This window comes from Hemiscyllium ocellatum, chromosome 21, assembly GCF_020745735.1.
Source record: "Hemiscyllium ocellatum isolate sHemOce1 chromosome 21, sHemOce1.pat.X.cur, whole genome shotgun sequence".
NCBI lineage: Eukaryota > Metazoa > Chordata > Chondrichthyes > Orectolobiformes > Hemiscylliidae > Hemiscyllium > Hemiscyllium ocellatum.
The window spans coordinates 40,648,331-40,786,328 of NC_083421.1; the positions used below are offsets into that span (position 1 = coordinate 40,648,331).

Here is a 137,998-nt window from a genome sequence, read left to right on the forward strand (position 1 = left end):
TAAAAGATCTTAAAGTAAGGGAACCCTTAGGAAGTAGTGATCATAGTATGGTAGAGTTCAGTCTGGAGTTTGAAAGAGAGAAGGCAAAATCGGATGTAATGGTGTTACAGTTAAATAAAGGTAATTATGAGGGCATGAGAGAGGAACTGACAAAAATAGACTGGAAGCAGAGGTGAGCGGGGAAGACAGTAGAGCAAAAATGGCAGGAGTTTGTGGGTATAACTGAGGACACTGTACAGAGGTTCATCCCCAAGAAAAGAAGGATTATCTGGGGAGGGATTAGACAACCATGGCTGACAAAGGAAGTCAGGAAATGTATTAAAGAAAAACAGAGATCCTATAAAGTGGCCAAGAACAGTGGGAAATCAGAAGATTGGGAAGGCTACAAAAACAAACAGAGGATAACAAAGAGAGTAATAAGAAAGGAGAGGATTAAATATGAAGGAAGGCTAGCCAGTAATATTAGAAATGATAGTAAAGGTTTCTTTCAATACATAAGAAACAAATGACAGGCAAAAGTAGACATTGGGCCACTTCAAACTGATGCAGGAAGCCTAGTGATGGGAGATAAGGAAATAGCAGGAGAACTTAACAAGTACTTTGCATCAGTTTTCACAGTGGAAGACATGAGTAATATCCCAACAATTAAAGGGAGTCACGGGGCTGAGTTGAGTATGGTTGCCATTACAAAAGAGATAGTGCTAGAAAAGTTAAAAAGTCTTAAAATTGATAAATCTCCTGGCCCCGATGGGATACACCCTAGAGTTTTGAGAGAGGTGGCTGAGGAAATAGCGGAGGCATTGGTTGAGATCTTTCAAGAGTCACTGGAGTCAGTGAAGGTCCCGGATGATTGGAAGATCGCTGTTGTAACCCCCTTGTTCAAGAAAGGATCAAGACAAAAGATGGAAAATTATAGGTCAATTAGCCTAACCTCGGTTGTTGGTAAAATTCTAGAATCCATCATTAAGGATGAGGTTTCTAAATTCTTAGAAGAGCAGAGTCTGATTAGAACAAGTCAACATGGATTTAGAAAGGTGAGGTCATGCCTGACAGACCTGTTGGAATTCTTTGAAGAGGTGACAAGTAGGGAAACCCAGTGGATGTGGTCTATCTAGACTTTCAAAAGGCCTTTGATAAGGTGCCACACGGGAGGCTGCTGAGCAAGGTGAGGGCCCATGGTGTTCGAGGTGAGCTACTGGGATGGATTGAGGATTGGCTGTCTGACAGAGTTGGGATAAAAGGTTCTTTTTCGGAATGGCAGCCTATGACGAGCAGTGTCCCGCAAGGTTCAGTGTTGGGGCCGCAGCTGTTCGCATTATATATTAATGATCTGGATGAAGGGACTGGGGGCATTCTAGCGAAGTTTGCAGATGATACGAAGTTAGGTGGACAGGCAGGTAGTACTGGGGAAGTGGGGAGGCTGCAGAAGGATCTAGACAGTTTGGGAGAGTGGTCCAGGAAACAGCTGATGGAATTCAACGTGAGCAAATGCGAGGTCTTGCACTTTGGCAAAAAGAATAAAAGCATAGACTACTTTCTAAACGGTGAGAAAATTCGTAAAGCCAAAGTACAAAGGGATCTGGAAGTGCTAGTCTAGGATTCTCTAAAGGTAAACATGCAGGTTGAATCTGTGATTAAGAAAGCGAATGCAATGTTGTCACTTATCTCAAGAGGGTTGGAATATAAAAGCAGCAATGTGCTACTGAGACTTTATAAAGCTCTGGTTAGGCCCCATTTGGAGTACTGTGTCCAGTTTTGGTCCCCACACCTCAGGAAGGACATACTGGCACTGGAACGTGTCCAGCAGAGATTCACACGGAAGATCCCTGGAATGGGAGGTCTAACATATGAGGAATGGCTGAGGATCCTGGGATTGTATTCATTGGAGTTTAGAAGATTAAGGGGAGACTTAATAGAGACGTACAAGATAATACATGGCTTGGAAAGGGTGGACGCTGGGAAATTGTTTCCATTAGGCGAGGAGACTAGGACCCGTGGACACAGCCTTAGAATTAGAGGGGGTAAATTCAGAACAGAAATGCGGAGACATTTCTTCAGCCAGAGAGTGGTGGGCCTGTGGAATTCATTGCCACAGGATGCAGTGGAGGCCGGGACGCTAAATGTCTTCAAGGCAGAGATTGATAGATTCTTGTTGTCTCGAGGAATTAAGGGCTACGGGGAGAACACTGGTAAGTGGAGTTGAAATGCCCATCAGCCATGATTGAATGGCGGAATGGACTCGATGGGCCGAATGGCCTTACTTCCACTCCTATGTCTTATGGTCTTATGGGTGATGGAGAAGCTGACATTTGTCTCCTGAACCTGTTTGGACAGAAGCCTTGCCTTGTGGGGAGAGGCCTGTGCCCACTCAAAGTTAAAAATCACACAACACCAGGTTAGAGTCCAACAGGTTTATTTGGAAGCACTAGCTTTCAGAGTGCTGTTCCTTCATCAGGTGTCTGCTCAGGTAGTAAAGCCGAGAGCCACACTCCACCATTCCAGCTATTGGTGCTCAGCATCAACAACAAGGTGACAGGGGGCATGAGGGACTAGCCCCACTCTAGACACCACTTCTCTACTTGTATATTGTAGGGATAGATAGATGGATAGACAGATGGATAGACAGATAGATGGATGGATGGACGGACAGAAGGACAGATATAAAACAGTAATCAATATTTTCATTCACTGTGGCATTTTCACTTAAATTAACAATTTTGGTGCTGAGGATGAAAGTGTATTTTCCTGGGCTGGCAAGTTGCGCCACCTATAGGTTTGGAGGTTGAATTCGCCACGGCTCATTGGTTTGTTTGTAAGAGTGGATAGAGTTGTTTCAGGTGAGTCACAAGGTTATCTTTGATATCTGGGGTCGAGATCCTCAGCCTGATACTGTCACTGCCAAAAGATTGTGTGAATTTACCATTGAATATCGATGTGATGATGCAGTGATTCCAGGAGGTACCTGACCAGGAGAGGGATCACATCCTGGCACCTCAGAATTTCCTCACAGGACAACCCACGAGGTGCCCAGGCCTCACCCCCCTTCACTAAGAAATCCTGCCTGCATTTCTTTGACTGCTGTTGCTGTGTTTTAGATGTTGAAGGTGCTGTTTTATCTGAAGTAAGTCCTCACATTCTTACTCAGCACAATCCTGCAGCTCTAACTTATCCCCATCGTCCATCTCATAGCCTCGGTTTGTCCTCCAGTTCTCCAGAGCTAAGGTTCTGAGGATTAAGCTGTATGATGCTGCATCTCCTGCCAAAGATCAATTCTATATCTACCTTTTATGATTTATTTTGTTCCCCAGGAGTTTCTTTCACAGTGTAATTCAAATTGTTCTTTTATCTTGTACCTTAAAAGCAGCAGACAGATGTCTCCTTTCCCTCATTCTCCCCTGTATTTTAAATCCCTCATACAATTAACCATGCCGCTATTCTCTATATTGCCTCTAGTTCTTGAATGCCACCTGTTTTTAAGTGATTGGAACAGGACTAAAAGTGCCATCTCATTAGTTGACTGGGGAGTTTAATCACAACTTTCTACTGATTTGTCTGGGTTGTCACAGGTGAGGTGCCCAAAGACTAGAGGGTACCTAATATGATACCATTATTGAAGAAAGAAGTTAAGAAAAAACCAGGGAATTATAGGTCAGTGAGCCTGATGTCAGTGGTGGGTAAGCAGTTGGAGGGGATTCTGAGAGACAGGAGTTGCATGTATTTGGAAAGGCAAGGATTGATTAGAGATACTCAACATGGCTTTGTGCGTAGGAAATTGTGTTTCACTAATTTGATTGAGTTTTTTGAAGAAATGACAAAGAAGATTGTTGAAGGCATAAGAGTGGATATTGTCTACATGGACTTCAGCAAGGCAGTCAACAAGGCTCTGCACAGTAGACTGGTTGTTCAGGTTAGATTCACATGGAATCCCAGGGGAGCTAGCCATTTGGATACAAAATTGGCTCGGAGGTAGGAGGCAGGGTGGTGGTAGAGGTTGTTTTCGGACTGGAGGCCTGTGACCAGTCCCACAAGGATTGGATTTGGGACCATTGCTTTTTTGTCATTCATATAAATGATTTGGATGTGAATATAGGAGGAATGGTTAGTAAGTTTGTGGATCACGTCAAAATTGGTGGTGTAGCGGACAATGAAGAAGGTTATGACAGAGTACAATGGGATCTTGATTAGAAGGACTGATAGGCCGAGGAGCAGCAGTTAGAGTGTAACTTAGATAAATATGAGGTGCTGCATTTTGGTAAGGCAAACCATGGCAGGACTTCCAATTTAATGGTAAGGGTCGAGAGTATGGTGCTGGAAAAGCACAGTAGATCAGGCAGCATCCAAGGAGCAGGAGAATTGACATTTCGGATATAAGCCCTTCATCAGGAATCCTGGTGAACATTGCTGAACAAAGAGACAATGGAATGCAGGTTCATAGTTCCTTAAAAGTGGAGTCGCAGGTAGCTAGGATGGTGAGGAAGGCATTTGATATACTTGCCTTTATTGATCAATGCATGAGTACAAGAGTAGAAATGTCAAACCAATGTACAGGACATTGGTTAGGCCACTTCTGGAATACTGTGTTCAATTCTGGTCTCACTGCTAGCGGAAAGATGTTGTTAAACTTGAAAGAGTTCAGAAAAGATTGACAAAGATGTTACCAGGGCTGGAGATTTTGAGCTATAGGGAGAGGCTGAATAGTCTGGGACTGTTTTCCCTGGACCATCAGAGGCTGAAGGGGGTTTCTAAAACCTTAGAGAGGTTTATAAACTCATGGATAGGATAAATGGACAAGGTTTTTGCGCAGGCTAGGGGAGTCCAAAACTAGAGGACATAGATTTAAGGTGAGAGGGGAAAAATTTAAAAGGGACCTAAGGGGCAACTTTTTCACACAGAGTGGTGTGTGCATGGAATGAGCTGCCAGAGGAAGTGGTGGAGGCTGGTACAATTACAACACTTAAAAGGCATCCGAATGGGTTTATGCATAGGCAGGGTTTAGAGGGATATGGGCAAAATGCTGACAACTGGGACTAGATTAGGTTAGGTATATGGTTGGCATGGATGAGTTGGACCAAAGGGTTTGTTTCCGTTCTGTATATCTCTATGACTTGGACTCTATGGTTCGACAATTGTCTCTTTTCATGGTTTATTGTTCATTGGCAAAGAACTTAGCCCCTACATGGTTAAATATTTGAAAAGAAATGAAGTCTACCAGTAAGTTAATGACATTTTCAAATTAACAAAGGAATTTGTCACGAATTGTTGTTGACACTACCAAGCAGAATCAACCTGGCTAGTTAGCCACATCTAGTGGCTGAGTCGGGAACTACAGCCCGGGTTCTCCCAGCTGCCAGCATTCGGTTGTCTGGATCCATGCTGTCAAAATCACAGTGAAACTATCAGTGCTAATTGTTGACAAGCAGTAAATCAGGTAGCACCATCTCTGGCAGCTGCACCTGCTCAGATAAATTAGGAAGTTGCTATTTGATTTCTTCTGCTTCTCCGAAGGCTTTGCTATTCCAGTATTGCACAAAAATACTCATCATTGAAACATATAGAACAACATGTAGTGCCCTGACAGAAAGGGATAGTTAGCTTGTCCTCTCTAGTAAGTGAATTTTAATAATGCTGAAAATTAACTTTTACAAGTGTGGAGTTTCATGCCTTCAGATTTGTATTATTTTAAACAACTACTTTTAACTTTAATTCCATTTCCTTTTTCTTTTATTTAATTCCACCTTTCTTGCCTCAAGATTTTATTTCATATCTGTTTTAACACTGAATAAACTATTTTAACTGACACTTAAACTGTAATTGGATGGGAATGGAGGTGGGATGGCAAACAAGATGGTTGCTGAGCAACAAGGCTGGAAATCCCACCTTGTTATTTCCCCAGGGTGGGGAGAAAGTGGGCCTTGGAAGACTTCACTCCTACTATGGGTAACATGCTGGCTCAGTGGTTAGCACTACTGCCTCACAGCATCAGTTCCAGCCTCGGAGAACTATCTGTGTGGAGTTTGCACATTCCCCCAGAGTCTGTGTGGGCTTCTGCTAGGTGCTCTGGTTTCCTCCCGTGGTCCAAAGATGTGCAGGTTAGGTGAATTGGTCATGCTGAATATGGTGGTACAGTGATATGGTGGGGGGACTGGGTCTTGGTGGGATGCTCTTTGGAGAGTCAATACAGACCTGATGGGCTGAATGGTCTATTCATGTACTGTAGGAAGTCTATAGGTACTAGCAAGGCCCTTTCATTCCTTGTAGGCTTATTCAGAGACTGTTCTTTGTTTTCAGTGAGCAGCGAGTGTTCACTAGCTGTTGGGAGTCAGACCAGAGGTCAATAGGACATGGTCAGATAGATGTTTGGGTAAGCAGACACAGTTCAAAGTTGCACAGAAAAGAGTGAGTCTGGCACACGAATCCTTGCAGATTTTAAAACCTTGTCACGAGTTGACTCTGTTCTGGGTTCCGTACCTTCTATCGAGCAATTTGATCTTTATCAATATTTTAAACATTGCCATGAATCCAATGGATCATTCCCTGGCCTAGAAGCACCCCCTTCACCAGTTCAAGGCAGACCCGTATGGGATCATTAAGGCTCCATAGCCTCCAATATTTGTACCTCCTGACAGCATGGAAGCAAAGGTTGGTTCATGGTACAGTTGACCACCCTGTCCCACCACTGAGGGGGGAATCTGGTCCTTAACCTCAGTGTGGCTCAGTAAGGACTCAAACCTGAGTGATAAAGAAATCGACAGGTTTTTACCTTGTTCACCCAGATCACCCATAGTATGATTGAGATCTTCCAAGGCACACTTTCTTCCCACCCTAGGGAAATAACAGAGGTGGGATTTCCAGCCTTGTTGCTCAGCAACCATTTTGTTTGCCATCCCACCTCCATCCCCACCCAAACACAGTTTAAGTGTCAGTTAAAATAGTTTATTCAGTGTTAAAGCAGATATGAACTTGTCAAAGGTTCGACACCAAAACAATTCTCTAAGCGCAGCAAATTCTGGCACAAAAGACCTCATATAAACAAAATCCCTCAGTCAAATGTGAGTACAGTGAATGGTCTGTTTGTTTGCTGCTGATCACAAAACCTGGACCATTAAAATAACACGACGATTATTTTAAGGCATGAGATGATAGAAGTCAAATTTCTTGTGCAGTATTCACACTCTCATAAATTGGTGATCATTTTGGAAGAAGGTAAAGGAGACTTATAATGGTTGAATAAAAGAGCCCTTCACAAACTTGGAGCTTTTTAGGTGGTGGTAGTGAAGTCTCATGTGCTAAATCTGATTTTAGATTAATATAAAAGCACCTTATTTGTGCTAAAGTAGAAATCAATCCATTTCCTATACATATCAATGACAATGATACTGTGAGATGTGTCTAACAAAGAAACATGTCCCACAATATATCACAGAGAGATGGGTGGAACCAAGGTGGAGTTGAAGAGGAGCTCAATGAGTTAAGAGAGGTTTAGTGAGAGAATTCCAGGATGTCAGAAACCAAATACATATCTTCCAATGACAGGACAAAGGGAGCAGTGTATGGAATATTCCTTGCATGTTGAGCACAACAATTCAGAAACACGTATAAAATGTTGATGTATGATTTAGAAATAGCATTTGGATAGAAGATATTTTCTCCTTACCACACAGAGTCTACCTCAAATTATTCTGTGCCTTTCACTCCACATGTTCCAAGTAACCATTATGTTTGGAGCGTTTATTCATCCAAATTAACACTTGGTTCTAAGCTGAGCTGAGGATGATTTTTTTTTAAAAAAACCACTGACAGACCTCAAAGAATGATTTACATTGCAGAATTTCCTGTGATCTGCCTTGACATTTAGCAGACTTGTTTGTCTTGCCTTGTTGGTTTATCTTCTAAATATTGATACGACCAGACACCATGCATAGTTCCCCAATTCAGACCAGTTCCAGACCAGAAACCACAAACCGTTAAACACCCAGGTGAGGAAGAGTGAATTTGTTCCCCCTTGATTATTCACCTCACCCTTCTGTGGGCTGCAAAAAGATTCAGTTTAAATCCTTTTTCGCCCAGACACGAATGAATTTTTTATGTTTTTAAAATTTAACCAGGCTTTACTGAGTTAACAAAAACAGTGAGCTTATCAATGAAGAAATGTAAGAAGAAATAGTAATGCAACATGCATATGACAGATTAGAAATAAGGAGCGAGTCTGAAATACTAAAGGCTTAAAAAATGAATCAGAGAATCAGAGAATTGCTACAGTGCAGAAAGAAGTTAACTGACCCATCATCTCTGTTATTTGTGAATAACAGATGGTTGAACATGGATAATAATTATAGCATTGACGTCGGAACTTGACCAATCAATTTTGAAATTCTTGGCTTTGCAAGTAGATTCAAACTCTTTTCAGCAGTGGCTGATTGGCAGTGCTCAGAGAGAGTCACATTTCTTTACCTGCTGTACAGGGGTGTTGAAATGACCATCCTCCAAGATGTGATACCCCACAGCACATCAATCTAGGAATTCAGACCACTAAAACACATGGACTACTGTCACAGATGATCCTTAAGCTCTTTATTGTATATTCCTGGAAGGTCAAAAATGAACATTGCACAACAGGAGCCTTACAGTTGAGAATGAGAAGATAGCCTACCATCTCATTCGATTCATCCACAACTGAAAGCCTGATCCATACATTTGTTGCCTCTTACTTTTCAAATTGGATAGCCTCCTGGCTACCTTCACACCCTGCATAAACATGAGCTCCTCTGAAACTCTGGTATCCTCATCGTAATAAGCACCACTCTCTGCTTGCTAACTGTCATTAACTCTTCATCTTGAGAGAACCTGATTTTAAAGTTCCCATCTTTGTTATTTCAAATCCCACCTAGGCCATGTCCATCCTACCTCTGAAGTCAACTTCTGCCTCGCAAATCCAATCTTCTGTAATCCCAGCACTTCTCCATTCTGGTCTCTTGCACATCGCCCCTTTGAAATGCTCCTCTAATGTTATGAAGATATGGGTATACTATATCTTTAAGAAAGTTAAAATCTACAGAAGTACCTGACAGAACCAGGTGTTCTAAAAAAACTAAGGTAACATTTGATTGAACAACTCGATTAGCTGGTTGCCTGGAAATGACAAAACAGATTCAATTTAGGCCATTCAGTTTAAATTACACCCTGAAAAGTATCAAACCCCAATCCAGTTTGAATCTAGTATATTGACAATCTTAAAAGCCAATGAGACAATCCAATGCTTTGGGGGTTTAAGACCAGGGAAAACTGAACAGTTGAGAAAATTGCCAAGCTACCAGCATGTAAAGACTGTCTAAAAAATAGTTCTCTCAAAGATACCTTTATCAATCAGTAACCTGTGGATCAGAAATCCCCCAAGAAGAAGGAGAGAACACAGGGTTACAGAGAAAACTGAAAGCTGCCTTGTTTTGAAATAAGAAGTTTTGTTTTGTAAATCTTAATTGGGAGTTTTATCATGCTGGTATTGCAGAAGAGAAGATAAAAGATAGGTTTGAGGATGGAGTTGTAAATAGTTGTTAGTTAATTATTCTCTGTTATACTTTAAGAAATAAAGTTGTAAATTTTTACTTTAAATAGCTCTTGGCCTCTGGAATGTTCACAGATTACTGCTTGAGCTAAATCTTTTCTGTGTTGCAGCTTTAAATTAAGCAGGAGGGTTTATCCCATGTCATAACAGTTTGGGGGTTCGTCAAGGATTTGAACAGGTTTAGACAGATTTGAATAGATTTGTGGTATGAAAAATCCCAGCAGGTTTAAACACTTGCATGTTAGTGTTTGCGATCTTTGAATAAAACATAGATGAGGGAATTTGTTTACGTTCGATGACTTGTGATTGAGTAAATTAAAAGTGAGAAATGGCTCTTAAGCTTGCTAAAGAGGTTCTGGGATTTGAAGATGATTCTCAAATTTACCAAGTGTGTTTAGAAGGAAAGAAAAAAGCCATACTTTCAGAATTAGCAAATAAGTTAGATTTGGTTTTACCAAGTACAAAAATAAAGCTGAAATTTTCAGGGAGTTACTCAAACACTCAGGTGCGTCAGAGAAACCGACAAGTGCAGTAGAGGTAGAAAAAACGTACATTACAATTGAGGAAAATGGGTTTAGAAGATAAAAAAAGGGAGAGGGAGAGACGAAAAAGAAAGAGAGAGAAGGTTCTTTGCTGAGCAAAAAGAGAGAGAGAGAAGAAAGGGAGAGAGAAGAGAGAGAAAAAGATAGAGAGGAAAAAGAAAGAGAGAGAGAGAATTTGAACTTGAGAAGTTGCGACTTAGTCAGCAAAGTCAAGTTAACAGGATGGAAATTAAAAGAGAAGGTAGTGATCCATATAAATATGTCAAAAGTCTGCCACATATTGATGATAAAGATGTTGAAACCTTTTTTTCATTTGGAAAATTGGCTAGGCAGGTAGAGTGATCTGAGGATTTATGGGTAATGCTAGTTCAGACTAAACTGGTAGGCAGACAGTGAGGACTGCAGATGCTGGAGACCAGAGTTGAAAAATGTGGTGCTGGAAAAGCGTAGCAGGCCAGGCAGCATCTGAGGAGCAGGAGATTCGACGCTTCGGGCATAAGCCCTTCTTCAGGAATGAGGCTGGTGTGCCAAGCGGGCTGAGATAAAAGGTAGTTTGGGGGGATGGGGGGTGGGGGAATTTGGGGGAGGGGTGCTGTTAATACAATAGATGGAAGGAGGTGAGGATGAGGGTGATAGGCCGGAGAGGGGGTAAGGGTAGAGAGGTCGGGAAGAAGATTGCAGGTCAAGAGGGTGGTGCTGAATCCAGGGGTTGGGACTGAGATAAGGTGGGGGGAGGGGAAATGAGGAAGCTGGAGAAATCTACAGTCATCCCGTGTGGTTGGAGGGTTCCTAGGCGGAAAATGAGGTGCACTTCCTCCAGGTGTCGTGTGGCCAGGGTCTGGCGATGGAGGAGGCCAAGGATCTGCATGTCCTTGGCGGAGTGGGAGGGGGAGTTAAAGTGTTCAGCCACGGGGTGGTTGGGGTGGTTGGTGCGGATGTCCCAGAGGTGTTTTCTGAAATGTTCCATAAGTAGGCGGCCTGTCTCCCCAATGTAGAGGAGACAATATCGGGTGCAGCGGATGCAGTAAACGATGTGTGTGGAGATGCAGGTGAATTTGTGGCAGATATGGAAGGATCCATTGGGGTGTTGGGGGGAGGTGAGGGGGGAGGTGTGGGCACAAGTTTTGCACTTCTTGCGGTTGCAGGGGAAGATGCCGGGAGTGGAGGTTGGGTTGGTGGGGGGTGTGGATCTGACGAGGGAGTCGCGGAGGGAGTGGTCTTTTCGGAACGCAGATAGGGGAGGGGAGGGAAATATATCCCTGGTGGTGGGGTCTGTTTGGAGGTGACGGAAATGAAGACAGATGATACAATGTATCTGGAGGTTGGTGGGGTGGAAGGTGAGAACCAGTGGGGTTCTGTCCTGGTGGCGATTGGAGGGGCAGGGTTCAAGGGTGGAGGTGCAGAACCCCGCCTAGGAACCCTCCAAACACATGGGATGAATGTAGATTTCTCCAGCTTCCTCATTTCCCCTCCCCCCACCTTATCTCAGTCCCAACCCCCGGATTCAGCACCGCCCTCTTGACCTGCAATCTTCTTCCTAACCTCTCCCCCCCCCACCCCCTCTCCGGCCTATCACCCTCACCCTCACCTCCTTCCACCTATCGTATTTCCAGCACCCCTCCCACAAATTCCTCCCCCCTCCCACCTTTTATCTCAGCCCGTTTGGCACACCAGCCTCATTCCTGAAGAAGGGCTTATGCCCGAAACGTCAATACTCCTGCTCCTCGGATGCTGCCTGGCCTGCTGCGCTTTTCCAGCACCACACTTCTAAACTGGTAGGCAGAGCTAGTGAGGTATTTGTCGCACTGTCAGATGAGGTGTCAAGGGATTATGAAGAGGTCAAACAGACAATTTTAAGTCCTTGTGATTTGGTACCAGAAGCATATAGACAGCGGTTCAGAAACACAAAGAAGGAACTAGGTCAGACTTATGTTGAGTTCAAAAGAATTAAACATAGTCATTTAATTCAATGGTTACATGCTTTGAAAATAGATAAGATCTTTGAGATGCTAGAAGAGATTATTCTGCTGGAGGAGTTTAAAAACTCACTTCCTGAGATGGTAAGAATTCATGTGGAGGAACAGAAAGTTCAGGAAGTGAGAAGGGCAGCAGAATTAGCAGATGAATACATGTTGGTGCATAAGGCAAGCTTCCAGCCAGAATTTCATCCTGCAAGGGATAGAAGTTGGGAGAAGGGGAGATCCTACACTATGAAAGCAAGAGTAGAGAGCACAGGTAAGATTTTACCACAGGATAAAAAAGGAGCCCAAGTGGATGGAAAAGAGGTGAAAGGCCTCAGGCGTTTTCACTGGAGTAAAGTGGGACACGTAAAGTCACAGTGCTGGTCATTTAAGAAAGGCACTGTGGGAAAAGATGTGATAAGAGAAGCTAAGCCAGTGGCATTAGTGACGATAGTAAAGGAGACTTCAAGAAGAACCGAGGAGCTGCAGGAGAGTGCACAGACTAGGCAGTGGCTGGGTATGGAGGTAGTACCTGATCTCTATAAAGAATTCACCTGTGTAAGTAAAGTTTACTCAGAAAGAACAGGGGGAGAAGGACAAGACGCTATAATTTTGAGAGATACAGGATCTAACCAGACCCTGATAGGAAGAGATGAACGAATATGCACTCTTTCTGATCTGTTACCTGAGAGTGTGGGAATTTGTGGGACAAATGGACAGAAATTTAGCATTTTGTCCAATCAACCTGGTAATTATCAAGATGTTTGGCTCCTGCCGAGGAAACTGATACTGTTTCTAAAGTAGTGGGTAAGTAGATGCAGCTGTCATGCAGGCAGCCTTACACCCCAAACTTCTGACCCCATTGGGTTCCCCAGTAAAACCCGGTTAGACACAGTATAAGGACGGGAATGCCAGACCTAGGTAAGGTACAGAAATCAGGGGGGAAGCCCCTGCTGAACAGCACAAATTATGACCTCAAATAGAGTATTCCCTCGATACTTAAACAAGAATATGGGTGACCCCTACTAGATTAGTCTGTGTTTCTTCTTTGCTGCTGCCTATTTTAATTGATTATGTGTATTTTGTATTTACTTGGGCAAGGAGGAAATGGTTTGTACTTTATTACAATGGACACTCCACGGCCTCCACCCTTGGAAGGGGGCAGATGATAAAGATTGAACTTGCCCCGCTGAGTGGACTTGCCATTGCCAGCATTGGTGCACAAGAAGGGACAGTTTCCCTGTGCGATCCTCAGCAACCAGAGACCGTGTACCAACTATGCCAGGAAGGTATCCTTGTGTGCTAAGAGACTGAATGTTACCAAGAATGATTATTGCAGTGGTCAATTGCATCAAAAAGACTGAACAGTTCATTTCCAGAACAAGTCTAAATGGTCTTTACCCTGTAAAGGTGTTATGTGCCAATTTGATTCCACTTGTGCTATGGACAACTCTGGTAAGTCTTGTCCCATCAAATAGGTCATGCCGCAAAAGAGAAGATAGGGAAATGTTATCTTTTGCTAACAACTTGTTCCTTCTAAGTCACAAGAGAATATTTGGCAGGGATAAAGTGGTCTGTTACATCCTGACTTCAGCATTGATATCTTCCCAATTATGGGATAGGTAGAACCATTCTGGGACAATAACCACACCTCTTACCGAAAGACCCACCTCTTTCTATTGAACAGCCTCAAGGAAGTCACAAAGATAGTCCTGCCTCTTATTGGGAAGCTCCCTCCATTATCTACACTAAACCTGGTTTTTTTTTAGTCATACCAAGGCATCTAACTACCTTGTCTTGAATACAGTAAGTACTCCTCGTGCTGTCGCTGTCGGAACAGTCTCCCCTGAGTTTTGCGCAGATTGGAAGAATCCAAAGACTTTACAAATCAGTAAAACCCACTCTTTGGGATAGGAGGATCTTTGGGAGTTATCAGTCATCAAAACCATAATTATATCGTTTGTGGTCTCACCCTTTTGGGTAAGGAGACAACTGCTATCGGAAATTAGGGACATGTTTTCAGAATTGCGTCTATTTACCCAACAAAACTGCTATGCTCACGATTACATACTTGCAAAGGAAGGTGGGGTTCACGCCATAGTAAAAGGTAAATGTATCATGGGGGTCTCAGACCTCATCGAGAATATTACTAGACATATAGATAACATCCATACCTTTGTCATTCAAATTAATGAAAATGCAAAATGGGAGATTGGGGATTTAGCTCATGGTACAACTGGTTAATTAATATGCTGAAAAATGTGTTGGGAAGGTCCTGAAGGCTTATGCCCGAAACGTCGATTCTCTTGCTCCTTGGATGCTGCCTGACCTGCTGCACTTTTCCAGCAACACATTTTTCAGCTCTGATCTCCAACATCTGCAGTCCTCACTTTCTCCTGGTTAATTAATATGGCTATATATGCTGCTATTATTTTAGTTGGTTTTTTTGTTGGTATTGCTATTGTTAAATGTATTATTGCTAAGATATTAGTTTCCATTGACAACACTGATTCCACCCAGAAAATGCTTCTTCTCCACTGTGATGATGATGAGGAAGCACCATGGCCTGCCCCCGTTCCTCTTCAGAGGAAGAGGAAGTATGGCAGTCTTTTGATTTGATCCATGTCTTTGTGGTGTGGTCATAGAATGAACAAAGTGGGGAGATGAGGATCTAAACTTTGAAATTAGGCTGTTGTCAGAAGCAACAAGTATATGTAGATTTTTATTAACCAGAAAATGGCTTTTCAATTTAAAATGACATAACAAAATGGCTTTAGATTTTTCTTTGACACTGTGAACTTGAATTGATGCTTTGCTAAGTTGGTTGTATTTAGAAATAAAACAGTGAAGTTTTCATAATATGAATCATAAGACAGTGATTTGGTATTCAAACTAACCTTGAGCTAGCAAGTATGGGATGATTTTGTACTTAAACAATATGTTCCTCAGGAAATATCATTGGATTAGCCTGCTGTCAATCATGTCACCTTGTTATATGTGATTGGTCTTTTCTTGTTTTTCAGGCTGTGCTGTCTCTTAAAAAACATAGGGGAAGGTGAGAACTGCAGATGCTGGAGATCAGAGCTGAAAATGTGTTGCTGGAAAAGCGCAGCAGGTCAGGCAGCATCCAAGGAGCAGGAGAATCGACATTTCGGACATGAAATATCAATTCTCCTGTTCCTTGGATGCTGCCTGACCTGCTGCGCTTTTTCAGCAACACATTTTCAGCTCTTAAAAAACATAGAAATAATGTGTAATTTTCAAATGTAAATTGCACAATTTCACCATGGAGCACAAAAGCTTTAACTTCTGTATTGCTGGACAAAATTACATCAGGCTGTCCTACTTTATTAAACTAATGACCTTGCTTTGTACAAACCGCACTCTATTGATTATTTGACTGATCATAAACCAAGGGGCCCCTCTGGAGGTGTCTATATCTTCACCCCAATGTAAGATCAGGTTGGAGTGCCAACTCTAGATTGGGGAAGTTACAGTGGGAGTAAGTGACAGAGTGTCGGTTCCAGGAATTCAGTTTGTTCTTGGGAATGTTTTGGCAGGATCCAAGGTGAGAGTGACACCCTTTGTTGTGGAGAAGCCCAAGGAAGACCAAGAAACTGAGGAGTTAAAACCGAAATTTTCCCAGACTGTGTGGTAACCAGCTCTCACTATCATAAGTCATAGCACAAAGTGAAAAGTAAAGAGAAAGACGAAGGAGTTGAGGTTCAGTTAGTGGCTACCCTGTTTGTAAAGGTGCAGGAAAAATCTGAACAGGCAGAGGGTCAGACTGAAGTGTTTACTCCTGAAAGGCAAAGAGATTTGCAACAGCAAGACAATAAAAGAGATATATGTGGATGTGTACTCCAAAAAGGAGGCAGAGAATATTCTGGAAAGTTATTACCTGAAAGATAGGATCCTAAGGCAGAAATGGAGACCACGGCAGGTTATTGCAGAGCAGAAATGGGTCTAAGTGCACCAGATTGTGTTGCCGGTAGCATACAGACAGGAGTTGTCAGGGGTAGCACATGAACTACATGTAGACGTCACCTAGGGTTACGAAAGACTCAGGCTAAGGTACAAAAGCATTTTTATTGGCCTGGAATGCACAAGGATGTGGTTAATTTTTGCCATACGTGTTATACATGCCACCTCTGGGATGCCCGGACCAACCAACCCAACCACCCCGTGGCTCAACACTTTAACTCTCCCTCCCACTCCACCGAGGACATGCAGGTCCTTGGAGTCCTCCACCGGCAGAACATAACAACACGACGGCTGGAGGAGGAGCGCCTCATCTTCCGCCTGGGAACCCTCCAACCACAAGGAATGAACTCAGATTTCTCCAGTTTCCTCATTTCCCCTCCCCCCACCTTGTCTCAGTCGGTTCCCTCAACTCAGCACCGCCCTCCTAACCTGCAATCTTCTTCCTGACCTCTCCGCCCCCACCCCACTCCGGCCTATCACCCTCACCTTGACCTCCTTCCACCTATCACATCTCCATCGCCCCTCCCCCAAGTCCCTCCTCCCTACCTTTTATCTCAGCCTGCTTGGCACACTTTCCTCATTCCTGATGAAGGGCTCTGGCCCGAAACATCGAATTTCCTATTCCTTGGATGCTGCCTAACCTGCTGTGCTTTAACCAGCAACACATTTTCAGTTATGCCACATGGTAGGTAAGCCACAGGCGGTAGTAAAACCAGCACCTTTGTTTCCAATTCCCACATTTGAAGAACCTTTCAAATGGATTATAATCAATTGTGTAGGTCCCCTCCCGAGAACTAAAAGTGGGAACCAGTACTTGTTAACCATAACAATGTGTCACCCAGATTTCCATTATGGAGTATCAAGGCAAAAAATGTGGTCAAGGAGTTAGTAGCTTTCTTCACACAATATGGGCTATTCAGAGAGATCTATTCGGACTTAACGGTCAAATTTTACTGCTAGGCTGTTGAAAGAGGTTATGGACTGCTTAGGTAGACAGCACTTTAAATCCAGTGCATATCACCCTGAATCCCAGAGAGCTTTAGAAAGGTGGCATCAGGCCATGTTGAAAGCATACTGTCAGGATTACCAGAGTATTTGGGATAAAGGTATCCCATTGGTATTGTTTGCCATTAGAGATGTCCCAAATAAATCTATTCAGTTTACTCCCTTTGAGTTAACATTCGGTCATGATGTGAGAGCCCTTCGAAATTAATTATCGAAAAATTGACAAAACCAAAGTCAGAGATCTCACACTTACATTATGTATCAGAGGTGAGGGAGAGACTAAATTGAGTAGGTGAGTTAGTTAAACAGCACCTAAAGAGAGCTTAGTATAGAATGAAGCAGGTGGCAGATAAAAGCTGTATGACTCGGACATTTTCTTGAGGGGATAACATGTTAGTACTGTTACCAGTGATAGGGGATCCCTTCAAAGCCAGGTTTAGTGGTCCCTATAAAATTGAGAAAATGTTGAGTCAGGTGAACTATTTAGTAAAGATGCCAGATAGAAGAAAAAAGTATTGAGTATGTCATGTGAACATGTTAAAACTGTATTATACTAGAGAGAAAGAACTGGAGAAACAGGTGTTTGTTACTGCCCCGCAGAGTGAGGAATCAAATCCAGATGATGTGGATTTTGAGGTGCGTTAAAGTAGATTAAAAAATAAAGAAGACCTTGAGGAATGGGATAGGTTATTAAACTATCTGTCTCAGGAGTATAGAATGCAGTTGAAAGATTTGTTACGGGAGTATAAGGACATATGTGAGAATCAGATGGGGAGGACTAATGCTATTTACATGAAGCATATGTAGGGAATATTGCTCTGATAAAACAACACCCTTATCGGCTTAATCCTTTCAAAGCCAGGCAAGTCCAGATGGAGGTGGAGGCCATGCTCGTTGAGAACATCATCAAACTAAGCCAGGGTGAGTGGAGCTTGCCGATCATCTTAGTTCCCAAACCAAAGAGGACTCAACGATTCTGCATGGATTATCGGAAGGTTAACACCCTTACAAAATCAGAGTCATATCCAATTCCTAGATTGGAGGACTGTATTGAGAAAGTCGGACAAGCCAGTTATATCATCAAGTTGGACTTAATGCATGGTTACTGGCAGGTACCTTTATCAGAGACAGTGAAAGAATTTTCTGTATTTGTAACCTCAAAAGGGCTATGTCAGTTTAAAATGATGCCCTTTGGAATGAAGAACGCACCCGCCACATTCCAAAGACTCATGAACAGAGTTGTGGCTGGGTTAACAAACTTGGCAGTCTATTTGGACGATGGAGTGATCTTCAGTAAGTCCTGGAAAGATCACATGGTTCAGTTGGCAGAGCACATTGAACGACTACGAGAAGCAAAACTGGTGATAAACTTAAATAAAACAGAATTCGCAAAAGCAGAGGTGACGTTCTTAGGATGTAACATCAGTCATGGAAGGTTGACCCCATGGAACACAAAGATGAAGGCCATAGAGGAATTTCCATTAACAACCTCAAGAAAGAGATGCTTCAACTCTTAGGACTCAGCGGATTGTATCAGAAGTTTGATCCAAACTCTAGCAGTGTATGGCACCATTAACCGATGTGCTGAAGAAGATCACTAAGTTCTGGTGGACAGAACAATGCCAGGAGGCATTCGACCATGTAAAAGCCGTATTAACCACCAAACCAATTTTAGCGACACCAAACTTTTCAAATCCTTTTAATGTCGCCATCGATACTAGTGACATTGGAGTTGGATCTGTATTCCTACAGGAAAATGAGGATGGGATTGAACTGTTGGTTACTTTTCAAAGCAGATCAACATCCACCAGAGGAAATACTCCACCATCAAAAAAGAACGATTGAGTTTGATGCTAGCCTTACAACATCTTAATGTGTATGTCATGAACAGTGTGTTAGAAATAGTTGTATACATAGATCACAATCTGTTTACATTCTTAGAATGCTTTAAAGACAAGAATATAAGACCATTTCATTGCAGTCTTATGTTACAGACTTTTAATGTAAAAATCGTACATGTTGCGGGTTGTAAGATGTAATCGCAGATGTGTTATCGTGGATTTAACTGATAAAGTTTAGATCAGATTTGTATTTATTTAATATTTTATATATACAGATACATGGGAAGAAGTTAAGGTGAACTTATATTAAAGTTATCTCTATGTTAGGGCAATGTGATTAAAAATAGAAGAATAAATGAAGCCATCCTTTCATTATGAAGGTTCATTTTTTCTGAAGGGGGAGGTGTTATGAAGAAATGGATGTACTGTACCTTTAAGAGAGTTAAAAGCAACAAAACTACCTGACAGAAACAAGTGTTATGAACAAAAAAGTAACATTTGGTCAAACAACTTGATTAGCTGGTTGCCTGGATATGACAAAACAGATTCAAACTAGTCCAATCAGTTTAAATTATACCCTGAAAAATACCAAACTCCAATCCAGTTTGACTTTAGTATCTTGATAATCTTAAAAGCCAATGATACAATCTGATCCTTTGGGAGGATATAAGATTGGGGAAAATTGAACAGTTGAGAAGAGAACTGCCAAGCTACCAGCATGTAAAGGCTGTCTGAAAAATAGCTCTCTTAAAGGTACCTGTATCGATCAGTAACCTGTGAAGCAGAATCCCCAAAAAGAAGAAAAGAAGACAGGGTTATAGAGAAAACTGAAAGCTGCCTTGTTTTGAGATAAGAAGTTTTGTTTTGTAAATCTTAATTGGGAGTTTTATCAAGCTAGTATTGCAGAAGAGAAGATAAAAGATAGGTTAGAGGACGGAATTGTAAATAGTTGTTAGTTAATTATTCTCTGTTACACTAAGAAATAAATTTGTAATTTTTTACTTTAAATAGTTCTTGGCCTCTTGAATTTTCACAGATTACTGCATGGGATAAATCTTTTCTGTGTTGCAGCTTTAAATTAAGCAGGAGTCTTTACCCCGTGTTGTAACACTATCTGAAACACACTGTCTTTTGCAGCAATGCCCTAAAGTGTGAAATTCTCTCCTGAATCCTTTCTGTATTTCAACTTCTCTTTCCAACTTGAAGGTGCTCATTAGAACCTACCTCTTTGATGGAATATCTTCTAACAGCTCTTTATAGACTCACAGGCATCTCTTCTTACAGCCCCCTCGACCTCGACCTCACCTCCGATCACCAGACCATCCATGACCTCATCACCTCAGGGGATCTCTCATCCACAGCCTCCACCTTCTAGTCCCAGAATCCCTCACCACCTGGTTCAACCTCTTACCCAAAATTCACAGACCTGACTGCCCTGGTTGACCCATCATCTCTGTCTGCTCCTGCCCAACCCGAACCCATCTCCTCATATTTCAACACTGTCCTGTCCCCACATATACTTGGGGCACCGCCCATACCCTCCACCTCCTCCATGACTTTCATTTCCTCAGTTCCCAATGCCTCATCTTCACCTTGGACTTACAGTCCCGGTACACATCAATCCGTCATAGTGAAGGTCTCCAAGCACCCCGTTTCTTCCGCCAACCCAACCAGGAACCTTCCACTGACACATTCGGAACTGGTTCTCACCGTCAACGATTTCAACTTCAAATCCTCCCAACTCCTACAGAGCAAAAGGGTAGTCATGAGCACCTGCGTGTGACCTAGCTATGGCTGCCTCTTTGTAAGATACATGGAGCAGTCCAGATAATCCAGCACCATTCCCCACCTTTTCCTCCGCTACATCGATGACTGTATTGGTGCCACCTTGTGCTCCCACAAGGAGGCTGAACAGTTCATCAACTTAAGTGACACCTTCCACCCTGACCTCAAGTTCACCTGGACCGTCTCAGACACCTCCCTCCCCTTCCTGGACCTCTGCGTCTCCATCTCGGGCGGCATACTCAACATGGACATCTGTTCCAAAACCACTGACTCTCACAGCTACATAGACTATACCTCCTCCCATTCCCCCTCCAACCCCCTATAAAAAATATTATCCCTTACTCCCAATTCCTCCATCTCTGCCGTATCTGCTCCCAGGAGGAGCAATTCCTCTCCAGGACATCCCTTTTGGTCTCCTGTTTCAAGGACTGCAATTTCTCCTCGTACATGGTCGACGATGCCCTCCAGCACAACTCCTCCACTTTCCGCACCTCCACCCTTGAACCCCGCTCCTCCAACCGCAAAAAGGATAGAACCTCCCTGGTCCTCACCTTCCACCCCACTAATCTTTGAACACAGCGCATTATCCTCCGCCATTTCTGTCACCTACAATCAAACCCCACCACCAGAGATACATTTACTTCCCCACTCCTATCTGCATTCCTCACAAATCATTCTCTCCGTGACTGTCTTGTTAGATCCACACCACCCATCAACCCATCCTCCACTCCTGGCACCTTCCCTTGCCACCACAAGAGGTGTAAAACGTGCACCCACACCTCCCCCCCCCTCACCTCCATCCAAGGCCCTAAAAAATCTTTTTACATCAGCAGAGATTTTCCTGCACAACCAAACACTTCACCTACTGCGTTTGTTACTCTCGAGGTGATCTCCTCTACATTGGGGAGACAGGGATGTTTCAGGGAACATCTCTGGGACACATGCAACAAACAACCCCACTGCCCTGTGACCAACCACTTCAACTCCCCCTCCTACTCCCTCAAGGGAATGCAGGTCCTGAGCCTCATCCACCACCAAATCCTAGCCACCCGATGCCTGGAGAAAGAACACCTCATCTTCTGCCTTGAGACCCTCCAAACACCCAGAATCAACATTGACTACACCAGTTTCCAAATCTCCCCTCCCCCCACCTCATCCCAGATCCAACCCTCCAAATCAGCATCACCCTCTTGACTTGACCTATCTGTCCATCTTCCTTCCCCCTATTTGCTCCACCCTCCCCACCAACCAATCACCCCCCACCTGCATCTCCCTATCGCCCTTCCAGCTATCTTCCCCACAGCCCAATCACCACCCTCCTATTTATCTCTAGCATCCTTTGCGCCTCCCCACATTCTGGATGAAGGGCTTGTGCCCGAAACATCAATTCTCCTGCTCTTCGGATGCTGCCTGGCCTGCTGTGCTTTTCCAGTACCACACTTTTCAACTCTGACTCTTCAATATCTGCAGTATTCACTTTCTCCTCCTTAGTGTTAAGTAATGTTCAATAATGTTCCTATTTAGAGATTATTTATATGTTAAGTTGTTATTTGTCAGCTGTTTCAGGGTTGTGGTAGATCCTGATGATATAATGGCGTTGCAGGAAAGATGGGGTTTGGGCACTAACAACACGAGAAGGACAGGACAGTGAGAGTGGGCTGGTGGGAAATGGAGCAGTAGTTCACAAAGACAAATAATTCAAGGGTTAGCTTTTTGAGGAGAGTGATGGTGGTGGTTTTGAATAGAAGGGGACAGGATCTCAGGAGAGAGAAACATTGACAACTCCAGTTCATCAGCATTCATTCTGAAAGGGCTAGAATACATGAGCAGGGATTTACAGCTGAGGCTGTACATGGTTCTAGTCAGACCGCATTTGGAATATTATGGGTCCCATATCTAAGAAAAATATATTGGTCTTGGCGGGTATCCAGAGGAGGATTAAAGGAATAATCCAGGAGATAAAGGGCTGGTCATATGAGGAGTGATTGAGGACTGTACTGTTGAGGTCTGGACTTGATGGAGTTGAGAAGAATGATGGGAGATCTAATTGAAACTAACAGAATACTTAGACGTCTGGAGAGAGTGGACATGGAGAAGATATTGCCATAACTCGTAGGTGAAACTAGGACCTGAGGGCACAGCCTCAGAGTGAAGGGATGACCCTTTAGAACTGAGATGAGAAGGAATTTCTTTAGGGAGAGGGTGGTTAATCTATGTAACTCATTGTCTCAGAAAGCTGGGGAGGTTGACTCATTGAAAGTATTTAAGACAGAAATAGATAGGTTCTTGATCAGTAACGGGATTAAGGGTTATGGGGAGAAGGCAGGAGAATGGGGTTGAGATGTGGATCAGCCATGATCAAATGGCAGTGCAGACTGGATGGGCCAAATGGCCTCATTCTATCCCTTTATCTTATGGTCTTATGGTGCTGGGAAGTGAAGGTTGGATGGTCAGTGGTTTGGTGAGAAGCAGCACAAGAAGCTGAACAATCGCTCTTGATTTTAGTGTAAGAAGTTGGAAAGAGCAGAAAAGAAATAATCAAATGAAATGTTGATTGTGGAGAATAAAAGCCAAGAGTTAGCTTTATTCTTCATGATAATCTTGGGGCAACGGGTTTAAGCAGAAGCACAGTTCTATACAATGTGGTCCAGTCAGCTCTGGAGATAGACAATGAAACTAGTGCGGAAGCTTATATTCAGATCTTTGTCTGTTAGACTTGAAGGAGTGAAGTGGCAGTGAGAGGGGGTGATGTTCCTGGGGTTAAGGGCATTAGAAGAGTACAAGAGGGAATGATTGAGCATGTACATTTCAGAGCAGTAACTGTTATTACATAGCCTGCTGACTCAGAGCTACCAACGGACTCATCTGAGGCTAAACATTGTGCCTGACTGATGCAGATAATAGATAACATTTTGACATAAACAACTAGTATAGATAACAAAGAATGAATGCTTTTGGCTCACATACAGCAGTAACACAGATCACAGTTTGAAATTAATAATGCGTAGTCTGAAAGCTAATTCTCACAGCATTGGAAGTGAGTCATATATTAAAATGACTTGTCTTTCCTTTCTCTATTTAAACTATGATAACAGTTATGACAACTAATTTATGTAACAAAGAACACTACAGCATAGGAACAGGCCCTTCAGCCCTCCAAGCCTGCATCGATCCATATCCTCTATCTAAATCTGTCGCCTATTTTCAAAGGATCTGTATCCCTTTGCTCCCTGCCCATTCATGTATCTGTCCAGATACATCTTAAATAACACTATTGTTCCGGCCCCACCACCTCTTCTGACAACGCCTTCCATGCACCCACTACCCTCCGCATGATGAACTTTCCATGCGTATCTTCCCAGACCTTTCCCCTCTCACTTTGAACTCATAACCCCTCGTAATTGAGTCCTCCACTCTGTGAAAATGTTTCTTGCTATCCACGCTGTCTACACCTCTCATGATTTTGTAGGCCTCAATCAGGTCCCCCCTCAATCTCTGTCTTTCCAATGAAAATAATCCTAATCTGCTCAACATCTCCACATGGATAAACCCTTCCATACCAGGCAACATCCTGGTGAACCTCCTCTGCACCGTCTCCAAAGCATCCACATCGTTTTGGTAATGTGGCGACCAGAACTGTACTCAGTATTCTAAATGCGGCTGAACCAAAGTCTTATACAACTGTGACAGTCCTGCAGCTGATGTTTTCTATAGTTTAATTTCATTTGGATGATCATCACTTTCAAAAATCCAGAAATGAGCATCAGCGGATGGATCAGGTCAGTAATTGAAATGGTTAGTCAGGTTTTAGGAATCTGTATAAGAATACAACAAGGGACACTTGTGGAAAAAGAACCAGAAATAGATTAGATTACTTACAGTGTGGAAACAGGCCCTTCGGCCCAACAAGTACACACCGACCCGCCGAAGCGCAACCCACCCAGACCCATTCCCCTTCACCTAACACTATGGGCAATTTAGCATGGCCAATTCACCTAACCTGCACATTTTTGGATTATGGGAGGAAACCGGAGCAAACCCACGCAGACACAGGAAGAATGTGCAAACTCCACACAGAGAATCGCCGGAGGTGGGAATTAAACCCAGATCTCTAGCACTGTGAGGCAGCAGTGCTAACCACTGTGCCACCGTGCCGCCCACTAATAACAAGCTGACTTTTACTGGCAGGAGTGAGGGAAGGGGAGGGGCTTGGTAAAATGGTACGGTACTGCTCCCTGATGCTCAGCAATTTTACAAGCTGCAGGTCCTGCAACGGATCTGACCAACAGGATTGAGGCTTTTAATTAACCAGGGTTCTGAAATGTTGTGAGTTATAATGACTTTACGAAGGGTGCTAAAGTTTCACATAAGTTCAATTTTCAAAGCAGATGGGATTAGTGCCACAGTTCACTGGTAGAAGCAAGTGGCAGGCATGACTTGCAGCTTTTTGTTGACACAGATAGCTGTGTGGAGAAAGTGAGGACTGCAGATGCTGGAGATCAGAGGCAAAAAGTAAGGCGCTGCAAAAGAACAGTGGGTCAGGCAGTATCTGAGGAGCAGGAGAGTCGATGTTTCAGGCATAAGCCCTTCATCAGGAATGCTGATGTGTCAAATCAGTGTGTGTGAAATACAATATGGCCAGGCTATCACATTGGGTCAGACTTTACTGGATGAGCCTGAGTGTTGAAAGTAGAAAGGTGCTACTCAGAACCACAGCAGCCCCTAAAGGCAGGATAGGCCTCTTTCGAAGCTTAACACAGTGGAGGCTTCAGCTGGCAATGAGGAGCTTTGTTTTAAAGCTAGACTCCTCCAGATAGGAACAGACAGACATAGAGACAGTGATGCAGCTACCTACAACATCAACAGATCAAGAAGGCAGCTCACCACTATCTTCACAAGGTACATAGGGATGGGTAATAAATGCTGACCCAGCCAGCGATGCCCAACTCCCATTAATGTTTTTAAAACCATTGCAGAAGATTGTTAGATTTTGAACTCAAGTTACATCAAGTGTAGACTGGGTTTCCACAGTCTTCAACATGGGGTTAAAAAAGGACAATGTGCTCAGTACTGAGTGCATTCTCCCAACTGGTCAGTCCCCAAGCTGACCCAATGAATAAGATGTGTTTCTGTAAATGTGCTGAATTACAGCCAATTTTCAAATAAACACTAGCGTGAACATCTTAAATATTCTTACATATTTAAAATGTTTAACTTATTAGTAAATCATTGAGTTTATGGGACAAGGATTCTGGGTAATCTAAGATGGAGGACGGGAAAAATTTCTGGTTGTAAGAGCTGCTCCTTATTTTTTAGGTACTTTAGGTGCTGGAGGTGATTTCCTCGAATTCCAGGAGCAGCAATTACTGTTTTCTATGCTGTTGCATTGTTTTGGAACTTTGGGTAAAAAAAGTCAAAACAACAGCAATTTAAAAGGGAGAAGGGCAGACAAAGGAAGCACATGATGAGGACAGTGCAGGAGAGAGAGAGAGAGGGAGGGAGGGAGAGAGAGAGAGACAGAAAAAACGAACGAACGAACGAACGAACGAACCTACCTACCAACCAACCAACCTGCCCAGTTACTGCCTTTACTGTTTGAATTTGTGTATCGCTGGACATCGGAGTGCATCTGGGAATATTAACAAACAGTGAAATTCACAACTAATCTTGGAGGAACTGTTGGGCGAAGTTCACAGCACAGAATCAGATAAGTTAATTGTTGTTTTAAGTCTGTCCAAGAGAAAGGCTGCAGTAGTGAGTACAGTGGATTCTTTCTTGATTATATGTTTTTGGAGATAAGTCTCTTGATTAAACTTAAAATATAAGCCATAGCTATTAATTTAACCTGGGGCAGTGTTTGTAGAGGAATAAGACGGTGTTATTTTCTGGGTCTGTCGATTGTGAAGGAGCAAAAATGGCCTTTGCAGTGATATGTACTTCTTGTCAGATGTGGGAGTTTAAAAAGAGTTGAAGGGCTACTGCGGATTATATCTGCCATAAATGCTGTTGGATGCAAATCTTATCAGATCGAGTGGATCGGTTGAAGAGACAAATAGAAGCGATGAGGAATTTGCAACAGCAACAGATGGCAGTTATAGAAAGGGGGGAAGGTCTCAGATACAATCACAGAGATGGGTTAACTCCAGGAAGGGTAAGAGATGTAGGCAGCTAGAGCAAGAGTCTTTTGTGGATATATCCATTTCAAACAGGTATGCTGTTTTGGAAAATGTAGGGGGTGATGGATTCTCAGGGGAACATAGCACAAACAGCCAAGTTTCTGCTATTGTGACTGGCTCTAATGCAATGAGGGGTATGTTGGCTTCCAAGAGATCAATTGTGTTAGGGGATTCTGTAGTCAGAGGTACAGACAGACGCTTCTGTGGCTAACAGAAAAAAAGCAGAATGATGTGTTGTTTCCCTGGTGCCAGAATCAAGGATGTCTCAGAGAGGGTGCAGAATGTTCTCACAGGGGAGAGGGGCCAGCAGGAGGTCATTGTCCACATTGGAACCAACGACATTGGAAGGGAAAAGGTTGAGACTCTGAAGGGAGATTACAGAGAGTTAGGTAGAATTTTAAAAAGGAGGTCCTCAAGGGTAGTAATACCTGGATTACTCCCAGTGCTACGAGCTAGTGAGGGCAGGAATAGGAGGATAGAGCAGATGAATGCATGGCTGAGGAGCTGGTGTATGGGAGAAGGATTCACATTGTTGGATCGTTGGAATCTCTTTTGCGGTAGAAGCGACCTGAACAAGAAGGACGGATTGCACCTAAATTGGAAGGGGACTAATATACTGGCAGGGAAATTTGCTAGAACTGCTTGGGAGGATTTAAACTAGTAAGGTGGGGGGGGGGGGTGGGACCCAGGGAGATAGTGAGGAAAGAGATTGATCTGAGATGGGTACAGCTGAGAACAGACTTGAGTCAAACAGTCAGGGCAGGCAGGGACAAGGCAGGACAAGGTAGTTAAGAAAGGAATGATCACCTTATTGGGATTGTATTATAGACCCCCCAATAGTCAGAGGGAAATTGAGAAAAAACTTGTAAGGAGATCTCAGCTATCTGTAAGAATAATAGGGTGGTTATAGTAGGAGATTTTAACTTTCCAAACATCGACTGGGACTGTCATAGTGTTAAAGGTTTAGATGGAGAGGAATTTTTTAAGTATGTACAAGACAATTTTCTGATTCAGTATATGGATGTACCTACTAGGGAAGGTGCAAAACTTGACCTACTGTTGGGAAATAAGGCAGGGCAGGTGACTGAGGTATCAGTGGGGGAGCACTTTGGGGCCAGTGACCATAATTCTATTTGTTTTAAAATCGTGATGGAAAAGGATAGACCAGATCTAAAAGAGGAAGTTCTAAATTGGAGAAAGGTCAATTTTGACAGTATTAGGCAAGAACTTTCAAAAGCTGATTGGACGCAGATGTTCGCAGGCAAAGGGACGGATGGAAAATGGGAAGCCTTCAGAAGTGAGATAACAAGAATCCAGAGAAAGTATATTCCTGTCAGGGTGAAAGGGAAAGCTGGTAACTATAGGGAATGCTGGATGACTAAAGAAATTGAAGGTTGGGTTGAGAAAAAGAAGGAAGCATATGTTAGGTACAGACAGGATAGATCGAGTGAATCCTGAAAAGAGTATAAAGAAAGTAGGAGTATACTTAAGAGGGAAATCAGGAGGGCAAAACGGGGACATGGGAAAGCTTTGGCAAATAGAATTAAGGAGAATCCAAAGGGGTTTTACAAATATTTTAAGGACAAAAGGGTAACTAGGGAGAGAATAGTGACCCTCAAAGATGAGCAAGGCGGCCTTTGTGTGGAGCCACAGAAAATGGGGGAGATACTAAATGAATATTTTGCATCAGTATTTACTGTGGAAATGAATATGGAAGATATAGGCTGTAGGGAAATAGATGGTGACATCTTACAAAATGTCCAGATTACAGAGGAGGAAGTGCTGGATGTCTTGAAACGGTTAAAAGTGAATAAATCCCCAGGACCTGATCAGGTGTACCCTAGAATTCTGTGGGAAGCTAGAGAAGTGATTGCTGGGCCTCTTGCTGAGATATTTGTATCATCGATAGTCACAGGTGAGGTGCCGGAAGACTGGAAGTTGGCAAACGTGGTGCCACTGTTTAAGAAGGGTGGTAAGGACAAGCCAGGGAACTATAGACCGGTGAGCCTGATCTCGGTGGTGGGCAAGTTGTTGGAGGGAATCCTGAGGGACAGGATGTACATGTATTTGGAAATGCAAGGACTGATTTGGGATAGTCAACACAGCTTTGTGTGTGAGAAATCATGTCTCACAAACTTGATTGAGTTTTTTGAGGAAGTAACAAAGAAGATTGATGAGGGCAGAGCAGTAGATGTGATCTATGTGGACTTCAGTAAAGTGTTCGACAATGTTCCCCATGGAAGACTGATTAGCAAGGTTAGATCTCATGGAATACAGGGAGAACTAGCCATTTGGATACAGAACTGGCTCAAAGGTAGAAGACAGAGGGTAGTGGTGGAGGGTTGTTTTTCAGACTGGAGGCCTGTGACCAGTGGAGTGCCACAAGGATCGGTGCTGGGCCCTCTACTTTTTATCATTTACATAAATGATTTGGATGCGAGCATAAGACGTACAGTTAGTAAGTTTGCAGATGACACCAAAATTGGAGGTGTAGTAGACAGCGAAGAGGGTTACCTCAGATTGCAACAGGACCTTGACCAGATGGATCAATAGGCTGAGAAGTGGCAGATGGAGTTTAATTCAGATAAATGCGAGGTGCTGCATTTTGGGTAAGCAAATCTTAGCAGGACTTATACAATTAATGGTAAGGTCCGAGGGTGTGTTGCTGAACAAAGAGATCTTGGAGTGCAGGTTCATAGCTCCTTGAAAGTGGAGTCGCAGGTAGATAGGATAGTGAAGAAGGCGTTTGGTATGCTTTCCTTTATTGGTCAGTGTATTGAGTACAGGAGTTGGGAAGTCATGTTGTGGCTGTACAGGACATTGATAAGGCCACTGTTGATCTTGATCAATGGGCTGAGGAATGGCAGAAGGAGTTTAATTTAGATAAATGTGATGATTTCATTTTGTGCAAGCAAATCTTAGCAGGACTTATACACTGAATGGTGAGGTCTTAGGGAGTGTTGCTGAACAAAGAGACCTTGGAGTGCAGGTTCATAGCTCCTTGAAAGTGGAGTCACAGGTAGATAGAATAGTGAAAAAGGCGTTTGGTATGCTTTCCTTTATTGGTTAGAGTATTGAGGTCATGTTGCAGCTGTACAAGACATTGGTTAGGCACTGTTGGAATATTGAGTGCAATTCTGGTCTCCTTCCTATCGGAAAGATGTTGTGAAACTTGAAAGGATTCAGAAAAGATTTTCAAGGATGTTGCCAGGGTTGGAGGATTTGAGCTATAGGGAGGGGCTGAACAGGCTGGGGCTGTTTTCCCTGGAGTGTCGGAGGCTGAGGGGTGACCTTATAGAGGTTTCCAAAATTATGAGTGGCAGGGATAGGATAAATAGGCAAAGTCTTTTCCCTGCAGTCAGGAGTCCAGAACTAGAGGGCATAGGTTTAGGGTGAGAGGGGAAAGATATAAAAGAGATCTAAGGGGCAACATTTTCACGCAGAGGGTGGCACGTGTATGGAATGAGCTCCCAGAGGAAGTGGTGGAGGCTGGTACAATTGCAACATTTAAGAGGCATTTGGATGGGTATATGAATATGAAGGGTTTGAGGGGATATGGGCCGGGTGCTGGCGGGTGGGACTAGATTAGGTTGGGATATCTGGTCGGCATGGACAGGTTGGACCGAAGGGTCTGTTTCCATGCTGTACATCTCTACGATTCTATGACTCTATACCAACAAAACTAGTAAGTGGCTCAATGTAGTTTTTTTTTTAAGCAAAAACAGAAGTTGCTTTAAAAGCTCAATCGGTCTAGCAGCATCTGTGAAGAGAAATCAAAGTTAATGTTTCAGTTTCGATGATTCTTTCTCAGAAATCACCAATCTTTAACTCTGATTTTGCTTCACAGATTCTGCCAGACCTGCTGAGCTTTTCCAGCAACTTCCGCTTTTGCTTCTGACTTTCAGCATCCGCAGTTCTTTCGATTTTTATTTAGTTTTTTTAAACATTATTTTGCATGATGTAAAATCAACTCACTTCGCTGGTTCAGAAAATCTTCTTTATGATTCTTGTCTTTTTGTGATTTGTAAATGCCAGTGTTGGACTAATTAAACCTGTTGGACTATAACCTGGTGTTGTGATTTTTATCTTTTTGTGAGAATCCCATTTCCAGCTCTATTAACCAACAGCTTTAAATGCCTTCTCTTAAATACATTAATTGATATATTTTAACACAAAGAAAAATGTAGAAACATTTATGTTCCTTTATAGTCCCAATTTGTGTTAGCGATTTTAAAATTATTTCAAGGGCAGAAATTTGCACTGTTATCTCTCCAGAAAAGCGCCATTATTTCAGGTCCAATCGTATGTAGTTTCCCAATCATGCCCAAAGTTTTTCAATTTTCTTTTGCATCACATATTGAACATTGGTCTGAGACATGGGCATCATTGTGAGGCTGAGTGTATAAAATTTCTCTCTGCCCAAGTTTCACTTAAAAGGATGCTTTTTCACTCCTTCATTCCTAGGTGTACTTCATGATAGTAAAAGTTTCGTCAAGCATAGGATAGTTCAGCTGAGCTGTTTTAAAATATGTGATGCTGTGAGTTTTGTTGTCATTTCTTGCAGCCTTTTTCTGAGAATTTCATCAGATGACAAGAATACTATAGATAACATGAACATGGTACTGTGCAAATGATGTATCTAAACGCACACTTCCCCTTTACAGTGCTAAGTACAGTAATTTGACAACACCAAATTATTTAGAAATGTTGATTAATTCAAAAAGCCAAGACTTCATAGAATCCCTACAGTGCAGAAAATTATTCACCACATCGAGTCTGCACTGATCCTCCAAACAGCATCCTAAACAACCCCAATCCCTACATTTCCCATGGCTAATCCATTTTAGCTGCACATCTCTGGACACTACAGGGCAATTTAGAATGGCCAATCCACCCAACCTGCACATCTTTGAACTGTGAGTGGAAACCGGAGCACCCAGGGGAAACCCACACAGCCATGGAGAGGACATGCAAACTCTATAGAGGCAGTCGCCCGAGTGTGGATTGGAACCCAGGTCTACTGGTGCTGTGTGGCAGCAGTGCTAATCACCATGTCATCCATCCAGAACGAATGACTCTGTTACATTCTGCATGATTCGGCATTTCAAAGCCTTGAAGCTGTCACAGATCAGAAAATTTTCAATCCATAATGCTTTTGTCTTGAAATGCAGAATTTATTGTATGGAACTATTTTTCACTCAGCGTCACCAACAATTCGTTTGTGAGGGTTGCCCTGCATTTTTGTTGCGTGAAATCTTACAGAGGTCTGTCCAATGTGGGCTATACAAAGTACTGCATTTTGGTAAAACAAACAAGGACAGGACTAATAAAGTTGATGAAGGGCTTTTGCCCGAAATGTCGATTTCGCTGCTCCTTGGATGCTGCCTGAACTGCTGTGCTCTTCCAGCACCACTGATCCATAATAAAGTTAATGGTAGGGACCTGGATAGTGATGTTGAACAGAGACACCTAAGGGATCAGGTACATAGATCCTTGAAAATTGAATCATAGGCAGACAGATGGTTAAGAAGACATTTAGCGTGCTTGCCTTCATTGGTCAGACCATAGGAGTAGGGATGTCATGTTGAGGTTGTATAGGAAGTTGTACATTGAGGCCACTTTTGGAATACTGTGTACAGTTCTGGTTGACCTACCAGGATGTTGCTGGGAATGGAGGTTTGAGGTTTCAGAAGAGGCTGGAAAAAGCTGAGATGTTTTTTCACTGGACTATAGGAAGTTGAGGGGTGACCTCTTAGAAGTTTATCAAATCATTTGGGGTAGAAATTTGGAGAATAGCAAAAGTCTTTTCCCTAGGCTATGGGAGTTCAAAACTAGAAAGCATATTTTTAAGGTGAGAGGAGAAACACTTAAACATTTGAGGGGAAATGTTTTCACACAGAGGGTGGTATGTATATGGATTGAACTGCCAAAAGAAGTGGTAGATGCAGGTACAGTTACAACATTGGGATAGGAAAGGTTTAGATGGAAGTGGGCCAAATACAGGCAGGTGGGACTAGTTTAGTTTGGGAAACTTGGCTGGCATGGACGATTTGGACTGAAGGGTCTGTTTCTGTACTGTATGAATCTATGACTCATTGCCTCTTCTGATGACATTTTTCTCTGAAACTCTTCAGCTTTCCTGTAAGTATATAGGATCTTGCCTTCAATTCCACCTTCAGTCTTTTTTTTGGTCTTAAAAAAACACTTTTTATTTGAAAGTTAACAATGTCCATGGTACATTGAGGTTCTGCCCCATTGTCATGACAACATATTTGGGAAATTTATCTAAGACAGCTTTTATTTAACAAGCAATAAATTTTTTAAAAATTTTACAATTCCATAAAAGATTGTAAAACAATTATGTGATAAGATTACAGGTTTTATGTTGTTCAAAGAGTAAACGAACTAAAAACATTACTAATTAAACATTATTGTCTTGGATTGCATATTCTTCAAAGTACTGAACAAAAATTTTAGCACATTCTAATAAACCCACTGTCAGGAATACATTGCACATTCCTTTAATTGGACATTCAGTTCTCCTAGAATAAATCCAAAATGTTTCTTAGCCACCAAGAATTTACTTCAGATCTTTTCCTTTCTCAGTCTGGAAACTTCTAATTTTATAACTGTCTTTCACTGTGTGAATTTCCCTGGAGACCTCTCCCCTGGACTGTAAGCTAGACAAATTTTCCAGTTCTAATGATAGGTCATTGGTTTGAAATTTTAGCTCTGTTTGTCTGCACAGAAGTTGCCTGCTCCATTGAGGATTTCAGGCAATTTTTGACATTATTTCACTTTTCCAACATTCACAGTATTTTGTATTCATAACATGTATTTGTTTATCTTGTTCTAATATAAATCCTCCTGCCTCCTATACAATTGTTCAGAGCCGTCAAGAGGGAACTGCAAACAGTCACTGTTTAATAGTGGAGACCACTGTTTTTGAAGGTTAATTAATGACATGATGTGACTGACACCTGGGGAAATGAAATGTTTGTGCATCTTTCCTGGAAATTTTAACACACTGATCCCGGGCAATAGGAATTGACAATTTAGCCAAGCTGTATCAATGTGGCAAGAATGCATCCATCTACTCTCCTCTCTTAGGAGACTAATGTATTCATTGTTATCAGTTTTCAGTTCACCATTTAAAATTGTTTTCTTTTAAAATTTCTTAAGCCACATCTGAAGCTGAACTCCAGGACATGACTTTTTTTTTATATTTTATTAAACAAATTACAAAACAGTTTACAATAAACATTTACAACTGTACAAGAGACAGCAATTTTACAAGGGAGAGGAGCAGCAAAGCTAGGCCCCAAACCCTACTGTTCGACCATTTTACAGGGAGATGAGGACAACCCTCAAATCCCAGTTCCACATTTAACAAGACAGTGACAATGACATTTGTACATTAAACAATACGGTTGCATACAGAAGTGCAGACAATACAGACCCAGCAAGCCCCCACCCCTCCCACCTTTCGACCACTCAAAACTTTTAATGTGCAATAGATGGTCAGCACGGTGGCTCAGTAGTTAGCACAGCACCAGGGACCTGGGTTTAATTCCAACCTCAGGTAACTGCCTGTGTACAGTTTGCACATTCTCCCTGCGTCTGCATGGGTTTCTTCTGGGTGCTCCAGTTTCCTGCCACAGTCCAAATTTGAGCAAGTTTGGTGGGTTGATGTAGTGGTAGGTTTAAAGAAATGGTGTCTTCAAACCAGATCATTAAGGGTTAATTGTTGACAGTTAATTGGACATAACAATGAGCAATTGAAATAAAGTGGAAAAGTGCCAGAAGACAGGGACAGTGCAAAAACAGGAGCTTATGCCTGAAATGTCAACTCTCCCGCTCCTTGGATGCTGCCTGACCTGCTGTGCTTTTCTAGCACCTTTTCAACTCTGACTCTCCAGCATCGACCTTCCTCACTTTCTGCAATGCAAAAACAGCCCATTTTGACATGAAAAGTAATCATGTACGAACTTATCAGTGGGAACTGCCTTGAAGAGCTTTTACACAGGGTCACCTTGATATGCTGGTTCAGCACAATAGGATTCTGGGAAAGTACTGAAATTACACGGAATGGTGGTACAGCGTGTAATCTTATATTCAAAGTAGTATTAATATCAAGAACTTTGCCCTATTCAGGGGACTTCACCGTGAACAGGGATTGCAAATAGTGCCAGGAACCCCAGGTTCTCTAGACCAGCCAACGTAAAGCGGGGTCCCCAATGGGCAGGAGGCACTTATTGAACATGTCCAAAATAGTGTCATCACTCATTAGTTTGTTGTCTAATATATCTAAAGTAGATTACTGCTTAATGTATATTTATGCTTATATATACATATTTACTGCTGAATGTACAGATATATATTTACCTCAATATATTAATTTACGAGTTAATATATTCAGCACCAATTAATATATATATTACCAGCAAAAAAATGTGTTAATGAGTATCACTTAACTGGTAGAGTATTTTGTTGCACCCAACTGAACCCACTGTTGCACTATAACAACTGGCCATGCTAAATTGTCCTGTAGTGTCCAAAGATGTGGAGGCTAGGTGGGTAATGGTAAATATGGGGCTACGGGGATAAAGGTAGGGTCTGGCTGGGATGCTGTTTAGAGGGTCAGCGCAGATTCGATAGGCCAAATAGCCTCTTCTGGAACTATAGGGATTCAATGATTCTAACAGATAATGTCAGGTACAGATAGTGCAATATTTATTACAGAACTGCAAAGAAATCTGACTATATCTCTGGAAAAGTCACGGTGTTTAAATCCATTGCTTTGTGTGCAGACGCATACACTTACAAATGCCCTAAAGTTGAACTTGAACTTGACTTTCAGAGACCTGTTCCTGTGGGTGGATTAGTGATAATACTGAAAGCATCATGCCCAACTTAAAGAGTTCACAAACAACCCACGGATGATATTTAATGAACGACTGATATGAGGTACAAGCATAGAGAATGCTGGAGAAACTCAGCAGGTCTGGCAGCATGTTGTGAGAGAGAAACAGAGTTTACGTTTTGAGTGGGAAATTACTCCTCTTCTGCCGTTCTCGAAATTCTGAAGAAGAGTCATACCAAACTCGAAATGTTAACTCTGTTTTTCTCCAGATTCTCTGTGCGTGTTTCAGATTTCCAGCCTCCACTGTGTTTTGCTTTTAACTGATAAGTGTTGCACAAAAACAAAACTGCTTGCGTGCTTCATACTTGCGGCATATCACACAATAATAGTCATTTCTAGACTTAGATCAGAAAAGTTTTCAATTATCTTTCTCTGTTCATTGTTTGGAGATTAATTTAGAGATTTGTAGGGAGCTATTTTGGTGTAAGAGTGAAAACAGGTGGTAAATGGGTGATGTGTAAATAAAACTCATCTGTTTGAAAGGCTGGATTTAGCATGCAGTTTTACACCTAATTGCTGATGAACATAATTTGCTAAAAGAATTGTAACAGAAATCTGAGGGTGCTTATGCTGCAGTGGTAGTGTTTTACCTCTGAGCCAGCAGGCCCAGGTTCAAGTTCCACCCACTCCAGAGCCATATCTGAGCAGGCTTATGAGAAAAATGTCGAAAAGGGAAACCTGTAGGTTTAGTACATGTGCTAACAGCATTGTGGATATAATCACACCACAGGGACTGCAGTAGTTCAAGAAAGCTGCTCATCACCATATTTTCAAGGGCAGCTAGGGGGAGATGCTAGTGTTGTGCTAATGACACTGAACTCGCAACCCAGAGGCCTAGCCTAAGGCTTTGAGAACTTGTGTTCAAATTTCAGCAGGGCAGCTGGTGGAATTTAAATTTAATGACTAAATCTGGATTTTAAGACTAGTCTGTGTAATTTTGTCCCCATCAACTAACATCAAATGTTGCAAGAAAAACCCATCTCATTGATTGATGTCCTTTGGGGAAAGAACCTGCCATCCTTCCCCAGTCTGGTCTCCATGTGACTCCAGACCCACAGCAATGCAGTTGACTCTGGAACCATCAGCAAACCATTTTGTTCAAGGGCACTTAGGGACAGGCAAATAATGCTGGAGTTCACAGTAATACACACATCCCAAGAACAAATCTTTAAAAAGTGCTGATTAGGAGCAATTTTCTTGGTAATGAATAAGTCACTCTGTCTGCCCTCATGTCCTGTTCTCACTTCTTCTCCAGTCTGAGGGAGACTCCAAGTAGGATATTCATGAATCAAACATTCCACTTCTCCTGGTGACTCCCGTAAAATAGAGCAGCACATTTTTCACTAATATAGATAGTGTTAGTGAACTTTTGATAAAGGATCCCAAAAAGCTGTCTCGGAAGTTTCAAATGTTTAAACTCCCAGAAGCAGGTGAATGAGAAATGGTGATAAACCTTTAAGAATTGTTCACAATCCTCAAAAAAGAGAATACCCTTTTCCTGTTCAACTGGTTGCTATTAGGAATATGCATGAAGCCAAAGACTGATCTCAAAATGCTGTGTGGACTCTGAACCTGACAGGACCTCCCCACATTTAACAAGGTGCCAAACAAGAATGGTGAACACAAGTGAGACAAACATTGCCGATCAACACCCAACTCCTGTTCAGAGGTAGGGACACAACCCCTGCACCACAAGAGGGACTTGACTCAGTCTTTTTTTAACCTATTTTTCTGACTAACCTGTTCAGAGATTTTTTACACACCTCTGGTGCAGATGGAACTGAAGCCCAGGTCTCCCCTTGCAGGGGTAGGGTCACTACCACTATGCCACAAGAGGGTCCCAGTCAATTCTTTTGTTTTACTTAACCTATTTTTCTAATCAACCTGTTCAGAGATGGTATTGTACACCTCAACTTAAGTCTTTTTTCTTCCTCAAATCATCATGGTGTTTTTTGTAAGAAAGAAAAATGTAGACACTGTTGCGAATAGACTTTATCCTTTTTTTTCTCTCCATTAGAAAAACACCCATGTTGCCAATTGAATATTTACAAGCAAAGCCTGTTCAGGGCATTGCTAACAATCAACACCCACCTTGACCACTGATACTAATGAGGCTCATTAGCGTCCCTCAACATCGCTACAGCATGGTTCTCCAGGTCAAATATTCTTAATTGCAGCTCAGTTAAAAGCTATTGCCCATCAGAAATTAATTTAATGAAGTACCCAATGCAATCACAGATCGCTTTAAGAATATGCTGAAAATTAAGCAAGCATTGGTCCAAAATGAGATGTCCTCCAAAGATCTGTGATCAACTGTAGCAATGTTGAATGTGTGGTTTGACTGTGGAAGAAAAGTTTGAAATACTTACGAAGTCCAGGCCCTGTCAAGTCAGAAAAAAGTGATCAATGTGTTGGGGGTGCAATCAGATCTAGCTAAGTTTGAAGAATAATAGGTCTAATTTTGGAACAGCAAAAGATTTACATAATTTTGGGCTATGTATTTCAATCCATTGGTGGCTTGCGGTGAGGGTATATTACTTGCCATTAATCCTCCTTTTTAGATATTTTCTAATCATTCTGTTCAGAGATATTATTACACCTCTCTAGAGCAGGTGGATTATTAAACCCAGTCCTTCTGGTCCTGGGGGTAGGAATACTTTGCTAATGCTCAAGCTCTGTCTAATTCTCAGGGTAGAGGATAGACAGTAAATCTAAACAAAATGGTGTGCTTTTCTGACATACACAAGGTAATTGAGTGCATGAAAGCACTAGGCACAAGCTAGGTTGACCAATTAGGAATAATTACTTATGATTATCAGGAAATAATCAAAATCCCATCAGGGTTTTGTGCAAAATTGCCTGATTCTCTACACAAAGTCTGGATGAAATCATCAGATTTGATGGTGCTTCAGTAACTTAAATATTAACATTTTCAAAACCTTATGCCTGGATAACAATTTGCAGGCAAACCAGCATCTCAATCCATACTCACCAAACCCTGCGTTCTTGAATTGCTGCAGACCTTCAGATGAAGGTACACCTGAAGTGCTGTTGGGTACGGAGCTCCAGGATTTTGACTGAGTGACAGTGAAGGAACAGTGACTGAGCTCTAAGTCAAGAATGGGTGTGTTGCTTGGAGGAGAATTTGGCATTCATGGTGTCCCCATGCATTTCCTGCCCTTGTGATTCTAGGTGAGCCTTGTCCAACAATGTGACCTGCCGAGGGGTTTTGTGTTTCCCACAAGGTCATTGGTCAAAATGTGTAACTGGAAGAATGTGTAATGGTGCTGCTCCTCCAATCAGCCAGCTATCTCCCATGTTTGCTGTTAGTAAGCTCAAAAATAAGTAAATGCAGGAGAAAAACCCTGTTGTTCACTGTTCCTCCAAACGATGACACATCAGTGGTTTCACAGCCTCGGGCCTGGAGCCGTGGTGATGTATCTACAGGGTAGGGACTGGAAAGCCTGCAGAAGTCAGTTGTTTGGGGAGGAGGGTAAAGAGAAGCAAAGGGCTGTCGAGAAGGGTTGGGAATGAGAATCGAATGGGCCATTGTGATAGCTGGGGAGGGTGGGGCGAGGTCAGCATCAGAGGGAGGGCCAAGTTTCAGGGTGAATGACTCGGACTAAGCCAGATGGCATAACTGCATTTGCCCACTTCCACCACCTCCCCCTTGCCACAAAAACTTATTCACAAAAAAGACTTGGAGGGGAACCCACTTTTGGCTCACACCTTCAGCTGGTTTCTGCTGAACTCAGCTCACAGCCTACACCACCAAAGGCAAAAAAGGTTAATGTTAATTAAGTTCAACTCCTCATCTCAACCCTGGTCCCTACCCTTTTCAACCAATGTTTCTCTGTCTCTCGATCGGCTTCTTAACCAAAAAGGCACAAAGAAAGTTATTAGTTAGCTCTGCTGCTTGGTATGTTTTAATGGTCAATTTCATTAACTACTTATTTAAATAATAACATTGATGTCATAGCATTCAAGGCTATGGGCTTAGTACAGGTATGGGTAATGGTTTAATATTTGGCAGGACAGAATCGATGACCTGAAGGCCCTCTTCTGTATGGTATAAAAGGAAAACAAAAACTTAAATATTATGAATGTATTGCTTTGAAATTGTTCCTCTTTCTAAAATTTATATTCCCTATTGTGGATATCTTTCTGAACTTTGGCACAATGGCCCCTTTGTCAATTTTTCATAGCCCATCAGTTTTAGACTTTGACGGCCGTGCAGACTGTTGTTTGGAGTAAGCCTCTTGATGAGTAAGTAATAATTGGAATTTAAGTAATGAAGTAAGGTTTATTAATTAATTTATTTTTTAATCCAGCAATCGCTAGTTTTTTTGAGGTGATATGCTTCTTCATGTGAGATGTGGAAAATTGGGGACAGTTTGTACGTACCTGACAACTACATCTGCAGGAAGTATGTCCATCAACAGTTCCTGCCAGACCTCATGGATGGACTGGAGCAGCAGTTGGACCTACTTAGGAGCATCCAGTTAGCACAAAGTATCATTTCAGGATCACGGCTATACCCAAAACTGATTGCCGATAAATGGGTGACTGCCTGGACTCAGTGCAGAGACCACTGCAGCTATCCCACTTTCAAACAAGTTACCGCTTTGAATTCTGTTGGGGTGGGGGGCAATGGTCAATCAGCAGTAGCCAAAATGGTGGCCACACCGCTGGCTCTGTTGTACAGCAGGAAGGGTCAAAGAGCAGATGAACGATGGTGGTTGGCAACTCTATAGTCATGGCTCAGATAAGCATTTCTGTTCCTGCAAGTAAGACTTCAGGATGTTATAGGTAGTAGTTGCTTCCCTACCAGGGTCAAAGATGTATTATGCACTTCGGTAGGAGGAACAGAGGCATAGACTATTTTGGAAATAGGAAAGGTTTTTAGAAGTCTGAAGCACAAAGGGACTTGTGAGTCTGAATTCAGGATTCTTTTAAGGTTAACACGCAGGTTCAGTTGGCAGTTAGGTAGGCAAATGTAATGTTAACATTCATTTCAAGAGGGCTAGAATACAAGAACAGAGAAGTACTGCTGATGCTGTATAAGGCTCTGGTCAGTTGTGGGCCTTCTATCTAAGGAAAGATGCCCTGTCCTTGGAGGGAGTCCAGAGGAGATTTGCAAGAAAGATCCCAGGGATGTCGAGCATATCAAAAGTGGTTGATAGGGCTGTACTGGATGGAGTTTAGAAGGATGAGAGGGAATGTGATTGAAATGTACAGAATACTAAGAGGTCTGGGTAGAGTGGACATGGAGAAGACATTAGGAGAGATCAGGATCCAAGAGTACAGACACCAAGTGAAGGGTCAAACTTTTAGACCTCAGATGAGGAAGAATTTCTTCAGTCAGAGGGTGGTGCATCAGTGGATCTCACTGCTGCAATAGGTTGTGGAAGCCAAGTCCTTGAGTGTTTTTAAGACAGAGATAATTAAGTTCTTCATTGGGGAGGGGATGAAGGGTTATGGGGAGAAGGCAGGAGAATGGGATTAAGAAAAATATCAGCCATGTGTGTGAGGCAGAGCAGACCCGATGGACTAAATGGCCTCAATCTGCTCCTATATCTTATGGTCTCAGAGTAGGCGTAGGACATTCTGATAGGGGAGAGTGAACAACTCTCTGAACACAGAGTGTTTTAGAACTAACAACAGAGCCATGAAAGGTGATGAGGTCCTACCCAAGGAATTTAGGGAGTTAGGCACAAAGTTATAATGTAAGACCTCAAGGATTGTAATCTCGGGAGAACTCCCCATGCCAGTGAGGCCAGAAATAGGAAGATAGTCCAATTGAATAATGGTGGCTAAAAAGCTACTATATGAGGGAGAGATTCAAATATCTGGATCATTGGGATCTTTTCCAGGGTAGATGGGACCTGTACAAAAGGATGGCACAGTGGCTAAGTGGTTAACACTGCTGCCTCACAGCGCCAGGGGCCCAGGTTCGATTCCAGCCTTCGGCAACGGTCTGTGTGGAGTTTGCACACTCTCCCCGTGTCGGTGTAGGTTTCCTCCAGGTGCTCCGGTTTCCTCCCACAGTCCAAAGATGTTCAGGTTAGGTGAATTGGCCATGCTAAAATTGCCCATAGTGTTCAGGGATGTGTAGGTTAGGTGCATTAGTCAGGATAAATATAGGATAATAGGGTAGGGAAATGGGTCTGGATGGGTTACTCTTCGGAAGGTTGATGTTGACTTGTTGAGCCGAAGGGCCTGTTTCCATCTTGTAGGGATTCTATGAAAAAGCATGGGTTGTACCTAAACTGGAGGGACATTAATATCCTCGAAAGGATGTTTGCTAGTTCCACTCAGAAGGATTTAAACTACTATGACAGGGGAGGGCAGGAAGCGGAGCAGCATGTGAGGAGAAGGTAGAGGTCAATAAGATGAACAAACCAAGCTTGTTCAATGCACAAGGCAGGACAATAAAAAGTGTGTTGAGTAAGCCAGGAGGGAGAACTAATAGAAAGATGCTGAAGGACAAGATAAAGCCAAAATTTGAGTTCTTTATCCAAATGCAAGGAGTGTAAGGAGAAAATCAAATGAGCTTCAGGCACAGATTCAAATTGGAAGCTGTGATAGAGTAGCTGTGATGGAGACATGGCTACAGATAGTCAGGACTGGGAACTAAACATACCAGATTATAAGATTTATAGGCGTGATAGAGAAAATGACAGAGGGGTGGAGTAGCATTATTAATTGGAAACAGAATCACTTCTCGCTTGTGAGGGAGGGTGTAATGAGGGGAAAGCACCCAGTAAAGACCTTATGGGTGAAACTGAGGAAATGTAACTGAGGAAAACCACAACATATCTCAAATAGACGACCCAGAAGCAGCTCAGAAGTGCTAGACTGAAATTAGGCAACTACGTAGCAAAGAAAGAGTAATATGAATATAATTGGGAAGGACAGACAAGCACTTGTTAGAAACGTATCTGTGACGATTTCGTATAGCCACATGTCTTGGACACAATGAGGAGACAAACAAAATTGAGTCGCATAATGAGTAATAGGCCTGATTTAATTAGTGACCTAGCTGCACATGAGCATTTGTCAAATAGTGATCATAACATGATCGTGTTTCGTGTCATGTTTGGAAGCGATAAGCAAATATCGGATATTAGAATTTCAGATTTAATTAAAGCAAATTTTAGTCGGATGAGGCAGGGACTGATCAGAGTTAACAGGGAAGCTCTGCTGATACGTAAATCAGAGTCAAGAAGTGTGCCATTAGGAAAGCACAGCTGGTCAAGCAGCATCCGAGGGGCAGAAGAGTCGACGTTTCGGGCATAAGCTCTTCGTCAGCTTATGTTCGAAACATTGACTCTCCTGTTCCTATGCAGGGTTACGGGGATAGGGTAAATGGGTCAGTCTGGATGGGATATTCTTCAGAGCATCGGAATAATTTGATGGGCAGAATGGCCTGCTTTCACACTGTACGGATTCTATTATTCTATGAGCTGAGGGAAAATTGCTGACATGGATAGGAAATTAGTTGATTGGCAAGAAACAGAGAGTTGGAAAAATGGATGAGTACTCAAATTGGCAGGACGTGACCTGTGGTATCTCCCAGGGATCTGTGTTGGATCCGCAAATATTCACAACATTCATTAACAACTTGAATAGTGGCAAAAAAAGACAAACGTCCAAATTTGCTGATGGCACAAAATTGGGCAATAATATAGAAAACAGCATAAAATCACAACAGGATATTGATAGATTAGTAAACGGGCAAAGCTATGGTAGATGGATTCTAATGTAATCAAACATGGGGTTATCCATTTCAGACCAAGAAAGGACAGATCAGTGTAATTTTAATTTTAAGACACCCTGAACACAATGGATGCCCAACGAGATTTGGCGGTTCAGGCGCTTAACTCTTAAATGCAACAAAATAGTCCAATTATGAGGGACATGGATAGGATAAATATGCAAAGTCTTTTCCCTGGGGTCGGGGAATCCAGAGCGAGAGAGAATAGGTTTAGGGTGAGAGAGGAAAGATATAAAAGGGACCTAAGGGGCAACTTTTCACACAGAGGGTGGTACGCGTATGGAATGAGCTGCCATTGTAATGCAAATGCAGAAAATAGTCAAAAAGGCGAATGGAATGCTGACCCTCATATCTTAAAGGGCTGGAGTATAGTGATGCAGTTATAGAAAATCCTAGTTAAACCCCTCTACTGTAAGTAGATCCTTAGGAAGGATGTTTCAGCCCTGGAGAGATTTCATAGCACGTTTACATAGATAGTAGCTGGACTTCAGCGGTTAATTATAAGGGGAGATTAGACAAAGCAGGCCTTTATTGTCTAGAATTTAGAAGGTTAAGGGGTGATCTAATTGAGGTCTTCAGGATATTTACAGTAAAAGACAGCATACCGTTTCCACTTTGTAGATTCTTGAACTAGGGAGCATAATCTATGAATTAGGGCTCGACTATTCAGGAGAGATGTCAGAAAACACTTCCACACACAAAGAATAGTGAAGGTTTGGAACTCTCTTCTTCAAGTGACAATTGATGCTAATTCAATTGTTAAATTTAAATCTGAGATAGACAAATTTATATTAAGCAAGAGTATCAAGGGATATGGTTCCAGGACATGCAAATGGAGTTAGGTCACAGATCAGCCATGATCTTATTGAATGGAAGAGCAGGCTCAAGGGGCTGAATGGCCTACTCCAATTCCTATGATTTGAGAGAAGAATTGAAATGTGGCAAGCCTGTCCTAGGGTGGGACAAATTATTGGTCTGAAAGATGCAGTCAAAAATTGCTGCAGTCCATCTGTTTATGGTACACACTGGTGCCACTATGCATCAGTGATGGAGGGAAGGGTTATACTCATAGAGTCATAGAGATGTACAGCATGGAAATAGACCCTTCGGTCCAACTCGTCCATGCTGACCAGATATCTCAACCCAATCTAGTTCTACCTGCCAGCACACAGACCATATCCCTCCAAACCCTTCCTATTCATATACCCATCTAAATGCCTCTTAACTGTTGCAATTGTTCCAGCCTCCACCACTTACTCTGGCAGCTCATTCCATACACGTACCACCCTCTGTGTGAAAAGTTGCCCCTTAGGTCCCTTTTATATCGTTCCCCTCTCACCCTAAACCTATGCCCTCTAGTTCTGGACTCCCTGACCGCAGGGAAAAGACTTTGCCTATTTATCCTATCCATGCCCCTCATAATTTTGTAAACCTCTATAAGGTCACCCCTCAGCCTCCGACGCTCCAGAGAAAACAGCCCTCGCCTGTTCAGCCTCTCCCTGTAGCTCAAATCCTCCAACCTTGGCATCATCCTTGAAAATCTTTTCTGAATCCTTTCAAGTTTCACAACATCTTTCCGATAGGAAGGAGACCAGAATTGCACTCAATATTCCAACAGTGGCCTAACCAATGTCCTGTACAGCCGCAACATGACCTCCCAACCCCTGTACTCCATACTCTGACCAATAAAGGAAAGCATACCAAATGCCTTTTTTCACTATCCAGTCGACCTGCGACTCCACTTTCAAGGAGCTATGAACCTGCACTCCAAGGTCTTTTTGTTCAGCAACATTCCCTAGGACCTTACCATTAAGTGTATAAGTCCTGCTAAGATTTGCTCTCCCAAAATGCAGCACCTCGCATTTATCTGAATTAAACTCCATCTGCCACTTCTCAACCCATTGGCCCATCTGGTCAAGATCCCGTTGTAATCTTCGCTGTCCACTACACATCCAATTTTGGTGTCATCTGCAAACTTACTAACTGTACCTCATGCTCACATCCAAATCATTTATGTAAATAACAAAAAGTAGAGGATCCAGCACCGATCCTTGGGGCACTCCACTGGTCACAGGCCTCCAGTCTGAAAAACAACCCTTCACCACCACCCTCTACCTTTGAGCCAGTTCTGTACCCAAATGGCTAGTTCTCCCTGAATTCCATGAAATCTAACCTTGCTAATCAGCCTCCCATGGGGAACCTTGTCAAATGCTTTACTAAAGTCCATATAGATCACATCTACTGCTCTGCCCTCATCAATCCTCTTTATTACTTCTTCAAAAAACTCAAGCAAGTTTGCGAAACATGATTTCCCACGCACAAAGCCATGTTGACTATCCCTAATCATTCCTTTCCTTTCCAAACACATGCACATCCTGTTCCTCAGGATTCCCTCCAACAACTTGCCTACCACCGACGTCCAGTTCACTGGTTTATAGTTCCCTGGCTTGTCCTTACCACCCTTCTTAAACAGTGGCACCACTTTAGCCAACCTCCAATCTTCCGGCACCTCACCTGTGACTATCAATGATACAAATATCTCAGCAAGAGGCCCAGCAATAACTTCTCTAGCTTCCCACACATTTCTAGGGTACACCTGATCAGGTCCTGGGGATTTATCCACCTTTACCCGTTTCAAGATATCCAGCCGTTCCTCCTCTGTAAAATGGACATTTTGCAAGATGTCACCATCTATTTCCCTCCAGTCTATTTCTTCCATATCCTTTTCCACAGTAAATACTGATGCAAAATATTCAGTTATTTTCTCCCCCATTTTCTGCGGCTCCGTACAGGCAGACCTGAAACAAAAACAGAGATTGCTGCAGAAACACAGCAGGTCCAGCAGCATTACTGCATCTGCTCTGATGAAGAGTCATTGGACTCGAAACGTTAATTCTGCTTTCCTCTCACAGACACTGCCAGACCTGATGAGTTTCACCAGTAATTTCTGATTTTGTTTTGGTACAACTCCTTTATTGGGCTACAAACCAACTTCAGCGTGCAGCAATGATACACTCCTAAAAGAGGTCACCTTGCTTCAATGTCATAATAAAGCGTATGGCTGCAATACAATGTTGAACCTGGTTTAGCAAGTAATTAGTGGTCTTTATGGATCTTCTGGTCACTCATGAAATTAAAGTAAAACAGATTTAAATGTGAATTTTCACTCACACACACAAATTTTAAATATTCCATCTTGAAACTGAGATCTGGAACTGGCTCGAAGGTAGAAGACAGAGGGTAGTGATGGAGGGTTGCTTTTCAGACTGGTGGTCTGTGACCGGTGGTGTGCCACGAGGATTGGTGCTGAGTCCGCTGCTTTTTGTCATTTATATAAATAATTTGGATGTGAATATAGGAGGTATACTTAGTCAGTTTGCAGATGACATTAAAATTACAGGTGTAATGGACAGCGAAGAAGGTTACCTCAGAGTACTGCAGGGTCTTGATCAATGGGCTGAGGAATGGCAGAAGGAGTTTAATGTGATGATTTCATTTTGGGCAAGCAAATCTTAGCAGGACTTGTGCACTGAATGGTGAGGTCTTCGGGAGTGTTGCTGAACAAAGAGACCTTGGAGTACATGTTCATAGTTCCTTGAAAGTGGAGTCACAGGTAGATAGGAAAGAGAAGAAGGCATTTCCATTATCGGTCAGAGCATTGAGTATAGGAGTTGGGAGGTCAGGTTGTGGCTGTACAGACATTGGTTAGGCCACTTTTGGAATACCGTATTCCATTATAGAGTCATAGAGATGTCCAGCATGGAAACAGACCCTCAGGATTTTAAAAAACTTAAAAGTGTTCAGAAAAGATTTACAAGAATGTTGCAAGGGTTGGGGTTGTGTGAGCTATTGGGGGAGGCTGAATAGGCAGGGGCTCTTTTCCCTGGAACGTCAGAGGCTGAGGGGTGACCTCATAGAGGTTGACAAAAACATGAGGGGGATAGTTAGGGTAAACAGACAAGGTCTTTTCCCTGGGATGCGGGTGTCCAGAACTAAAAGGCATAAATTTAAGGTGAGTGGGGCAAGTTTAAGGTGAGAGGGGGTTGTGGGTAAGCTGCTTTGTCCTGGCTGGTATCAAGTTTCTTAAGTGTTGTTAGAGCTGCACCCATCAAGGCAAGTGAAGTGTATTCTATCAGACTCAGGACTTGTGCCTTGTAGATGGTGAACAAGTAATGGGGAGGTGAACAAGCCGGAAGATGAATCAATAATCACAGAATTCCTAGCATCTGATCTGCTCTTGAAGCCACAGAACTTATATGTGCAATCCAGATTAGTACTTGGTCAATGATGCCACCACCACCCCCCAACCCCCACCACTCCCACCCCCAATCAACCACCCCATCTCCCTCTTGCCCCCACCCTCAGGATGGTTCTAGGACTAGGCCATTCAAGAATGCATAGGAATTAATCAAGTCTAGAGATAACAAAGTCATGAATCAGGATTTGGCAGACGATGAGATTGAATAAGCAAGAGTCAAGTGATATCTGTGGAAATAATGAGTTAGGGTGATAGCACAATGTGAGGTCAGAAATTCTCTTTGAAGTCACATTTGAAACTAACTGTCTATGTCTATCTTGGTCAGTTATTGTTGAGAGGGATGAAATCAGTGAATGGGGAATTAACCTGGCACCAAGACTGGAAATAATGGCTTCTGTCTTTGCATCATTATTGGAGGATATTATTTGTTACACATTCGTTGACCTCCTAGGGAGAACAGCAACTCTTGGCATTAATAATAGAGGTCCTGTCTCCCTGAGCGAGTAACATTCTTGAAGAGCAGATTACGTTAGTGGGTGATGGCAGTTCAGTTAATGTTGTAGTATTTTGTTTCCAGAAAGCCTTCAATAAAGGGCTGCAAGGAAGATTATTTAGATAAGAATTCATTGTGTGGTGTCAATAGTGAAAGGTTCTGTTCAATATTAGATTGTGGGAAGGAGATGGCAGTGACAATGAAATTATTTACAAATTTGGGTGCAAAGGAGGTAGGAAAGCAAATCCAATAGTAACGTACACGTCAACGTAGTTATGTTTAGAAAATGGAGAGGGATAAAGGTCTCAATATGGATAAATGCAGTGCGATGCATCTGAGGCTTGCTAATTCTAAGCATGTGTTTAGTATGCAAGAATAATAGGTGAAAGAGGTAGGGTTCACAAGATATTCCATTGAAGATCGACAAGCACTGTGAGCTAGGAAGGTAGGTTCAATTATTATGGCAGTGAAATTTAAAACAAAGAACTCTGGTTGAGATTTTAACTCAAACTGATCTACTCACAAGAATTAAAATTGGATGCACTATGTTTCGGTTATACCAGACCATGCTACAGCTGCACATAGAATATTGCAGTCTGAATTCCATAAATGACAGTTCCCTGAAGAGCGCCCAATCTGATCCCAAATCTTAGGGATCTTCAACTTCAGGATGGGAGATGGATTTGAGAAACTAAATGTTTTTCATAAAAGAACATGGAGTGGAGGAAGTGAGATTTCAAAAGGAAAAATACATTGCACTAATTAGACAGTAGAAAGTTAGAAGGTGGTTAAGACTGGAGAATGGCAGGGTGTGAACACAATGAACCTTTGAGCATCTAACTTTAATTCTGTGATTACAATCAGCAAAGCACTGAATCTCAATTTGTTTTTCCATTGCTTCTCTCATGAGGTTGTGAGGCTAGAGAACATGTCACACAGAGTTGCATTGTGTCTGGATTGGGCAGGCTGGTTGGACCAGATGATGTTTACCCATCCTCCTTGGCCATGTGCTTGTAGGTGATTAGGCAAGTCCCAACCTGGCCTTGTTCATGGAGATCTGGAGATAAATATTTTATAACCGTAGAGATGTTTATTCCATGTGGCCAATTAGGTGAGTGCAACTGATTTTACCAAGGGTCAAATTCCATTTTTAACAAGTTGTATTCAGAGATTTTAACTAATACTTTGAATATTGAATTCAATGACTGAAAATATCAGAAATCGGTAATCTTCTTGTCTAATTTTCCAAATTAGTTAGATTTTCAACAACACAATTCTAATTCTTCTGCATTTGCAATGGAAGTCTGATTTTTGTAGCCTCCACAATTATCTTTCGGCAAAATTAGAAATAATGCTTTAATGAAGAAATTGTCCGTGACCAACTTAAAATAACTCTTCAGCTTGAGATCTGTGATGTGTGCATTTGCAATATTAGTCCATTCTGTCATTTCTTTGTTTTTTCTCGATTCTTATGGAATTACATATGAAAGGAATCATTTACTTGTGGAGCTTATCCAGAAGATACACACAGTCCAGAGCACTCCCATAATTGACCAACCTTTCATTCCCAATTACGATAAATGCCCAATGGTACTGGTGGTATTGCATTGCCCAGAGAACAAGAATTCTCGTTACTGTAAATTTTCTCAGTGATTTGTAAGCTCTCCTTTATGTGAATCTTGCCTTAAAAGGTGAAAGAGTAAGTGAACTGTCACAAGCCATATGATTTCATTTATAAACTTAAATCGGTTTATTAAAAGAAAGTCAGCACTAGCAGGAAGTCAATGCAGCAGATTTTGCTTGATTAAACAATTAAATTACATCTCTTAAGCTACAATGGTAATTAATAATGCCACAGTTTATTATTTTATGGAATCATAAAATCCCTACAGTGTGGAAACCGGCCATTAGGCCCAACAAGTCCATACCGACTCTCTAAGCAGTAACCCACTCACAGCCATCCCCTTACCCTATAATTTTACATTTACCCCTGACTAATGCACCTAATCTACACATCCCTGATCACAATGGGCAATTTAGCATGGCCAATTCAACTAACCTGCACAACTTTGGATTGTGGGAGGAAACCGGAGCACCCAGAGGAAACCCACACAGACACCGGGAGAATATGGAAGCTCCACATGGACAGTTGCCTGAGGCAGGAATCAAACTCGGGTCCCTGGCACTGTGAGGCAGCAGTGCTAACCACTGAGCCAATGTGCCACCCTAAAGAGCAGAGGATGATCTGCAAAATAATTTCAGCATGAAATTCTCCCTGCAGTATGGGAGCAAGCTATTTGGCTAGTTGGGTCCATACCAATTTTCTGAAGAGCATCCCACCCAGACCCATCCCCTTTTCCCTGTAATCCTGCATTTCCTGTAGCTAATCCACCTGACCTGCACACCTTTGGACTGTGGCAGGAAATCAGAGCCCCCAGAGGAACTGCACGCAGACACAAGGAGAATGTGCAAACTCCACATAGACAGTTACCCAGGGCTGGAATCGAATTACCTAGGGCTTCCTGGTGTTGCCATGCCATGTCGTTCCTATGTTTCCACCTATGGGCTTCACAGATGTTGATAGCTAACACTGTATCTGATTAGAGTGACAAATATATCAATTTCCCAAGTGTCAAAGCCCTCTAAGGTTGCTGGAGCTTGTGGATAACGTGGTGCTGGCTTCTTCCTACATGAATAGGAAGGGTTTAAAGGGATATGGGCCAAATGCTGGCAAGTGGGATGAGATTAGTTTAGGAAATGTGGTTGGCAAGGATGAGTTGGACCGAAGGGTCTGTTTCCGTGATCTACATCTCTCACTCGAGTAGAGCAGCGGCCAGAGGTATATCCTACAAAGCAGCTCAGGATGCATCTGCTGCACTGAAGATCCAAGTCACTGACACAGACCATCCAGTGGAGGGGTTGCCACCACTACAGTGATACCTTGACTGCTGTCGCCACAGTATATTTTAAAATATTTACAAATTTTTACAGAATGCCTGCACTTTGACTTGTCTTTGTAATCCCTCCCTCTTACAGTGACTACGTCCAAGTCTCCTGCTGGGGCTCAGTACCTTGGCTGTTTCCATAAGGCCCAAATTTAAAGGCCTCAATTGTTTAATAGTGCTCCCATGGCCAGCCTGATAATGAGCCACCACTTTGCAAATCTTCTTCGGAGTCCCACTGTTGGCACAACCATGTTCCTGCTCTGGAATTTAGGCTGGTGTTGGGATTGGCAACTGGAAATGATATTTTAACCAGCTTTCCAGATCAATAGCTTTTTATTGGAGCTGCAAGCAAATTAAGTCTTCATGAAGGACCATTGACTTGAAACATTCACCTTGTTTTCCTCTCTGCAGATGCTACCAGACTTTGTTAAGTAGTTCCAACAGTTCCTGTTTTCATTTCATAATTCCAGCATCCGTAGAATTTTGCTTTTGCATTAGTGCTTGTTTGAAAGACTGGGTTTTCTGATCCAACTTTGGCCCTAATTACTGATTACCATCATTGGAGTACTCCAGCAGAAATCTGTAGGTTCGATATTTGAGTGCTGGTGAAAACCAATTTCTGTGGAGTGGTAGATGTGGATTTCGCACATCCAGTTCCACAAAGGGTGTGAACATGCTTTGGCTATAACAGGCTCAGGACTGAGGGAAAGAGTGTCCAGTACAGGGTCACAAACACTGCGTAGCAGACCCTGCTGGAGGAGCTCCAGACAAAGACAGATCTCATGTAGATAAGAGGCAGAAAAATCACAGCTTTGATGTCCCATCACTCCCTCCTGCCATAGCTGGTGCTGTTCTCCCAATCCTCATGCAAGTCCTGGGGGACCCCTGGGAAGATACCCTGGAATCTCTGAGAAAGTGGAGTAACACGGCACTTTATCAGGTGAAACAGAAATCGCTGGGAAAACCCAGCAAGTCTGGCAGAGTCCATGTAGAGAAAACATTTCAAGTCCAGAGACCCTTCTTCATTCTTCAGCAGTTAACTCTGCTTTCTCTCCATAGACACTGCCAGACCTACTGGGTTATTTCAGCAGTTTCTGTTTTAGTTTCTGATTTCCAGCATCCCCAGCTCTTTGGTTTCTTTTACCTGCATCAGGTGAAACTCTTTGAGAATGTCACAATAAATGCCAATAGAATGGCTCTTGTGAGGTTTTGGAGGGACTCTTTTTTTTTGTGGATGATTACACTGAAGAAGGTTACTTCAGAGTTAAACAGGATCTTGATCAGATGGGCTAATGAAATGTCAGGTGCTGCATTTTGGAAAAGCAAATCAGCACAGGACTTAGACACTTAGTGGTAAGGTCCCAGAGAGTGTTGCTGAACAAAGAGACCTTGGCGTGCAGGTTCATATTCCTGGAAAGTAGAATCGCAGGTAGATAGGATAATGAAGAAGGTGTTTGGTACGCTTTCCTTTATTGGTCAGAGTATTGAGTACAGGAGTTGGGAGGTCATGTTGTGGCTGTACAGGACATTGATTAGGCCACTTTTGGAATATTGTGTGCAATTCTGGTCTCCTCCTATTGGAAGGATGTTGTGAAACTTGAAAGGGTTCAGAAAAGATTTACAACGATGTTGCCAGGATTGGAGGATTTGAGCTACAGGGAGAGGCTGATTAGGCTGGAGCTGATTTCCCTAGAGCGTCGAAAGTTGAGGGGTGACTTAATAGTTTATAAAATTATGAGGGGCATGGGTATGGTAACTGACAAAGTCTTTTCCCTGGGGTGGTGGAGTCAAGAATAGAGAGCATGGGTTTAGGGTGAGAGCGGAAAGATATAAAAGCAATCTAAATGGGCAACTTTTTCACACAGAGGGTGGTGTATGTACGGAATGAGCTGCCAGTGGAAGTGGTGGAGGCTGGTACAATTACAGCATTTAAACAGCATTTGAATGGTATATGAATAGGAAGGGTTTGGAGGGATATGGGCCAAATGCTGGCAAATGAGTCTAGATTAGTTGAGGATATCTGGTCAGCATGGATGAGTTGGATCGAAGGATCTGTTTCCATGCTGTACATCTCTATGATTCTGACAGATTGGTGAAAACTGGTGAAAGAAAGCTAATGCTCCATCTTAATTGCCTGAATATTTCTGTTGGAATAACAAATTAATTGGTGATGTTTTTAATCTTGAGCCATTTGTTTCTTGGTGAGTTATTTTAATGCTCCAAGCTACTCAGGTTACCCCTGTTCTGGGGGTTTAATTTTGCATTGACTTTGGAGGGACTCGTGGGGTTTATTTTTGTGGAAGAGTCCACTTACTGCACAGTCTTTGTTCATATTCTAACCACCAGCTAATTGTTTATTGGGGAGGCAGTTCCTTTTTTTGTGTCATCATATAGCTGCCTTACTTGTTTGTTCACGATTTTTGCCTCAGTACAAGTTCTTCATCTGAATGACGACACGGTGATAGTGATGTGCCAATAGTCAGATCATGCTGAAAACAGTTGGTGCTTTCCAACAACGACTCTTTACTACTTTTTAAAAAATAGTAAATTCATAAGCACATTTCTGGAAACACCAGTGAGCCTCGTTGTCAAACTACTGAAGGCTGTGGGCCTGTGATTCCAAAGATGATATCACATGTCAGATGACTTTCTCTTTGATCGGTTTTCCACGAAGGATTTTGACAGTAGGAAGTATAGAATAGGATTCAGGCAGCTGCTCAATGAAACAAGCCATAGTGTTATCAGTTTCACATGATGCGTCCCCAGGAGGTGCTCGCAACTGCTGTTCTTCAATCTCTGCAGCCCAGTGACAATCTGATAAACGTGATAAGGTAAATGGCAGACAATGAATCCAGTCATTGCAGCGATGATGATCATCTGTGCTCGTACATGGATCACTCGATTGTGTTGACTTATGCTTTTTCTCCTCACCATGCACAGGTGCAGTGCTATTGATGCATAAGAAAATGCAAACATGGCTAAAATAATCAAAAAAATTACAGCGACAGCAACAAACGCATTGGCAGATACTCTTTTGCCATATTGCAACTGGATGTTATAACACACGGAATCCTGATCATTGGTAAAGTCTAATTCCTTGATGAAATAGTTTATATTCAGTGAAAGAATGGGGATTGTTGCCAATATCCAGGTGATGGTACAGGCATTCCGTGCAAAACTTGTACCATAGAATTTATTCAGCTGCATGTTGTTGGGCTTTACAATCATGGCATATCTGCTGATGCTGATAAATGCAAGGAAAATTGTGCTGCAGCTCACAGTATAGTAGAAACTGAAGTTAATGATAATCATTACAATGGTGCACGTAGGTGAATTCTCCTTCCAGGTGTCTCCCATGAAAAGCAATGTGGCTCTGAAGGGAAGTGTTAAGCAACTGATCAGATCAGCCATGGCAAGGTTCATCAGGTAAATGAGGATGCCGTGTTTCCTGTTGTGTTGCAAAAGCATCCATAAGGCAATGAAGTTGGCAGGCAGCCCAACACAAATAATGACGGAGTACAAGATTGGAAGAGTCACCTTTTCCAACCGGTTGGCTGTAAGGATGCAGTCGGAAGCGTTGTTTGTTACATTCATCATCATGATCGTGAGGGTGTTGGTTTCCATTGTCATTCAGCTGGAAGAAAATGAATAGCGTTATCCATCTGAGTATGTGATATTTCAAGCATTTTCTTTTCACTGCTATATTTACAGAGGAACATTGATTATCTGAACGACACGGCAGGGGATTATTTTGTTTGAATAATTGAATGCCAGATAACACAATTTAGCCAAGCATCGGGACCTTGCGATCTTGTTTGGATAATCTGAAATTCAGATAATCGAATGCTGGATAATCGAGGTTCCTCTGTATAACGTATGGTTATAGTCTAACAGGTTTAATTGAAATCATAGGCTTTCAGAGCATATCCCCTTTGTCAGGTGAAAGGGTTACACTCCGAAAGCCTGTGATTTTTAAATAAACCGGTTGGAGTATAACCTAGTGTGGTGTGACGTCTGACGAGAAAATTGCAAGAGCATGAGCATGAAGCATGAAGAATTGAGCAGAGGATCTACTTTTATGTAGATCATTGCTCCATCCATCTCCAAATTTAATTCATTTTAAGTACAGAAGTGAACACTACTATAAAAGGTGATTGGCTAAACAATCCTTTGGATGATTTGTATAAGATACAATCAGGAGGAATTTACAAAGTGAAAATGCTGTAGCATTGAAAGACCACCTGCTGTTAAATCTGATAAAATCTATTGTTTCTTTTTCATGAAAAATCAGAGCATGGTCATTCAGGACTTACTAACTAAATTACATTCTCTGAAATTTTATGTTTCAAAATTCCACATCCCACAATTTTCTTTACAGATCGTTTGTTTGTTACAGAAAATCATGGACATTCTCCCATTTTGCAGTAAATGGTTTGCTTTTGAACCTCATCCAATTGGTGATAGAAATGACATGGGTGTGCAATAAATAATATTTTTAGTTTGTTTTAGGTGCTGGCTATCACCAAGCAAGACACAAATTTCATAGATTAAATCAATGAAATGTTGCCATGTCTGATTAAAAAACATGATGAAACAGCGACACAAATCCTACATAAAACCACCTTTTTGCACAACTTGCTTTCCTCATTCTGGATGTAATCACTGGTTTGCAGATTGAGGGAAAAGAGCAAGTGTGAAACAAATCATTGATCAGGAAACTAGGCAAGTCATACCACCATCTTTACAAGGATAGGAAAAGTTGTAAGGAGCTCAGTCTTATCAGGTGCTGTATACGGTAATGGTTCTGAAAGGGTTAATGTTTCAACCTGATGATGTCAGACAGTCTTGGATTGACAAATCAACTGTTCAGTTCTGGATCTGGAGGGGCAGATCTGTCATTTGTGTCTCCTGATTGTCTGAGAAACTATATTTAACCTGCTAATGTTACCTAACTGTTTTCCTGTAATAAAATGCATCTTGTTGAGTCAAGAGCTTCTTGTGAAGAGTCACTGGGTCCCACTGTAAATCAAATAGGCCCTGAGAGTCAACCTGGGAAAGAGGAGTGGTGGCTGTATTCTATTAACAAATATGCCGGGCATGTCACTGAAGGAAGGCAAGAGATCACGATCTTTCGTCATTGTCTCAGGCTTAACGTGATATAACAAGAGTACATTATGTTGCAACAGTCTTGCTGTCATGTCTCTGGGTGGATTTTTTTTCAAAGCAGTCTAAGTGTTGAAATTTTTGCTGGCCAGAAAAAGCTAGCTGGACATGGGTCAGAGGAACCAGGTGTTTGTTGGTGGCTTTAGTGTAGTGCAAGAATAACTTCTGGTCTTCAAGACACATAAAGTACCTTGAGGCGCAGTGTTTTAATGAAAAGGAGTCTGGAGTCACATTCCTCATAAGATCCTCCGAGCTTTCTAAATCCACTAAGAGGTGTTGTAATTCTGTTATTCAGTCGAGTAAGTTGCCACTTGCTGGCTGACATCCAGCAACCAGTTCTATCCAGTATGACAGGAAGATCAACATCACTGCTGGCTAGCAAGAGTAGGAAGAAATACTTGATTTCTCCCCTCAGATGATATTGCAGCAAGCTGGAAGACTCCGACACATGTGATTTTAAAGATTTAATTGATAAAGTGGAAATGTTCTGAATACTCAACTGCCCAGTTGCCATATTATATAAAAAAAGGATATTGAAACATTAAGGAAGGTTGTAAAATGATTTGCAAGGGTTATACCAGAAATAAAGAATTATGAAATTAAACCCAATAAGAATAGATGATTGGAAAGGTATCTCTTAACAAATTACAGATCTTTGAAAATTATGAGTTTTGACAGAGTAAACTCAAAGGGAGTGCAGAGAAGATATGAAAACTAGGGACCACCTATATGAAAGCGTAACCAAATTCAATCCATCAATGATTGGAATATGATCTACACACCTGACATTGTATCAATGCTGAAGTTCATACCTGATGTTGCTTAAGTCTCTGATGGGCAGAATGTCCTTTTGAACAGGTGGCAATATCCTATTAGCAGAAAATACCACTTGTTTCGCTACTTCATAGTGGCAGTATGCAATGGTTTTCTTAATCTGTTTCCTTTGACTTTTACATGATAAATTGAGGTAAATCAGGTCCCAAAGTAACAGCCTTTGATATGTTGATAAGTTAGTGCGATAAACAATGATCTGATCGGAATAGCCACAGAATCATAGTATCTGTATCCAGCTTGCAACATTAACAAGTATCTAGAGCCATACTTGGGAGATTGCTGGTTAGGCCAATCTTATAATGCATAGAGCTACACAGATCTTAACACATATACTGACTGCTGAAAGTAGGCTTGTGGTAGATAATGGTGGAGGAGCCATTTGGATATTTGTGGACTACTATGTCAAGGAGAGAGTGTACTAAACTGTTCCATCTCAAAAATGAATTTGAACACAGAGTTTATTAAGATGTGTAAGGAAATAATCACTTCTGGCGGGAATTCAAAGATCAGAAATGTGCAGAAATAGGAGATTGGAGATCATTCCATCAAAATATGAGTTTCTTGTGGACACCGATGAAAATATTAGCAAGCACCAGATACAGAGGAGATCTGATGGCTGCACCATCTATTGTGACACAGGGTATTATTAAAACAGAAATTGATGGCATGAGTTGCTAAGTTCATAACTTAAATTAGTACAGAATCAGAAAATGAAACCGTGATGATATTGCTGGGATATTGAGTTGTGGCACAAATTTCTATGGCTTCCTTCAATGGCATATTCATAACACCACTCACAATGCCAAGCATTGCTATCCATATGTTGGTCATGTATAAATCTCTCCATGGTGAATGTATTAATTCCTGAGTAACAAGGGATCCATCCCTTTGGTTGGGTGCAACAAGGTTAATTTAAAAATGAATATCTTCTCTTATGGTTCCCTTTCTCACAGATCCAGATGAACAATGTTTTAATAGAAGACAATTTAATCAGGCTTTCTTGAGTTAACAAAGAGTGAGCTTATCCATTACTAAATGCAAGAAGAGTTAGTAGCATCACAAACATACAAACAGATTGGAAGTATGGTGATTCCAAAAAGATAAAAGTTTTTAAAAATGCGAAGAGATGTGCAGATCAGTCTCTGAATTGTTTGCAAAGTATTGATAGTTGAACATTTTTGGCTGTTATAGTGGAGATTACGAGCAGTATTGATGTTGGTAATCGAACAATCAGTTTACCAATTCCTTAGTTTTGCAGATTAGCTGTGATTCTGCAGTTCTATTACGTTTTGATCATTATTGATTTCGTGTGAGAGAGAGTCCTTTTGTTGTGGCAGTGAGCAAGATGACCTCAAACAATCAGAGTGAGAGATATTTAGTTACCTGCAATACAGGGGTAATTATGCGATAGTGCTCCAACTGTGTCACAGGTTGTTACATAGAAAAGTGTTCAGTCCCACTAACACACTCCAGTAAAGTTTAAAATGACTTTTTAACTGCTGCCCTTATTGATTCTTCAAAGAGAAAAATACAATATATGTCTGCTGTTTGGGACATAATTCTTAGAGGTTGTGGCTATCCCTCGAGGTTGAGGATGATGATTTTTGTTTCTTTGATCTATTTATGGGCTCTCAAGTGGCTTATGAGTCCAAACTTGGCCTTGAAAGTTCTTCCGCATTCATGACATACACTTCCACCTAACAGATTAGGCTTTGCTTGTTGCTGCCTCATTTTCCATTTCCTTCTCTTTTCTTTTAATTCTGCACATCTTCAATGCACCGGGGTAGTTTGCTGTTAAGCAGCCATTCATTATGTTTGTCATCACAAGAGATCCCAATACAGTCTGTTTTGACTCCCCTCTTTTCCCAATGTGAAGGGCTGCTGTTTGAAGTTCCCTTCATATCCATTGGTAGGTCCCTCTCTCCAACCAGCCACTTTGGCCAAATCAACCCTCCTTGGAATTGAAGTTGCATTTGAAAATCAGACAAGTCATGAGGTATTTCACAATATGTATGCACTAGACCTACTGGAAGTGCTTTCAAAGACTCAGTATTTTTCTAGGACATTGACTGGTGGCAGTAGACTCAAGAATAACTGAGTTTAAATCAGTAAATATGTCTTCCCATTGGATGTGTTATGTAGGATGACCAAAGTTGGAGTGTTACGCTGGGAGTAAATGCCTTGCTATTGAATAATACACAATTGAACAAACTTATTACATGTTTGGTGTCGTTTTTTTTCTTTGTATTTTATATTTTTGTTTTAATCTTTCACTTTTTTCCACCCAGAAGTGTTATCACGCACAACTGAGTGACTTTGTGGTGGTTTTAATCGAACTGTCAAAACATTTCAGTTGTTTACAATATGGGGATGCTTCATGCAGGCTTTGATTTCAATGTAGTTATCTATTGAAGCAGAATAGCAGCACAAACAGGTCAACTTAAAAGGCTAAAGATATTGTGTATCCCAGACCAAGTGACATGTAGGGCACAATGTAGACTAGTTATCTTTCAACTATCACGCAGTCTCATCATTGCTCTGTTCTGGGACTATATCTCACCTCCGTACAATCAACCTGCTTGGAAATAAACTTTTAATACGCTATCTTGATTACTTGTAATCAACCAGGCAGATTGATTATTAACTTGCAAGATCCAGAATAAAATTCTGTTTTAACCTGTTTGATTTTGGAGTTTGGCAGCACTTGCTGAACAGTCCTGAGCTACGTGATCTACCAACTTAAGATGACTAGATGAGCTTCTGATGTGACTGTTCTATGATTTCTAGAAGAGTCATACAGTCACACATTTACAAAATACTAGGAATATGCTTAAGCCTTGAAAGTTTTTGAAATTGCCAGGAACTTGGGGAACTTATAGTTCCATGTTGCTTTTTCCATGACAATACCTTGGCTAACCAGAGTTGACTTGCCAACAAATGAGTGCGCTTTCCCCCCATTGTATACGTCGTTGTGGGTAATGAAATTTCGCATTCTTGTATTTGTCTGGCTGAATGCAAGACAAAAAGCTTGGTAAACAGGTCACTTCCTTCAGCAATATTCAAGAGAGAAGGCATTGGAAATACAGAGCCTTTACATAATTAGGATAGAACCATGGAATGGTTACAGTATCGAATGAGATCATTAAGACTGTGAAACACATGCTGGTTCTCTACAAGATTGATGTAGCTAGTTCACTGCCACATCCTTTCACCATTGCTTGGAAAATATTTTTCTTTCAGGTACAATTCCCTTTCAAATGCCTTCAGCAACCAACAGCTATGGAATGCACCAGCTGCTGAATAGTGTAGGAATGTTTGAATATATATGTATATTTTGTGCAATAATTTTGTTTAAAACATTAACCTGTTTTTCTACCACTGATTTTAAAAGAGCTGTTCTTACAATCCCTCTGTACCGAATGATTCAGATGTTTGAGTTCATCAAGGCAACAAAAATATTCCGTCTGATTAATATTTTCACAAACACTGTGGTTTGCAGTGGAAACTTTTATAAACACAATAGAATCTCCCTCACCATCCACTTGTTTGGTTTGCATTTCCCACTGCAGTTTTAAAAGCTGTGCGATATTCTCGAATAAAAGTTCTAAACACCGATTTAAAGGCAAGCAATTTGCATTCTTACTCTGAATTCCTAGTGAAGAACTTTGATTTACTAACATGTGCAATGCTGCACGGTTTTAAATGCTGAAAATAATTCAATGAGCCTGGAGAATATTCCACTGTCTATACGCAGGTCATTTTTTGTTAAAATTACCAAATATTGGATGTTACAATGCTGAATTTCAACACAATTTCTGTTTGTTCAAAGAGGAACAAACATATTATGCCAAACTGATAGGATTTCAACGTCAATCGCAGAGTACTGTAAACAGGAAACCATTTCTGAGAACCACAATGAATAATCTTGAGCAGAACTTTGGTTATGGTTTTCGCGACAATTTTCTGCAATACTGCTAAACGTACATGTTTTGGAAAAGAAGCCATGCAAATATGTAAAAGGACTTCAAACAAGGTTTGACTTATCATTGCAAAATAACACAAGTGCAAGGCTTAGCATGGCAGTCTTGTATGATTGCCTTGACTATTTTTGATTTTTTTCAGAAACTGGATTTTACTGAGGAGCTACTTGTGATTATTGAGGCTATTAGTTGAAAGACTTTCTAACGCACTTCTTTTTAGGCAGGATTGAAGATGGGTTTTCTTCCACTTCAGTGTGATGGGTTCTGAGATAACTGATAAGTGCAATCTGCAGTCTGTAGATATTTGGACCATGTGGATATCTGATTTATTTAGGGGTTAATATGTTCACCCCAACACCTCAGCATTGCCTCTACAAAGTCTTGATGGGTTCAATGCCTTCCTGGGTGAACCTTGTCTATTTTGATTAGTGACAAACCATGAACTGTCATGAGTTGGCAGGGATGTTTGAGGACAACCCCTAGTACTTCTACTGTCCGCCTAGAAGCCTCCTATTTTGACTGCATTCCTAGTAAAATGGTTGTCTTAGGAGTCTGATTTTGGATATACAAACAGATATGCAAGCAATATATACAAATCAAAGATTTGGATAGTGAAGAATTAGTAAAATTTGTTCAAGAAAATTTTCTTTATCAATACATAATTCTTTCTACTAGACAAGGAGCAAACCTTGACCTTCTCCTGAGTAAAAAGACAGGGAAACTGGCTGATAGAATAATTTCTAATAACTTGCCTACCTCCAGTGTCAGACTCACAAGTCTATAGTTCTCAGGCTTCTCCAGAGAAGGTAACACTTTGGGTCTAGTGAGCATATTTCTATTTATTTTAAAATAATTATGGAAAAAGATAAGACTTCCATAAAAGAATATTAATGTCTTCAATTGGAGGAGGGCAAATTTTAATGGTATGAGACAAGAACTTTCAAAAATTGAGTGAAGTAGACTATTCGCAGGTAAAGGGACATCAGATAGGTGAGAGGCTTTTAAAAGTGTGATAACGAGAGTTCATTATGTTCCTGTCAGAGTGAAAGGTTAGCCTGATCGGATGAGAGAACAATAAAGATATTGAGGTTCTAGTTAAGGATAAAAAAGAATCATATATTAGATATAGACAATTAGGCTCAACTGAGTCTCTTGAACATTATAAAGAGTGTAGGGGTAGATCAGGAAGGTAAAGAGAAGGGATGAAATAGCCTTGGCAAATAAGTTAAGGATAACTAAAGAGTATCTAAAGAGACAGTAGAGCATCATAAAGATAAAAGATCATATCTTTGCATTGAACCTCAGGAGATGGAAAACATACTAAATGAATGTTTTGCATCAGTTTTTATTGTGGAGAATGAAATGGAGGCTTGAGAACTTGGGGAAAAATATTGATGTTTTGAAAACTGTTCACTTTACAGAAGAGTAAGTGCAGGAGATCTTTGAAAGTATAGAAGCGGATAAATCTCTGACCTAGCATATCCTAGGACTTTGGAGGAAGTTAGGGCCCCTTGCAGAAATGTTGGTATCATCTATAACCACGAGTGAGGTGCAGGATGACTGGAGAGTGGCTAATGTTGTGTCTTTATTTAAGAAAGGATGGAAGGAGAAGCCTGAGAACTATAGACTTGAGTCTGACATTGGAGGTGGGCAAGTTGTTTGAATTGATTCTGAAAGATAGGATTTATATGCATTTGGAGAGGCAAGGAATGATGAGGAACAGTCACCATGATTTTGTGAAAGGGAAATTGTGTCTCACATACTTGATTGAGTTTTTTGAAGAAGTAACCAAGAAGATTGTTGAGGACAGAATGGTAGATATTATTTACTTAGACTTGAACATGGTATTATTATTATTAAAGTTAGGTCACATTGGGATTCAGGGTGAGGTTGCCAATTGGATACAAAATTGGCTTTATGGTAGGAGACAGAGAGTGATGGTGGAGGATTATTTTTCAGGCTGGGAGGCATGTGACCAGGGGTGTTCTCCAGGGATCGGTGCTGGGCCTACTTTTGTTTGTCATTTATATAAATGATTTAGATGAAAATACAGGAGCCATGGTTAGTAAGTTCATGGAGGACACCAAGATTGGTGGTACAGGTGGGCAGTGAAAAATGCTATTTAAAATGACAAAGATCTTAATCAATTGGGCCAATTGGCTGAAGAGTGGCAGATGGAGTTTAACTTGGATAAATGTGAGGTATTGCATTTTGGCAAAACAAAGGCAGGACATATACAAACAAAAGGAGACCCCAGGGTAGTGTCGAAGAACAGACAGATCTATGGGTTCAGATACTTAGTTCTTTTAAATTGGTGTTACAGGTTGACAAGGTCAATGAGAAGGTGTTTAGTACGCTTGTCTTCATTGCTGAAATTTTTGAATATTGGAGTTGGACATTATGTTGAGGCTGTATAGAATGTTGGTGGGGCCTCTTCTGAAGAATTGTGTGAAGGTCTGGTTGCCCAGTTACAGGAAGAATGTTATTAAGCTGGAGAGGGCTCAGAAGAGATTTGTGAGGATGTTACCAGGAACGAAAGGCTTGAGTTATGGGAAAAGGCTGGGATTTTTTGCACTGGAGTTTAGAAGGTTGAGGGGTGACCTTATAGAGGTTTATAAAATCATGAGAAGGATGGATAAGGTGAATGGCAGGTGTCTTTTCCCTAGTGTGAGGAATTTCAAGACTAAGAAGCATATTTATAAAGTGAGAAGAGAAAGATTATTAAAAAAGATAGGTGGAGTAATTTGTTTTCAGAGAGTGGTTCATGTGTGAAATGAACTTCCAGAGGAAGTGGTGGATGTGGGTATAGTTATAACGTTTAAATAAGTACATTGCCCTTGGAGGGAAGTGGACCAAGCACAGCAGGTGAGACTAGTTTAGTTTGGGATTATGGTTAATGTGGACTGGTTGCACCAAAAGATCTGTTTCCATGCTATATGCCTCTATGATTCAATGATTCTATGTCCAGTTCTGTGAATCTTATATAATATTACAGATTGGCAGTAACTCCCTCAGCCTAAATCTTGCTTACATGTGGAATTGAGCTCCTTCACTTTGGTCCTGACAAATAACCTCAACTCCCATCTTGTGAATGATAGTATTTTCATTCTTCCACAGCACTCATCATGTGACTGAATGAGGTGACCAATTTAGCACAGTCATCTTCATGCACAGTAAGCTGGGATGCTTCAAGTTACTTTAAAGATCTGGTGAGGCTGGAAAACCTCCATCCCAACCATTCAAGGCGATCTTAGATGTGAAAGTATAGTTCCAACCCTGTGCCCTTTTCAGAAATCACTAATATGTAATTGACCTCTGATAAATTCTGTACACTTCTGTTCAGAAGAAAATTATAGCAAAAATACTGAATTTTTAAAAAATCCTTGTTTTTCACATTGCTGCTCCTTTAAAGCTAAGGTTTACTTTTGATCTTCCCAGGTATATCAAAGATTCAAACGAAAAGATGTGCCATCAGCTGTATGTATAAATTCATCTTTCAGTTCCTGTTGCTCAGCCTTTTGGGTGGTCATTGAGTCAATCAATAATAATTTATCCCTATTTTCACAAGTCAGACTACTAAAAAGGTATCTGTCAAAGAGTGTGGTGCTCTCCAGTGGGACCCGAAGGTGTTAGAATGACCCAAGCTTGTTAATGAGGTATGAAGGAGGACAGAATAGGGACAGAGAGCTGGGTAATAGATTCCTTCATGGCACAATTACAGGCCAGGAAAAGATGAAGGTGAAGTCTCACTTAGCTGAAGGGTCCCACTGGAGTATAATAGAATCTCAATATCTAGCTGATGAAGTTGTGTTCCAGGGAAAGTGGAACAAGATCGGGGAAAAGGTCAAAGGAACATATCCCATGTGGCATATATCACTGGCGGAGGCCACCAATGAGTCAAACACAGAGGGCAGTTCTTCGGCAAAGTGCAAGTTGCTTTGAGTTTGTCGACTGCATTGATTTTTACCATGAGGTTGACTATGTTTCCTCACCCTATCTTCCCAAGCTCACTTCATTAACTGGTATTTCAGCCCTTACAGCAACGATCTTGTCCAATTCGCACTCCTGGAACAACTCGCCCCTCGCTGGATATCCCGGAATTGACTAACTTTTTTGGTACCGGACATGGCAGTACAAGGCAGGGATGCTGGGAGCAGCGGGTCAGCTCAGAGTGAATGAGTGAGTGCTATGAGAAAAAAGTGAAGTGCCCAGGGATGCAGCCTGGTGTAGTCCCTGAGCGGGGTGTGTATCCCTGAGTGCACAGTATCCTTCCTGCAGCATTACAATGATGGACCAAGGCACAACACTGAAGCACAGAAATTTCCTGTAAATGGAGGTTCACAGATACTGGCACAAGGCTGATACCAATGTGTGTGTGACTGATGCCCATAGAGCTGAACCAAACTGTTGGTGCTCTGTGTCTAACATAGAGGTTGTTTGGTGCAAGAGGTGAGTTGAATCCATCAAAACCCTCTCTGGTTGAAATATTGGGGTTTCCTGACAGCTCAAGTGTATGGTGAGCCTGGTATGATCACAAGCCCAGGTGAGTGGTGCTGTTAACAAGACATTTAATAAGCAACAATGACTATCCTTGGAACTCACTGCTGCCTGAGAAGATTCTTGCCGTGTTGCTTGCAAATAGTGAGTGGGATACAGTGAAATGAGAGCAATATTGAGATGAAGCTCCCTGACATCTTGTTCAATTCTACCACTCATCATGAACCTGGTAAGATTTCACCCAGAGTTACCCACTGAGAGATCAAAGGAACAAAGCCAAGTTTCAAACTTCGATTAAAAACCAAAAGAACTGCCGTTGGCTGTGAATCAAAAACACAAACAGAAGTTGCTGGAAGAGCTTAGTAGGTTTGGCATCCCCTCCCCCACTCACTTTATTGTACTCTATGCTACATTCTCCCCACCCCCACCTTCCTCTCACTTATAAAAAAGATCCACAAGCCTGACCACCCTGGCCGACCCATTGTCACAGCATGCTCCTGCCCCACTGAACTCATTTCTACCTACCTCAACACTGTCCTATTCCCCCATAGTCCAGGAACTCCCCACATACGCTCGAGACACCACCCATACCCTTCCCCTCCTCCAAGACTTCCGTTTCCCCGGTCCCCAACGCCTCATCTTCACCATGGACATACAATCCCTCTACACCTCCATCCACCATGACCAGTGCCTCCAAGCCCTCCATTTCTTCCTCTCCCGACGTCCCCAACAGTACCCTTCCACTGATACTCTCATTTGTCTGGCCGAACTGGTCCTCACCCTTAACAATTTCTCCTTCGAATCCTCCCATTTCCTCCAGACCAAAGGGGTAGCCATGGGCACCCATATGGGCCCCAGCTATGCCTGCCTCTTTGTTGGCTACGTAGAACAGTCCATCTTCCATAATTACACTGGCACCACTCCCCACCACTTCCTCCGCTACATTGATGGCTGCATTGGCGCTACCTCGTGCTCCCGCGAGGAGGTTGAGCAATTCTTCAACTTCACCAATACATTCCACCCTGACCTTAAATTTACCTGGACCATCTCTGACACCTCCCTCCCCTTCCTGGACCTCTCCATCTCCATTAATGACGACCGAATTGACACCGACATTTTTTACAAACCCATCGACTCCCACAGCTACCTGGATTACACCTCTTCCCATCCTACCTCCTGCAAAAATGCCATCCTGTATTCTCAATTCCTCCGCCTCCACCGTATCTGCTCCCAGGAGGACCAGTTCCACCACAGAACACACCAGATGGCCTCATTCTTTAGAGACCGCAATTTCCCTTCCCATGTGGTTAAAGATGCCCTCCAACGCCATTTGTCCATATCCTGCACCTCCGCCCTCAGGACCCACCCCTCCAACCGTAACAAGGATAGAACGCCCCTGGTGCTTACCTTCCACCCTACCAACCTTCACATAAACCAAATCATCTGCTGACATTTCTGCCGCCTCCAAATGGACCCCACCACCAGGGATATATTTCCCTTCACACCCAGACCGTTCCCTCCATGACTACCTGGTTAGGTTCACGACCCCCTACAACCCACCCTCTCATCCTGGCACCTTCCCCTGCCACTGCAGGAATTGCAAAACCTGCGCCCACACTCCCTCCCTCACCTCCATCCAAGGCCTTAAAGTAGCTTTCCGCATCCATCAAAGTTTTACCTGCAAATCCACCAGTATCATTTATTGTATCCGTTGCTCCCGATGAGGTCTCCTCTACATTGGGGAGACTGGACGTCTCCTGGCAGAGCTCTTTAGGGAACATCTCTGGGACACCCGCATCAGTCAACCACACCGCCCTGTGGCCCAACATTTCAACTCCCCATCCCACTCTGCCGAGGACATGGAGGTCCTGGGCCTCCTTCACCGCCGCTCCCTCACCACCAGATGCCTGGAGGAAGAATGCCTCATCTTCCGCCTCGAACACTTCAACCCCAGGGCATCAATGTGGACTTCAATAGTTTCCTCATTTCCCCTTCCCCCACCTCACCCCAGTTCCAAACTTCCAGCTCAGCACTGTCCCCATGATTTGCCCTACCTGCCTATCTTCTTTTCCACCTATCCACTCAACCCTTCCCCCAACCTATCACCTTCATCCCCTCCCCCACTCACCTTTTATACTCTATGTGACTTTCTCCCCACCCCCACCCTCCTCTCACTTATCTCTCCACCCTTCTGGCTGTCTGCCTGTATTCCTGAAGGGCTTTTGCCCGAAACGTCAATTTTACTGCTCCTCGGATGCTGCCTGAACTACTGTGCTTTTCCAGCACCACTTTAATCTAGGTCTGGCAGCATCTGTGAAGAGAAATCAGAGTTAATGTTTTGGGTCCCCAGTTCTGAGGAAGGGTCACTGGACCTGAAACGTTAACTCTGATTTCTCTCCACAGATGCTGCCAGACCTGCTGAGCTTTTCCAACAACTTCTGTTTTTGTTTGAGTTTCCAACCTTAACCAGCTCAGACTGGTTGATCTAAGGTTGAATGAGACTGAGGCACAGGATTCAAATCCAGGAACGCTATGGGAAACAAATCTCTGACCCTCAGAAATCAAGGGCTGGATTTTCTAAGGGTTGGCTCCGTCCCTTCTTTTTTATGCTCTGCATTTCTGACAGGATATTGAGATAAGGGCTCCTTCAGAGCCACACTTCCATCTTAACAGTTCTTTAATAGCCCAGAACTGTCAGGGCTGGAGGGGCCTAACCCTCTCTTCTCAGCAATCAGCTGCCATCTTCTAAAATGTGACGGTCCTGAGTCACAGACAGCAACTTCAACAACTCCTGACAAATGGTAAATACATAAGGTAAGTGTGAGCGTAGGGCATCGCTGGGTAGGAAGGTATTGTGCCAAGTAGATCGGGTGAGTATGGTGTTAGGTAAGGTGAGTGCCAGCCAAGTATTCGTTCTGGGGAAGTAGGGTGCTGGGTATGTAGGGCGCAGGATGAAGTAGTGTGGCAAGTCAGGTCAGTGCCAGCTAAGCAGGGTATCAGGCTGCCAGGTAGGTAGGGGTTTCAGCTGGTAGGGTTCCAGCTAGGTCAGGATTCAGGTACCATGGGATAGGATGCTAGGAGGGTACTGTGCCAGTGTGCAAAGGCCAGGTAAGTGATGCTGTGTTTAGGAAGGTCAATGTGGGTGGGAGAATTCAAGTCCAATGGGGATAAGTGATGGTGAGTACTGAGTGGGCAAGGGTGTTAGTGTCTGGTGGCTGTAGGAGGTGGGGGGGGGGGCATTTGCACATCAGATCTGGAGTGAGGGTACAGGCAGCGGAAGGACAGGTTGTCTAGGGCAGTGAAGTGGGGACAACAGAATGGGGGTAACAGTTCCAAACCAGGTGAGGGGAAAGCGGGAGCAGTTCCTGAGGAGGTGGTGGGGGGGAGATTGTGAGCAGAAAGGGAGAACAGATCCTTAGGGGGTGTAGAGGGTGAGCAGAAAGGGGGAGCAGTTCCCGAGGGGGTGGGGGTGGTGTGAGCAGAAAAGGGGAGCTGTTCCTGAGGGGATGTGGGAGGGGAGGATGTGAGCATAAAATGGGAGCATTTCCTGAGGGGGTTGGGGAGGCTGGTGTTAGCAGAAAGGGGCAGCAGTTTCTGAGGGGGTGGGCAGAAATGGGGGCAGTTCCTGAGGGGGTGGGGGGTGAGTAGAAAGGAGGAGCAGTTCCTGAGGGGATGTGGGAGGGGGGGATGTGAGCAAAAAATGGGAGCATTTCCTGAGGGGGTTGGGGAGGCTGGTGTGAACAGAAAGGGGGAGCAGTTCCTGAGGGGGTGGGCAGAAAGGGGGAGCAGTTCCTGAGGGGGTGGGGGAGGATGTGTGAGCAGAAAGGGGGGCAGTTCCTGAGGGGGTGGGCAGAAAGGGGGAGCAGTTCCTGAGGGGGTGGGCAGAAAGGGGGAACAGTTCCTGAGGGGATGGGGGAGGATGTGTGAGCAGAAAGGGGGGCAGTTCCTGAGGGGGTTGGGGGTAGAGGGTAGAGGCACAAGCAGAAAGCGAGGGGTGTAAGCAGTAAGGGGGAGCAGTTCCTGAGGGGGTGGGGCGTGGAGGTGGTGCAGAAAGGGGGTTCAATTCCAGAGCTGCTGCTGGGAAATCAGCTCCTGGGACATAAAGGAGGAAGTCTGTCCAGGGTGAGGGAAGGAGTTATTTGTAAAGAGATCTTGTCATTGGTTCCATCATCTTCACTAGTATTGCATTTTAATTGAAGTGTTAAAGCTGTGTGTTCACAGGAAATCAAACATTTGTTGTGGCGAACTAATGGGGTTTAGAGAGGAGAGCTGATGAACGTTCCGCAGCTAATTGTGACAACCACAATAAAACAAGATTCTGCAGTCTTCCTGGATTCTATTTCCAATGTGTTTTACCTCCAATATACCCTCTTTGGCTCCAGTGATGATGTTCATTCTCATAATACTGAATAGATGCTCTTGCTCCTCGCTCATCCATGCTCAGCAAACTTTCTCATCATCATTTTGAGCACATAATTAAAATAATAGGAATTTTATGGAGAAAGAAATGCAACTGAAGAGGAAGATGGCACTGGGCAGGGTGACTCTCGGCACACGGATACACAAAATGGCTGCTGAGCCATCAGTTGGCCAATTTGACACATAAGATGGCCACTGGGTCACAATATGGAGAGAAACAGCAGAGCAGATACAGCACTGCCTGGGGCCACCAGAATGCCAGCATAATGCACTCACAACCCAGTTGATTAGTTTAAGGCAGGTGGGGGAGAGAATACACATGAGTAGCGAGTGTCTGGGTCCAGCCAACACCTCTTATAGAAATGCTAACAGCTTGATACAGACTCAATAAGAAATGCTAATAGCCAGGGCTGCAGTAACTGTCCTTCTCAGGAAGAACAATTAGCGCCCGTTACTACAGCAATGGATTTCCATGCAGACATTGAAACTGACCATGTCTACACTGAAACTGGCAATACCCATGTGGAAATGAACAAAGACTGTGCTGGAACTGACAAAGACTTGATCGAAACTATCAACGATTCTGCAATCATTGCCAGAAACAAACCATGTTACAAAGACAATAATCTCATCACTGATCTATTGTATCACAAGAGGTTTCTTGACATGTGCTCCGGGTCGAGAGAAGACTCGCAGCTGACCACTATGCTGTTGGTGTCTTTCTCTCCCCGGAGCTCCGGTATTTCCTTGTGCAATAAACTCTTGTCATTGAACCCCGATTCTGACTCTGAGGCTGGTGATTTTCCCCACAACAATTGGCGTTGTTACTGGTGTTCTGATCAAAGACCATGATTGGGGGCCAGAGTAAGAACCAATTTGTCCCTGCAAAAGGGAAGAGTCAGACCAGGTAAAGACACAGTTTAAAAGATATACTGATTGTAATGTCTGATTTGCTACAGTACTGAGTTAAATTTTTTTAAGTGTATGTCTGTGGAGAATAAGTGTTTAACTGTATCAACTGTTGTAAGAACCTGCTGCTTGTGCTGAAACAGCCAGAGGACAAGGTTGTGCCTGTCTCAAAAGCCCTGCCCTAAACCGGTTGTTAAGAGGGGTAGCCTCCCCACATGTAACAGGTAACATTGGACTCTGTCGGGGCGAACAACGCAGAGTCCAGTTAGAGTTTCAGTTAAAAGTTGGGTGCTGTTTGTACTTGTAATTTCCAATGTGGTAAGGAAGAGAAGCTGATCACTCTGACCAAGAGCCAAACCTCAGTGGAGCACACATTACCGAGATGGGGGGAGCATGGACACTGTGAGTAATCGTGATACCCTGTCAGTCCTGAGTAGAATGACAGAGCTTGAATCATGGCAATGGCTGAGAGGGTATGGAGTCCCACCAGTAGAGAGCACACCGGGTTAGAGGTAGGTTTCTAATCCTATTAGGAGGCGTTGGGTCAGTAGAGGTAGCCGGGAAGGTAAACTGTCCCACCGGTAGAGAGCACACCCTATTGAAATAGCATTCCCAGCCACATGGTAGGTACCGACTAGTGGTGTGGCCAGGAGGGTAGAGAAGTCCCACCAGTAGAGAGCACACCTTGCTAGAAGTCTGCTATGGCCATACAGACAGTGCTGGGACAGTATTATTGGTCAGGGGGTAGAGAAGTCCTCACTGGATTAGGAACACTTTACTGTTGCTAGTATCTGGGGAAACACAATCTGCTAAGTGGCAGATCAAAGTTCTGAGGGGGATACTGCAGATTGCCTTATTGAGAAGTGCAAGCAGAGAGACAAGGGCTGACAGAGTAAATGAAGAAGAGTGGTTGGGACTCATCCCAGACATTAGTATAACAGAGAGAGTGGATAGATAAGCAGAAACGGAATAAAACTAAAAAGATAAGGGTAATGTTAGAAAGGACCAGGAGCAAGGTAGAGAACTGGAGGGCAGAATAAAAAATTTAGAATTCACCTTAGAAAAAATGCAAGAGGAGAGCGAAATTGACTGTCTCCCTCCTACAAAACTGCCCAGCAGGAGCCAACTGCTCTCTCTGTTGGACAAACCACGCAGGAGTATAACTTAGTGCCTATTACCAGAGGAGGCACGGAGTTACAACCTAAAGTGAATTATAAACCCTTCACCCAGGGGAGGGGCAGCAGATTATGGCCTCCCTGGGCAAATTACAGCCTCGGAACGCAAACACCAGGTTCTGGGAAGTGCTGGGTAGTGTATGGGTAGGGCACCAACAACACCTAAGAGACATACACCAGCTGGTCCGGGCAGCTTGCCCAGTGGACAAGTGGAGGCAGGTAATTGGTGGACCCAATGCCACAGCAGCCCGAGACTTTAGGGCAGGATGGTAGATATGTGCCGACGCTCTCACAGCAGAGATAGATGTCCAATAGGCCCCCTTCACCGACTTTAAAGAGGAAATCCAGAGGGTGCTAGGAAATGCTCCCACGAGCTGGAGCAGGATCGTGAACACTAAGCAACTTAAAGGGGAAGGAGCCTCTGAATATGGTGAATGATTATTTAGGATCTATCAAGAATGCTCAGGGCAAGCAAACCCAGATTGGGGGGACCGGGTTCATCCAAGCTTTTCAAGATGGGCTCCCTAGCGCCCACCAAGCCATCTTGAAAATGGGAGGAATAATGTCCCAGGATTATGATGACCTAATCGAGTGGGATAGCGAGGTGCAGGATGCAGAAGCTCCCGCAATAACGGCAAGACCTGACAAAGCAGCCGACTGGAATGGAGGCGAGATTAGGATAAAACCATCCTGCCACAACTGTGGCTGACAAGGACACTTTGCTGGAGTGTGTAGGCTCCCACAAGCAGGGAATGGACATGGGAACAATGTAAGATACTGCAGCCACTGCAAAAGAACAGGACACACAGAAGCAGTGTCCTGGGAAAAGCATGGGGCACCCCTAAACACCACTCAGAACACCACAGTACCACAGGAGTCCCAAGGTCAGCAGAGCTGACAACCATCAGCCCCCATTCGTGAGGGTAAGGGAGAGGGGAGAATTTACGTACCCGCTGTGATAGGAGGGAGGAAATGTGAGATGCTAGGGAACACAGGAGCCGCTGTATCCATCACAAACCCACCCTTGCCCCACGCAAACAAAATGATTCATTTAACTGGGGGAGGAGGGGATAAAACACCAGCTTACTGAAGCAAAACTATCTTTGTAGAAATAAATAACATATGTATCCCCATGAGATTCTATGTATGCCAAAATAATGAGGGCACCAATAATAGGCAGTGATCTCATGAAAGAATATAATGTTCTAATCAATTGTGCAAAAGGGAAATTGATTTGGCCCAGACAGGACGGTCGGACGACTGAGATTAGGAAACTTGCAAATCACCTTGAAACTATTAAAGTGGCTACCATCACCAGCAGGGACTGGAACCTCAGAAAGGAGGGGGGGGGGTGTGATTCGGAGCCATTGGCACCTCCATCCCCGGACCTGGGCAGAAACAAAGTTAAATGCAGATCTAGTTAACATAGACCCGATAAGGGTTCCCAGACCAGAGCATAAGCCCCACTGGCAATACCCAATAAAACCCGAAGCAGAACAAGCAGTTGCGGAGATAGTGCAAGGACTAGTGAAACAGGGAATCTTGAAAGAAACCGCAAGTACACATAATTCCCCAATGTGGCCAGTAATAAAACCTGACGGGATATACAGGACTAAATAAGGTCACCCCCAAATTACACCCCATTGTAGCAGACCCCTCCACTATTTTAAACGGCTTGGCTCCCAAGCACAAGGTGTTTACTGTTTTAGACATAGCTTCTGGTCTATTCCATTACACCCTGGGTCCCAGAACAAATTTGCTTTACAGTAAGGGGCAGACAGTACACGTGGACCTGCCTGCCATAAAGACAGTAGAGACACCAGAGGGTAGCACTGCCCTCCAATATATAGATGATATCCTAATTGCCTCAGAGTCTAGGTCAGGGCTAGTATTTAAGGAATTGGCAACTGCAGGGTTAAAGGTCAGCCCCACAAAGGCACAGATTGGCAAAACACAAGTCTTATACCTGGGACACCTTATATCCCAGGGACTCAAAGAAATGCCCAACGACTGTAAGAAGGCAATCCAACAGATGCCACGACCTGTCACTGTCTGGGGAGTCAGAAAGGTCATGGGGTTATTCAACTACAGTCGGAGCTTTATACCTGAATTCGCAAAATTGGCTGTACCGATCCAGAGACTAATTAAAGGAGGCAAGCTCGCCTTGGAAGCTGTAACCTGGGGGCCAGAACAGGAGGAGGCATACAGTCCGCTTAAAACTCGACTCATATCGGCTCCCCCGCCTCGGGCTGCCAGAACCCAGCAAAGGATTTCACATCCACTGTAATAATGAGGGAGGACTTTACTCTGCAGTGGTCACCCAGGACCACGGTAGCAGGAGAAAGCCCAGAGAGTACTACTTAACTACAGAAGGGCCAGTAGTCACTGAGTTGCCCAGGGGCATAGCAGCTTTAGCCTGTGATGCTTGAGCTGTTCGGGTTAGTGAGCCCAATGTCATCCTCCACACTAAACACACCCTAGTAGAAATGCTAAACACAGGAAAACTGAGGGCTGTTTCCAATATGAAAAAGGCAAAGTGGGAGGCAGTTCTTTTACCCCCATGTCAATCTGTGGTAATAGTCAGGGATACGGGAGAAAACCCAGCTGAGGGAATTCTAGACACAGGAGTGGCGATAAGGATAGGGGGTAAGTAAAAGATACCCCCCTAGACACAGCCGAGGAGACCCTGTTCATGGACGGGTCATGAAAATATGTAGAAGGGTCGCCCCGAACAGGATGGGCTGTGGTAAATGATAAGTTAGAAACAGTTATGTCTGGGGGATTGATGGAAGTCAGTCAGTACAGGGAGCAGAACAGATAGCACTCACCAAAGCACTGGAACTAGCAACAGGAAAAACCATGAATATGCCTTCAGTGTAGTCCATGACTACATGGTGGCATGGGATAAGAATTCAGGCACTATTGCATGCCAGTGAACAGCCATAAGAGGCTGCAGTGATAAAAATAACGGCCCATCAAAAAGAGCCAGTGAAAGAGAGCCCAAATTTGCTAGAATTCAAAGGAAAGCAAGTAGCAGACCAAGCAGCTCAGAAAGCCCTAGAGCAAGAAGCCATTAACAAGACTGTAATAGCCACTACTGAATTAACGAAAGACGCTATCCAAATTCAGCACCTACAGGAGGACACCCTGCAGGAAGAGAAAGAACAATGCAAACTGCAGTGGAGCATTCAAGAGGGAGACGAGCAGACAAGGTGGTAGCATCAGCATGTATACAGAAGACATTGCTTGAACTACACGATGGGCTCTCCCACACAGATAGTGAGGTACGATAGCAAGCCTAGGGAGGGAGTGGTGGTGGGAGGGAATGAGAAGAGACGTGGCCAAGTACTGCCACAGATGCATGGTTTGTGCACAATGTAACCCATAAAAATTAGGATGGGACATCAGCCCAAACCTAGGGAACCCTGGGAACATCTTCAGGTGGATTTTACAGGGCCACCTCCACCCTCCCATGGGAAAACGTACTGCCTGGTCATCATAGACCGATTCACCCGGTGGGTAGAAGCATCCCCAACCAAACACTGCACTGCAACCACTGTGGCCAGAATATTAGCAGAGGAGGTAATCCCGAAGTTGGGGAGGGGGGGGCCTCCAGATCCACTCTGACCAATGGTCACATTTTACAGGAAAATAATTGCTTGGCATTAGACAAAAATTCCACATCCCCTATCATCCCCAGCGCTCAGGGATGGTAGAGAGAATGAAAAATGCTTTACCTAAGGTTATGCAGGCCTCAGGCAGATCATGGGCTAAAGTGCTGTCAGCCATACTAATGAGATTAAGAGCCACCACAAATCAGTAAACTTGGCTAACACCATATGAATTAATGAAGACCTCCTCATGGGTCTGCTCCTGGGCTTGGACAAACTGGCCATAAACAGGTCCAGGCAACGGGCCGTGGAGGGGGTCATGAGGGCCGACTGCCTGCCCCTCTTCCGCGGTTACGTTAGGGCCCGGGTGTCCTTGGAGAAGGAGCACGTGGTGTCCACCAACACCCTGGAGTTGTTCAGGAAGAGGTGGGCGCCGCAGGGAGTGGAGTGCATCATTTCCCCCTCTGACTCTATTTTGATTTAGTCCCTGCCCTCCCCTTCACTGTTTGATCACACAGCACTGCCCTTTGATGTGAAGGGCACTGCTTGTCACTGGCCACCCGGGTGTTTTCCTATCTTCCTGGTGGTGGAAATTGAATAAAGATTCGTGCACTTTGTGTCTCTCACTGTGTCTCACACCTGCACACACACACCATGGGTGCTGGGGAAAAAATAAGCACTACCGCAGTTAGGCGGTAGTGTGGGGGTTAATTTAAAAAAACAGAAGATTTCAGCATTGCCCTTTGATGTGAAGGGCACTGCTTGTCACTGGACAAAAAAAAGAAAAAAAGAAAAAAAAATTAACAGGAGATTCCCTCCCCTTCACGGTTTGATCATGCAGCATTGCCCTTTGATGTGAAGGGCACTGCTTGTCACTGGACCACTTGGGTGTTTTCCTGTCTTGAGCGTTGTATCAGTGTGAGTGTGAGCACGTGTGCAAGGACTAAAAAAAAGAATTAATGATCAGGCGAGCAATGCAATTGCCAGAGACAATAATCACAGGTGGTACCAATGTGGGTCCACTAAAAGACAAAATTCAGTAATATGTCATAGAATTAAGTGCCCAATTGATGGGGATGTGGAAATCTGTAATTGACAACCAGGACAAAAAGGACAATCTTCCCTGAGGCCCCAGCAGCAGGAAGCCACGTCCTGGTGCAAGCACTGCCCGACAAACCAGGCTTTGTCCGAAATGGAATGGGTCATACGATGTGATAATAAGCAGGGACAACTGTGTCTGCCTGGACTTTAAAGGAAAAGGCACATGGAAGCACTGGAACCAGCTAAAACCATTTAGACTCCTGTGACCAAATTAATGTCATTGACCATTCCCCATGTGCAGGCAGCAAAGGCGGACAAGACAGTCATCCAGGAGAGAGTACTGAAAACACAACAGAACAAGGCACGACTGCACCTCCTAATGGGAACAAAGACTTTAACTGTTAACTCTATTTTAACTGCAGCATGTATATACCTATCTGTATTTCATTGTATTTAAGTGTCACAGCTGTTGGGAACATGCCAGGTTTTGAGAATAACCTCTTCTATGAAACCCATCGAAGCTTGCATGGGAACTGAACTCTCTGCTACCCACTACTTGTGGCTACCTCAGTGTGGACCCCTCATGACCTATATACAGTGGACACCTCAGGAGTGCTGTGTAAAGGGCAGGGACTCCAGGGTAAATGTGTGCAGCTGGACATGACCACTGGCCCTTGGGTCAAGTCCCCCAGCCTAGGGAGGGGAAGACCCATTTAAAACCCTATAATTACTCACCCTGTTTCACAGGGCAGCGGTGGAGATGTGGTTATGCCCTGGTTCCCAAAAACGGCTCATGCACTTCTCAGCACTGTACAGTCACCAGGAGACAGTTCACCTGCACCTGCAGCGAGCAGGCATGCTTGAATGTGACTGCAGGCAGACAGTCCATATGTGGTCAGTGCAATGGCACCCATGTCAGCTCTGCCACATGGACATACCCGTTCAATACTTACCAGCAGGGGGTTCAGGGACGACATGGGTGGACAGACAAACAGAAGGACAGGACAGTGTCTGTTACCAAGTGACGACAGGATTTATTTTCCTACTTAAGGGGACTTACACGGCAGATACCCCAGACCTCTCAAACCTATTCACAGTAGGGACAATTGCACCCCTTACTGAATCATGCCCCAGCGGGGCTCATATTCGGAGAAGGTAGTGACCCGCTCCATCTGTCAGGAGGTCTGTGCTGACTGGCAGGCCCCCACCACTTTGGGGTCATCACTGAAATTATCTTGTATGTGGCCTGACTATCCTAGGCAACAGTACCTCGAAAGCTCTGGAAGCAGTTAAGCGGGGCCGGCTCAACTCAGACTCTACACACATGTGGATATGTTACATGGTGGATTGTCAGTTAGCACAGCAAGGGGGCAGTTTGTACAATTATTGGTGACAAGTGTATTATCCATGTTATTGATGCCTCATAACATTAGAAAAGCCATCAAGAATATCTGAGACCAGCTAGACAGTATTTGACAGGGAGCCACAATTACAGACAGCTGGCCGAATTGGTTGCTAGGTAAATCCTGTGGAACCGTATTTGGCACATGAGATAGTTTTCCTCATTGCACTCATGCTGGTATTCTGTGTGAGGCTTGGGTGTTTAAAGCTCTGCTGTATGGCGCTATTAGCAAGAACTGTACCAGCAGCGAGTGTCACCGCGGAAGAGCCCCCAATGAAATTGGCACTCCATGATACCCCTCGGGAGGGGGAGTTCCTGGAGAAGACATACCTCTACATTTAAATTGGGTGGTCTGTCGGAGATCTCCAAAGTTGACTCCTTGACCACAAAGGGGGAGTGAAGAGGGACATGGAAAGGGGCAGGGTGACACTCGGCAAACAGACACACAAGATGGCCGCTGAGCCATCTGTTTGCCAACTTGACACATAAGATGGCTACGAGATCACAATATGGAGAGAAACAGCACAGCAGATACAGACACTGCCCGGGGCCACCAGAATGCCTGCACAATGCACTCACAACCCAGTGTGGGAGAGAATACACAAGTAACGAACACTGCCCATCGAAGTGTTCTGGGTCCAGCCAACACCTCTTATAGAAATGCTAACAGCTTGATACAGACTCAGTATGCTAATAGCCAGGGCTGCAGCAATCGTCCTTCTCAAGAAGAGCAATTACTACATTGCCACATCAATAGATTTCCATACAGACATTGAAAATGACAATGTCTACACTGAAACTGACAATAATCAACGCAGAAATCAACAAAGGCTGTGCTGCAACTGAAGAAGGGCTTATGCCCGAAACGTCGATTCTCCTGCTCCTCGGATGCTGCCTGGTCTGCTGTGTTTTCCCAGCACCATATTTTTCAACTCTGGAACTGACAAAGATTGTATCAAAATTATCAATGATTCTGCAATGATTGCTCTCAGCAAACCATGTTACAAAGACAATAATCTCATCACTGACCTATTATATCACAAGAGGTATAAAAGTTCTTGACATGTGCTCCGGATCGAGAGAAGACTCGCAACTGACCACTATGCTGTCGATGTCTTTCTCTCTCTGAAGCTCCGGTATTTCCTTGTGCAATAAATTCTGTCATTGAACCCCGATTCTGACTCCAAGACTGGTGTTTTCCCCAAAGGGAACAGTATAAATGGATGAATTCATAACTCAGTTTAACATGTTAACAAAATTCTAGAGTCAATTTGTATCTTACTAACTTGTGTTCTTTCATTCAAGCTACACTGTAAATGTGTTTCCTGTATGAGAATGTATGAACCGCAGAACCACAGGTAGCTTTGGCAGTCTACTATCTCTGCAAATTTGATCACTTTGCAAAGTTCAATAATCCAATTTCAGGAAATTTATAGCCTCTCATTATGTGGAAAATATTGAAATTTGGACAACCTAAATGACGCTGGAACACTCACGATCGATAAAATGGGCTTTTAGCTAGAAAATACCAAAAGTAAAAATGAATGTATTTCACAACAGGATTTATCACCATCTAAGATTACAAAGGGATCTTGATCACTTGTGTGAATGGGATGAGTAGTGACAGATGGAGTTTAATTTAAATAAATACAAGGTATTGTATTTTGGTAAAACAAATAAGGACAAGATTTACGCAATTAATGGTAGAGGCCAGGATTGTGTTGTAAAACAAAGACACCTATGGATTCAGGTACATAGTTCTTTTAAATTTGTGTCACAGGTACACAGGATGGTTAAGAAGGTATTTAGCATACTTTCCTTCATTGCTCAGACCTTTGAGTACCGGAGTTGGACATTATATCAAGATTGTCCAGGATGTTGGTGGGGCCTCTTCTGAAGTATGTACAGTTCTGGTTGCCCGGTTACAGGAAGGATGTTATTAAACTGGAGAGGACTTAGAAGAGATTTGCTGGGATGTTACCACTGATGGGTGCTTTAATTTAGAAAAGTTGGCTGCGACTGTTTCACTGGAGCATAAGAGGCTGAGGGGTGTCCTTATAGAGATTTATAAAATCAAGATGGGCATAAATAGTAGGGGTCTTTTCCCTAGGGTGGGGGAGAGTTCAAGTCTAGGGGCATATTTTTAACGTGAGGACAAAATGCTTTTACATAGAGATTGGAATGAACTGCTAGAGGAAGTGGTGGTTGCAGGTACAGTTACAACATTTAAAATACATTTGAATAAGTTCATGAATAGGAACAGTTTAGATTGATATGGACCAAACACATGCAAATTGATCTAGTTTATTTTGGGCTTGGACAAGAAGTGTTTCTGTTTTGCAAGACTCTGACTCCATGTACTAAAATTCTTCAAAAGATATCGATTTTAAATTTGAACAATTTAACATCAACAATTTAGGTCGGGATTATTAAGTACACCTATAAAGCATATTTTATGTTTAAATGTTCTAATAACTGTCTAATTACTAATTTAAGTTTGTTTTTTTTGAAAAAAGACTTTACTAGATGGAAGTTACATTATAATTCTGCAAACTACAGATGGTAACAAGGAAATGAACCATTGGAGCTTCATCAGATTGTGTTCCCATTTGCCTCAGCATGAGGAAATGCAGAGAAAAAAGCTACAAAAGAAAGATCATATGACTTTGAGGAGCAAGGACTTGATAATTTAAGGTTTGAATCTTTTAAATGTAGGAGGAGTTCAATAGTTACATCAAAAGACTATTAAAACTTATGGGAAAAATTGCTGGAAAGAATAATTAGTAAAATATTGTGCCGTGTATGGGGCCTTGTTGATTATCAAAAGTCTCTAAACAATGTAAAATGAGAAGCTAAGAGTCTAAGTCCAAACTAAAGGGAAAAGGGAGGTGTGGGTTCAGCACTGCTGCCTGCCCTGAATTGGTGCAAGGAGCTGGGGAGGAACACAAGAGGAAGCAGCTGAGGTAGAACAGGGGTTTGCTTCTGATTCACATGAAATAACAGGATGACCGTCTGTGCTCGTGTTGATGTTGATATTACTCTGCAAGGAAACTTGATGGCATCAGCAACACATGTGCAGAGGCTTCCTACAACCTGAAAGTCAAACCGGAGTCGAGACATTAACTCAGTTTCTCTCTCCTCAGTTGCTGCCAGACTGGCAGATCATTCTCTATGTTTGTTCCTGAAACCAGTCACATTATTAGTTCTATCTACACATGACAGGGAGCAGTAGCATTTGAAGTAATTACTCTGATTCTTTGAAAGTTTTTGTAAACTATTTTGTCAACATTTACAAAAATACTGATTACATTATCCCAAAACAATTAAAAAACTGCATGTATTATTTGAAAGTTATTTTTTGATCATTTAAACTTAGGCTACTAGTGGATGGCACAGTAATCAAAAATACCTTTATTGTCACAGACCCACTTTTCTTTAGCTGAATTAATCAAACTTGACTTGGAGACCCCTTTTAAACATAGGAAATAGTTTTTTTAAAAGTAGAATCATCATTAAAAACAAGCAGAAGAATTAAACTGTCTGACAGATTGTTGTTTACAAGTAGGTTTAAATGTGAAGATGCACAAAGGAATTTAAATGGAAACCCTGGGGAGAAGACATTTCTCTAAATAGTCACAGTCTTACGTACAATTTGTGACACAATCAGCTTTATCGACAGAACATTTTTCTTGAATTTCTAACAGTTTTTACCTAATTGTTTCTTAGGATTGTTCAAAATGCTATGATGGGACAAATTATAGATTTTTTAAGCAGATGAAGCTTTTTCTGTTTAACGAGTAACTGGATAGATTCTGTGTTTCAGCTGAAAACAATAATACTGCAGTAACTGCATACCAATTGCATCTACCTTACCTGTACTCCAGAATGATAATGTGCATGTTGAAAGAGTGAGGGTGAAGGTAGCTTGGAGCAGGATCATGCAAAAGTGCAATTGTGAATTGCAAGCCATTGCTTTCAAAGAGGGATTGTCAAGTTGGTAAAGGCATTCTACAAAACTACATTGAGTTTGTGCCTTTAGGCTCTACCACAGGCCAAGATTAGGTTACTTACAGTGTGGAAACAGGCCCTTCGGCCCAACAAGTCCACACTGACCCTCCGAAGAGCAACCCACCCAGACTCATTCCCCTACACCTAACACTATGGGCAATTTAGCATGGCCAATTCACCATATTTGGACTGTAGGAGGAAACCGGAGCACCAGAGGAAACTCATGCAGACACGGGGAGAATGTGCAAACTCCACACAGACAGTTGTCTGAGGCGGGAATTGAACCCGGGTCTCTGGCGCTGTGAGGCAGCAGTGCTAACCACTGTGCCACCGTGCCACCCAAGAAGATATTCTTGATTAATAAAAAACAAAGTGAGGTTTTTTTGAGCTACGAAAAGCAATGTTATGAGTAGATAAGAAAAATGGTGAACATTTCAGGGGAGAAATTCCTTTACATAGCATTGGTTGGCTGCTGTACAGATTTACTGTCCAGGGCAGACAGCCAGTATGGTTGGTGTGGATATCATTACAAAATTCCAAGTCGTGAAGGTTGTGTCCATAGCGCTGACTGCCTTAAGAATTGGTGCAAATCTATATAAGCAGAAAGGTTCCTCTCTATCCATGCAATTCAAAAGACTATTTAAATAAAATGTTTAAGAAAATTGATTTACCAAATGTGGGACTCAATGACAAATGATCCTTGGATTAAAAATCCCATTAATTACCCAATGAATTAACCATGCAATGTAAAGACTTCTTGCACAGAGCCTGAACACAATGGGTCTAGTGCAGTGACTCTCAAACCTTTTCATACTGTGATCCCATTTCCAAACATTGAAATTGTCATGGCCTTCTGCTCAGGATCCACTGAGCATCCACTTCAGGCTATCATTGATCTTGAAGTGTTTGATACTGACATACGATACTAAAACTTGAAGAAGGATGCCATTTCATGGGTATTCCTTACCTTGCTGAGTACCTAGTTTCAATCGAATGTTATAATTAATGTTTACACGTTGGGCTGAATCTTCTGCCAATTTTAGCAAAGTCTGAGTTGTGCCAATATTTTTGAAGGATTGGTCACCACGAGGCCTAACAGTTTCGCTTGTCATGTCTAACCAAATTCCCCACATTAGTTACATTCCAGGCCCCAATGGCTTCTCTCATGTCAGATTTCTGCTCCACCTTACCATGTACTTTTCCCAAAACAACTCGCCACTCAACAGATATTTCAGGATTCATCAGAAATTTTTCTATGTGCGCCATCTTTAAAATCCACTTGTGCTTCTGGGTAATCATTGTCAGTCTGGAACTGTCTTGGGCCGTTTCTGAAATTTACCCCTGACATGGCAGACAGGGTAAATTGCTGTCCCACTTTGTCAGCAGGCTCTAGGAAGTACTGCTGTATGGTGTGGTGTATAGGCAAGACTTTCTCTATCCCCAGGAGAGGCCACAACACCAGACAGTACCTGGGTTCAAACAGTCTCAGCTGTCTGGAGCAATGTCCAAAGCTGAAGGCCAGCGACCTTCTTCACTCCACCAGCATCAACGCTGCCATTTTCTCTCCGATACCTCACCCTCACTCCACTTCTGCTACTACACCCACCTCCCAATAAGGCTCATGCTCTACTTCTCTCACTACTGCCTGCAACGTGTTCCACACTTGATCTCACCCACCCCAACTCCCGACATCACTGACCTTACACGCCCTCTACTCACTTGATCAGATCACCTCCTCACCTGCACCGAGAGTAATAGCAATAGTAATAGTAGTCCCCACTTCTAATGTCCTTAATACCCACCTCTCTCCATTTATAAGGAAAACAGTGGGACAGAGAGAGTCTTGAACAGTGCTGTGCTGCCCATCATTCTGCTTCTCACCTTTAATGAGTAGATACGAACTCTGACAACCCTGAGCAGGACCTGGCCTAGCATTAGAAGATGTGCTGGGATCCTCAACTGTCTCTCTTGACTTGACTGAGGCCTGCTGACAACTGTGACAAACGTGTTGGCTTTGGGTTTTCACTGAACAGATTGGCAAGATAGTAGTAATCTGAGCCTAAAATCTCTGGCTGAGGAGGTAAAGTGCAAAAAGACATGGCAGGGCAAAGCAGGATGCTGTGAGCATCCAGGGATGCTCAGAGTGAGTGACTATGATAGTGAGGAAACAGCCTAGAGGTGGAGCCTGATCCACTCCATGAGCTGGGTGTGTGTCCCTGAGCTTACAATCCCCTTATTGCAACATTACAATGAGAGTGGCTGGTGCTGCATTGAGGTCCAGAAGCACCCAGTAAGTGGATTGGAGAAATGCCATGCTAAGAGGCTAGCATATGTTGAATACCAATGTCCATGCATGTAGAGTATATGTTTATGTACCCAGCACCCATGGAGTGTACCCTGTGATGTTTGGACTCAGTTTCCAACATGGAGAATGTTTGGAGCAAACAGCGAGCTGAACCTGCCAGGGTCTCATCCTGCCCTTGGCCGTGTTTACCCAATGTCTCGCTGCCTTAGTAAATTTGGTAAGCTAGGACTCTGAGTATTAGAGAAGTGAGTTATAGCATTATTGAGGCATTGAACAAACATAAATCTCTCTCTGTCTGTAACTCACTGCTGTTGAGCAAGAATCTTGCTATACCATTTGTGAAAAGCAGAAAATGTGGAGCTGGATAATCTTATATCAAGATAGACCTTGCTGCACTTATCACCTGATTCTGCCACGAGTCTCACCATTGCTCATGACTCTCAGAAACCTATGATATTCAAACCTGTAACTGAAATCATTTGCATTGGACCATGACTAAAATCTGACGAACAGTATAGTGGAAAGTTTAATTCTGTTGATGGTTCCTTGGAAAGAGATGGTCCTACCGATGGATGTTTCTAATTGAAGTTTCATATGCTTAATTAAACTTGTGTTTCTATGACTGAAAACTAACCTCTCACCCTATCAGATTTCAGGTTAGATTATGACGATTCCCTTGACAATCACAACTAAATACTGGCCTCTGTTCTAAAAGCATTCTAAAATTTTCAACATTGGACTACGCAAATTAACCCATTCAAATTGTAAGGAGCAGGTGATAATAATGCCACAATTAATCTTATCATAGAACCTGACCTGTTTTACGCTCCAACAGAGACAGTTGATTTTCTAGTCAATATTAATTGATCAAAAGTGTTAAATGTTCAAATCATGACTTACTAAAGGTTTCTACAAAAACTCAAATGCAATATTCTGTTGAATTGGTCCCTTGCAATGACATTTTGAATAAACATAATTTTATCTGCTATGTAACTGGTTGCCATTAATTCTGTAACGTGGTACAATAAACTATTATTCTGGTCCAGTTTTACCTCCATTTCTAAACAGTGCAGGGAATGTTGTGGCCCAAAAGTTTAAATGTGCTTTTTCCATATTTTCGTATCAAAATGTGAATATTACAGGCGTATCTGTTCACTGGATATAGTCTCGTCCCATAATTCCAGTTTCCTGGCTTGTACATTTGACAACTCCAGTCATAACACAGTATTTTGAAGATTATTGGAAATTCAGCAATTTTGTTGCTGTTACTTCTATACCGTTTTGCAAACATTTGTTTCTGCCTTCCACTGCAGCTTGAGAACGCTATTAATTGGAGTCAGTTCATGTCTGTGGCGTTGCTTATCTACATGAAATCAAAGTGGTAATGAGTAATGTCTGTCTTAGGAGACAGACGAGGCCACAAAATCAGAGAAAAAAATCTAAACGTCCCTGCATCAGCAACACTGTGTCTTATCAATAGATACAAAAGAAAGCATTTTTGATGGTGATTTGATTAATGAGCGTTTGAGGTGTGAAAAGGAAATTGGGGGATTTGAACTTTTCACACTTTTGTTACAAGTGTAGGTTTGAGACCAGGCAAACTCCGTGCTGAAACTCACTCACAATGCTAATTCAAACTCTCTCTCTCACTCTTTCAAATAAGACCAAAATGTCATAAGATATAAGATTTTGGCGCTTGACACTGCTCTGCCTTAAATAAAATATAGTTGAGCTAACTGTGGCCTTAATTTCACTTTCCTTCCACACTCTATAACTCTTGACACCTTACTGATTGAAAATTTGGATGTATTCAATGATGAGGCATTCATAGCTCTTTGGGGAAGACAACTGCAAAACTTAACAACATTCAGACAGTAAAATTCCTCCTCATTTATATCTTAAGTGGAAGACCCATATTTTTAACCTGCACTCCCTAATTTTAGATTCCCACTAAATGAGACATAACATTCACTCTGTCAAATCCCATCTGTTTCAGTAAAATCACCTGTCATTCTTCTAAACACTGATGAGTATAGTCCTAACCTGCTCAACCTTTCCTCACAAGACAAAGGATCAGTTGGGAGCATCTCTTCAAATTGCTTCCAATGCAGTTATGACCCTGCTTATATAAGGAGACCAGCATTCACACCATGCTTAAGGTGCAGTCTCAAGGTGCTGTACAGCTGCAGCAGGTCTTCTTTTATACCCCATTAGTCATGCAATCACTGCCAACATTCCGTTACCTTCCTAATTACTTGCTGTACCTCCATACTAACCTTTTGTGGTTCATGTAGCAGACGTCTAGATCTCTCTGTACACATTATTCAGCATTCTCCCTCTCTATTTAGACATTATTCTGTTTGATATTTTGCCAGCCAAAGTGGACAATGTCACATTTTCTTATTTCACCTATCTTCCAATTTTTTTGTCCACCCACTTAATTTATCCATATCACTTTGCCAACCTTGTGTGTTCTTCTTGCAAATTGTCACCCAAACTAATTTTGTGTCATTCCCCCAGTATATTTAGCAAGCATACACTTAGCCCCTTCATATAAGCCGATCCCTCTGGGACTCTTCTCATTATAGTTTGCTGATCTGAGAAAGAAAAATTTGTCCCTACTCACTACTTCCTGGTAGTTAACCAATCCTCTATTCATTCGAATATGTTACCCAAAACTCCATGAAGTCTCATCTTGTGCTCAATGTTTTGTGTAGCATTTTATCAAATACCTTTTAGAAATCCAAATGCTACCACATCTACAATTTCCCCATTATTCATTGTGGTTGGTGCACTCTTAATAAGAAATTCTAATAAGTTAGTGAAAAACATTTCGCGTTCACAAGAAAAAATATCTGCTCACTGATACTCAGATTAGATTCTGCTGGTGTCCCTCAGCTCCCAACACCAGCACATCCTTTGTTTAAAAAGAGCTAAATTCCAGAGGGAGGTGAGAGTGACTGTCCTTGACATCAGGGCAGCATTTGACCAAATGGTATTTAAGGAGCCCTGAAAAGTAACTGAACTTCATGGGAATCATGTGAGAAGCTCCCTAGTGTTTGGAGTCATCCCTAGCAAAAGATAGTTGGTTGTAACTGTTGAAGGTCAACCATTTAAGTCCTGGGCTATCACTGCTGGTTAGCTCCAGTCCCAACCATTTTCAGCTATTTCATTAAGAATTGTGAGGTCATGATTAAGAATCTTCATTGTGCATCATCAATATTCAGCACCATTCATGTTTCCTCAGATACTGAAGCAATCTGTGTGTAAATACAGCAAGACCTGAATTTAGATCTTCGTATTTAGATCTTAGCCTGGCATTAATAAAGACATCTATCAATTTAGCAAGTCAAGTGAAGCATATCAATTCCATCAATATGTCCTTCAACATGAGATTCCTTCTGAGGTGTGGTGCAAGATCACCACTTAAGTTGCCCAAGGACAATTCTGGTGACTGGCCATTCCACCAATTTCCCTTTAGTGAGACCAGAATACTACTACAGCGTAAAACGTTATTGACACATAGACCACATATTTAGCATCTAGATTAGAATGCGCTGGAAAAGCACGGCAGGTCAGGCAGCATCCAAGGAACAGGAAAATCAATGTTTTGGGCAAAAGCCCAAATGATGAAGGGCTTTTGCCCAAAGCATCGATTTTCCTGTTCCTTGGATGCTGCCTGACCTGCCACGCTTTTCCAGCACCACTCTAATCTAGACTCTGATCTCCACCATCTGCAGTCCTCACTTTTGCCACATATTCAGCATGTTCACTGTATCTCAACAAGTTGTATTCTACAATGCTGTAAAGTAATCTAGTGCACTTTTCTCCACACTTGCATAAGAAACTGAGTGGTTAACATTTTATCTCCTCTTTTCACTACCCTCAGTTGGACCATCTCATAGAATGCACCATTTGTAACATGAAATCTGTGACTGTGAAGCAACTTGCCAAGATTCTCTGCATCTCAGCGCTACTAAACAAGGTAATGGTTTACCTCCTCTGACACCTCTTATGCTTCGGAGACACATTCTCACCATCCAATCATATATGCATGATGTATTATTTGAAAGAAGGAGTAAATGGAGCAGGACCATGATCAACAAACAAGCAGACAGCCACACTAACTTGAAACAAGATAGATCATGAGAGTTTGTGATTTTTAAATGAACACCTGAGTTCATACAAAGATACTATATCATTATGTCTGGACTTATGACATTAGAATAACCAATAGTCATGTCTTGCAAAGGAACTGATGACACATCTAAACTGTATATCATCAGCCAAACTGGAAGATGACTCAGATACTGAAGTTATTGGACCAGACAACAACCATATATTTCAATGACTCATGCATATGACAAACAGAATACTGCAGACAGAAGCTACATCCCAAACTCAAAGTAACTGTATAAGGACTAGATCTGGTCATGTCATACAATCACCAAGGTGTTAGCTGAATATATGGAGTCAGTGCACCATGTACATCCTTGTACATATTCTTGAGAAAAGATTCCATTCCTCAAAATGAAAAGAGGAATAATGCATTATGCCACCGATTCCAGACTAGACGAGACTGTGTTCTTACATAACATTACAATGTGTGATAGTCAGGTATGAAGATACCCAACTCATCTTTAGACAGTCCTCTGTGTAATTAAGTCAGTATAGTAAGTCAGTTAGATGTGTGTATTGCACAGTAACATCAGTAAGCAAGAATTTAGGTTGTGTGTGTAAGTCTGTGATCACCCACCCTTTTCAAAACACTAAGATACAGAACATGAAGTCCTGGGGATTGCTCAGCCTTTAGTTTAATTAATTTAACCATTATGTTTTCTGTAATTATAGTGACAGTTTTAAGTTCCTCCCTCCCTCTTCCCTCTTGATTCTCAACAGATTTTGGGATGCTTCTTGTGTCTTCTACAGTGAAGAATGATGCCAAATATCAATTCAAGGTTTCCACCATTTCCTTGTTTCCAATCATTAGCTCCCAGTTTCACCCAATGAGGTTCCAACATTCTCCTAGCTACTCTTTTCCTTTTGATACGCTTAAACAAATGATATCCTTTTATTTCTACCTAGCTTTCTTTCATTCTCTAATTTCTCCTTTCATTTCTTTAGTATTCATTTTCTAGTTTCTAAAATTTGACTAATCTTCTCACTGACGCCTAATCTTCAAAGTATTGGATGCAATTACTTTTGGTTTAATACTATCCTTAGTCAGCCACAGATGGGGAAACTTTCTTACAGAGTATTTCTTTCTGAATGAAATATATCCTTGTTGAAAATTATGAGATACCTCCGTAAATGTCTGTTGCTGCTTCCTTTCTGTCCAAGTTTTGAGTTATTTTCGAGTCCACTTTGGCTGACTCTGTTTCTTGTCTAATTGTAATATCAGTAATAAGCTAATGAGGTGATTAACAACTCTCACATCAATAAACTGCAGCTTGTACCAAATAAATACATCACAAATCATGAGGAGTGGTAATTACAGTTTGCTGGTGACCTTCCACTAGGCGGCAATTTATTTCAGTGCAATCATTTGAAATTAATAAACCCATTTTGAAAGATTGACTCATTTTAAGTGCAAACTACACGCAGTGCAATTGCTGTGAGCTTTTGCACCAGTTTAAACAACACCACATTAGAAGATAACTCAGTCCACAAAAAGGGCCACATTCCCAGATCAAATTAACCACTGTGGGGAGAAATCAGTTTACATTTTACGTCCAGTGACCTTTCCTCGGAACCGTTCTGAGGAAGCGTCACTGAAACTGAAATGTTAATTCTGATTTCTCTCCACAGATGGTGCCAGACCTGCTCAGCTTTTCCAGCCATTTCTGTGTGTGTTTTTGAATTCCAGCATTCGCAGTTACTAGTATTCAAAGTAACCACTATTGTGTGGTTCTGCTAATTTTACTGTGAAAGGAGATATAAAAGTTAAACGTTTTTGAGCTCAAGGTGATTAACGGGTGTGCTTTAAAAGCTTTTTAATTTACTAAGAAACTGATACTGAACACAAATGTATTTAATATATGTTTCCATGCAAATCTTAAAAGTATTTTTCAGTTATTTAAAATTGAGTTACGCATGGGTGATTAGCTGACACACTAATTAAAAATGTTTACTTTGTAATAAATTCATTTTTGACTAGTAATAAGCTGCACCAGTTTATTAATGTTTAAATAAATCAAGGAATATTTGAATGCAATTTTTTTTATTACAGTTTAAAATACTGCTGATTATGCTGGCTCATGGAAGATATTTGGCAATGTACAAATAAATTTGAATGGATGCCTGAACAAAAGGAAGCACTTTAAACTAATGCAATTTTGAATTGCCAATTTACACCCAGATACCTGATTGCACTCAACCTGGAATCTCTTGGCCAAGATATTGTTTAAGGATCCTGAAGGAACTCAGTATGAAGTAATGGAGTGGTTACTTCAACCCCATTCTCCCACTTTTTTTAGATTACTTACAGTGTGGAAACAGGCCCTTCGGCCCAACAAGTCCACACCGACCCGCTGAAGCGCAACCCACCCATACCCCTACATTTACCCCTTACCTAACACTACGGGCAATTTAGCATGGCCAATTCACCTGAACCGCACATCTTTGGACTGTGGGAGGAAACCGGAGCACCCGGAGGAAACCCACGCAGACACGGGGAGAACGTGCAAACTCCACACAGTTTGTCGCCTGAGTCGGGAATTGAACCCGGGTCTCAGGTGCTGTGAGGCAGCAGTGCTAACCACTGTGCCACCGTGCCGCCCCATAACTTTCTCCCCATAACCCTTGATCCCCTTGATACTCAAGAATCTATCTATCTCAGTCTTAAATATACTCAATGATCTGGCCTCCACAGCATTCTGTGACAATTAATTCCATAGATTCACTACTCTCCTGCTGAAGAGGTTTCTCCTTATCTCTGTTCTAAAATATCTTCTCTTTACTCTTAGACTATGCCCTCAGGTCTTAGTCTCCCCTACTAATAGAAACACCTTATCAACATCTACTCTTCCAGGCCATTCAGTATTCTGTATGTTTCAATAAGGTCCCCCCTCATCCTTCTAAACTCCATCAAGTATAGACCCAGAATTCTCAAATGTTCCTCATATGTTAAGCTTTACATTCATGGGACCATTGTCATGAACCTCCTCTGAACATGCTCCAGGGCCAGTACATTCTTCCAGAGATATGGGGCCCAAAACTGCACACAATATTCCAAATCTGGTCTGACCAGATCATTATAGAGCCTCAGAAGTACATCCTTGCATTTATTCAAGTCCTCTCAAAATAAATGCCATCATTCCATTTGCCTTCCTAACTACTGATTCAACTTGCAAGTTTACCTGGAAAGAATCCTGGATTAGAACTCCCAAGTCTCTTTGCACTTCAAACTTCTGAACTTTCTCTCCATTTAGACAATAATCCATGCCTCTGCTCTTCCTACCAAGGTGCATGACCTCACTCTATCTGCCACTTCTTTGCCCACTCCCCTAACCTGTCCACATTCTTCCACATCCTCCCCAACTCCTCAATGTTATCTGTCCCTCCACCTAGCTTTGTATCGTCTGCAAAGTTAGCCAGAATCTGTATTAGTTTCAGAATATTAAAGAACAATTTCAAATATTTTGATATTTTAAAAATATGTAAGTTGAGGAAAAGGGCATATGAATTATTCAGCTCATCTAATTTAGGAACATCAGTTGATGCTAATACAATAATAAAATAAAACCAAGTGGACCTATTCACTTAACCTCCATTACAAGTAAAATATCTCGTCTTCTCCAAAGCCACTGACAACTTTATGAGATTTTGTCCTTTTAACATGACCTATATTACATAGAGAAGTCCACAACGCTGAGTTGTTAATTAGAATATCATTGAATGACACAGCAGTTTTAATATTCAACTAATTCATGGACCTAAATAGTAAGGACATGATGTGGTGGAAACATGTCAGCAACTGAGTATCTTGTCAAAAATATGGTGATCTATGGTAGCAATGTCTGGTGTTTGAGAGTACTTTAATATTTACATATAGAAAGAACTCTTTCTTACTAAACTATGTTTTTCATATTAGTGCCCAAAGATGGAATTTAAAAAGGGGGAAATGAGCCACTAAAACTGAACATTTGAGGAAGAACACTAGCTGGGGTATTTTTCTTCAGCATGTGCTCACATTCATGCCCATGCTCCTTCACCTTCCTTCGTCTGGAGTTTACATTGTTATTTGTTTGTTTCTTTGTTATTTGTATTGACATTGTAAAATCCCGTGCAAAGAACACATTATGATTAAATACAAATATCAACCAGAGGAGGTCTTCCTCCCCATCTGTGTAGAATTTATTCTCAAACCCACAAGTTTTTAAACCGACAAGGTTTTACTTCAAATTTCCTGTCTTTCCCGTAACGGTCGATTCAGTGAGACCACCATCAAGTCCAGAGTGAGGTAAAAAAAAAACAACTGAAGTTTTTGGGGACTTTTCTTCATTAGCATTTGCTTTCAGAAGAATATTTCCGGACACAAACGAACAGACATTTTCCACGTGGGCAAATACACTGAAACACATTGATTTCCTTTTGAAAGTAAATATTGCAATGTCTATAAAAATTTCATTGTTGTTACCCTGTAACTTCTATTTACATTCTGAAAATTGAACTGTTCAAACATGTTTTCAAAAACATATAGCTGTTTGGATATGAGCTTGAAGGTAAGAAAAAATATTGTACTCACCACCCTATGTAATTTCTGACACAAAAATATTCAGAAGTTCGGTAAATTCTGATCAACCTTCTACATTAAAGTGCCAGAGATCTAAGATTGTCTTCCAATGGTTTGCATGACTGAACATGAAGAAACCTCAGATGCTTACATTCAGATAAATAACTAATCAAATGGGGAAGCCAGGCTCACTTTGAGGTGGGTAAGTTGAGCAACAGGTTTCAGTACATCAAATGTGAAACAGGCAGAGTGTGCCAGTGACAATGAAGCAATGCTAACACAGAAAGCCCACTTCTTGCATAAAAGTAGATTTTACCACAAGTTACAATCCAAAACAAAATCTTCATTCCTACAAACACATGTAATGTGCCTAGCTTTCTTATTGTAAAAAGCGTTTAAATAAGACTTTAATATTCAGAATAGAAGTTAAAAAAACTATAGTTTTACATTTATTGATCTCAAAGTTTGAACACAACTTCAAAATTATTAGGCAGGGAATGTATTTTTAAGAAATGAAGAATATTTCACTCACCGTGCTCTGTACTCAGAAGTCCAACAAGGATATGTCACCTAACTCATGCTGCTACAGCAGAAGTTCTGAAATCCCCAATAAGTATTTTTCTTTGCTACTAGCTTTCAACAGCTTCCTGTTGCAGCAGCTTCTCCAATGTATGAAATAATCCGTTCCCCTTGCTGTTTTTAATCAAGATTTGTACTGCACACTTCCATGCTGTTAATTTTAAGGACTCTCACTTCCCCACCTCCCCCCCCCAAAAAGTTGGCTTGTGGTGCTTCAGGTGATGATGGTGTCAGCATTGGACACTGAACATTTTCTCCTACTATTGCAAAGATATTTGCAAGATATTCACTTGTGGGTGAAGTTTAATATTGACCAGATGAAGGTCGAAGATAGTATCTAATCATGAGATGTGAAATTTGTAAGATATTTCATTACATTCTTCTGTGTCACATGGAAATCCAGGGCACCTCATGTTTCAGATGCAATGTATATCGAGATATTTGAAATTGAGCTTGTTGTTCCTCACCTTGAGGAGAGCTGGAGTCACAGCAAAGCATAAGGGAGAATTTAAGTGAGAATGAGTTCCAGCAGCTGATCATACCATAGCTATTTATAGGTTCTGTGTGTCCAATGGACAGTGTCAGAGTGCTCTCAGAGTATGGCATTGCCCAAAACTTATTATCATTAAAGGTGATGCAATCATGGGGAATGCAATCTTCCACCCATTCATGATACTGTGGAACAAATAATTGCACTGAGGGAACAGCCTAGTATAGAATTTGCATAGTTAAGTGGCTTCAATAGGCAGGGATATGGGCACGCATTTCTGCAACTACCAATGCAAGTCCTGCAAGGTGTATTGTCTTCCTAGTGCTACTATATATATTCTTTGAAATGGAAATCATGTTTAACTGATCTATTGGAGTTCTTTGAAGAAGTAAAATGTGCTGTAGATAAAGGGGAACTGGTGGATCTACAGCACATAGATTTCCAAGAGACAGTTGATAAGTTTCTGCAATGAAAGTTACTGCGGAAATAACAGTTTGAGGTGCCGTGGGGGTACCATCTTGGCATAGATAGAAGATTAACTGGCTGACAGGAAATAGAGGATAGGAATAAATAGGTCATATTCTGACTGGCAAGATAAAACAGTAAGTGTACCAAGGGACCAGTACTTGGGCCCGAACATTTTCACATTTGTGTAAATGACTTTGATGATGGGATGGAACATAAGGTTACTATGTTTGCCGATGATACAAACATGGGCAGGAATATAAGTTGTGAAGACGATATAAGAAGGCTACAAAAGGACAGAGTAAGTGAATGGCCGAAGATATGCCGAAAGGAGCATAATGTGGGAAATGTGAAATTGTCCATTTTGGCAGAAAGAATAAAAAAGAAATATGTTATCAAATTGGTGAGAAATTTAAAATGAAGAGGGAGCAGGGTATCCTCATGAATGAATCACAGAATGTTAGTATGCCAGTGCAGCAAGTAATTAGAAAACTACCAAGATGACATTGTTTATTGAAAGGGAATTCGGATACCAAGTAAGAAATTATGCCTCAGCTACAGGGGGTTGGTGAGATCCATCTGAGATGGTGTGCATAGTACCAGTCTCTTTACTTAAGGAAAACTGGAAATGCTTTGGAAGCACTTCACAGAAGGTTTATTAGATTGATCCCTGGGCAAGTTTTCTTATGAGTAAAGAATGGCAGAGTATACTTATGCTCACTGCATTTTAGAAAAGTAGGAGGTGACTTGCTTGAAATGATAAGATTCTGAGGAACCTCGATAATGTGTGGGGTGGGGTGTTTCCTCTTGTGGGATTACCTGCCCCAGGATAAAGTGACTCTTGTGACTTCATTTCTAGGGTCCTTAAATGGTCTGCTATAATGAATCGTGAGACTGAGTCTCGGTTATGTTGAAGAAAGAAAGGTCATCTATGTAAGAATGAATAACGAGCCCCTAGCTGAGGTTCCAGAAATTCACTAAGCTGTTGAAACAACTGAGTTCAAGGAAAAATATTGCTTGATCAATATCTGTGTCCCTGACCTCTTATGTTCACTTCACAATGGTTATTTAAACAATTTTAAGATTTCAATTATGTTTAGTTTCTGATATTTATGCTTTAATGGTCTGAATTACATGTTTCTATGTCACATGGGAGATCCAGGGCACCTCGTGTTTCAGATGCAATGTGTATCGAGATACTTGAAATTGAACTTGTTGTTTCTTACCTTGAGAAGAGTTGGGGGCCACAGCAAAACAGAAGGGAGAATTTATGTGAGATCGAGTCCAGCAACTGATCATATCATAGCTATTTATAGTAACTGTGTATCCAAAGTGCAATGTCAGAGTACTCTCAGAGTATGGCATTGCTCAAAACTGACTACCAGTACTTGATTGACACTTTCATTAGTTTGAAGTAAAGTAAGTTTTACTTTAATAATGTAAAAAAAATGAAGAAACAGGTATTTCTAAAAATGCTTTCTTCAAATATCTTATTGTCACTATAGGGTTCATGACTTCTCTACAATGAATAGCAGATTACCATAAATTGTCACCGAGGTATGAAGGGCCATGAGGATGGATAGAGCTGGCATGGGGGACATGAAAGGGTATGACATGGGTGGAAACCTGGCAAGGGGGGGGGGGGGGGGTGTCATGAGGAAGACCTTTGACCTTACATTTGAAAATATCCCATCACACAGAATTATAGTTCCCACAACATTTCTAAGATGATGTGAAATACAAGACATTTAAAAGCTGACTCATCTCCATAATGATCGCAGAGGACTGGGATGTAATGGAGCCACCCAGGTGGGGAGTGCAGAGAGCAGGATCACCATTTAAAAAACTGACACCCCTAAAAGGCCATCCTGGAAACTGAAAACCCTGGAAAGACAGTTGGGAATCTTGAGATTAATGGGCTGAATCTCGTGTCTTTTTTGGTTAAGTCTAAGTTGCATCGAGTTGTTTTGTTTTCTTTCCTCATCTTAACAAGCCACCCATTGTACTTAACACCTGTAGTGACTCTCACATTCAATTTCTGTCCCATTCTAAAAAAGACCATTCCTGGGACAATTCCCCAGTCATGGATATCTGCCAAAACACCAGCAGCGTAGCCCTAGTACCATCTTTAAAAGCTGGTTGGAAACCTGTCCAAGCTGTATCATTCTGCAGCTGCTCTGTACAGTGCTCGAGTCTTGTCCCAGACAAGACAGTAAGGGGCTTTTGGGGGGTGCCCTACTTACAGGCAGGGTGCAAGAGGTCCTGTTAGATGGGCAGTGCTAATACGGAACGTCCTCTTCCCCCTGGCCCAGCAGCAGTCTGAGTTTGCCACTCAGGTTAGAGCAGTCTCAGCCAACTCTAGGAATGCCCCAGCAATGCTGAAGAAGGTCAGCGACCTTCAGCACTCCACTGCCATAAGTGCTATTAACTTCACTCTGATACCCCATACTCATTCTACCTCTGCTATGGCACCCATCTCCCACTGAGGCTCTAATACCTGCAACATCTTCCCCACTGACTACCACTCACTCCAACACCCATCTAGCCCTGCATGCCCTCTGCACTACCTACCCACTGCTTGAGACACTGCCTCACCTACACCAACAGAAATTGCTATCTTACCCAATACAGCTCCTGAAATACCTGCCTGTTTCTCATTCCAGTAGAAAAACAGTCTACAGGCAGCAGAAAGAGTCAAACAGTTGAGGGCTGACAGTCATTCGGCTTTTCACTCTTTATAAGGAGAGCATCCTGACTTTGACCACCCTGATCAGACCCAGCACTGGTATCGGAGGCTGCCCTTGGCTTAGTGTGCTGGGAACCCATAAGTGAAGGCTATCCCTCTTGATTGGGGCCAGCTAACAAGTTTCCTGGCTTTCTATCTATGCCAATCAGCATGATGATACAGCAATAATATGAGCCTGCTATCTCTGGTAAAAACACAAGGCAATGCAAGGCAAGGATACAAAGAGCAGCCCCAGGTCAGCTCAGAGAGAGCGAGTGCTACAGCAGTAAGTGAAGAGCCCTCAGGTACAACCTGGTCCAGTTAATGAACGGGGTTTGTGTCCCTGAGCTCATAATGTCTTTGATGTGGCAGTTGCTGGTACAGACTGAGGTACATTGAAGTACACTGAGGCATCATCTAGTCAAATAGCACAGAAACAGACCCTTCGGTTCATTCCAACCATAATCCCAAACTGAACTAGTCCGACCTGCCTGCAGTTGGTCCATACCCCTTTAAAACACATCTTAATCATGTGATTATCTAAATGTCTTTTAAACATTGTAACTGTACCCACATCCACCACTTCCTCGGAAGTTCATTCCGTATATACACCACCCTCTGTGTAAAACAGTTGCCCCTCAGGTCCCTTGTAAATCCTTCTCCTCTCACATTAAAAATATCCCCCGGTTTTGAACTTACCCAGCTAAGGGAAAAGACCTTTGATATTTATATCATCTATGCCTCTCATGATTTTATAAACCGCAAGAAGGTCATCCCTCAACCTCCAGCACTCCAGTGAAAAAGAGTTCCTGCCTATTCAGCCTCTCCTTCTAACTCAAACCCTCCAGCTCCAGCAACATTATGGCAAAACATTTCTGAACCTCTCCAATTTAATAATATCCTTCCTATAACAGGGCAACCAGAACTGTACATAGTACTCTTCTACAACCTCAACGTACTATCCCAATACCTCTACTCAATGGTCTGAGCAATGACGGCAAGCACGCTAAACACCTTCTTAACCACCCTGTCTATCTGCGATGCAACTTTCAAAGAACGTGTACTTGAATCTCAAAGTTTCTCTGTTTTACAACACTATCCAAAGTTTTTAATTGCATCTGTCCTGCTCTTCCTGATGAGGGGATTATGCCTGAAACATCACTTCTCCTGCTCCTCAGATGCTGGATAACCTGCTGTGCTATTCCAGCGCCACACTTTCGACTCTGATCTCCAGTATCTGCAGTCCTCACTTTCTCCTTGTTTTTTTGACAAAAATGCATTACCTCACATTTATCCAAATTAAACTCCATTTGCCACTCCTTAGCCCATTGAATCAATTGATCAAGGTCCCTTTGTTCTTGGAAAATTTTCTTCACTGGTGACGGTACCACCAATTTTGGTATCATCCACAAAACCTGTTCACCAAGCTTGCTAAATTCTCATCCACATCATTTACATAAATGACAAATAAAAGTGTACCCAGCACTGATCCCTGTGGAGCGCCGCTGGTCATAGCCTTTAGTCTGAAAAACAACCAGGAGAAGGTGAGGACTGCAGATGTGGGAGATCAGAGCTGAAAAATGTGTTGCTGAAAAAGCGCAGCAGGTCAGGCAGCATCCAAGGAGCAGGAGAATCGACGTTTCGGGCATAAGCCCTTCTTCAGGAATGAGGAGAGTGTGCCAAGCAGGCTAAGATAAAAGGTAGGGAGGAGGGACTTGGGGGAGGGGCATTGGGAATGCGATTGGTGGAAGGAGGTTAAGGTGAGGGTGATTGGCCGGAGAGGGAGTGGGGGCTGAGAGGTCGGGAAGAAGATTGCAGGTCAGGAAGGCAGTGTTGAGTCCGAGAATTGGGGCTGAGATAAGGCGGTGGGAGGGGAAATGAGGAAGCTGGAGAAATCTGCATTCATCTCTTGTGGTTGGAGGGTTCCTAGGCGGAAGATAAGGCGCTCTTCCTCCAGGCGTCGTGTTGCCATGGTCTGGCGAAGGAGGAGGCCAAGGACCTGCCTGTCTTTGGCAGAGTGGGAGGGGGAGTTAAAGTGTTCGGCCACAGGGCGGTTGGGTTAGTTGGTGCGGATGTCCCAGAGGTGTTCTGTGAAACATTCCGCAAGTAGGCGTCCTGTTTCCCCAATGTACAGAAGGCCACATCAGATGCAGCGGATGCAGTAAATGATGTGTGTGGAGGTGCAGGTGAATTTGTGGCGGATATGGAAGGATCCCTTGGGGCCTTGGAGGGAAGTGAGGGTGGAGGTGTGGGCGCAAGTTTTGCATTTCTTGCGGTTGTTGGGGAAGGTGCCAGGAGTGGAGGTTGGGTTGGTGGGGGTTGTGGACCTGACGAGGGAATCGCGAAGGGAGTGGTCTTTCCGGAATGCTGATAGTGGATAGGGAGGGAAATATATCCTTGGTGGTGGGGTCTGTTTGGAGGTGGCAGAAATGATGAAGGATGTTACGATGTAGTTGGAGGTTGGTGAGGTGCTAGGTGAGGACCAGTAGGGTTCTGTCCTGGTGGCAATTGGAGGGGCAAGGTTCAAGGGCAGAGACTCCTCTGCTGAGGATTGGGACTGAGATAAGGTGGAGGGAGGGGAAATGAGGAAGCTGGAGAAATCTGCATTCATTCCTCGTGGTTGGAGGGTTTCTAGGCGGAAGATGAGGCGCTCTTCACAGAGGCGATTGGAGGGGCGGGGTTCAAGGGCAAGGGCTCCTCTGCCCTTGAACCCCGCCCCTCCAATCGCCACCAGGACAGAACCCCACTGGTCCTCATCTTCCACCCCACCAACCTCCAGATACATCGTATCATCCTTCGTCATTTCTGCTACCTCCAAACAGACCCCACCACCAGGGATATATTTCCCTCCCCTCCCCTATCAGCGCCCCAGAAAGACCACTCCCTCCGCGACTCCCTCGTCAGGTCCACCCCCCCCCCCACCAACCCAACCTCCACTCTCGGCATCTTCCCCTGCAACCGCAAGAAATGCAAAACTTGTGCTCACACCTCCACCCTCACTTCCCTCCAAGGCCCCAAGGGATCCTTCCATATCCATCACAAATTCACCTGCACCTCCACATACATCAGTTACTGCATCCACTGCACCTGATGTGGCCTCCTCTTCATTGGGGAGACAGGTCGCCCACTTGCGGAATGTTTCAGAGAACATCTCTGGGACACCCCACCAACCAACCCAACTGCCCCGTGGCCGAACACTTTAACTCGCCCTCCCACTCCACCAAGGACATGCAGGTCCTTGGCCTCCTCCATCGCCAGACCATGGCAATACGACGGCTGGAGGAAGAGTGCCTCATCTTCCGCCTAGAAACTCTCCAACCACGAGGGATGAATGCAGATTTCTCCAGCTTCCTCATTTCCCCTCCCCCCACCTTATCTCAGTCCCAACCCTCGGACTCAGCACCGCCTTCTTCATCTGCAATCTTCTTCCCGACCTCTCCGCCCCCACCCCCTCGCCAGCCTATCACCCTCACCTTAACCTCCTTCCACCTATCGCATTCCCAACGCCCCTCCCCCAAGTCCTTCCTCCCTACTTTTTATCTTAGCCTGTTTGGCACACCTTCCTCATTCCTGAAGGGCTTATGCCCAAAACGTCGATTCTCCTGCTCATTGGATGCTGCCTGACCTGCTGCGCTTTTCCAACAGCACATTTTTCAGCTCTGAAAAACAACCCTCCACCATCACCCTCTCTCACCTACCATCAAGACAATTTGACATCCTGTAAGTGTATTAACAATGTGGCATGCACTTTCATAAAGTCTCTCTCATGTCAAATACTGCCAGCCTTGGTTGTGGTGGACATATGGCCCATGCCCATGGAGTATGCCCTGAGACATTGGTGCCCTGTGTCTAACATGGAGGTCATTGAGAACAAGCAGTGAGCTGAATCTGCCAGGTGCTGTCTCTGGTTTCCTTGTCAGGTTTTCATGACTCTCATGTGCTTGGTGAATTTGGTCACATGGGGCACTACATATTAATGAGGTGAGTGATGTCATTCGCAAGGCATTTTAATTTGTGTCATCCTCGTCAGCTGGCACCTCGTCGCTGTCCATTGAGAATCTCACCATAGCATGTGAAAAGCTTAAACGATGGAACAGGATGATCTCAATGTCAAGACTGGTGTCACTGCACATATTGCCCAATTCTGCCACACATCTCACCATAGCCCGTATTGCATAGACCTCTGTAAGGTTTCGCCCAACAAAAATGCAGGACAGCCCTCACAAACAAATTATTGGTTACGCTGAGTTAAGAACAGTCCCACACAATAATTCTGCATTCCAAAATTAAAAGCATTGTGGGCTGATCATTTTCAGTTGGGCAGCATGGTGGTTAGCACCACTGCCACAGCACCAGGAACCCAGGTTCAATTACATATTTGGGCGACTGTTTGTGTGGAGTTTGCGTATTCTCCCCGCATCTGCGTGGGTTTCCTCCGGGTGCTCTGGTTCCTTCCCACAATCCAAAGTTGTGCAGGTTAGGTGGATTGGCCTTGGGAAATACCAGGATAGGGAGCTGGGTAGGATGCTTTTCGGATATTCAGTGCAGACTTGATGTGGTGAATGGCTTCTTTCCGCACTGTGGGGATTCTATGAAGTCTTGGCTTTTCAAATTAATCAACATTTCTAAAGCATTCGGTATTGCCAAATTACTGTACTTGGCACTTTAAAGGGGAAGTATGCATTTACATACATAATTCGCACAATACCGTGTTCCTGTTCTCCACAGCATTCTAGTTATCTGATGCAATTCTCAGAGAAAGACTGTAAGAAATGAAACCTAAACATATTTTAAAACAGCTCAGCTGAAATATCCTATCTTTGACAAAACGCTTAGCATCGTGAATTACACATGAGGATGAAGGAGTGAAACAGTGTCCCTTTAAGTGAAACTTAAAAAGAAAGAAATTTTATGCAGTTAGCCTCACACTGACGCACACAGCTAACACTGATGCTTAATGAGTGATGCAAAAAAAATGAAGGAGATTGGGAAAGTAGGCACAAATTGCACCTGAAATTTTTTTTTTGGATAGGTTACAGTGTAAATTTCTGCTCTTCAAATAATTTTAAAAATGGCTGAGACAAAAAAATGAAGCTGTGCAAACAGCATTACAACGTAACATAACTATTTACATTTTTCTTTGCATTAAAATATATCAATTGAAGTATTTAAGAGAAGACATTTGGTGTTGTTAGCTAATCGAGTTGGAAATGAAATGCGTACAAAAAGATAAGAACAGTAAAAAAAATTTTCTGAACCATCAGCTAAGTAGGTCAATTTTGCATCATGGAAAATAACTTTTTAAAAAACTTACATTGAACCACTCACTAGTTTTGTTGGTAAAAACTCAGTAATTTACAAGTTAAACATTTTAAATATATAAGAATATTCAAGACGTGTATGCTAGTGTTGATTTGGAAATTGGTCTTAATTCAGCACATTTACAGAAACACATCTTATTCATTGGGTCAGCTTGGGGACTGACCAGTTGGGAGAATGCACTCGGTACTGAGCACATTATCCTTTTTTAACCCCATGTTGAAGACTGTGGAAACCCAGTCTACACTTGATGTAACTTGAGTTCAAAATCTAACAATCTTCTGCAATGGTTTTAAAAACATTAATGGGAGTTGGGCATCGCTGGCTGGGTCAGCATTTATTACCCATCCCTATGTACCTTGTGAAGATAGTGGTGAGCTGCCTTCTTGATCTGTTGATGTTGTAGGTAGCTGCATCACTGTATGTCTGTCTGCTCCTATCTGGAGGAGTCTAGCTTTAAAACAAAGCTCCTCATCGCCAGGTGAAGCCTCCACTGTGTTAAGCTTCGAAAGAGGCCTATCCTGCCTTTAGGGGCTGCTGTGGTTCTCAGTAGCACCTTTCTACTTTCAACACTCAGGCCCATCCAGTACAGTTTGACCCAATGTGATAGCCTGGCCATATTGTATTTCACACACACTGATTTGACACATTAGCATTCCTGATGAAGGGCTTATGCTCGAAACGCGACTCCCCTGCTCCTCAGATGCTGCCTGACCCACTGTTCTTTTCCAGTGCCTTACTTTTTGACTCTGATCTCCAGCATCTACAGTCCTCACTTTCTTCACACAGCTACTGTATCAACAGGAAGATGCAAATCATGCCTGCCACTTGCTTCCACCAGTGAACTGTGGCATTAATTCCATCTGCTTTGAAAATAAAGGTCACTGAACTTATGAGAAACTTTAGCACCCTTTGCAAAGTCATTAAAACTCACAACATTTCAGAACCCTGGTTAATTAAAAGCCTCAATCCTGTTGGTCACTGATCTGTTAGACCTGTTGCAGGACCTGCAGCTTGTAAAATTGCTGAGCATCAGAGAGCAGTACCATACCATTTTACCAAGCCCCCTCCCCGTCCACTCCTGCCAGTAAAATTCAGCTCATTATTTTTGGGTTTTTTTTCCACAAGTGTCCCTTGCTGTATTCTTTTACAGATTCCTAAAACCTGGCTGACCGTTTCAGTTACTGACCTGATCCCTCTGCTGATGCTCACTTCTAGATTTTTGAAAGTGATGATCATCCAGTAGATATTAAACCATAGAAAACATCAGCTCTCGGGCTTCAGAGATGTCACATGTGTTAGTTGTCATCACTGTTATCACACTTTGAATAGAGAAAGGAAAGACAAGTCATTTTAGTAAATGACTCACTTCCAATGCTGTGAGAATTAGCTTTCAGACTACGCATTATTAATTTCAAAATGTGATCTGTGTTACTGCTGTATGTAAGCCAAAGGCATACTTTCTTTGTTATCTATACCAGTTGTTTATGTCAAAATGTTATCTATTATCTGCATCAGTCAAGCACAATGTTTAGCTTCAGGTGGGTCTGTCGGTAGCTCTGAGTCAGCAGGCTATGTAATAACAGTTACTGCTCTGAAATGTACATGCTCAATCATTCCCTCTCGTACTTTTCTAATGCCCTTAACCCCAGGAACATCACCCCCTCTCACCCCCACTTCACTCCTTCAAGTCTAACAGACAAAGATCTGAATATAAGCTTCTGCACTAGTTTCATTGTCTATCTCCAGAGCTGACCAGACCACATTGTATAGAACTGTGCTTCTGCCTAAACCCGTTGCTCCAAGATTATCATGAAGAATAAAGCTAACTCTTGGCTTTTATTCTCCACAATCAACACTTCATTTGATTATTTCTTTTCTGCTCTTTCCAACTTCCTACACTAAAATCAAGAGCTTCTTGTGCTGCTTCTCACCAAACCACCGACCACCAAACCTTCACTTCCCAGCACCATAAGACCATAAGGCCATAAGACAAAGGGATAGAATGAGGCCATTTGGCCCAACCAGTCTGCTCTGCCATTTGATCATGGCTGATCCACATCTCAACCCCATTCTCCTGCCTTCTCAGTAACCTTTAATCCCGTTACTGATCAAGAACCTATCTATCTCTGTCTTAAATACTCTCAATGAGTCAACCTCCCCACCTTTCTGAGACAATGAGTTACACAAATTTACCTCCCTCTCCCTAAATAAATTCCTCCTCATCTCAGTTCTAAAGGGTCATCTCTTCACTCTGAGGCTGTGCCCTCAGGTCCTAACTTCATCTACGAGTTATGGAAATATCTTCTCCATGTCCACTCTATCCAGACGTCTAAGTATTCTGTTAGTTTCAATTAGATCTCCCATCATTCTTCTCATCTCCATCAAGTCCAGACCTCAACAGTACAGTCCTCAATCACTCCTCGTATGACCAGCACTTTATCTTCTGGATTATTCCTTTAGTCCTTCTCTGGATACCCTCCAGAGCCAATACATCTTCCTTAGAAACAGGGCTAAAATTGCTCATAATACTCCAAATGCGGTCTGACCAGAGCCATATACAGCTTCAGCAGTATATCTCTGCCCTTGTATTCTAGCCCTTTCAAACTAATGCTAATGAACTGGAGTCGTCAATGTTTCTCTGACCTGAGATCCTGTCTCCTTCTTTTCAAAACCACCATTATCACTCTCCTCAAAAAGTCAACCCGACTGTTGAATTATTTGTCATTGTTAACTACTGCTCCATTTCCCACCAACCCACTTTCACAGTCCATGTCTTTAAAAGTATTGTTAGCACCCGAACCCCGTCTTTCCTGCAACAGCGTTAATTCATTAGGGTCTACCATAGCCCTGAAACAGCCGACAAATAACAACAACCTGTCTGCCTTCACCTCTTCACTTGTCAGTGAAGACTGGGGACAATATTTCATCCTAACACTCAACACTGGAGCCCCCGAGGGGTGCGTACTGTACTCACTGTATACCCATGACTGCGTCGCCAAATACCAGACTAATGCCATTTACACGTTCACTGACGACACCACCATAGTCATTCGAATCTCAGATGGCGATGAGACAAACTACAAATGGGAGGTGGAAGACCTGGAAAAATGGTGTACTGAGAACAACCCAGCTCTCAATGCCAGCAAAACCAAGGAAATCATTAATGACTTTTGGCTGGATGTTACTCATGCCCCCCTATACATTAAGAGCGCAGAGGTGGAACGAGTAGAGAGTGGCAGTGGCCATTCACAACAAGCTTTCTTGGTTCTTCATGTGGATGCACTGGTTACAAAGGCCCCACAACATCTCTTCTTCCTCAGGTAGCTGAGGAAATTTGGCATGATGGCGAATACCCTTGCCAACATTTTATAGAGGCACCATCGAGAGTATTCTGTCTGGATGTATCAGTACCTGTTATGACAACTGTACCATTCAAGATCGGAGACGGTTACAGGGAGTGGTGAACTTGACCCAGACATTCACAAAGGCCAACCCCCCCATCTATAGAATCCATCTACCAACCCCACTGTCAAGGAAAGACCACCAGCATTCTTAAAGATCCATACCACCCTGGCAATGTTTTTCTACAACTTCTACCATCGGGGAGAAGGTACAGAAGCCTGAACACATGCACCAGCCGGTTTCACAACAGTTTCTACCATACTGTTGTTAGAACACTGAATAGACTCACAAACTCTTAACATTCGCCTGTACCTGTGTTTTGCTTTTGCCACTGTTTACCTATTATTTCCTATGGTACTTAACTATGTGATCTGCTTGTATTGCTCGCAAGTCAATTCAATTCAATAATGTTTTAATATCTAAATCATCTCTGTGCCTAACAGGGACATTTTTTAAACAATATTTAACACTGAGACACATAAGGAGGTGTTAAAAGGAATTACCAAAACATCTATCAAAGAGATAGGTTCTAAGGAGCATCCTCAAGTTGGAAAGAGAAGTTGAAATGTAGAAAGGATTAAGGAGGGAATTTCACAGTTTAGGGAATTAGTACTGAAAGACATGTCGAGCGATAGAGGAGCATTTAAAAGGGGTGATGCGCTTGAGACCAGAATGGACAAGTGCAGGGATTATAGAAAGGATTTGCAAGGATGGAGGCGACTTCGGGGATAGGACAGGCATGGCAAGAAGAGTATCAGAGTTTCTGATGAGCTCACGTTTATGCAGGGTGTGAGGCTGGCCAGGAGAGCATTGAAATCAGAAACTGAATGGCAACAAATGCATGGATCAGGCTTTCAGATGTGGGTGAATCAAACTAGGATGGTCCGGCAATGTTACAGAGGCCTTAGAACCATATATGTGATGAGAAACTCACCTTGTCATTAAATAACATACTCAGGTTGAGAACTGTCTTGGTTCACCAAGTAGTTTGGGAAAGTGAAATAGTCAAAGACTCAGTGATGGAATTTGTTGCAGGTACCAAAGGTCATGCCTTTGCTCTTCCCAATGTTTCATTTGAGAAATTTGTGCTCATTGCTGTTTAGCCGTGTGACAAATCTGAAGTTGAAAAGATCCGAGAGGCAGAGGAGTAGATGGTGCTGAGTTAGCCAAACATGTGATCCTCATACTGTATTGTTGGATGATGTTGTAAAGTGCAACAGTGAAGATGGGGAATAGGAAGGGAAATCAAGGATAAGTTCTTGGGCGTGTCCTGAGGTAACAATGTCAGATTGAGAAGCAGACCCATTGCAGACAATTCTCTGGCTATGATTGGACAGAGGACAGGACAGACATTAGTGTGGCCAGGCCAGTGAAAGCTGCAGACAGGTTGAGGAGGATGTGAGAAATTAGTTTACCACAGGCAGCAGATTCATACAATAATTGGAGGAATTCAAACTGGGAGTTCCAGGAAGATGGATCTAGAAGACTACAACACATTCAAAGTTGAAAAGGAAAGAGAAGTTAGAGAATCCTGAATCAAAGGTCTCTGCATCATAAAGACCACTTCCATCAAATTCTGTAACATGAGGATGAATGTTTTCATATACCAGGAAATCCCATCACTGAGACAGAAAGCAGACAGTGCAGTTTGATGGGCAGCATATTGCAAGCTGTGGCCAATTTAGAGGCTACCGTCAAGGGGGCCACCCAATTAAGAGCAGAATCTGCCCCAAGATCTGTCGGCCCAATGAGGGGCTGTCAGCAGAACTCCACTAACTGGTCATTACTGAAGCTGCAGCTCCAGACAGAGGGCACCAAAGAGGGTTCTACCAAAGGGAGAGAGCTATGATTGGAGAAGATGAATTCAGACTGGTCGGCCATGGCATTTGGGGAATGGGTTGGTGGGTGGAAAAAAAGGAGTGCCGTTGCCATCAAGGGTCCCTCTATGAGCCTTGGAGGGCCCATAAAAAGGGCTTCTCCTCTTCCTTTAGTGGGAAGCCTTTGAGGTTTACCTGGGGTCTCCCTGTGTGGCGGTGGACCCTTCCATCACAGAGCAAGAAGCGATCCTTTTTTGAACACTGAAGTAGCACATTTGTCGTCTCACAACCTTGCCAGGGTTGGGAAAATTGAGTTCAGTGTCTCATTTGCTGTTGAATTTCTCATCCATGTAGTTTTACACTTGCAGGTAGAACCATTTCTGTTCTTGCGAAGCTCTGTTAGACATCAGCTCATCCAAACCCCAGGTGCCTACATTCTACATCTTATCAGGTCCTTTTCACTGTTCAGTCCTGCTCTCAGTCGTCTGTATTGGTTTCTGAATACCTTCTGTTTCAAATTTTCAATCTGGTCTTTAAGTCCTTCAAGGCCTCACTTTTCTCCATCTATTTAAACAAGAGACTTCACTTCCAAATGATTAAGGGCATGCACAATAAGATTTCAAGTTTTAAGCCTTTTCAATGTGACAAAAATCAAACTTAACTACACGGTCAGCAACAAATCAGTTTGGTCACCTTGTCTGATAATTTTTCTTCGGCTCAGATCCGCAATACTGCAATAGGATTATTCCTAAATGGGAGACTGGAGCAAGCTTTCTCACAGCTTTCAACTTAATTGCTATTTCCTCACAAGATATCACATAACCTTATATATGGTGTGAACTTAGTGCCTGGAATGTCCCTCATGTGTAGATCTTGGTTACAAGCGGATCATTCCATCACTACTGCATGTTAGGAGCTGGCTTCACTAGGATATAGTCTAATATCAAACAAGGGCTCTTGAGGTGTAATGATAGTGTCCCACTTCTGACAGGGAGGGCCGGGTTCAAGTTTCACATGTTCCAAAATTATGCAATAACATCTCCGAAACGGTTGAATAGGAAGTATCAGGCAATAAAGTATCTCCATGCAAAAGTATCTCAGATGACTTCTATATGCCAACATAAGTAATGTTTATGATGTAACTTGCAGTCCGTTTGAGTTATTATCTGGAACTGTAATCAGTAACACCCAAAGACCATATGTAAAAATCCAGAGTACAGTCGGAAATGACAGTATTTCAGTTGAATAAAGGGAACAATGGAGTTATGAGGGAGGAGCTGGCCAAAGTTCAATGGTGCAATACCTTAGCAGGAATGACAGTGGAGGAACAATGGCAGATGTTTCTGGGTATAATGCAAGAGATGTAGGATCAGTTCATTCCAAAAAGGGAGAAAGATCCTATGAGGAGGCAGGGGTGGCCGTGGCTGACAAGGGATGTTAAGAAACATATAAAATCAAAGGTGAAAAAGAATAACATAGCAAAGATGAGTGGGAAAACGGAGGACTGGGAAGCTTTTAAAGAACAACAGAGGATTACTAAGAAGGAAATACGCAGAGAAAAAAATGAGGTATGAAGGTTAACAGGCCAAAAATATAAAGGAGGATAGTAAAAGCTTTTTTAGGTATGTGAAAGGGAAAAAAATGGTTAAGACTAAAATTGGGCCCTTGAAGACAGAAACAGGGGAATATATTACGGGGAACAAAGAAATGGCAGTAGAGTTGAATTAGTACTTCAGATCTGTGTTCACTGGGGAAGACACAAACAATCTCCCAGAGGTAACAGTGGCTGAAGGACCTGAACTGAAGGGAATTTATATTTGCCAGGAATTGGTGTTGGAGAGACTGTTAGGTCTGAAGGCTGATAAGTCCCCGAGGCCTGATGGTCTACATCCCAGGGTACTGAAGGAGGTGGCTCTAGAAATCGTGGATGATCATTTTCCAGAGTTCGATAGATTCAGGATCAGTTCCTGTGGATTGGAGGGTGGCTAATGTTGTACCACTTATTAAGAAAGGAGCGAGAGAGAAAGCAGGAAATTATAGACCAGTTAGTCTGATCTCAGTGGTGGGAAAGATGCTGGAGTCAATTATAAAGGATGGAATTACGACACATCTGGATAGCTGTAACAGGATAAGTCAGGGTCAGCATGGATTTATGAAGGGGAAATCATGCTTGACTAATCTTCCGAAATTTTTTGAGGATGTAACTCTGAAGATGGACAAGGGAGATCCAGTGGATGTAGTGTACCTGGACTTTCAGAAAGTCTTTGTTAGGAGGTTAGTGAGCAAAATTAGGGCGCATGGAATTGGGGGCAAAGTACTGACTTGGATTGAAAATTGGTTGGCTGACAGGAAACAAAGAGTTGTGATAAACGGCTCCCTTTCGGAATGGCAGGCGGTGACCAGTGGAGTACCGCAGGGATCAGTGCTGGGACCGCAGCTTTTTACAATATATATTAATGATAAAGAAGATGGTATTAATAGTAACATTAGCAAATTTGTTGATGATACAAAGCTGGGTGGCAGGGTGAAATGTGAGGAGGATGTTAGGAGATTACATGGTGACCTGGACAGGTTAGGTGAGTGGGCAGATGCATGGCAGATGTAGTTTAATGTGGATAAATGTATGGTTATCCACTTTGGTGGCAAGAACAAGAAGGCAGATTACTACCTAAATGGAGTCAAGTTAGGTAAAGGGACAGTACAAACAGATCTGGGTGCTCTTGTACACCAGTCAATGAAGGCAAGCATGCAGGTACAGGAGGTAGTGAAGAAAGGTAATAGCATGCTGGCCTTCATAACAAGAGGCATTGAGTATAGAAGCAAAGAGGTTATTCTGCAGCTGTACAGGGCTCTGGTGAGACCGCACCTGAAATATTGTGTGCAGTTCTGATCTCCAAATTTGAGGAAAGACATTCTGGCTATTGAGGGAGTGCAGCGTAGGTTCACGAGGTCAATTCCTGGAATGGCGGGACTATCTTATGTTGAAAGATTGGAGCGACTGGGCTTGTATATCCTTGAGTTTAGAAGACTGAGAGGGGATCTGATTGAGACGTATAAGATTATTAAAGGATTGTACACTTTGGAGGCAGGCAACATGTTTCCGCTGATGGTTGAGTCCTGAACCAGAGGACACAGCCTAAAAATAAGGGGTAGGCCATTTAGGACAGAGATGAGGAGAAACTTCTTCACCCAAAGAGTAGTGGGTGTGTAGAATGCTCTGCCCCAGAGGACAGTGGAGGCCCAGTCTCTGGATTTGTTTCAGAAAGAGTTGGATAGAGTTCTCAATGATAGTGGAGTCAAGGGTTATGGATATAAGGCAGGAACAGGATACTGATTGAGGATGATCAGCCATGATCATAATGAATGGTGGTAGAGGCTCGAAGGACAGAATGGCCTACTCTTGCACCTATTGTCTACAACTTGCATAATTGTGAAACAAAACCACAATACAGAAAAATGCTTGAAGTCTGGAGCAAAAAAATAGTCATGTAGAAATGAGCAGGTCGCGCAACATTTGTGGAAGGGGAAAACTATATTAATGTTTCAGATTGGCTGCCTTTGTTAGAACTGGAAGAGGTTCTTAGTTATTCACTTCAAATCATACTAGTCTGCTGACCCTAAGTCAAGTAAGGCCTTTTCAGGACCCTACAGATTGGAAAGAGGCCATTCAGCCCATTGTGTCTGCACCCATCCTCCAAAGAGCATCCCACCCAGATCTAGTTCCCCTCATCCTATCACTGTAACCCCACATTTCCCGTAGCTAACCCGCCTAACCTGCACACGTTTGGACTGTAGGTGGCAACTGCAGCAGCTGGAGGAAACCCACACAGACACAGAAAGAACGTGCAAACATCACACAGTTACCCAAGGCTGGAATTGAACCCACATCCCTGACACTTTGCCTCCCCTTAAGTGCTCATTAATTGACTGCTTAAGTGTCTTAATTAGGGTATAGCAGTCTTGGGTCTTTCTGCTCAGAACCGAATTCCTGTGATTGTGGGAAGGCAGCAGAGTCCTCGCTAATGTCAACCAGTCTGATTAATGTCCCTTTCTATCCCCTTCTCTGCCACTTTTCAGGAGGGGATAATTCTGCCCGAGGAATAAGTAATAGTTTCATTTGCTTTTCATGTTTTTCTATCAGTCCCTTCTTTACAGAACTCCCCCTCCTCCCACAGAAGAAATAGGGAAGTGTTTAGGATATTTCTGATTCACAGTAGAGTGGAGTTGCTTAGTCAGTTAATGAAATCTGATTCATAAAGACCACTTTCCCCTATTTTAATAGCATTTAGTTTCATTGTTTGCTTGTGTGAATTAATTTGCTGACCACGATCGAAAAATTAGAATGAAGAAGAAAGAACAGCACAGCCCAGGAGCAGGTGCTTGGCTCACCAATCCTGCACCAACACACGATGCCTTTCTAAACTGAAAATGTTTTGCCTCTATGTTGTACATAGCCTCAATTCCCCGGCTATTCATATATTTCTTAAGATGTGTTTTAAATGTTGCTACTGTACAGGCCTCCAATACCTCCTCTGGTAGGGCATAGTAGGCACTTACCACCCTTTGTGTAACAAACTTGCCTCTGACATTTCTTTTAAACTTACACCCTCTTGCATTAAACCTATGCCCCCTGAGTGGCACAGTGGCGCAGTGGTTAGCACTACTGCCTCGCAGCATCAGAGACCCGGGTTCAATTCCTGCCTTGGGCAACTGTCTGTGTGGAGTTTGCACAGAGGTTTCCTTCGGGTGCTCTGGTTTCCTCCCACAATCCAAAGATGTGCAAGTCATGCTAAATTGCCCATAGTGTTAGGTACGTTAGTCAGAGGGGGATGTAGGGTAGGGGAATGGATCTGGGTGGGTTACTCTTCAGAGGGTCAGTGCGGACTTGTTTGGCCAAAGGGCCTGTTTCCATGCTGCAGGGAATCTAATCCTGGGAAAAAGACTCTGACTAACCATTCTCTCCATGTCTCTTATAATTTTATAAACTTCTATTAGGCTGCCCATCATTCTTGATATTCAAGAGTAAACAAACCAAGTTTGTCCAATCTCTCCTTGTGGCTAATATCCTCCAAACCACGCAGCATCCTGGTGAATTGTTTTTGTATCCTCTCCAAAACCTCCATATCCTTCTTGTAGTATGGCGACCAGAACTGTACGCAATATTTCAAATGTGGCTTACTGAATTTCTCTACAGCTGTAACATGACTTGCCAATCTTTATACCCTATAGCCCAGATGATGAAAGCATGCCATATGCCTTCCTTACCACTTTGTCCATTTGTGTTTTCAGGGGACTATGGACCTGTACCCCTCCAGTCCTCTGTATGTTGATGCTATTAAGAGTTCGAACATTTACTGTATATTTCCCTCCTGCATTAGATCTCCAAAATGCATCACTTTGTATTTGTCTGGATTAAACTCCATCTATCATTTCTCCCTCCAAGATTCTAGCCTATCTATATCTGTTGTAATCACTGGCAATCCTCCTCCAATCTTAACTAAGCAACCTCCATTCTCCTCCAAATCATTTCTATATATATTCCAAACAATAGGGGTCCCAGCAGTGATGCTTGCAGAACACTGCTGGTCACAGACCTCCAGTCAGAAAAAAACCCTTCCACCACTATTCTGTGTCTTCAATGACCAAGCCAGTTCTGTATCAATCTTAACACTGACGTGTTAATGGATCCCATGTGCTTTCATCTTTTGTATTAGCCTGCTATGAGGGACCTTGTTAGAGGCCTTTGCTAATGTTCATATAGACAATACCTACCACCCTGCCCTCAATGATCATATTTGTCACTTCCTCAAAAAACTCAATCAAGCAGGAATTTAAAAAGGAGGTCCTCAGGAATATCTGGATTACTCCTGGTGTCACGAGCTAGTGAGGGTAGGAATAGAAGGATAGAGCAGATGGATGCATGGCTGAGGAGCTGATGCAGGGGAGAAGGAGTCATGTTTTTGGATCATTGGAGTCTTTTCTGAGGTAGAAGTGACCTGTATGAGAAGGAAGGATTGCACCTGAATTGAGAGGGAACTAATAAACTGCAGGGAAATTTGCTAGAGCTGCTCGGGAGGATTTAAACAAGTAATTTGGGGAGACCCAGGGAGATAGTCAGAAAAGAGATCAATGTGAGACTGGTACAGTCAGGAAAGGAGCAAGTCAAAGAGTCAGGGCAGGCAGGAACAAAGCAAAGAAAGAGGTAGGATTGATAAATTAAACTGTAATTGTTTCAACGCAAGTGGCCGAACAAGGAAGGCAGATGAATTCAGGGCATGGTTAGGAACATGGGACTGGGATATCACAGCAATTACAGAAATGTGGCTCAGGGATGGACAGGACTAGCAGCTTAACTGTTCCAGGATGCAAATGCTGAAAGAAGGATAGAAAGGAGGGCAAGAGAGGAGCGGGAATGGTGCTTTTGATAAGGATTAACATTGCGGCTGTACTTAGGGAGAATGTTTCTGGGACTATTACCAGGGAAGTTATTTGGGTGGAACTCAGAAATAAGAAAGGGATGATCACCTTATTGGGATTGTACTATATTCCCCCCCAATAGTCAGCAGGAAATTAAAAACAAATTTGTAAGGAGATCCTAGTTATCTATAAGAATAATGGGCTATTAATGGTAGGGGATTTTAACTTTCCAAATATAGATTTAGGACTGCCATCGTGTTAAGGATTCAGATAGAGAGGAATTTATTATGTGTGTACAAGACAATTTTCTGATTCAGTTTGTGGCTGTAACTACTAGAGAAGATGCAAAACTTGACCTACTCTTGTGAAATAAGGCAGGGCAGGTGACTGAGGTGTCAGTGGGGGAGCACATTGGGGCCAATGACCATATTTCTATTTGTTTTAAAATAGTGATGGAAAAGAATATACAGGATCTAGAAGTTGAAGTTCTAAATTGGAGGAAGCCAATTTTGACAGTATTAGTCAATAACTTTCAAAAGTTCATTGGGGGCAGGTGTTTGCAGGTAAAGGGACAGGTGGAAGTTAGGAAGCCTTCAAAAATGAGATAACAAGAGTCCAGAGACAGTTTGTTCCTGTTAGGGCGAAAGGCAGGGCTGGTAGGTGTAGGGAATGCTGGATGATGAGAGAAATTTAGGGTTTGATTAAGGAAAAGATGGAAGCATATGCCAGGTTGTTGAAGGGAATCCTGAGGGACAGGATGTACAAATATTTGGAAGGGCAAGGACTGATTAGGGATAGTCAACATGGCTTTGTGCGTGGGAAATCATGTCTCACAAACTTGATTGAGTTTTTTGAAGAAGTAATGAAGAGGATTGACGAGGGCAGAGCAGTGGACATGATCTACATGGACTTCACTAAGGCGTTTGACAAGGTTCCTCTTGGCAGACTGGTTAGCAAGGTTTGATCACGTGAATACAGGGAGAACTAGCCATTTGGATACAGACTGGCTCAAAAGTAGAAAATATAGGGTGATGGTGGAGGATTCCTTTTAGACTGGAGACCTGTGACCAGTGGTGTACCACAAGGATTGGTACTGGATCCACTGCTTTTTTGTCATTTATATCAATGATTTGAATGTGAATATAGGAGGTATAGTTAGTAAGTTTGCAAATGACACCAAAATTGGAGGTGTAGTGGACAACGAAGAAGGTTACCTCAGAGCACAATGGGATCTTGATCGGATGGGCCAATGGGCTGAGGAGTAGCAGATGCACTTTAATTTAGATAATTATGAGATATTGCTTTTGGAAAGGTAAGTCACGGCAGGGCTTATACACTTAATGGTAAGGTTCTGGGGAATATTGCTGAACAAACAGGCCTTGGAGTGCAGGTTCATAGTTCCTTGAAAGTGGAGTTACAGGTAGATAGGATAGTGAAGAAGACAATTGGTATGCTTTCCTTTACTGGTCAGAGCATTGAGTATAGGAGTTGGGCGGGGTGGGGGTGGGTGGGTGTCATGTTGTGGCTGTAAAGAACATTGGTTAGGTCACTGCTGGAATATTGCATGCAATTCTGGTCTCTCGCCTGTAGGAAGAATGTTGCAAAACTTGAAAGGGTTCAGAAAAGATTTACAAGGATGTTGCCAGAGTTGGAATGTTTGAGTTATAGGGCGAGGCTGAATAGGCTGGGCTGTTTTCCCTGGAACATCAGAGGCTGAGGGGTGACTTTCTAGAAGTTTAGATAATCACGAGGGATATGGAAAGGGTAAATAAGCAAATTCTTTTCCCTGGAGTAGGGAGTACAGAATTAGAGGGCATGGGTCTAAGTTGAGAGGGGAAAGATTTAAAAGGAACCTAAGGGGCAACGTTTTCATGCAAAGGATGCTGCATGTGCGGAATGAGCTGCCAGAGGAAGTGGCGGAGGCTGGTACAATTACAGCATTTAAAATGCATCTGGATGGATAATATGAATAGGCAGGGTTTAGAGGGATATGAGCCAAGTGCTGGCAAATGTGATTAGATTAATTTAGGATATCTGGTCGGCATGAACAAGTTGAACCAATGGGTCTGTTTCCGTGCTGTACATCTCCATCAGTCCACGTCTCTAAGTTTGTTTGACATGACCTTCCCCACGCAAAGTCATGCTGCCTATCGCTAATGAGTCCATATTTTTTCCAAATGTGTGTAAATCCTGTCCCTAAGAGTCTTCTTTCATAATTTCCCTGCCATGACATAAGGCTCCTCAGCCTATAATTTCCCAGACTATCCTTGTTGCCCTTCTTAAACAAAGGAACAATGTTGCTTATTCTCTCGTCCTTTGGGACCATTCCTGTGATTAAAGAAGATACAAAGATTTCACACAAAAGTCCAGCATTTTCTCCCCTCCCTCAGCATTCTGGGATAGATCCCATCAGGTGCTGGGGATCTGTCTACCTTAACGCTTTTCAAAACATCCAATGTTTCCTCCTTTTATACCTTGGCATGCCTTACAATATCAATATACCCCTCCCTTGACACATCATCCACCATGAACTTCTCTGTTGTGAATACCAAGGCAAAGTGTCTGTTAAGGACCTCACTCATTTCCTCCAGCTCCACATATAAATTTCTTCCTTTGTCCTTGAGTGGGCCTACCCTTTTTCTCGCTACCCTTTTGCTCCTTATATATGTATAAAACTTCTTGAGATCATCCTTAATCCTGTTTGCTACACATTTCATGGCCCCATTTTTAGCTGTCCTATTTCCTTGTCTGAGTTCTTACCCATCTTTGTATTGTTCGAGTGCTCTGTCTGTCTTCAGTTTTCGAAATCATACATAAGCCTCATTTTTCTTTTTGATTAAGCTTTCAATTATTTTGCAATATCTTTGCAATTAAACAATGGAAAATTGAAATCTGGTTGTACATGTTGAAAGGGAAAGTGGATGCTAGAGATCAGAGTTGAAAAGTGTGGTGCTGGAAAAGCACAGCAGGTCGGCCAACATCCGAGGAGCAGGAGGATTGACGTTTTAGGAATAAGCCCTTCATCATGTTGAAAGGACAGCAGTGCTATAAGTGAAACCCAGCTTGGGTTTTCACTCCAGTCTGTTTAGCTCATGACACTTTGATTTGCTTGAGTTCATGAAGATGATGTCAAGTTGTTTTTCCTAAGGAGACTGAATTGATCAAACATGGTTCCGAAATGGCTTAATGCAAATTTATTTCAATTTTCAGCAAGGGTCTGAGTCCTATTTTAACAATGCATTTGCATCACCTGTAATACTATAACTTGCAGCTAAACAAAGCGTTTCAGTGGGTGATATAGCGGGCAAGAACACTATTCAATCAGCTCTGAAACCAAATTTTCATGCAGTGCAAATTGACAGTCTGGAAGGCCCCATTCCCTGCTTCCACACAGAACCTTATAGTTCAAATGAATATCTGTCCACCTATGGATCTACAGCATAAAAATGCCACGACGCCAATGAGCCAACAAACATTGCAGTCGTTTGAAACAGAAAAATTGCAGTGCAGCAATGATTGTTTTCTCTGAGGTTTGGACTCAGGCACATTTGTGGGCAAAGAAGAGGAAGCATTACTTTACATCTGACTGGAACAATGCCGGATTTCAAAATCTCTGAAAAATGACTGCTGAAGGTACAATATCTATTTTCAAGAGGGGTGGGGGGATTTGGTTGGAAATATAGTTGATGTTTCAAATTTGAATTTGCAGCACAGTGCCAGCAATTTGGAATCGTCATACTCTATGGTGCATATACTATTTGAAAACGTTGGGAGAGCCACACAGGAGAGGTTTCTCGATTCCCATTTTCAGCCAGACCACAAGAGGCCTGATGAGGCCACCCAGGAGATTACAGCCAATGCCCATTCACCCCAGAGTGTTTGCAGACAGCCACCACAGTACAACAGCTATAACATGCTACCTGAAACGTGTGCTAAAAGACAACACTGGGAGCAAGCAACCAAGTGTCACTGAGGAATCAGAAACAATGAAGAGAGGACACAGTCAATGGTCTTACTCCATGTCTGTAACAGGAAGTAACTCCATCAGTAGAGATGTTGCCCAGCTTGTAATGCTGGGCCTCTGTATGTCATAAGAGAGGCCATTTCAGCACAGTCTGCTGGACCAGCAGAAAACTCCCAGCAGCACAACGAAGAGTCAAGTATAAACCACAAGTTGAATTTACAGGAGACCAAATTGTGTTGTTCTTGGGAGAAATTATACACCTTCAAAGGTAGTATGCTAGATCTACAGACACCCTTTAAGGAAAGAGTACATGGGAATGAAGATATCCCTGATGTTAATGAATTGGTTCAGGAGGAGGTCCAGCAGCTCAAAGTTCTCATTGAAGACCGTGTTGATGAAGAGGTGCATTTCTTTCATAACTTCACAAAAGACAGCAATCCCATTCACTGGCAACAACAATCCGACACAAGAATCCTTTACCCAAAGAAGCACAAAAACTCAAACTACTTCCCATTGCCATGATGTTTGTTACACCGTCCATTTCTGTTTTCAGCAACGGGAGGGGTGGGAGCTTGGGCTGGGGGCCTGCTGGGAAAGGTGAGTCACTAATTAAAGTCTTTACGTCTGACATTGGCGAGCAGAGGTTTCCGGGAAAGGAGGGACTCTTTTTTTTTCCTCAGCTATATAACTGAGTGTTTTCTAAACCTGAGGCCCTATCCTTGTAGGGACTCTCAGCCATCCACCTTTTCTAACCTTAAACACCAAGGACACATCAGGTAAGCTTCTCTTCTTATTTACTGTCTGATGAAGGCACTAGCAGGGGTGGCAGTGCAGGGAGAGGAATGTTCCTCCTACATGATGTTTGAGGTGAGGGACACCATTAGTGTCCCATTCAAGTAATTTTGCAGTAAGTGCACCCAACTCTCTCTCCTCCAAGACAGCATTAGGGAAGTGGAGCGGGAGCTGGAAGAACTTCGGATCACTTGGGAGGCAGAGTCTGTGCTAGATAAAAGTTATAGGGAAGCAATTACTCCTAGGCATGAAGAAAGCTGGGCAACTGTTTGAAGGGGAAAGAAACAGTCAGTGTAGGGAATCTTCTATAATCGTTCCCCTGAAAAACAAGCATACTGTTTTGGATACTAAAGGGGGGGCGGTGACTTACTAGGGGGCTTACAGTGGAGTGCAGGTCTCTGGCACAGAGTCTGTCCTGTTGCACAGAAGGGAAGGGGAGAAAGGAGGAGAGTGTTAGCCGTCGGGGACTTGGTTGTTAAAGGGTCAGATAGAAGGTTTGTTGGAATGAAAACGACTTACGGTTGGTGCATTGCCTCCCAGGTGCCAGGGTCCATGATGTCTCAGATCGTGTCTTTGAGATCCTGAAGGGAGAGGGTGATCAATCCCAAGTTGTGGTTCACATAGGTACCAATGACATAGGTCGAAAGAGAGATCGGGATGTCAGGCAGGATTTCAGGGTGCTAGGGTAGAAGCTGAGAGCTGGAACAACAGAGTTGTTATCTCTGGTTTGTTACTCATGCCACGTGATAGCAAGGCGAAGAACAGGGAGGGATATCAGCTAAACATGTGACTGCAGGAATGGTGCAGGAGGGAGGGTTTCAGGTATATGGATAATTGGGGCTAATTCTAGGGAAGGTGGGACCTCTACAAACAGAATGGTCTTCACTTGAACCAGAGGGGTACTAATATCCTGGGTGGGAAATTTGTTAGTGCTATTCAGGTAGGTTTAAACTAACTCAGCAGGGGGATGGGAACCTATGGTGCAGTTCCAGTGCACAGGAAGATGAGAGTAGGACGATAGGGACAGGATTTCACAGTCACAGGAGTGTGCTGGCAGACAACAAGCTGGTTTGAAGTGTGTCTACTTTAACGCCAGGAGTATCTGGAATAAGATAGGTGAGCTTGCAGCATGGACAGGTACTTGGGACTTCGATGTTGTGGCCATTTCGGAGACACGGATAGAGCAGGGTCAGGAATGGATGTTGTAGGTTTCAGGGTTTAGATCTTTCATTAAGATCAGGGAAGGTGGTAAAAGAGGGGGAGGTAGAGCTTTGTTCGTCAAGGACAATATAATGGTGGCTAAAAGAACTTTTGAAGAGGACTTGTCTACGGAGATGGTATGGGCTGAGGTTAAAACAGGAGGGGAGAGGTCACACTGCTGGGAGTTTTTTTTATAGGCCTTTGCAAAGTTCCAGGGATGTGGAGAGAGGACTGGCAGAACAATTCTGGGTAGGACTGAAAGGAACAGGGTAGTCATTATGGGGGACTTTAACTTCCCCAACATTGACTGGAAATGTTGTAACTCTAGTACATCCGATGGATCAGTTTTTGTCCAATGTGTGCAGGAGGTTTTCCTGATACAGTATGTTGAAGGGCCGACAAGAGGGGAGGCCACACTGTATTCGGTAATGAACCAGGCCAGGTGTTTGATTTAGTAGTAGATGAGCACTTTGGAGAGACTTAGGTCTGGTTTAGCAATGGAAAGGGATAGGTACATGTCACAAGGCAAGAGTTATAGATAGGGGAAGGGCAATTATAATGCAATTAGGCAAGACTTAGGAGATATAAAATGGGATAGCAAAATGCAGGGGATGGGGACAATCAAAATGTGGAGCTGGTTTAAGGAAAAGATATTGCATGTCCTTGATAGGTATCTCCCTGTCAGTCAGGGAGGAAGTGATAAGGTAAGGGAACCGTGGTTTACCAAAGAAATTGTATCTCTTGTAAAGCGGAAGAGGGAGGCTTAAGTGATGTTGAGATGAGATGGTTCAGATGAGGCGATGGAAAGTTATAGATTAGCTAGGAAGGATTTAAAGAGAGAGTTAAGAAGAGCGGGGGTGGGGGGAGGGGGTATTTGAGCAGTCTTTAGAAGGTAGAATAAAGGAGAACCCTATAGCTTTCTATAGGTATGTGAGGAATAAAAAGATGTCTCGGGAAGGAAAAGGGACAGAAGTAGGAAGTTGTGTGTGGACCCTGTGGAAAGGTGCAAAACAAATATTTCTCATCTGTTTTCGCTCAGGAAAAGGAGAATATTGTAGTGGAGAAGAATGAGATACAGGCTATGAGACTAGAAAGGATTGAGATTAGTAAAGAGGAGGTCATATCAATTGTAGAAGGTAATAAAGTAGATAAGTCCCCTGGACCTCATGGGATTTATCCAAGGATTTTCTGGGAAGCTAGGGAGGAGATAGCAGAGCCTTTGGCCTTGACCTTTGAGTCGTCATTGTCTACAGGTTTAGTACCAGAGGACTGGAGGATTGCAAATGTTGTGCTTTTGTTCAAGAAGAGCAGTAGAGATGCCCCAGGTAAGTATAGACCAGTGAGCCTTACGTTTGTTGTAGGAAACGATTTGGAATAGGATTTATAATCATCTAGCAAGCAACAATTTGTTCGGAGATAGTCAGCATGGTTTCGTCAAGGGCAGGTCGTGTCTCACAAAGCTCATTAGGTTTTTGAGAAGGTGACCAAGCATGTGGATGAGGTTTAGGGCAGTTGACGTGGTGTACGTGGACTTCTAAAGCCTTTGATAAGGTTCCACGTGGTAGGCTTTTGGAGAAAATGCAGAGGCATGGGATCGAGGGTGATTTATCAGTTTGGTTTAGAAACTAGCTTTCTGTAAGAAGGCAGTGGGTGGTGGTTGATGGAAAATATTCAGTCTGGAGTCCGGTTACTCATGGCATGCCACAAGGATCTGTTTTGGAACCACTGCTGTTTGTCATTTTTATAAATGACTTAGACACAGGCATAGGCAGATGGGTTAGTAAGTTTACAAATGACACTAAGGTCGGTGGAGTAGTGGACAGTGTGAAGAATGTTGCAGGTTGCAGGGGAGGTTGGATAAACCACGGAATTGAGCTGCAAGGTGGCAAATGGAGTTCAATGCAGATAAATGTGAGGTGATTCACGTTGGGAAGAATAACAGGAAGGCAGAATACTGGGTCAATGGAAAGATTTTTGGTAGTATGGATATGCAGAAGGATCTTGGTCTCCATGTACATAGATCCCTGAAAGTTGCTACCCCAGGTTGATAGTGCTATTAAGAAGGTATATGGTGTGTTCGGTTTTATTGGTAGATGGATAAAGTTCCGGGGCTGTGATGTCATGCTGCAACTAAACAAAGTGCTAGTGCAGCCTCACTTGGAATATTGTGTACATTCAGGTCAACTCATTACAGGAAGGATGTGGAAGCACTGGAAAAGGTACAGAGGAGATTTACCAGGATATTTCCTGGAGGGAAGGTCTTATGAGGAAAGGCTGAAGCACTTGGGCCTGTTCTCATTGGAGAGAAGAAGGCTAAGAGAGGATTTAGTAGAAAAATACAAGATGACCAGAGGATTAGATAGGGTGGTCAGTGACAGTCTTTTTCTGAGGATCAGCTTATATGAGGGGGCATAGCTACAAATTGAGGGGTGATAGATTTAAGACAGATGTCAGAGGCAGGTTCTTTACTCAGAGAGTTGTAGGGGCATGCCCTGCCCATCAATGTAGTTGACTCAGCCACATTGTGGGCATTTAAACTGTCCTTGGATAAGCATATGGATGATGATGGGATAGTTTACGGGGATGGGCTTAGATTAGTTCACAGGTCGGCGCAATATCGAGAACCGAAGGGCATGTTTTGCACCGTATTATTCTATGTTCTATGTTATGGAAATAAAAGGATTTTAAAATCAAAGAATGAGGAACTCTAGTTTGAGCAAATGGCATTTCTAAACAGAAGACAGGGTTTTTTGAGTGCATATAGCAAGAAGCCGCTAAGACTGAGAAACAACAGTTTCTTGTGGAAATCATACACTTGCACCAGCTATTTGATAAGATATGAAAGAAAGATTTTGTACTATAAAGTGAGTAACTGCAAGAAGTTCAGTTAAACAGTAAAGAAACAACATGTGAACATGCAGTACTGCTTCAAGGACATAAAAAATAAATGTAGAAACATACAACTGAGAAAAAAAACAAAAAATTTCCACAAGCCCCAAACAAGAAAGTTATTGCTTTTGAGAAATTGAAAGGAGATAAAGATGCTCAGGTGGTTAAATAAGACACCCTTTTGCTGAGATATTCAGAGCTAAAAGATGACTGTAAGGAAGTTGTTTCACTACAATCAACAAATGATGGTCTTAGGTCTATAAAACAAACTCCTGAGAATGAGAAGAAAGATCTGAAGAAAGGTCACTGCACTCCCAAAATTTAAACTCTCATTTCTCTCCACAGATGCTGCCAGACCTGCTGAGATTTTCCAGAAATTTCTGTTTTTTTATTAATCTAGGCTTCAGGATCAAAAGTGCTTTAAACACAGTTTTAATACATTCTATTAATATACTTATTACTTACCTTCTGTGTAATGACCTATTCCCCACACTGCCCATTACCTGTGCATTTTATTTCTCTGCACAATTTGTCGTTATGAAGTACTTTGGGACATACTGTAGGATTTAAAATAACTGTATTAAACATATACTCCTTCTAACATTTTATCTTTATCTGTTACTAAGTTTTCTCTTTCTAATAGTACGAAACTATTTTTTTTCTGATCTATATAATCACTGTCAATATTACTTCCATTTCTGAATTTTGTTATGGCAACTCCCTTGAGATTATCACTTGCTCAGTATCCACTGATATTCAGGTCATCATCTTTACTCTCTCTCTTTAGGAATTTTGTTCCTTTCCCAAATTATCAGGACTAACATTTCTTTGAAGTAATCCCTGTTCCAGACCCTACTTGACTCTTTCTCCGATATATCACTGATGTCATCGGTGCTCCTGTCTAGAATTAGAAAAATTCATTATTTTTGCTTCCAAATTCTATTTCCACTGACCTCTAACTGATCCATCGCTTTCTCTTCCTTTCCCTTCCTCAACTTCACTGTTTCTGTTTCTAGGATATGGGTTTTCTACCAATATCATCTACAAATCTGCTGACTCCCACAAGTTACCTCTTCTACATTTTCTCACATCCTATTTCCTTCAAGGACCTCATTCCATTATCCCAGTTTCTCCAAATCTGTGGCATCTGTTCTGACATTCCACAGGAAAGCCTCTAACTTGTTTTCCTTTTTCCACAACTGAGGAATCCCTCATGCCCCCATATTCTTCCAAATCATTATGGTTGACAGAGCCCATATCTGTGTCCAACACACTTCCAGCGCATCTGGCTTTGCACCTTCTCCTCCCTGAGGACAGCAACAATAGTGTTCCCTATGTCCTCACTTTCTATCCCACTAGTCTCTGCATTCAAAGTATATCCCATTCTATTTCTGCTCCCTCCAGTCGGATGTTACCACCAAACTCAGCTTTCCATCCAATCCTCTGTTCACATTCCATACAGGATGTTCACTCCGCAGCACTCCAGTTCATTCCTCAATCATTCCCAGCACTTCATTACCCCTTCGTTGCATCTTCCAGTGAAATTACAAAAAATTCTCACCTCCTCCTTTCTCATTGTCCAAGGCCCAAACACATCTTCCAGGTGAAGTAGTGGCTAACTTGTACTTTTACCTTCTTTCAATCTAGTCTATTGTTGTCATTGCTCACAATGCAGTTTTCTTTACATTGCTGAAGAAAAGTCATTATGGACATAACACTAACCCTGTTCCTTGTCCACAGATGCTGCCAGATCTGCTGATTGTCTCCAGTACTTTCATTTCTTGAGGCAAAATGTGAATGTTTCAACTGTTATGTCCATGTCTCTTCAAGATGAAGCCTTTACAGCAAACAGCTGCTCAGTGTTTTATCCCACATGCTCCTTGTACCATATTCAACTCCAGCTCATGGTCTATTGCTGCCTTTTCATCACCTTGTTTTGCTGGCACTCCACATTCTACATAACCACCATCAGCCAAGGACATTTGAGCCATCTGTGGCAAATTCCAACACAACTGCAGTTTTCGATTACTTGGGGCAAAATAGGCTTATAAAATTTGATATCCTCTTCCATTCATTTTGTTTCCATCATGTCTTTCATCAATTCCAGCCTCCTGTCACTTATGAATTCATTATTTCAGACACAAGAACAATTTTCTGACTTGGACTCTGGAATCTGAGAGCTTTGCCTCCCAGAAGTTTTAACGAGACATTCAACCGTGTTGTTTCTGGATTTAAAGTTTCTACACTATCACAAGTTTTGTAATTCAAAAATAGTTGAGTGACGATGAAGTGGTTTGGAGTTATAAAAGGTGCTATGCAAGTTTTTAAAAATTGTTTGTCTCATTTCATGTGGATAGTTTGAAGATGATTTGTAGCACAGCTCAAAGTTTCAATTTGCAAGCAAGAGTTTCATTTCAGGAGCAGAACGAGAGGAGCACATCCACATATTCAGACCAAAACATAATAAGAGAAATGTGACCACATATCTCTCCCCCTTGACATGCCTGATGTTAAATGAAATCTCAAAATGTAAAATTGCTCTACATCCCAATATTGCCATTTCTCACCTTCACCCGCAGAAAAACAATATCAGGAAATAAATAGAATTGAATCCATGTGGGAAATAACCTGTTCCAAGGCACAATATTTAACATGCTCTGACCCTTTTTTTCACCACACCATGAAATAGACAACATTAAATAGAGGTACATTGACCAGCAGAGGCACTTTTAAGCTTTCATGTATGCAACTTACCTTCAATATATCTAAGGGGTTAGACATCCATAGCCCACAGAAATAAGACAACACATTCAAGTGTTAACTTAACATCATGTTTAGGATTTATATCTGGTACGTAAAGAACACATAATTTGTCCTTTGTTCATCTGCCCATCTCACTGTGAGTTTCAAGCACCGCACTCTCGTCTCTGAACTCCAGCATCTGCAGTCCTCACTTTCTCCTATCATTCCAATCAGTTCCAATTCTGCTGTTAACCTCCTTGAACGTGTATTCACTTGAAATGTTACAGTTTAAGTGCAGTGGGTGAAGTAAAATGTGGGCACTGACTGCTGTTGCATTATATGTCACACAAGCCAGTATGGAAGCAGAAATGGCTCTTTATGAATAAGATAGCACAAAATGTTTGATTTCAGCATGTATTGTAAAGATAAATTGAGACGCAATGTTGAAGTGCTGGCTGGTGACTTGAAAAACACACGTGAAGCTCTTAGCTTTGTCTGTTACGCCAGTTTCTGCAGCAGAAACCCCATGAATACAAATACATATGTGGCTGTGAGGTAGAATTCAAGGTACAGTGCTGAAACGGATTCAAAATTGGACTTTAAATGTTGTTAACTGTGAGAGTGAAATACCATGAACCAGTAAAACCCCAGGTGTGAAAGCTGGAGTGTTCTTTTGTGTTTGAACCACTAACTTTACATATTGCATTGCATTTGAGTAAAACGTGTGACTCCATCTTTTCAAATTTACCTCACACCTATTTTGTGTTTTACACTTACTATGGTTTAAATGCAACTAGTGGAAAGAAACGGTTCAACAGTCACAGGCAGCACAAAAATAACTTCTCATTTTTTTTTCATTTGTAAACAGGATGTGGAGTTTACTGGCTAGACCAGCATTTATTGCCCATCCCTAATTTCACTGGAATAGGTGGCAGTTGTGTAGTGATTGTAATGAGGTCAGCCAAGTGGATCTCACAGAATATGAGTTCCCTGATTGAGGTTGTTAACTGGATCCAATCAGGGAGGCCCTGGCTGACAGAGCCTTGGTTGATAGAACAAAAGTGTCAGATATCCTCTTCACTCTGACAGCTAGCTCTAAGGGTGTTCGATCAGTATCAAGGACTTTGCAGGTGTAAATAAATGGTGACTTGATGATAGGATCCTAGCCTCTGTGGAGTTATTTCAGGTTCGCTGTCTTCTTGAACCACTGCAGTCCTGTCAGGGATGGGGTTTGAATATTTTGACGGAGCAACGATAAAGAAACAGCGATACAGTTCCAAGTCAGGATAGTGAGTGGCTTGGAGAGGAACTTGAAGATGGTGGGGTTCCCATGAATCCGATATCCCTTGGCCCTCTGGTGGGGGAGAGATTGCAGGATTGGAAGGTGCTGCCAAAGGAGCCTTGATGAATTGCCAAAGCCCATTTTCTAACTGTTATACACTGCTTCGCTGCACATTGACAGTGAGAGAGTGAACATTGAAAGTGGGAGATGGGTTACCAATCAAGCAGGTGGCTTGATTTATTGGTTGGATGTTGAAGGTGGTTGATGGGTTTGTCAATTAAACGGTGGCTTTGTCCTGGATCGTGTCAAGCTTTTTGAATGTTGTGGAGCTGCATGCATCTGAGAAAATGGAGGGTGTCCTGACCTGTGCCTTGTAGATGGTGGTTGGGCATTGTGAAAAAAAGAGTTGACTATATAAATACTGGAGCAGAACTAGGTCATTTGGCCCATCGAGTCTGCTCTGCAATTCAACCATGGCAGATATGTTTCTCAACCCCATTCTCTTGCTTTCTCCCCATAACCCTTGATCCCTTTACTAATCAAGAACCTATTTATCTCTGTCTTAAATGCACTCAATGATTTTGCCTCCCCAGCCTTCGAAAGCAGTATGTTTCACATATTCACCGCCCATTGGCTAAAGAAATTCTGCCACATCTCAGTTCTAAAGGGTCGTCCCTTCACTTTGATTTTGTGCCCTTGGGTCCTAGTCTGTCCACCTAGTGGAAACACCTTCTCCACGTCCATTCTATCCAGACCTCTCAGTATTCTGTAAGTTTCAATCAGATTTCCTCTCATCCTTCTAAACTCCACTGAGTACAGACCTGGAGTCCTCAACTGCTCTTCATATGACAAGCCCTTCATCCCATGGATTATTCTTGTCAACCTCCTTTGAACCCCCTCCACATCCAGCACATACTTCCTTAGATACAGAGCCCAAAACTACTTACTATATTTCAAATGTGGTCTGACCAGAGTCTTATACAGCCTCAGCAGTATACCCTGCTCTTGTGTTCTAGCCCTCTTCATATTCCAGCAGAACCTGTATGTTTACGTAAGAGAATCCCGAACTAACACTCCTAATTTCCTTTGTGCTTCAGATTTCCCTTTCCCTATTTAGTAAATAGTCTATGTATCTATACTTCCCAGATTGTATTCCATCTTGTCAATTGTTTGCCTGTCCAAATCCTTCTACAGCCTCCTGCTTCCTAGACACTACCTGTTCATCTAACGTTGCCAAATTTGGGGGTCTAGATAAACTCCCACTAGTGTTTTCTGCCCCATGGTGCTTCTAAGTTTTATTTATACAGGTTCCATTTCACTGTAGCAAATATCATTCCACCTTGTTGCATTATTATTCTCTTTAACCAGCAATGCTATCACATGCCCTTTTTCTCTTCATCTGTCCTTCCTAATAACTGAACACCCCTTAATATTAATTTCCCATCTCTGGTCACCCTGAAACCACATCTCTGTAATCCCAATCATATTGAATCAGTTTATATCTGTTTGTGTCACTAATTCATACATTTAATCATGAGTACTTCACACATTAAGATGCAATGTCTTAAGTCTTGTGTTTTTCATTTTTTTTAATCCAGTCCGGATTATTGAGCATTTTGGCTTAATGTCTCTGCCTCTCGATTTCCTTATTTCCAATTCCATCTTTTGTTTTTGGCCTTGTTTTCCTCTCTGTTGTCACCTTGCTTAGGTTCCTGCCCCCTTACCATTTTAATTAAAACCAAACTCTCAATTTTCAGTTCTCTCAGTACAGTTTTCAGTTCTCAATATCATAGAGTTAGATATGAACTTGTTGTTGTTACTGCATGAACTTTGCAATCACCTATACATAATCATTGTGATCCATGTGGTTGGAGCACCATCATACCAGAAGACATCCAGCGGATAAAAAAAAGTCCAATAACATCATTGTCCATCACAACCTTGCTCTCATCTCTCAATTTGGCAAATATCTCTGAGTTGAGCATATAAGGATGATGTGGAGATGCCGGTGTTGGACTGGGGTGTACAAAGTTAAAAATCGCACGACACCAGGTTATAGTCCAACAAGTTTAATTGCAAGGTTTAATTGGAAGCACACTAGCTTTCAGAGCGACGCTCCTTCATCAGGTGATTGTGGAGGGCTCCATCGTAACACAGAATTTATAGCAAAAAATTTGCAGTGTGATGTAACTATAATTATATATTGAAAAATTGATTGTCTGTTAAGCCTTTCATCAGTTAGAATACAGTGATAGTTTCACTTCTTTCATGTGTAAATCACAAAACCCTTCTTTTTAAAGTTGCATTCTCGGGTTAGCTGCTAACAATGGTGATAGCTAGACAATATGTTGAAGGTGTTAGCCCCCTTTTGTTCTCTGTCTATGACCTGTTGTTTAGATTGATTCTAATCTAGTAAGTGAGATAACAGTGTTTTACATAAATTCCTGCAGTTTTTGAGTTCAGAGTTCTACATGAATGTATGCAGTTTTTGAGCAAAATGCAATGTAACTCTGCAATACAAATTCACCCCACAAAATATATGTGTGAATGTGGGTCTTTGTCTGTCTGTGTGTGTCTGTCTGTCTGGGGTGGGGGTAGTGAGTGTGAGAAAGTGTGTGTGTCTGCGAGGGGGTGCATGTGTGAGCGTGGGAGTGTGTGTGTCTATAAGGCTGTGTGTGCGTGTCTGTTTGTACCTGTGTGTGTAGGAACATTTGTGTGTGTGTTTGTGTGTGTGTGTGTGTGTGTGTGTGTATAGTGCAATGGTGATCATCTGTAATGTGACATGAACCCAAGGTCCCGGTTGAGGCCCTCCCTATGGGTACCGAACTTAGTTATCAGCCTCTGCTCGGCCACTTTCCTCTGTTGCCTGTCCTGAAGTCCACCTTGGAGGATGGTCACCCGAAGGTTCGAGGCTGAATGTCCTGGACCACTGAAGTGTTCCCCAACTGGGAGGGAACCCTCCTGTCTGTTGATTGTTGTGCGGTGCCCATTCATCCATTGTCGTAACCTTTGCACGGTTTCCCCAATGTACCAGCCTCCGGGCATCCTTGCCTGCAATGTATAAGATAGACAACGTTGGCTGAGTCACATGAGTACCTGCCATGTACAAGGTGGGAGGTGTTCCCACGCATAATAGTGGTATCTATGTCCACAATCTGACACGTCTTGCAGCGTCCACCGTGACAGGGTTGTATGGAGTTGTCCTAAGAGCCGGGCAGTTTGCTACGAACAATGATCTGTTTGAGGTTTGGCGGTTGTTTAAAGGCAAGTAGTGGAGGTGTGGGGAAGGTCTTGGTGAGGTGCTCATCCTCATTGATAATGTGTTGCAGGTCATGAAGAACATGGCATAATTTTTCAGCTCCTGGGAAATACTGAATAACGAAGGGTACCCTGTCAGTTGCAGCACGTGTCTGTCTCCTGAGGAGGTCATTATGGTTCCTTGCTGTGGCACGTCGGAACTGGTGGTCGATGAGTTGAGCATCATACCCGGTTCTTGTGAGGGCATCCTTGAGTACTTCCAGGTGTCTGTCATGTTCCTCCTCATCTGAGCAGATCCGGTGGATGCTTAGGGCTTGTCCATAGGGAATGGCTGTTTTAATATGTTTTGGGTGGAAGCTGGAGAAGTGTAGCATTGTGTGGTTGTCTGTGGGTTTGCGGTAGAGCGTGGTGCTGAGGTGTCCGTCCTTGATGCAGACGCACATGTCCAAGAATGAGACAGACAGTCGAGAGTAGTCCAAGGTGAGTTTGATGGTGGGATGAAACTTGTTGATGTCACTGTGTAGTTTTATCAGTGACTCCTCGCCATGGGTCCAGAGGAAGAAAATGCCATCAATATACCTGGTGTACAATACTGGTTGGAGATCCTGCATAGAGAAGAAATCTTGTTTGAATCTGTGCATAAAAATGTTGGCATACTGGGGTGCAAATCTGGTCCCCATGGCTGTTCCGTATGTCTGGATGAAGAACTGGTTGTTAAAGGTGAAGACGTTATGATCGAGGATAAAACAGATGAGTTGTAGGATGGTGTTTGGAGATGGGCAGTTGTTGGTGTTGAGTACTGAGGCTGTTGCCGCGATGCCATCCTTGTGGGGGATGCTGGTGTAGAGTACGGAAATGTCCATTGTGACGAGGAATGTTCCCGGTTCGACTGGTCCATGGGTGCTGAGTTTCTGTCAGAAATCCATAGTGTCGCGACAGAAGCTGGAGATCCCCTGTACAATAGGTTTCAAGATGCCTTCCACATAGCCAGAGAGATTCTCACATAAGGTCCCATTGCCCGACACGATGGAACGTCCTGGTGTGTTGGCTTTGTGTACCTTTGGAAGGCAGTAGAAGTTGTCTACATGAGAAGTACGTGGGATGAGGGCACGTAGGGATCTCTGAAGGACTGGATCCAAAGTTCTGATCAGTGTGTTTAATTCTCGGGTGTGTTCTTTGGTCGGATCAGTTGGTAGTTGCCTGTAGTGTTCCTGGTTGTTCAGTTGTCGGTACACTCCCTTGCAGTAATCTTTTCTATTCTAAATGACAATGGCTCCTCCTTTATTTGCAGGTTTGATGACAATGTTGTGATTGGTTTTGAGAGCCTGGATGGCATTGTGTTTAATAATCTCATTTAGTAGATTAAAATCAATCTAAACATCAGGTCATAGACAGAGAACACAGGGGGCTAACACCTTCAACATATTGTCTAGCTATCACCATTGTTAGCAGCTAACCCGAGAATGCAACTTTAAAAAAAGGGTTTTGTGATTTACACATGAAAGAAGTGAAACTATCACTGTATTCTAACTGATGAAAGGCTTAACAGACAATCAATTTTTCAATGTATAATTATAGTTACATCACATTGTAAGGATGAGCATGTAAGGATATTACTTTATGAGTAATGCACCTCTACATTAACATCATGTGTAGCCAAAGATCGTTTACTTGGTCTATTTTCTCAAAACAATTTGAGTCTGAAATAGTTTTTGTAAGTCACTTCAATTATTTTCTGGGAGGCAGCGCTATTTTCTGCCTAACTTTTCGAAAATCTCCAAATTATCCAATTTCTTCCTGAAATGGTGACTTATGTACTTTCAATTTCAGATTCATTTGCTAATCATTCTGATATTTTTATTTGACTCCCTATTTCTTTTACCAGTGTGAATACAGTTCTCTCCTGACTATCCTCCCTGTCCTAGTCTTATGTTAATATATTCACATTAACATAATCGCTGATTTTTCCACTTGTTTGGAGGACATAACTCATGTCCTTATGTTTGTTATTGATTTGATAAGATCAAGTGAACTGTGTTTGGTTTGGTTCTCCAAAGACAGAAAGGGGTATTAAGTCTTTGCTTTCAGCAGCAAAATTCTAAACACTTTATCTGCACTGTTTGTTAAAAAGCCTTCAAATGGCTTTTTAATTAACTTACATGCACTGTTTAGATTTTTTTCCAGAAATTTGACACAAAGATTGGAAATGTAGTCTCTGAGATAAATTATAACATTTTTCTTTGATTAATTTAAAGCATTCTCTCCCTTCATGCCTGTATATCAGTTCAAAATGGATTCACGTGTGCAAAACTAATTCTGAACAATATAATTCACTGCTTGTTAAAAGATTCCCTGTTTAAACTCCGGGAATATTGTGCTTTGTAGTAGCAAGAAAGGTTGAAAGAGTGAGATTTCAGAGAGGTAGAGATTCAAGGTAATCTAATTAACTTCCCACAGGTGAAAATCATCAGGTTGTACGTTTGCTCGCTGAGCTGGTAGGTTTGTTCTCAGACGTTTCATCACCATGCCAGGTAACATGATCAGTGAGCCTCCGAAGAAGCGCTGGTGCTCTATTCTGCTTGATATTTATGTGTCTTGGTCTGTTGTGGTGGGTGATATCATTTCTGGTTCTTTTTCTCCGAGGTTGGTAAATGGGGTCCAAATTGATGTGTTTATTGATGGAGTTCTGGTTTGAATACTAGGCCTTTTGGAATCCCCATACATGTCTTCGTTTAGCCTGTCCCGGGATGGATGTATTGTCCCAGTCAAACTGGTGTCCCTTTTCATCTGTGTGTATGGATACAAGTGATAGCTGGTCATGTGTTTTTTTTACAACCTGTCTTTTTTTATAACCTGATGCACAACCTAAGCTACAAATCTTCTCCAAGATCACAAACACCTATGGGTGCAATAGCTCAAATTAGCCCGAAAATGAGAGACCAATGCCACCTGACTGAGCACTACTCACTACCAACAGTACTTCCTACATGAATGCCTCAGGAAACAGGTATTATCACGATGTATCAGATACAAACCACCTCTGAATACTCCACAAGCCAGAAGAACAGCAGAACAGAATGGCCTCAGAATGCTACAGGAAATGATGCCCACAACCGACTCCACAAAAACGAACGAGAAATTTCACACCAAAAAACTTTGTACACAAACGCTACTGACCATAAATGGGCAAGTATGATAGAGCCATTAACACTAAACAACAGTGGACCAAGACAAAGAATAGACTAGCCCTACAAGAAAAACTGGCCAAGCTCACACCCAGCAATATCACAGACAATTCAGAGACTTGGATAAAAAACCTGTTGGACCAACCTCTCGCAGACATGAGAAAAGCCATCCTTGTACAAGGGATGAACTTCAACCATAGGGAGGCAGACAAAAAGGACTTGCTAGCAGCACTGGAATTCACCCTGATAGACAACGGATTTATGGAAGAAATCCAGCAGGCCATCAGACAGACAGTAGCACCAACACTAAGCAGAAAGAAAGAAGGGCACACCCACAACACACTAGAAGGAAAAACCCTGGAAGGACTCAGAAAAGATAGAAATATTGTAATCCTACCAGCAGACAAAGGGTACCTGAAAAGAACATAATACATTGAAAAAGCAAACACGCTGCTCGCAGATATCGATACCTATCAACAGGTGGCAATAGACTTGACTCGACAGCTAGAAAACCGTATTATAGCATCCCTAAGGAAACTTTGCAAGACAGGTGAAATTAACAAGACAGACCTCCAAAGAATGAAACCTGAAGGATCCAGCATTGCCCGTGTCTACGGATTACCAAAGGTACATAAACAAGGGACCCCCCTCAGACCCATAGTCTCACTTCCCATACACCGACATGCAGACTAGCAAAAGGCAAGCAACACAAACTGAAACACCTAGTAGGAGAATCAAGCCACTCCACCCAGGAATTCCTTAACATCATCAAAGACACCAAGATAGAGGATGATGAGGTCATGGTTTTGTTTAATGTGACGGCCCTATTCACATCAATAAACATCACCCTAGCCAAAGAAACACTGGCCTCACTGCTAGACAAACCAAGGACACAAACACATGACAGCACTAACTCTATCAGCAAGGACAGCATCCTCAAATTAGTAGATCTATGCTTCACAACCCTCCTCACCTTCAATGGCAAGGTCTGCAAACAAATCAATGGGACACCTATGGGATCACAAGTATCAGGACTCTTAGCAGAAGTAGTTATAAAGAGGTTAGAACAAACAGCCCCTTCCCACAATCCAGCCCAAACTTTATGTTCACTGTGTGGATGACATCTTTGTCATCACGAAACACAACAAATTGGAAGAAACCCACAAACACATAAACGACATCCTTACTGGTATAAAGTTCACCAAAGAGGAAGAGAACAACAACAGACTCCCCTTCCTAGATGTCACGGTAGAATGAAAAGCCAATGGAGAACTATAGACCAGTGTCTATAGGAAAGCCACACACACACACACACTGACCAGATACTCAATTACAGGAGCAATCATCCCAACACCCACAAACAGAGCTGCATTAGGACATTATTTAAAGAGCCACAACAAACTGCAGCACCCAGAAACTACAAGAAGCTGAGGAAAATGACTTATACAACGTATTCAGGAACACCAGGTATCTGATAAGTACTGTCCATCGATTCCTACACAACAGACCTAAACAAGAAGACACAACGCACCTAGAGACTTGTGCTACCCTGCCATACATTTAAAGACATCTCAGGGATGATGACCAGACTACTCTGGCCTCTAGGCACCATGGTAGCCCACAAACCTACCAACACACTGAAACAGCAGAATGAATGTCAGATACAAAATCCCCTGCAAGGATTGCAACAAACATTACATCGGACAGACTGGCAGGAAACTAGCCACCAAAAGACATGAACACCCATCACTAGTATCCTTACACACAGACAAAGAGGGACACGAGCTCGACTGGGACAATACATCCATCCTGGGACAGGCTAAACAAAGATAGGCATGGGAATTCCTAAAGGCCTGGCTTTCAAACTGGAACTCCATTAACAAATGTATCAATTTGGACCCCATTTAGTAACCTCTCAGAAAAAGAACTGGAAATGATATCAACCACCACAACAGAACAAGACAAAATAATAGCAAGTGGGACAGAACAGGAAGCTCAATGATGATGTCACCAAGCATGGTGATGAAACGTCTAGAACAAATCTACTAACTCAGAGAGCAAATTTGCAACCTGATCCCCAAACTGAGCTACAAATCTTCTCAAAACCACAAGCACAAAATCGTCTCCAATGAGCTAGAATTCCACACTTGGCCATGAGTTGAAAGATGCAGTTATGTCTTCTTTTTCCAGGAATATACAAAACAAGAATTGGAAGTTCACTGCAGCCATGTTTCCACTGCATTTTTCTACCACTGCAAAGACCTTCAAGACCGATGCATGGCAATTGCCCCTGGAATCAGAAGTCAATGCATAGGTCACCAACTGGCACGCACAGAATTGGCTACACAGCTTAGAGGGAATTCAGACTGCAATCACCCTAAGTGTGTGTTAGTGGACTAGCATGCTGTGAAGGTCACAACTTGAGAACAGCCATTAAACACGCCTGCACTGCAGGTGAAATGTTTTCTTACAACTTTGAATGCAGAAAGCCAGCTACCATCCAAAGGAAACAGTAGAAGAATTTCAACTGACCTGCAGAGAAAAGTACCTCAAAATCAACTGCTTGCCTTTCAGAGTCTGGGGTCTCAGTATCACCCAATGTAATGGTTACAACTCCCACCCCCTCCCCCACACCCTGCCCCCCCCCCCCCCCCGCCCCCACCCTTTACCTGGTCTTCATGGAACTCAGAGATTTATCTATATATTTTTTTAACTTTTATCTTTATCAACTTGACTCTCATTGTTCATCATTGTGTGTGTTGTATTATTAGTACTTTTTGCATTTAGTAACGAACCAACTCACATTTTTGTTAACTTCGGAATGCCTGCTTAAACCGGCTCCTTTAAAAACATAACTTCATTTGATGGACAAAAAGCCATCCACAAGAGAAAGAATCCTTTTCAAATTAATCTTGGGTGTCACCAACCGAGGAGGAGGTGAATAAAGAATGAGGTGGGACAAACTGTCTCCCCTCCATGTGATTTGCAATTTCCTTCTGGAGACCTAACAAATTGGGCTACCTCACCTGGGGACTGGTCATAACAACCTGAACTCTTTTCTGATGATTATTTAGTTGTTCATAGGACAAAAAAACCTTCCCGCAATTTGTATTAGTATGTCCAGTGTTATTCCAACAGAAGCGTTTTATTTTTCTGATATCATCCTTTTGAATCTTTCAAATCTCCTTCATGATTTTGTTACCCATTGTCTTAAATGACCTTTCCTATGCCTAGAATTTCTATCCCAGCAACTTCCTCATTGATTGCCAATTGGTCATTTCCCCATATGTATCACGGAGACCCACTGGAACTGCTGTTTCTTGGAACTTTGATATTTGATGTACATCTACATAAGTCTTAAGAGTTACTGGAATACTATTTCAGAATTCTTCTATAGCCATGGTTTGTCTTACATTCTCAAAATTTTCTGTAACATCAGTAATTACATTGATCCTACTGCATTTATTTGTCTCTTGTAAATTCTGCAAGAGTCTGATTACGTTTCTTCATTACAATCCGAAATTTTATTTGACAAGCTACAGGAATAAGCTCATTCATATCGTTCCCTCTCAACTGCACAGCTGTGCAACCACTGGGAAACTGCATTTGCTGACCACTGGCAGAAAGTGAGGACTGTAGTTGCTAGAGATCAGAGTCGAAAAGTGTGGCATTGGAAAAGCATAGCAGGTCAAGCAGCATCCGAGGAGCAGGGGAATCAATGTTTCGGGCGTAAGTCCTTCATCAGGAATGCTGATCACTGCAGCGCATGCAAATCGAAGTCTGCGCAGCAGAACAATAGAGACAATATTGCCCATGAGCATTAAGCCTCACCCTTTTTATAACATCCTTATCTGTTGATTATTCTTCTGACAAACTAAGTGTGCACACAATCATAAGTATACCTAAGAGGACACTCTGTAGCATTAAGCACCAAAAGTCTTCTGGCCATTTCAGCTTCACACTATTGTTCAAATGAGGTGAAATGTCTGTCACTGGCTCCATTCTGAATTCAGACACAAAGTTTCCAGTTAACTCTAACTTTTTATTGGAGACAAAATTATCCTCTGAGTAATTACCTCTTCTTTGTTCCTTTACCCTAAATTTTCTCTAGCTGAGTCATACTATCTGATTTGGCTCTC

At 42.6% G+C, this 137,998-nt stretch overlaps 1 protein-coding gene across 3 annotated transcripts; it reads right to left on the reverse strand.

Annotated features, from left to right (window-relative positions):
- Positions 1 to 50,033: 50,033 nt before the first annotated feature.
- LOC132825674 (probable G-protein coupled receptor 82) lies at positions 50,034 to 103,344 on the reverse strand. Of its 3 annotated transcripts, none has more exons than XM_060841054.1 (2): positions 103,267 to 103,344; positions 50,034 to 54,886 (listed from the first exon to the last, which is right to left on the reverse strand). In XM_060841054.1, the coding sequence occupies exon 2, from the start codon at positions 54,880 to 54,882 to the stop codon at positions 53,884 to 53,886; it is 999 nt and encodes a 332-aa protein (XP_060697037.1). In that variant the 5' UTR covers positions 54,883 to 54,886; positions 103,267 to 103,344; the 3' UTR covers positions 50,034 to 53,883. The 3 variants fall into 3 exon arrangements, with proteins under 3 accessions (XP_060697037.1, XP_060697035.1, XP_060697036.1); XM_060841052.1 differs by lacking the exon at positions 103,267 to 103,344 and adding an exon at positions 93,863 to 93,970; XM_060841053.1 differs by lacking the exon at positions 103,267 to 103,344 and adding an exon at positions 93,343 to 93,439.
- Between the last annotated feature and the right edge of the window lie 34,654 nt (positions 103,345 to 137,998).

Excerpts from the sequence above, each read along its gene's own strand:
- LOC132825674 (XM_060841054.1), bottom strand. The coding sequence starts at position 54,882 with ATGACAATGGAAACCAACACCCTCACGATCATGATGATGAATGTAACA.